At 48.3% G+C, this 144,179-nt stretch overlaps 3 protein-coding genes across 9 annotated transcripts in view; 2 read left to right on the top strand and 1 right to left on the bottom strand.

The window, feature by feature from the left end:
• The window catches only part of GIT2 (GIT ArfGAP 2), a 153,263-nt gene extending 138,784 nt beyond the window's left edge, over positions 1–14,479 (top strand). For all 5 annotated transcript variants that reach the window (XM_075320048.1, XM_075320050.1, XM_075320049.1 and 2 more), the window contains 2 exons: positions 3,512–3,575; positions 13,202–14,479. In XM_075320048.1, coding sequence (XP_075176163.1) covers positions 3,512–3,575; positions 13,202–13,414 — 277 coding nt within the window. In that variant the 3' untranslated portion in view covers positions 13,415–14,479. The remainder of the gene's footprint in view (positions 1–3,511; positions 3,576–13,201) is intronic.
• A 10,256-nt stretch (positions 14,480–24,735) lies between these two features.
• On the bottom strand, positions 24,736–123,799 carry TCHP (trichoplein keratin filament binding). Of its 3 annotated transcripts, XM_075320044.1 has the most exons (14): positions 123,740–123,793; positions 112,741–113,013; positions 103,488–103,678; positions 101,696–101,906; positions 101,549–101,605; positions 99,078–99,146; positions 86,902–87,075; positions 86,315–86,427; positions 78,338–78,404; positions 72,237–72,409; positions 56,744–56,825; positions 53,144–53,329; positions 52,847–52,990; positions 24,736–28,443 (listed from the first exon to the last, which is right to left on the bottom strand). In XM_075320044.1, the coding sequence occupies exons 3-14, from the start codon at positions 103,676–103,678 to the stop codon at positions 28,411–28,413; spliced, it is 1,500 nt and encodes a 499-aa protein (XP_075176159.1). In that variant the 5' UTR covers positions 112,741–113,013; positions 123,740–123,793; the 3' UTR covers positions 24,736–28,410. The 3 variants fall into 3 exon arrangements, with proteins under 3 accessions (XP_075176159.1, XP_075176158.1, XP_075176161.1); XM_075320043.1 differs by lacking the exon at positions 112,741–113,013 and having other exon boundaries at positions 123,740–123,799; XM_075320046.1 differs by lacking the exons at positions 99,078–99,146; positions 112,741–113,013 and having other exon boundaries at positions 123,740–123,799.
• An 11,501-nt stretch (positions 123,800–135,300) lies between these two features.
• Positions 135,301–144,179, top strand: part of GLTP (glycolipid transfer protein) — a 93,125-nt gene continuing 84,246 nt past the window's right edge. Inside the window, exon 1 of the mRNA XM_075341725.1 lies at positions 135,301–135,498. Within this exon, the coding sequence (XP_075197840.1) occupies positions 135,396–135,498 (103 nt within the window). The 5' untranslated portion in view covers positions 135,301–135,395. The remainder of the gene's footprint in view (positions 135,499–144,179) is intronic.

The raw sequence follows: 144,179 nt of genomic DNA, 5'->3' as shown, positions 1-144,179 counted from the left end.
TCGTCCAACGGTAATGTGTATGGGGGCTTCCTGACTCTTTACCAATAGATTATGTTTGGAGAGAGGAGGATACAGCTTGTTAGATTTGCAACAGTTGATACTTTTGTTCTCCCAAGAGGTGAGATTCGATTGGAAACGTCTCCATCATAAAGAAACACAGGAGCACTCAGCCAAGCCAAGCGTTCCAGTATATGGGAAAGATATCTGTTGGTTAAACTATCTTTTGGCTCACAGCTGTCTATTGTATGTTGGGGCCCTAAGCTGCTGCCCCACATGTAGAATTGTGGCTTATCAACCTAGGGATCCATCATGCAGGAGAATAGCTGTGGGTGTTCTGAACACTGGCGACGTGAAGGTTAATTATATAACTTAGTCTGCTTTCACACTACGTCTTTTTAACATGCGTCCTCAACGTTTTTTTGCTGCAAAAGCGGATCCTGCTTTTACAGCAAAAAACGCATGCAAACGCATGTGTTACTTTGCAGGATCCTGTCACTGGATGTTTAGGGGCGGGCATTGGAGTCATGTGATCGGGAGTGAGGGGAACTAAACGTGCCAGACTGGGAGCCGGCATCTGACAGCTGCGAGGCTCGTAACCAAGGTAAACATCGGGTATACTTGCTTGGATACCCGATATTTACTTTGATTACAAGCGTCTGCAGCTGCTAGGAGCCGGGCTCCCTGCACACGTTACCAACGTAAACATCGGGTAACTAAGATAAGGGGTTACCCGATGTTTACCTTGGTTACGAGTGTCCGCAGCTCTCAGGTGGGGGAGAGACAGAGAGAGAGGGAGGAGAGAGACAGAGAGAGAGGGAGGAGAGAGAGTGGGAGAGAGACAGAGGTAGGAGAGAGACTGATCACGGGGCTGGCTTCTGTGCATGCTCAGTAGAGCAAGCAGGATCCTGTCTATCAGCATGCCAGCGTTCACATGCGTTTGCGTGCTGTTTAGTCAGGATCCAGCAATTTGCAGAAGTTGGACGCAGCTCAAAAACGGTACAAGTAGCGTTTTTGAAAGATGTTAAAAAACTGCAAGTCGCTGGATCCTGACTATAACGCACGCAAACGCAGGTGAACGCATGTTAACGCGAGTCCATTGCAAATGCATTGAAATGAAAACGCATTTGCACTGGATCCGTTTCTGCGTTAAAAAAACGTTCAGGGCGCATGTTAAAAAGACGTAGTGTGAAAGCAGCCTTAGTTATCTTCTCCTGTCATCAGATTTTCATGTACAAATAAAACATGTACCCAATTATAATCTACGGGGCTGTTCATATTCATATGTTTTTGCGGACCACATGGTCCATACGAAAACATAGACATGTCCGATTTTAATTCTAGTAATTAGTGATGAGTGAGCACTACCTTGCTTGGGTGCTCATAACGAGCAGTTGGATATTTGGATGGGCGCAACTCAATTACCCAATTATAATGGAAGTCAATGAGGGACTCGAGCATTTTTCCAAGAAATCTTCCAGAAAAGTGCTAGAGTTCCCCATTGACGTCCATTATACTCTGGTGCTCGAGTCACGCCCATCAGCACATCCAGTATGAGTACTGAGTACCCGAGCATGGTAGTGCCCGCTCATCACTACTAGTGATGGATGAAACTCAGCAATGCCAGTATGTGGGTCTGTGAAAAGTTGAACAGTGATGAAAATCTGATCTAAAATACCTATTAAAATTGAACCGTTGTTTGCGTATGGAAAAAAAAACTTCTGAAAGAGCTCTAAGGATTCGGCTGACTTCAACGGTTTTGTCTTGAGTTAGGTTTAAGGGTATGTGCGCACGTTGCTTTTTACCTGCTTTTTTGCAGCTTTTTCTTCTGCGCTGTTTAATGCCAAAATGGATGTGTTCTTCTATTCAAGCAAAGTCTATGGGAATTTGGGTTTCTTGTTCACACTATGTTGTTCAAAATGCTGCCTTTTTGTGGCAGAACTTTGGTCAAAAACTCAGCTTTGCAGTGCAAAACCCAAATGGCAAAAACAATTGACATGTTGCTTCTTTGAAAAGCTGAGTTTTTGACCAAAGTTCTGCCTCAAAAAGGCAGCATTTTGAACAACATAGTGTGAACAAGAAACCCAAATTCCCATAGACTTTGCTTGAATAGAAGAACACATCCATTTTGGCATTAAACAGCGTAGAAGAAAAAGCAGCAAAAAAGCAGGTAAAAAGCAAAGTGCGGACATACCCTTAACAAGATTTTTAGTATACTTTCACAAAAGCTATTTAGGAGCTGGCCAAACAAAAAGCTAATAGACCATTTTCCATCATCATAACATGAGTGTGTTTTTGTTGGGTTTTTTGTTTTTCACACAACTTAATACATTGTATTTTTGGCCTGTCTAACTAATAATCAGAGTGTTAACTGTGTGACGTAAGTACCGTAATAGACTTGGAGTGGAGCTTTTAGTTTCATGCTATTAATACTGTGTATGAGTTTGAGGTGTTTTCATCTAATAAGTTACCTATTATACAGTGCCTTGTTTGTGTATAGAGGTTTGAAATACCTAGGATCCTGAATACATATCAGAAAATCAAAGGTTCAATGTCCTAAATGCCAACAAATGCTGAAATCATTCTTTCGGTTTGGGATTTGTTGTCCACTACTCTTGTTAAGGCTAAGAAATTTGGTTTCCAACGTTTCTTACCTGGAAAACCACAATCTGCTCTGAGAGATGGTCATGAGCCACATCCAGTGACCCATCTCCCCACCATAGTAGCACCCAGAGCCTCCCATTACTGATATGACAGCCAAAGCTTTCCCAAAGAAATCACACCAAGACCTTGTGACCCCCTACTTTGTAGACATTATTTTTACAACCAAGGATTCCCACCTTGATATTCTCACATCAAGCCACAATCGGCTCAGAATTGGTCGTGAGCTACGTCCAGTGACTCCTCTCCCTAACATAGTAGCACCCAGAGCCTCCCATTACTGGTATAGTGACAGCCAAAGCTTTCCCAAAGAAACCTTGTGACCCCCTCCTTTGTAGACATTCTTACAACCAGGGATTCCCACTTTACCCCAATTTCATATTCTCACATCAAGCACACTTATCACACTGTTTCATCTAGTTTCATGCATCCCTCTAACTGGCAGTATCTCCTATTTTCCCCCACTAGTATATGCAATCTAGATCTGCTCTTCTATGCACGGCTACTCACAAAAGTCACCACCTGAAGACCTTCTCTTGATAACTGTTAGACCTGGCGCTAATGCATCAAGGTGACAGCCGTGAGCCACATGTCATGAGCTCGCAAACCAGAACCCAGGCGCTATGTTTATAATATCCTTATATACTTTGTATAAAAAAAAACCCCAGTGATTGCCATTACACTTTATATGGCACACAGTCTGAGCAATGTCTTCAAGATTCTGTAGTGTTACAAAGCAGGATATACTGGCTGTGCTTAGGAGATGGCAATTATACACTATAACGAAAATCATGGACATGTTTCCCATAAACGAGACCTAGTTTTCATATATTATGTTATTTGTTTTTTGCAGCTATATACCATGTTCAGAAAGAATACACGTTGCAGTGACAGAAATGGCAGCCCTCTTTCCAAAGGTGAGTGCGATACTGTGCGTTTGGTAAGGCTGGAGTTGGATTATGACAAAGTGCTAAAAACCTTGTTGACGCCTGATAATTCATGTGGCCCACCTGGAATTATCCCCGAGAGGCCGGGTTATATCCGGCGGCCATTGTGAATGCACAATAATACAAGCAATTCTCTATCAAGGCTTACATTGTGAAATTACACAGTAAAAGTCTGAAAAAGACGGCAACATATTATAGAATACCAATTTTACTCATTATTATTATTATTATTTATTATTATAGCGCCATTTATTCCATGGCACTTTACAAGTGAAAGAGGGTATACGTACAACAATCATTAACAGTACAAAACAGACTGGTATAGGAGGAGAGAGGACTCTGTCCGCGAGGGCTCACAGTCTACAGGGAATGGGTGACGGTACAATAGGTGAGGACAGAGCTGGTTGCGCAGTGGTCTACTGGACTGAGGGCTATTGTAGGTTGTAGGCTTGTTGGAAGAGGTGGGTCTTGAGGTTCCTCTTGAAGCTTTCCACAGTAGGTGAGAGTCTAATGTGCTGAGGTAGAGCATTCCAGAGTATGGGGGATGCACAGGAGAAATCTTGTACGCGATTGTGGGAAGAGGAGATAAGAGAGGAGCAGAGAAGGAGATCTTGTGAAGATCTGAGGTTGCGTGCAGGTAGGTACCGGGAGACTAGGTCACAGATGTAGGGGGGAGACAGGTTGTGCATGGCTGTGTATGTCATTGTTAATGTTTTGAACTGGAGTTGTTGGGTGATGGGAAGCCAGTGAAGGGATTGGCAGAGTGGCGAGGCTGGGGAATAGCGAGGGGAGAGGTGGATTAAGCGGGCCACAGAGTTTAGGATAGATTGGAGGGGTGCAAGAGTGTTGGAAGTGAGACCAGAGAGCAGGAGGTTGCAGTAGTCAAGGCAGGAGATGATGAGGGCATGCACTAACCTAATGTTTTTGCTGATTCTTGGTTAAGGAAAGCACAGATCCGGGAGATATTTTTGAGTTGTAGTCGGCATGAGGTGAAGAGGGCTTGGATGTGTGGCTTGAAGGATAGAGCAGAGTCGAGGGTTACTCCAAGGCAACGTGCTTGTGAGACTGAGGAGAGTGAGCAACCATCAAGTTTGATGGAAAGGCTTGTTGGAGGAGTAGAGTGAGGAGCTCATTAGCTTCTTAGAGAAAATCATGGGACCGCAAATATGGTACTGTCTCTAGTTTCATAACTCTCTACACAGGAAGAAAGTTCTAGCCAAATCAAAAATAAAACACTGCTTTCTCTAGCAACGTCACCACTCCATGATACTCAAAGCTGAAATGCAGACCATGTGACAGGGACTGAAAGTGCAGACTGTTTAAAAAAAAAACAAAAACCCAAAACAAACAAACAAGGATTCCGTATAGTAAATCCCACCTCCCTAATTACTTTGAGATGTAAATCCATCAACACCTTTTATATCTTGTATCTGTTGCTGCATTCTTGTGTAGTTAGCGGTTTCATTCATATACAAATAGACTTGAGTAAAGCACTTTCTGAGCATCTGCCTCCTGAGATTGTTCCGCATCCAGCCTTTTTATCTTGATTGATAGCTCAGTTCAATTTCCCTTCTGGCACATGATATCACAAAGACAGTGAGCTACTCATTAAGCCAAAGAGGCTGGGATGGACAGGGAAATAACCTAGGGAAACTGAGGGCTCCTTAGAGGGAATCTGTCAGCAGGTTTTTTCCTATGTAAGCTGAAGCCAGCATGCTGCAAGGGTTAACACCTGTTTTGTCATAGACTAATCTTTTATTTGCTATATTTGTTGGAGCAGCAGGACCCTTATCATTACAGGAGTAGAAACTCATGTGCACACCCCCTGCTGTAATTGACACCTCACTGTCAATGTACAATCTCTATTGACAGCTTCCTGGGCTCAGCTACATGACTAAGGGTACCTTCACACTTTAGCGATGCAGCAGCGATCCGACCAGCGATCTGACCTGGTCAGGATCGCTGCTGCATCGCTACATGGTCGCTGGTGAGCTGTCAAACAGGCAGATCTCACCAGCGACCAGTGACCAGCCCCCAGCCAGCAGCGATGTTCAAGCGACGCTGCGCTTGCACGGAGCCGGCGTCTGGAAGCTGCGGACACTGGTAACTAAGGTAAACATCGGGTATGGTTACCCGATGTTTACCTTAGTTACCAGCTCACACCGCTTAACTTAGCGTGTGCAGGGAGCAGGAGCCGGCACTGGCAGCGTGAGAGCTGCGGAGGCTGGTAATGAAGGTAAATATCGGGTAACCACCTTGGTTACCCGATGTTTACCTTGGTTACAGCTTACCGCAGGCTGTCAGACGCCGGCTCCTGCTCCCTGCACATTCAGGATTGTTGCTCTCTTGCTGTCACACACAGCGATGTGTGCTTATCAGCGGGAGAGCAACAATAAAAAAACGAACCAGGGCTGTGTGTAACGAGCAGCGATCTCACAGCAGGGGCCAGATCGCTGCTCAGTGTCACACACAGCGAGATCGCTAATGAGGTCACAAAAAACGTGACTCAGCAGCGATCTCAGTAGCGATCTCGCTGTGTGTGAAGTACCCCTTAAGCTAAAAATTCAGATAGTGTCAGAACGGCTGCACCCAGTAATCTAAGTGACACCATTGGATTCAGAACCTCTCTTCCTACATCATGCTGCTATCAGATGAGATACCAATAACCTGCTGAGAGATTCCCTTTAAGTGCTGTCAGGGCCAGAGCACTTAATGCCTTATTTGCATATTTAACAGGTAATTACAAATGCAAGAACAGATTAAAATGTAAATCCATCGACACCATTATATTTATAAGACTTGCATGCCCTTATATCCGGTTAGAAAGCGTTGATCTTGCAGTAGTGCTGCTGAAAACACTGTACACATACATTCTTCTTACTTCTTGTCTGGTCACATAGTACAGAGCATAAAAGAAATATAATTTTTTCCTGGTCTATGATCGCTTACTGAGACCGCATTCAATGAATTCATCACAGAATGAACAGGATGCCGTGATTCTGCTTCATGTAGTGGCAGAGACCCCAATTTCCATCCTGTATCACTGGGTTGTTTGCTGCAGTTTTGATTATATCACAATATTATCTGTTGTAGATCTACAAGTTCTCTGAATACTGAGCTCTTTATAACCCGACTCACGCCACAGATTGACAATTTTCTTCGGCGCTCCATTGGGAGACCCAGACGATTGGGTGTATAGCTACTGCCTCCGGAGGCCACACAAAGCATTACACTAAAAAGTGTAAGGCCCCTCCCCTTCTGGCTATACACCCCCAGTGGGATCACTGGCTCACCAGTTTTCTGCTTTGTGCGAAGGAGGTCAGACATCCACGCATAGCTCCACTGTTTAGTCAGCAGTAGCTGCTGACTATATCGGATGGAAGAAAAGAGGGCCCATATAGGGCCCCCAGCATGCTCCCTTCTCACCCCGCTTGTGGTTTGTAAGGTTGAGGTACCTATTGCTGGTACGGCGGCTGGAGCCCACATGCTGTTTTCCTTCCCCATCCCCCTGAGGGGCTCTGAGGAAGTGGGATCTTACCGGCCCCAAAGCCCTGAGGCCGGGCTCCATCCACAGACCCATTGAACCTGCTGGATACGGAGCTGGGTACCGTTCAGGGACATGGCCCTGCACCATTCAGGTACTCTGTGTCCCCGTACACACAGGCACAGCACACTCCAGACTTGCTGGGTGTGCTAGTGCGCCGGGGACAGTAAAGGGTTACAGTCACTGCAGCCTAGCTGAGTGACTTTATGTATTGGGAACTACCGCGCCGGACGCTCCGGGAGCGGCGGCGCGGCTGGGACTTGTAGTGCGCCGGGGACTTAGCGCCGACCGCGCTTTTACGGCGGCGGCGCTTATAAATCCAGTCCCCGGCTTTTGCGGCCTAGCTCCGCTTCGTTCCCGCCCCCACCCTGTCAATCAGCAGCGCCGAGGGCTGGAGCCTTATTTACATGCTCCAGCCCTCTCACTGGACACTGTGGGACGCCGGTTTCCCGCTCTGACTTGGGGGCACGCCCACGGCCCGCCCCTACTCACACGAGCTGGAGAAGGACGCCGGCAGCCATTCCTGCAGTCCGAGCTGAGAGATCGGACTCTGGGCACCAGGCACAGGACTAGGGCGACCACACACCCGCTTATAGGCGGGCGGTAAGCGGCACCTGAAGTGCTGACCCCACTAAATACCGCAGTTGTCCATTTGTATTTTATGCTTACACTGCATAGGTCGCTATTTTTGGCTATATGCCCTCTTAGATGGCGACACATCAGCAGCAGGAAAGCAGGGGTGCTAAGGCACAGGCTTTCTATGCTGGTTGTATTGCATGTACTGAAGTGTTCATGTGTATTTATGCTTGTATGCTATACACTGCACTGTACGGTCGCTAGTCTGGGCTATTTTCGCCTAGAATGACTAGACTACAGCAGCAGAAAAGCAAGGGTGCTGAGGCACAGGTTTTTTCTATGCTGCTTGTATTGCAGGGGTTACAGTGTTCATTTGTACTTATGCTTGTATGCTATACATTGCACTGTATGGTCGCTATTCTGGGCTATATTCCCCTAGATGGCTAGTCTACAGCAGCAGAAAAGCAGGGGTGCCAAGGCACAGGCTTTCTATGCTGCTTGTATTGCATGTGCTGCAGTGTTCATTTGTACTTTATGCTTGTATGCTATACATTGCACTGTACGGTCGCCATTCTTGGCTCTATATCCTAGATGGCTAGTCGGCAGCAGCATATAAGCAACACAGGCTTTCGATGCTGTTTTTACTGCATGTGATACTGTTCCACGGCACTGAACCCCATTGTGTGCAATGCTCCCCTGTAGCACTTGGTCAGCCGGGGTCTCTACTAGACGTGGCCAAAGGAACCACCTGTCAACCCTGTCCAAGGACAGGGATGGAGTTGCAATGGGATAGAGACTTGCAGTCCGGACAGGCCATGGGCAATCTGGATCATTGCTCCCTGGCCACCCTCATTGGGAATAAAATCGGTGCTCCGGGGGGGTCCCAGGAGGCTCTCTGTATGATGAGGCAGACGTAGCTCATCAGGACTTTGATCCTGACACCGCTCTCAATCCGGATACACCGGATGGTGACGCCATAAGGAATGATCCTATAGCGTCCATCAATGGAATGTTGGATCTTTCTCCCTCAGCTCCCCCAGCGGAGGAGTCAGCTTCACAGCAGGAGAAGTCCCATTTCAGTAGCTCAAACGTATATTGAGTATTTTTCTGGCCACGCTGACTTCAGAGAAGCAGTCCAGGAACACCACGCTTACCAGATAAGCGTTTTCTCCAAACGTATTAAGGATACACGTTATCCTTTTCCCCCTGACGTGGTCAAGCGCGGGACCCAGGGTCCAAAGGTGGATTCTCCAATCTCCAGGCTTGCGGCTAGAGCCATAGTTGCAGTGGAGATGGGACTTCACTTAAAGATGCCAGACAGATGGACTCTGGTTGAAATCTGTCTATGAGGCTATCGGCGTGTCGGTTGCTCCGGCATTTACAGCCGTATGGGCACCCTAAGCTTTTCAGCTGTTCTTGCACAGCTGGTCTTGAGCATATGTACATTTGTGCCGCAGGGGCGTCCGTAACCTCGCAATGTCTGCACTGCGACTTACCCTATTAATGCTGTCCTGGAAGGACAGTCGAGGTTTCGGTCCTTCCCAAGCTCGGGCAGGTCCCAATTGTCCTCGTCCAAAAGAGCTGAAAAGCCTCAGAGGGGCTCAGCTTCCGGGGGCTCAATCACGCCCAAGGAAGGCAGCCGGAGGAACCGCTACCAAGGCGGTCTCCTCATGACTCTCAGCTCTCTCATCTCTCCGCATCCGCGGTTGATGGCAGACTCGCTCGCCTTTGGCGACCTTTAGCTGCCACAGGTCACAGACCGGTGGGTGAGGGACATTGTGCCCACGTGCACAGGACAGAGTTCTGTTCTCGTCCTCCGACTCGATTCTTCAGAACGTCCCCACCTCCCCACCGAGCCGATGCTCTTCTGCAGGCAGAAGGAGTGGTAATCCCTGTTCCTCTTCAGGAACAAGACACGGTTTTCCTCCAATCTGGTTGTGGTGCCAAAAAAGGATGGCTCTTTCCGTTCCGTTCTGGACCTAAAACTGCTCAACAAGCACGTGGAGGCCAGGCGGTTCCGGATGAAAACCTCCGCTCCGTCATTGCCTCAATGTCTCAAGGATATTTCCTAGCATCAATAGACATCAAAGATGCTTATCTCCACGTGCCGATTGCTACAGAGCACCAATGTTTTCTACGTTTCGTGATGGGAGACGACCATCTTCAGTTCGTAGCTCTGCCATTCGGTCTGGCGACAGCCCCACGGGTGTTCACCAAGGTCATGGCGGCAGTGGTAGCAGTCTTGCACTCACAGGGACACTCTGTGATCCCTTACTTGGACGATCTACTTGTCAAGGCACCCTCTCAGGAGGCATGCCAACTCAGCCTGAATGTTGCGCTGGAGACTCTCCAGACGTTCGGGTGGATCATCAACTTCTCAAAGTCAAACCTGTCACCGACCCAATCACTAACGTATCTTGGCATGGAGTTTCATACCCTCTCAGCGCTAGTGAAGCTTCCGCTGGACAAGCAGCGGTCACTACAGACTGGGGTGCAGACTCTCCGTCAAGGTCAGTCGCACTCCTTAAGACGCCTCATGCACTTCCTCGGGAAGATGGTGGCGGCAATGGAGGCGGTTCCGTTTGCGCAGTTTCATCTGCGTCCTCTTTATTGGGACATTCTCCGCCAATGGGACGGGAAGTCAACATCCCTGAACAGGAAAGTATCCCTTTCACAGACGGCCAAGGACTCTCTGCAATGGTGGCTTCTTCCCACCTCATTATCACAGGGAAGATCCTTCCTACCACCGTCTTGGGCGGTAGTCACGACAGACGCGAGTCTGTCAGGGTGGGGAGCAGTTTTTCTCCACCACAGGGCTCAGGGTACGTGGACTCAGCAGGAGTCCACCCTTCAGATCCATGTTCTGGAAATCAGAGCAGTGTATCTTGCCCTACTAGCCTTCCAGCAGTGGCTGGAAGGAAAGCAGATCCGAATTCAGTCGGACAACTCCACAGCGGTGGCATACATCAATCACCAAGGAGGGACACGCAGTCGGCAAGCCTTCCAGGAAGTCCGGCGGATTCTGATGTGGGTGGAAGCCACGGCCTCCACCGTATCCGCAGTTCACATCCCCGGCGTAGAAAACTGGGAAGCAGACTTCCTCAGCCGCCAGGGCATGGACGCAGGGGAATGGTCCCTTCACCCGGACGTGTTTCAGGAAATCTGTAGCCGCTGGGGAAGGCCGGACGTCGACCTAATGGCGTCCAGGCACAACAACAAGGTCCCAACCTTCATAGCACGGTCTCGCGATCACAGAGCTCTGGCGGCAGACGCCTTAGTGCAAGATTGGTCGCAGTTCCGGCTCCCTTATGTGTTTCCACCTCTGGCACTCTTGCCCAGAGTGCTACGCAAGATCAGATCCGACTGCAGCCGCGTCATACTCGTCGCCCCAGACTGGCCAAGGAGGGCGTGGTATCCGGATCTGTGGCATCTCACGGTCGGCCAACCGTGGGCACTACCAGACCGACCAGACTTACTGTCCCAAGGGCCGTTTTTCCATCGGAATTCTGCGGCCCTGAACCTGACTGTGTGGCCATTGAGTCCTGGATCCTAGGGTCTTCAGGATTATCCCAAGGGGTCGTTGCCACCATGAGACAGGCTAGGAAGCCCACGTCCGCTAAGATCTACCACAGAACGTGGAGGATATTCTTATCCTGGTGCTCTGCTCAGGGAGTGTCTCCCTGGCCATTTGCATTGCCTACCTTTCTTTCTTTCCTGCAATCTGGGTTAGAAAAAGGTTTGTCGCTCGGCTCCCTTAAAGGGCAAGTCTCGGCGCTATCCGTCTTTTTTCAGAAGCGTCTAGCACGACTTCATAAGGTGCGCACGTTCCTGCAGGGGGTTTGTCATATTGTACCCCCGTACAAGCGGCCGTTAGATCCATGGGATCTGAACAGGGTACTAGTTGCCCTCCAGAAGCCGCCCTTCGAGCCTCTGAGGGAGGTTTCACTTTCTAGACTATCACAGAAAGTGGCTTTTCTGGTAGCGATCACATCTCTTCGGAGAGTGTTTGAGCTAGCAGCGCTGTCATCCAAGGCTCCTTTCCTGGTCTTCCACCAGGACAAGGTAGTGCTGCGCCCCATTCAGGAGTTTCTCCCGAAGGTGGTATCCTCTTTTCATCTTAATCAGGATATCTCTTTGCCTTCTTTTTGTCCTCATGCAGTTCATCGGTATGAGAAGGATTTACATTTGTTAGATCTGGTGAGAGCACTCAGAATCTACATTTCCCGCACGGCGCCCCTGCGCCGCTCCGATGCACTCTTTGTCCTTGTCGCTGGTAAGCGCAAAGGGTCGCAGGCTTCCAAAGCCACCCTGGCTCGATGGATCAAAGAACCAATTCTTGAAGCCTACCGTTCTGCTGGGCTTCCGGTTCCATCAGGGCTGAAGGCCCATTCTACCAGAGCCGTGGGTGCGTCCTGGGCATTGCGACACCAGGCTACGGCTCAACAGGTGTGCCAGGCAGCTACCTGGTCGAGTCTGCACACTTTCACCAAACATTATCAGGTGCATACCTATGCTTCGGCGGACGCCAGCCTAGGTAGAAGAGTCCTGCAGGCAGCAGTTGCCTCCCCGTAGGGGAGGGCTGTCTTCGCAGCTCTAACATAAGGTATTTCTTTACCCACCCAGGGACAGCTTTTGGACGTCCCAATCGTTTGGGTCTCCCAATGGAGCGCCGAAGAAGAAGGGAATTTTGTTACTTACCGTAAATTCCTTTTCTTCTAGCTCCTATTGGGAGACCCAGCACCCGCCCTGTTGTCCTTCGGGATTTTTGGTTTTTTTCGGGTACACATGTTGTTCATGTTGAACGGTTTTTCAGTTCTCCGATGTTACTCGGAGTGAATTTGTTTAACCAAGTTATTGGCTTTCCTCCTTCTTGCTTTTGCACTAAAACTGGTGAGCCAGTGATCCCACTGGGGGTGTATAGCCAGAAGGGGAGGGGCCTTACACTTTTTAGTGTAATGCTTTGTGTGGCCTCCGGAGGCAGTAGCTATACACCCAATCGTCTGGGTCTCCCAATAGGAGCTAGAAGAAAAGGAATTTACGGTAAGTAACAAAATTCCCTTCTTCTGTGTACACTGTGCATAGGCAGAAAGCTGTCCATCAGTGGCAGAGGTGTGGTTGATCTATAACAAGGCAGTTAGTTTACAAGTCTTCTGTACTAATCATCTCATAAAACCGTGCATTTACCAAAACTACAGCAAGCAGCCCAGTAAGAGACAAATTACTGGAATCAGCGTCTATACCAGATCATTAGATTAGATGGCAAAATCCTGATGACAGATTCCTTTTTTAGGTCCTGTTCTTTGAGTTCTGATCGAACAGTTATTTTAAATGCTCCTAAAAGGATATAATAATGCCATTACGTGTAGAATTCTGGAGTAATTCTGCTTTTTGTTGATGCCAGACTGCTCATGGGTTTCTTGAAAAATGTTTGACATGTTCATGTGATGACCTTGTGTGTTCCCTTCTGTCTTCTCAGAAACCCAAGTCCGACATGGTGAGAACATCGCTACGTCTTCTTACGTCCAGCGCTTATCGTCTGCAGACAGAGTGCAAAAAGACCCTGCCGATAGAGTCCAGTCTAAGCACCGACATTCAGCTGGTGACGCAGCAAGTCATTCAGTGCGCCTACGACATCGCCAAGGCCGCCAAACAATTGGTCACCATCACAACCAAAGAAAATACAAATTAAGAAACGGAGGTCACCTTTTGTTTTTACCTGAAGGACACCGAACGTGTTTTGTTTTATTTGATAATTAGGCAGGTTCATCAGTATCAGTATTACTATTTGCATGTTTTACTAGGTGTTTCTCTGGACTCTTAATTTACCCCACTGCCTTATATGTGAACTTTTCTGCCAGTTAAAAAAAAACAACAAAAAAACAGTTCTTCATCAATTATTCAAAGAATCGTAAACAACATCAATTGCTTATTTTTACGATAGTACATTAATATTCGTCATATTGTTGGGGTCCAAATCCTGGCACCGTCCCTGATCTGAAGACTGCGCCCTCTTCAGTGTTTACCAGTTACCGCTCCCAACATCAGGCTGTGCCTGGAATTACAATGCACCAGCTAAACAATAGGGGACAAAGCTCTGTGTAAGGAAGCCTTGAGTCCGTGCCCCAGCAAACTGATATTTATGACATATTCTATACCTAGGACATTTTGTAGTACCTAAAAACCTTGTCTTTAAATCGCATTGACATAATTTTGACCCAGTTTGCACAACATACAGAATATTGCCAAGACTCTACTATGTTACCCTGTTTTTATGCTTTGGGCTCTAAGTTTTAAGTTTGTGAAATTCTTCATTTTTATAACCTGATCATTTTAACATTTTGGGGGGTTCTGTAGGGTCTGTACAGTGGCCGGTCCAGCTGTCATGAGTTTTAATCACCCAAGATGTAATTTCTGCTTCCAAATTTGTTTACACATTTCTTTGTGTTTTACCGATATGGAATTTGATTAATTTCATAACTCATATTGAAGAGTATCTGTCAGGTCTTGCGTGTCCGTAAATATGTAAAATAACTCAGTTAAAGGTACTGCCGATTGATGGGTCCTGAGACCCCCACAGATCAGCCTAAACAAGGCTCTGAAGTGCACTGCACCCGCTTTAGCTGCATTTACAGGGCAGTGTATGGGCATAATAGTTTGTAAGCCTATGTGGTGTGCATGCGGCTGATGCAGGGAGCAGTGCTTTGACTCATCAGTAGGGGTCTTGATTAGAGTTAAGCAAGTACCTAACTATTTGTTCTCACTATACTCATAACGAGTACTGTCTAATACACGCATTTTCATTCCGAATAGCGTGTGCACTGCAAGTCAATGGGAAATACTCGCAATGTAACTAGTAACCCGATTTCCACACTATTCGCTACTTGCACAAATAGTAAGGCATTCCGGTTACTCGTTACTTTGCGAGTGTTTCCCCATTGACTTGCATTGCACATGCTATTCGGAATGAATACGCAAGTATTAGACAGTACTCGTTATGAGTATAGTGAGTACGAACAGTTAGGTAGTAGTTCAACTCTAGTCTTAGTGTATATATACCTCCACCAATTGGCAGTACATAGCATCCCATTTAATGTTATATGGACATTGTCAAACTGTGTAGACAAGCTTTTCTTGACAGTGATGACATTCAGACTGTGTATGGGCGTGTCGAATGACAATTACTTCACTTGTCTTTGCTATTTTATTCCTCCTAGAAAAAAAAAAATGGCGCAATAACTGGAGAGTAGGTCACCTGTCATCACTCCCCAACATGTCTACTTAGTAAATGTTACTATACGCTATTAAATAACAATCTGGAGCATCTATTCTTAGAACTCTACAATGTATTGTTCCTTTGTTATTCCTCCAGGACATTTATAAATTATATTTGGGGGTTACTGGTTGGCTGATGTTAATGCACAGTCTTATAGCGGCAGCACAGATTGGATAATGTAAAGGGATGTGAACTAGTAGCGCTCAGTAGCTAATGTATTCATTAAATTTATAGGGGCTACATCTCCACAATGTATCATTCCTCCGTTAAAAGAAATATGTTCCAGAATTGTTACATTACTGGGAATGCCTGTATTTCGTAAACCAGACCTTCCGTAGAGCTCATAACGGCTCTATAAATATAAGTGCCTGCACGGATAATGAAAACGTTCCCTCCCAAGTTTACACGGTCAGATTAGAGGACATGTTTGTGAACTTTCTAAATTAAAATTCTGCATATTTATATGTTAGTGATAGAAGTACTAAAGTATATTGTAAATATTTATCCTGGTGTGGAGCTGTTACTCAAGTCCCGCAATGTCTTGGCCATGGTACGCTTAGTTCAACACCTGTTGGTAGAGTAATTAAAGGGTTGTTCTCAATGTTATAGTGCTAAAAACAATCGACTTTGTAATCTACTTATTAGAAATCCTTTCTGTTATCAAGAACATAGGGCTTTTTAGTGCTAAAGCTTAAAGCTTATTGCCCAGGTTACCGGCCACCTCTGCAAGTTATCAGCCCAGTAATTTCAAGCTCTTTCCTATGGTTCTTGCAAGTGAAGCCTTGAAGCTGACCGGGTTACTAGATTTAGCCCGTTGCATTCCTCCAATGAAAAGCTTCCTCATATTGCAGCCATCAGATTGTTCCAGCTGCTCACCCTTGCTGCTGGTCCAAACTATCAACTATCAGGAGCACACCGCCTACCTCTGGCAAGCAGAAGCCAGGAAGCTGGAGAACAGTGTACTCCTGATCTATGTTGATAACCACCTGGTCATAGGTCATATTTTTTTTTTTTCTTTTTTTCATAGGTGAAGTGTAAGATCCAACCATCCACATGCTGCTTCCTATTGTCAGTGTTTGTCCTGAGCTTTCTATTACAGTCTGTTTGCTTACTATAGGCTGAATGTTACATGAATCAACACCACTGATGACAGAGAAATAAGCTTGCCTCTTGGTGCATTATTTTACCAAATACTAATAATGCATATACTACATGGTGCTAGAAGAAGTCACATATGTGAGACTTAAGTGTTGGATTAAAGTGAGGTCAAAGAAAACCAAGAATATAGTGGGTATTCCATACATATTAAAAATAAGAGGTAGTTTGGAGAGCCTATCAATATTGTGTACAGAGAAGTGCCATTGCACCACTAAAGCCTTATTCAAATGTATCGGCCATGTTTTCGAACAGTGTGTGCAATATATTATACATGGATGTGATAAGTCAGTGGTGTGAGTTGGACAGACCTTTGCTAATAACTTGGAAAATGGGTGGGCACATGGAATGCCAACCAGACTGTAGTCATACCCTCTTCCTCCTGATGTGACTGAGCTGATCCTTGTTGTCATGTGAATAGGTACGTCCGTAGGGATGCCAGAAAGACTGATAGATGATGTTTCTTCTGAGTATCAGTTCACTTGTCATATACAGTTAGGTCCAGAAATATTTGGACAGTGACACAATTTTCGCGAGTTGGGCTCTGCATGCCACCACATTGGCTTTGAAATGAAACCTCTACAACAGAATTCAAGTGCAGATTGTAACATTTAATTTGAAGGTTTGAACAAAAATATCTGATAGAAATTGTAGGAATTGTACACATTTCTTTACAAACACTCCACATTTTAGGAGGTCAAAAGTAATTGGACAAATAAACCAAACAAAATATTTTTATTTTCAATATTTTGTTGCGAATCCTTTGGAGGCAATCACTGCCTTAAGTCTGTAACCCATGGACATCACCAAACGCTGGGTTTCCTCCTTATTAATGCTTTGCCAGGCCTTTACAGCCGCAGCCTTCAGGTCTTGCTTGTTTGTGGGTCTTTCCGTCTTAAGTCTGGATTTGAGCAAGTGAAATGCATGCTCAATTGGGTTAAGATCTGGTGATTGACTTGGCCATTGCAGAATGTTCCACTTTTTTGCACTCATGAACTCCTGGGTAGCTTTGGCTGTATGCTTGGGGTCATTGTCCATCTGTACTATGAAGCGCCGTCCGATCAACTTTGCGGCATTTGGCTGAATCTGGGCTGAAAGTATATCCCGGTACACTTCAGAATTCATCCGGCTACTCTTGTCTGCTGTTATGTCATCAATAAACACAAGTGACCCAGTGCCATTGAAAGCCATGCATGCCCATGCCATCACGTTGCCTCCACCATGTTTTACAGAGGATGTGGTGTGCCTTGGATCATGTGCCGTTCCCTTTCTTCTCCAAACTTTTTTCTTCCCATCATTCTGGTACAGGTTGATCTTTGTCTCATCTGTCCATAGAATACTTTTCCAGAACTGAGCTGGCTTCATGAGGTGTTTTTCAGCAAATTTAACTCTGGCCTGTCTATTTTTGGAATTGATGAATGGTTTGCATCTAGATGTGAACCCTTTGTATTTACTTTCATGGAGTCTTCTCTTTAATGTTGACTTAAGAGACAGATACACCTACTTCACTGAGAGTGTTCTGGACTTCAGTTGATGTTGTGAACGGGTTCTTCTTCACCAAAGAAAGTATGTGGCGATCATCCACCACTGTTGTCATCCGTGGACGCCCAGGCCTTTTTGAGTTCCCAAGCTCACCAGTCAATTCCTTTTTTCTCAGAATGTACCCGACTGTTGATTTTGCTACTCCAAGCATGTCTGCTATCTCTCTGATGGATTTTTTCTTTTTTTTCAGCCTCAGGATGTTCTGCTTCACCTCAATTGAGAGTTCCTTAGACCGCATGTTGTCTGGTCACAGCAACAGCTTCCAAATGCAAAACCACACACCTGTAATCAACCCCAGACCTTTTAACTACTTCATTGATTACAGGTTAACGAGGGAGACGCCTTCAGAGTTAATTGCAGCCCTTAGAGTCCCTTGTCCAATTACTTTTGGTCCCTTGAAAAAGAGGAGGCTATGCATTACAGAGCTATGATTCCTAAACCCTTTCTCCGATTTGGATGTGAAAACTCTCATATTGCAGCTGGGAGTGTGCACTTTCAGCCCATATTATATATATAATTGTATTTCTGAACATGTTTTTGTAAACAGCTAAAATAACAAAACTTGTGTTACTGTCCAAATATTTCTGGACCTAACTGTAGATTGTTGTAGAAGAGCATCTAACGCATCTTTAATGGACACTCATGTATCTCCACAAAGATAAATGTAAAATGCAGATAATGACTCTGAGCCTGGGATGAAGCATTGGCGGTTTACCATTGTCTTGTTTGTATTAGGCCTTTAGTTGAAAGTAGTATTCCACAAGTAGTCAGAATTCATTTTAGAAAGAAGTGAAGATGCTGAAGCTCCATGACCTATTTATACATGGGATGTCTGTCTACCATCAATGCTTTCTCATTTTACTGGTAATAGAAGCTTCACTCCAGTTCACTGATTATCCATATGTGTCGAATGATAAAAATCAACTTGGCTAATGTGAATTGACTTTTGCTGGACATTAACATAATTGATCCTGATTATTAATATCTAGGTGTGGGTGCATCACGCTGGAGTTAAAAGCTGATTATGAATTAGTCATTTTTCTCTGAATGGTTGTGCACTTTGGTCATCACCCATAGACATAATCAATTATAAATGTAGCAAAGAAGGTCTGTATGTTAGTGGCCACAAAATGGAGATTGTTCTATCTCTTTCGTTTTACCTTTCATTAGTACAATCAGCGTCTGATGAAGGTCTGAACACAGGCTGAAACGTCACATCTATTTCTTGAATTGCCCGTAAGACGCTTTGTTCAGATTTGCATATACAGCGTCCAGGTTTTCTTTACTGATTATAGTAAGGAGTGGCATCCTACAAAGCGGAGTGCATGTATTGCCTTCACTGTGATGTAATCCTTTGGTGTGAGAACATACAGCAGTCTACATTGAAACTCCAAATCCGTCCCATTTATTAGAAATGTTACTGAACTTGATAAACCTTGTGTCCACAGCCTTGCCAGTAGTAGGTACTTTATTATGCCATTATCCTCTGTAAAATGAATGATTTTAAGCATTTGTTGCAGGAACAGTATATTTGTTTACCAAGTTAGCAAGTTAATGGAAAAAATATTAAAATTTGAGTCCTCTGTGGTTGATACCTTTTTAATGGCTAACTGAAAAGATGGTAATTGCAAGATTTCAAGACTTTTCATGTCTCTTCTCCGGGCATAGTATAGTATGCCATGTTATCTTTTAATGGCTATGGTATCAACCACTGACTCTGAAATGTAAGCATTTGTTGGATATTTATGAATAGTGACAGGTTTGATATGTTTGGATCAGAATTAATACATAGTGAATATTTTGTCATTACCAGTCTTGATGAACCAGGCCTATATCTTTGTCTTATTAAGACTGGTAGTTTTCTCACTTGATGAGGGAGCGTAATGGAGTTAGACGATGAGGGCAGATCAAAGTATTTTAGCGTGCATGCGCAGGCAGTCTTTGACCTCTCCCTGCGTGATACAGTACTTTGCTCTGCCCTCAGCAGAGGGATGGAGGCCTCTGTGTGGATGACACAGAACACATCATCCACATGGAGCTGGCAAGGAAGACATGAGAGACGCCCATTGTACCTGACCATACCACAGGGGAGTATAATAAAAGGTGTTTATGTTCTACAGAACAACTTGAGCACTTATGTACAGCATTCTAGAATACTGTGTAAGGGCTCACTGATGGTGGCTGCAGTTTATAGGGGCCAAATTTGGTGACTGATTCCCTTTAAGGCCTTTGGCAAACCAATTCTAATGTGTTTTAAAAGTATTTTTCACCTTTAGAACACCATTTTATACAAATATAGGGTTATGTCCTGATTCAGTATCACCCTGGTAAAACACCAGCTGCTTATTTTCTTTAGTTATCTCTCCCACGGTCGTGTTCAGAGTAGAGTACCTGTTACGTGACACATAAAACCACTGTTTTACAAACCTCATTCTTCCTGTTTTCTCTTGACTGTCGCTATGACATGGCGCCAGTTAAGCATTGCTTGCAGGTTTTATTTTGGACTATACAGTATTATTAGCACTTTTTCTTTTCCCCCATTTTAAGTGTGCATTATTTTTTTATTTTTAAATGAAAAGCATTTTTCTACTATAACCACTTGCATTGTTAATATTACCTCCAGTGCCAAACGATCTGAAGTGTCGTACATGTCTAAATATTGGATTTATTTTTTTAGATGTGGGATTGCCTTGGTTAACTGATTATGAAACCAATCGATCTAAGCAGCTTACGCGGTAAGGCTGAGTTAGATTTCTCCTTTTTAAAGTTCTTAATACTACTCTTTATGGCATAGGAAATGTAAAGGCTGTTTCTGGCCTGTATTTATGTGGTATTATTAAACCATGCCTTTTGGATATTGTATACATTGTTTATTATTGTACAATTTACTTGTGAATTTTATCTAGGTTTTTATTTTCCACTTTTAGTTGTACAATAAACAGTTTAAGAGTGACCAGTTTTCAGACTTTGTCTTTGTTGTTTGATCGTAAATTATTGAACACTTTTTTTTTCTTTTCACAAAAAAGCTATAGTTTTATTCAAGTAAAATATAATTAAAGTTTATTCAAGTCAGATACAGATAGCATCAATAAGAACTTACAAAGTGACGCTGGTCAGGAAAGAAGCCTATGAGAAATCTGCATTGCCACATATACACATCCAACTAGAATTTCAAAAACTCCTTAAATGGAATTTTTCAGTCTCTTTAACCCCTTCACCCCCGGCCACTAAAACACCCTAATGACCGGGCCATTTTTTGCAATTCTGACCAGTGTCACTTTGACAGGTTATAACTCTGGAACGCTTCAACGGATCCTGGCGATTCTGAGATTGTTTTTTCGTGACATATTGTGCTTCATGTCAGTGGTAAATTTAGGCCGATATTTTTTGCGTTTATTTGTGAAAATTTAGGAAATTTGGCGAAAATTTTGAAAATTTCGCAAATTTCAAACTTTGAAAATTTATGCCCATAAATCTGAGAGATATGTCACACAAAATAGTTACTAAATAACATTTCCCACTTGTCTACTTTACATCAGCGCAATTTTCGAAACAAATTTTTTTTCCGTTAGGAAGTTAGAAGGGGTCAAAGGTCATCAGCAAATTCTCATTTTTCCAACAAAATTTACAAAATAATTTTTTTAGGGACCACATCACATTTGAAGTGACTTTGAGAGGCCGAGGTGACAGAAAATACCCAAAAGTGACCCCATTCTAAAAACTACACCCCTCACACTGCTCAAAACCACATCCAATAAGATTATTAACCCTTTAGGTGCTTCACAGGAACCAAAGCAATGTGGAAGGAAAAAATGAAAATTTTACTTTTTAACACAAAAATGTTACTTTAGCCATAAAATTTTCATTTTTACAAGGGAGAAAAGAGAAAGTGCACCCTACAATTTATTGTGCATGTTCTCCTGAGTACGCTGATACCCCATATGTGGTAAAAATCAATTGTTTGGGCGCACGGCAGAGCTCGGAAGGGAAGGAGCGCCATTTGAATTTTTGAACGCAAAATTAGCTGCACTCATTAGCGGACGCCATGTCGGGTTTGAAGACCCCCTGAGGTGCCTAAACAATGGAGCTCCCCCATAAGTGACCCCATTTTGGAAACTAGAGGCCTCAAATAATTTTTCTAGATGTTTGGTGAGCACTTTGAACCCCTGGGGGCTTCACAAAAGTTTATAGCGTTGAGCCGTGAAAAGAAAAAAAAAAATTTTTACCACAAAACGGTTGCTTCAACTAGGTAGCTTTTTTTTTCACAAGGGTAACAGGAAAAAAGGCACCATAAAATGTATTGTGCATTTTCTCCTGAGTACGCAGATACCTCATATGTGGTGGAAATCAAATGTTTGGACACACAGCAGTGCTCGGAAGGCAAGGAGCGCCATTTGAATTTTTGAGTGCAAAATTAGCTGCACCTGTTAGCGGACGCCATGTCGGGTTTGAAGACCCCCTGAGGTGCCTAAACAATGGAGCTCCCCCACAAGTGACCCCATTTTGGAAACTAGAGGCCTCAAATAATTTTTCTAGATGTTTGGTGAGCACTTTGAACCCCTGGGGGCTTCACAAAAGTTTATAGCGTTGAGCCGTGAAAAGAAAAAAATTTTTTTTTACCACAAAACGGTTGCTTCAACTAGGTAGCTTTTTTTTTCACAAGGGTAACAGGAAAAAATGCACCATAAAATGTATTGTGCATTTTCTCCTGAGTACGCAGATACCTCATATGTGGTGGAAAGTAATTGTTTGGGCGCATGGCGGGGCTCAGAAGAGAAGGAGCGCCATTTGACAGCAAAATTGGTTGGAATCATTAGCGGACACCATGTCACGTTTGGAGACCCCCTATGGTGCCTAAACAGTGGAGCTCCCCCACAAGTGACACCATTTTGGAAACTAGAGCCCTCAAATAATTTTTCTAGATGTTTGGTGAGCACTTTGAACACCTGGGGGCTTCACAGAAGTTTATAGCGTTGAGCCGTGAAAAGAAAAAAAATTTTTTTTACCACAAAACGGTTGCTTCAACTAGGTAGCTTTTTTTTTCACAAGGCTATCAGGAAAAAATGCACCATAAAATGTATTGTGCATTTTCTCCTGAGTACGCAGATACCTCATATGTGGTGGAAAGTAATTGTTTGGGCGCATGGCGGGGCTAAGAAGAGAAGGAGCGCCATTTGACAGCAAAATTGGTTGGAATCATTAGCGGACGCCATGTCACGTTTGGAGACCCCCTATGGTGCCTAAACAGTGGAGCTCCCCCACAAGTGACACCATTTTGGAAACTAGAGCCCTCAAATATTTTTTCTAGATGTTTGGTGAGCACTTTGAACACCTGGGGGCTTCACAGAAGTTTATAGCGTTGAGCCGTGAAAAGAATTTTTTTTTTTTTACCACAAAACGGTTGCTTCAACTAGGTAGCTTTTTTTTTCACAAGGGTAACAGGAAAAAATGCACCATAAAACGTATTGTGCATTTTCTCCTGAGTACGCAGATACCTCATATGTGGTGGAAAGTAATTGTTTGAGCGCATGGCGGGGCTCAGAAGAGAAGGAGCGCCATTTGACTTTTCAAACGCACAGACGCAGTGCACTGATCGGCCGCTGCAGGACGCACGGTCGGATGCGATAAAAAAAAGCGTCGGGGATACGTAAAAAAAAAAGTCACGCCAAAAATTGACCATGGATGCAGATACGTTATGTGCATCCCTGATCAGCGCTTGGCGGGACGCACGGACGGATGCGATACAAAAAGCGTCGCAAATACGGAAAAAAGTCACGCCAAAAATTGAGCAGGGATGCCGATCCGTTATCTGCATCCCTAATCAGCGCTCGGCGGGACGCACGGACGGATGCGATACAAAAAGCGTCGTGAATACGGAAAAAAGTCACGCCAAAAATTGAGCAGGGATGCCGATCCGTTATCTGCATCCCTAATCAGCGCTCGGCGGGACGCACGGACGGATGCGATACAAAAAGCGTCGTGAATACGGAAAAAAGTCACGCCAAAAATTGAGCAGGGATGCCGATCCGTTATCTGCATCCCTAATCAGCGCTCGGCGGGACGCACGGACGGATGCGATACAAAAAGCGAGGGGGGGGGGAGAGCAGAGGGGGAGAGGGGGGGGGGGGAGAGCAGAGGGGGAGAGGGGGGGGGGGGGGAGAGCAGAGGGGGAGGGGGGAGAGCAGAGGGGGAGGGGGGGAGAGCAGAGGGGGAGACCGGAGAGGGAGCTGCAGAAGCAGAATAGAAATAATGGGGGAGGCAGTCAGATCGCGGGGGGAGCGGATCGGGATGTCGGGGGGGGGGGGGGGGTGGTTGGGGGGAGCAGATCGCGGGGGGGGCACGGCAGGGGCTATCACGGCAGCGCGCAGGGGCACCACGGGAGCGCGCACGGGCTGCAAAGTGAGCACAGTACTCACTTTGCAGCAGCAGCGGTGGTAGCAGATCGGGATGCCGGGGGGGGCAGATCGGGGCGTAGGGGGGCAGATCGGGGGGGGCACGGGCAGGGGCCTTCACGGGAGCGCGCAGGGGCCTTCACGGGAGCGCGCAGGGGCCTTCACGGGAGCGCGCAGGGGCCTTCACGGGAGCGCGCAGGGGCCTTCACGGGAGCGCGCAGGGAGCGGAATACTTACCATTAGAGCTGCAGCGGCGGAGACATCAGAGGCGGCGGCGGCAGCAGCGGTGGCGTGGTACCAAAAGTACCAGCCACTCCACGCTGCAGCCATGTTGGGGGAGGGCTCGCAGGCCAGCACAGGCCTGGGGAGGGCGGCCACCGGCAGATCAGACCGCCCCACTGCACACTGATTGGAGCGATTGCGCGTCATAGCACGATCGCTCCAATCAGTGCTGCAGGGGCTGGGGGCGGCATGTTTGAGGTCCACCTATGATATGCTGCAGCAGCTGCGGCATCTCATAGCTGGATCTCACAGGATCGCACTAATTCGGGCATTATTTTTGCCGAAATTAGTGCGATCGATGTGGTTGGCGGTTCAGATTTGAACAGCCAATCACATCGATCGTCGATAGGGGGTGGCGATGCCGCCCCCCCTGGGGTCAAGCAAAGGTCCCCTGCTGTAAGAAACAGCAGGGGACATCATTTGAAAGCCGTTGCTATGGCCACGGCAATCAAATGAAGTTTAGGCCGTAAAATTACGTCCCTGGTCGTTAAGTCACGTTAAAATAGGACGTAATTTTACGGCCCGCGGTCGTGAAGGGGTTAAAGGCCATGTGCGCACGTTGCGTCTTTTCATGCGTTTCTGCAGCGTTTTGATGCAAAATTGCATGCGTTTTGATTTCCAGGCAAAGTCTATGGGAAATAGGGCTTTCTTGTGCGCACGATGCATTTAAAAACGCTGCGTTTTGTTGAATTTGTCAAAATCTCTGCGTTTGAAGAGGCAACATATCAACTGTTTTTGCCATTTTGGCAGCGTTTTGCTAAAATTGAAGTCAATGAGAATTATCAAAACGCATCCTTAAAGAAAATTCTAGCGTTTTACATGCATTTTTGATGCTTAACACATGCTTTTTTTGACAAAATCAAAGCATGCGTTTTTGACATAGTGAGGGCAAGCAGTTTCCATTTGCCCTCACATCCATTCCAACTTTAAAAAAAATGAGTGAAACAATACTTTGTTTATTTTGAACATAATTATTCAATTGCTTTACTTTCCGGGCAATTTTCATTAGTGTATGATTTAAAGATTATTATTTTTTTTCACTTTTTCTACTGTTTGAATGTGCAAACTTTATATAGTTGTGTATTTGTGTTGAAAACACAAACCGCTAGAAAAACGCATGCATATTTCCTGTGTTGATGTGGTCAAAACAAAATTTGACTGACATTCTGCCAGAGAATGCGTTCATTTCTGCAAATTACTGAACGCAACGTGCGCACGTGGTCTTACAGTTGGGAGCCATGTACAAAAAAGCTGCAATACGTGGCCCTGGAATCCACTTCAGCACTACCACTCCCAACAGTCTCAGCAGAACAAAAACTTATGACACCATAACAATCAGACTGCTGTGACTACTGATTTTCAAGTGCATCTCAAATTAAAATATCCTCAAAAAGTTAATTTCAGTAATTCAATACAAAAATGGAAACACATATTATATAGAGTGATCTATTTCAAGTGTTTATTTCTGTTAATGTTGATGATTATGGTTGACAGCCAATGAAAACCCAAAAGTCATTATCTCAGAAAATTAGAATTACCACAAAACACCTGCAAAGGCTTACTAAGCATTTAAAATGGTCCCTTAGTCTGGTTAAGTAGGCTACACAATCATGGGGGAAGCCTGCTGACTTGACAGATGTCCAGAAGGCAGTCATTGACACAATTCCCAAAGAGGGTAAGCCACAAAAGGTCACTGCCAAAAGAGCTGGCGGCTCAGAGTGCTGTATCCAAGCATATTAATGGAAAGGTGAGTGGAAGGAAAAAAGTGCAAAAGCAACCGGGCTAACCTCAGCCTTGATAGGATGATTAAGAAAAGGCCATTCAAAATTTTGGGGGAGATTCACAAGGAGTGGACTGCTGCTAGAGTCAGTGCTTCAAGAGCTACCACACATAGATGTATCAAGGACATGGGCTACAACCATCACATTCATTGTATCAAGCCACTGATGACCAATACACAACGCCAGAAGCGTCTTACCTGGGTCAAGGAGAAAAAGAACTGGACTGTTGCTCAGTGGCCCAAGGTGTTTCCAGACTAAAGTAAATTTTGCATTTCATTTGGAAATCAATGTCCCAGAGTCTGGAGGAAGAGTGGAGAGGCCACAATCCAAGCTGCTTGAGGTCTAGTGTGAAGTTTCCACAATCAGTGATGGTTTGGGGAGCCATGTCATCTGCTGGTGTAGATCCACTGTGTTTTATCAAGACCAAAGTCAGCACATACGTCTGCCAGGAAATTTTAGAGCACTTCATGCTTCCCTCTGCCAACAAGCTATTTGGAGATGGAAATTTCATTTTCCAACAAGACTTTGCACCTGTCCACACTGCCAAAAGTACCAATACCTGGTTTAATAACCAAAGTATCACTGTTGCTTATTGGCCAGCAAACGCACCTGACCTAAATCCCATAAAGAATCTATGGGATATTGTCAAGAGGAAGATGAGACATCAGACCCAACAATGCAGACAAGCTGAAGGCTGCTATCAAAGCAACCTGGACTTCCATAACACCTCAGCAGTGCCACAGGCTGATCGCCTCTATGCCATGCCACATTGATGCAGTAATTCATGGAAAAGGAGTCCCGACGAAGTATTGAGTGCTTGTACTGCACATTAAAATCATTTTTTAGTCTTAGATAATATTCTACATTTTCTGATATGACTTTTGGGTTTTCATCGGCTGTAAGCATTAATCATCAACATTAACATAAAAAAAAACTTGAAATTGATCACTCTGTAATGACTATATAATATATGCGTTTCCCTTTTTGTATTGAGTTACTGAAATAAATTAGCATTCTGAGGATATTCTAATTTATTGAGATGCACAAGTATGTGGGTTGCATTTCTGTCCTGACGGCTGTGTAAAAAAGCATGCACATAAGAATGAGACTTCGTATTACAAGGGTAGGCCTCGTTCACACAGCAGTATCGTGCATGGCCATTTTCATCAGGAGTGACACGTAAACATAAAACTAAAAGAGATCAAAATCATTCCATGTTTTTTCACTTTTGTTTTGACTTATATTGCACTATGAATGAGGACATACATTTGATTCTAAAATTCTCTAAACCACCAGTAAAAAAAAACAAAACAAAAACCCTTGAAGACAGCACCCAATTTGTATCAAATTAAAAACTACAACACATCCAAAGGGTATGATCTAATGGTGCGCTGCTATATGTGGTCAGCACGTGTGAGGGCGCATGTGTTTGCATTATTGCTGAAGTAGCATCTCCAAACATGTATGCAGCCCACTATGAGACTATCTTTAGAAATATAATTTAATTCTGTTTATAAAGGATAGGTATTAGACACAGTACATGATTAAAAACAATCACTGGCTTGCTCCTTTAAAACAAAAGTTTTTTTGTTTTTGTTTGGTAGAATGGGAAATAAGCGCATGCATCCAAAACTAGCAACTGTCAGATTATCTGCCCAGCAGAAGCCTAAATATTACTTTCCACCACAAGGTGGCAACATAGAAGCTTTCTAGAAATTGATTTAAAGGGATTGTCCAGTGAAAACAAGTTACTACCTATCTGATAAGTGCTAACTTGTTGATCAGTGGTGGTTCAATCTGCACTGATGGGGATATAAGCTCCCCTTTCTGCCTGCTATAGTGGAGCAGCGACCACTGCATTCATTCCGGCAGCCTCCTACAGAACGAACAGCGCAACCTTCAAGCATCTGACCTGCCACTCCATTTTGTAATCAGGAACAAAGTGCCAATAAGGGGGATATATAAACTCCCTGTTCTGCCGTACAGTACGGTCTTAGGGCGCAGAGCCTCAGAAATCAGAACATTATCACATATCCTTTGGATAAATGATAACTTGTTGTAGCTAGACAATTGCTTTCATTTCTACATTCTGCTCATAAATAATGTCAGCTAATATTGTATTAGAAGGTGTATATACACACACACAAACATCCCTAGAAAAAAAATATATACAAGGAAAAGTTATGTACATAGGAAAGAACAAACAAAATCTACTTTTTTCTTTTTTTGCATTGTTGACAATCCTGGTCTATGTTCTCTGTTAAGACCAAGCAGACCGTGGACGGCCAAACACCTGCAACGAAAAAGAAAGTTGGAAATCATTAGTAAATACATTATCAAGCCATCTGTAAGACTTTATATACAATATGTAGCCAGGGGCGTAACGATCGCGGTCGCAGAGGTCGCCACTGCGACCGGGCCCGCAGGGTTATAGGGGCCCGGCAGCCGCTCTGCAGAGCCGGCTGCCGAGCCCCTATGTGTAGTGCCACTATGTAGTGGCCGACTGCGCGACCGTTAGGGGGCCGGCCTGTGAGTCAGGGGGGCCCAGTGTCTGCAGGGGGCAGAGGGGCCCCTGACCTGGAGAGGCCACCAGGCGTTCCTGACCTGCTGCAGAGGAGGAGATGTGCTCCTGTACGGCAGACGGAATCTATCCCTACCAGGACCTGCGATGACGTCACGCCCATGTGACTGTGTGGGAGGAGACACAGGATGCCGGGGAGAAAGCAGGAGAAGATACTTCGAACACATGAGTGGTAATGAGAAAAGAGGGGACATGAGGGGAGGGGCTGCAGGGTGAGTGGGATATGAGGGCTGCAGACTGTGACAGAAGCATGTGAAGGGTGCAGAGTGTTTGAGAGGGGTAAGTTGGGGTACGGGCAGGGTGAGATATGTGGGTCAGGGTGTGTATGTGATATGGGGGTGCAGGCTGTATAGGGAGCAGGGTGTGTGACATATGGGGGCAGGGGCATAACTACCGCAGTCGCAGGGGTCAGAAGGAGCAGAGAGGTACTTGTTTTTTTATTTTGCTGGCTGCATGACACATATAGGCCCGGGGAAGCTGCCTGCATGATACATGGAGGCCCTGGTGGGGATGGCTGGCAGGCTGCATTACACATAGAAGCCCTGGGGGCTGGCTGCATGACACATGGAGGCCCTGGGGGGGCTGGCTGCATGACACATGGAGGCCCTGGGGGGGCCGGCTGCATGACACATGGAGGTCCTGGGGAAGCTGGCTGCATGACACATGGAGGCCCTGGGGGGGCTGGCTGCATGACACATGGAGACCCTGGAGGGGCTGGCTGCATGGCACATGGAGACCCTGGGGGGGGCTGGCTGCATGACGCATAGAGGCCATGGGGGGGGGCTGGCTGCATGACGCATAGAGGCCCTGGGGGGGCTGTCTGCATGACGCATAGAGGCCCTGGGGGGGCTGGCTGCATGACACATATAGGCCCGGGGGAAGCTGGCTGCATTACACATGGAGGCCCTGGTGGGGCTGGCTGCATGACACCTGGTGGGGCTGGCTGCATGACACATGGAGGCCCTGGTGGGGCTGGCTGCATGACACATGGAGGCCCTGGTGGGGCTGGCTGCATGACACCTGGTGGGGCTGGCTGCATGACACATGGAGGCCCTGGTGGGGCTGGCTGCATGACACATGGAGGCCCTGGTGGGGCTGGCTGCATGACACCTGGTGGGGCTGGCTGCATGACACATGGAGGCCCTGGTGGGGCTGGCTGGCAGGCTGCATTACACATAGAAGCCCTGGGGGCTGGCTGCATGACACATGGAGGCCCTGGGGGCTGGCTGCATGACACATGGAGGCCCTGGGGGGGCTGGCTGCATGACACATGGAGGCCCTGGGGGGGCTGGCTGCATGACACATGGAGGCCCTGGGGGGGCTGGCTGCATGACACATGGAGGCCCTGGGGGGGCCGGCTGCATGACACATGGAGGTCCTGGGGAAGCTGGCTGCATGACACATGGAGGCCCTGGGGGGGCTGGCTGCATGACACATGGAGACCCTGGAGGGGCTGGCTGCATGGCACATGGAGACCCTGGGGGGGGCTGGCTGCATGACGCATAGAGGCCATGGGGGGGGGCTGGCTGCATGACGCATAGAGGCCCTGGGGGGGCTGTCTGCATGACGCATAGAGGCCCTGGGGGGGCTGGCTGCATGACACATATAGGCCCGGGGGAAGCTGGCTGCATTACACATGGAGGCCCTGGTGGGGCTGGCTGCATGACACCTGGTGGGGCTGGCTGCATGACACATGGAGGCCCTGGTGGGGCTGGCTGCATGACACATGGAGGCCCTGGTGGGGCTGGCTGCATGACACCTGGTGGGGCTGGCTGCATGACACATGGAGGCCCTGGTGGGACTGGCTGCATAATACATGGAGGCCTGGGGGTGCTGGCTGCATGATACATGGAGGTCTATGGGACTGCATAATAAACATGAAGGACACTTTATACATAGACTATAGCAGCGCATTATACATGGAGGTCTATGGGGCTGCATTATAATACATATAGGACTATGGGGGCTACATTATAATATATGGAGGACTATGGAGGCTACCTTACACATGGTCTGTGGGGGTGCATTATAAAGCATGGGGGACTGTGGTGCAGTATAAAATATGGAGAACTATGGGAAATGCATTATAATACATGGAGAACTATGGGGGTGCATTCTAATATATAAAGGGTTATGTGGGACCCTTTATACTATATGGAAGGCTATGTGGGGGCTATTATAGTATTTGGAGAACTATATACAAGGGGGGACAAAGATACAAGTATGGGATGGGAATGTTTTGTGCTGAGGGAAAAGGGCTCTTTCCCATGCTCTGCTATACATCTCTCAGCACCCAGCTTTCCCATGCTCTGCTATACATCTCTCAGCACCCAGCTTTCCCATGCTCTGCTATACATCTCTCAGCACCCAGCTTTCCCATGCTCTGCTATACATCTCTCAGCACCCAGCTTTCCCATGCTCTGCTATACATCTCTCAGCACCCAGCTTTCCCATGATCTGATATGGGAAAGCTGGGTGCTGAGGGAAAGATGTATGACAGAGCATGGGAAAGCAGGGTGCTGATAGAGGGATTTTAGATCATGGGAAACCTGGGTGCTGTGGGTAAAAGCCAAGTGTCAGCATCATTATCCCGTACCCTAAGTGTTGTGTACATGGAGGGGGGCCCCGGTCCAAAGTTTGCACCAGGGCCCATCAAACTCTAGTTACGCCACTGTATGTAGCACTATCATCCTCCATTGGTTAGGATACTGTATGCAACATTAGAACAGAGGACATAAAAACACATATCTAACTGGCTTTCCACCGACAGTCGTTTCAAAGGTGAATTTTCCCTTGAAGTTTCAACAGAGGGGCAATCCCATACAACCCAGTCACCTGTCCTGTCTTCCATGGAGCAACTTTCACAAACCAGAGAACAAAGACCAGTGGTGAAATCTACATACACGGGAAAAATTGCACCTGTTTAAACCGAAAAAAGGCAGAACGGCACTGGATATTGGAGAAGACCACAGTAGGTGAGTATATTAAACACACTACAATGTATACATATATACACATATTTAGTGAAAACTTCTAGGGAGTGCTTCTTAACCCCTTCACGACATCAACAGTACATGTATGGTGCGAGTTGGAAGCGGGTATATATGGGTTGAGTTCGTCCCATGCTCTGCAGTTAATGGCTGTGTTACAGCCAGGACCTGCCTCTAACAGTCATGCGTGGCTTGTTAACCTGTTAAATGACGCTGTCAAACTCTGACAGCAACATTAACAGCGTGCCGACATGGGGTTGCACCGTTCTATGCGGCCAAACATGATCGCGTATCGTTGCCGATAGCCAGGGGTTTGCTGAAGACCTCCATTTAGGTCAATACAGAGCTCCTTTGAAACTATGCCTATGGCCAGGATTAAAAGGAGACTGTGATTTTCACTATATGCTGCAATGTTGTGCCACTGCTGTATATAGCACAAGCGATCAGACGATCGCAAATTATAGTCCCCAAAAAAAACCTAATAAATACAGTGAAAAGAGAAAAAAAAAAAAACAATATTCTTTCAAATCACCCACTTTTGCCCCATTAAACATACAGATAACAAAATACACACATACGGTATCGCAGTCTTTAGAATGGTCCAATGTTTCAAAATATAAAAATAATTAACCCAACTGGTAAACAACATAAACAGAAAAAATTAACGCAAAGATTAGTGCAATACCACAAAAAATGCTGTAACAAGCAATGTAAACATCATATCTATCCCATTATGGGATCGATAAAAACACTGTCTCGCCTCGCAAAGAAGGGAATTTTGTTTACTTACCGTAAATTCCTTTTCTTCTAGCTCTAATTGGGAGACCCAGACAATTGGGGTGTATAGGCTATGCCTCCGGAGGCCGCACAAAGTACTACACTTAAAAGTGTTAGGCCCCTCCCCTTCTGCCAATACACCCCCCCGTGCTCCCACGGGCTGCTCAGTTTTGGTGCAAAAGCAAGAAGGAGGAAAAAATAATTATAAACTGGTTTAACTTCAATCCGAAGGAAACTCGGAGAACTGAAACCATTCAACATGAACAACATGTGTACACAAAAAAACAGGAGCGGGTGCTGGGTCTCCCAATTAGAGCTAGAAGAAAAGGAATTTACGGTAAGTAAACAAAATTCCCTTCTTCTTTTTCGCTCTATTGGGAGACCCAGACAATTGGGACGTCCAAAAGCAGTCCCTGGGTGGGTAAAATAATACCTCGTAAGAGAACCGTAAAACGGCCCTTTCCTACAGGTGGGCAACCGCCGCCTGAAGGACTCGTCCACCTAGGCTGGCATCCGCCGCAGCATAGGTATGCACCTGATAGTGCTTCGTGAAAGTGTGCAGGCTCGACCAGGTAGCCGCCTGACACACCTGTTGAGCCGCAGCCTGGTGCCTCAAAGCCCAGGACGCTCCCACGGCTCTGGTAGAATGGGCCTTCAGCCCTGAGGGAACCGGAAGCCCAGCCGAACGGTAAGCTTCGATAATTGGCTCCTTGATCCACCGAGCCAGGGTTGATTTGGAAGCCTGTGACCCTTTACGCTGGCCAGCGACAAGGACAAAGAGTGCATCCGAGCGGCGCAGGGGCGCTGTACGAGAAATGTAGAGTCTGAGTGCTCTCACCAGATCTAACAAGTGCAAATTCTTTTCACATTGGTGAACTGGATGAGGATAAATAGAGGGTAAGGAAATATCCTGATTGAGATGAAAGGGGGATACCACCTTAGGGAGAAACTCCGGAACCGGACGTAGAACCACCTTGTCCTGGTGAAAAACCAGAAAAGGGGCTTTGCACGACAACGCTGCTAGCTCAGACACTCTCCGAAGTGAAGTGACTGCTACTAGAAAAACCACTTTCTGCGAAAGGCGTGAGAGAGAAATATCTCTCATTGGCTCGAATGGTGGTTTCTGAAGAACCATCAGCACCCTGTTTAGATCCCAGGGTTCTAACGGCCGCTTGTAAGGTGGAACGATGTGACAAACTCCCTGCAGGAACGTGCGTACCTGTGGAAGACTAGCTAGGCGCTTCTGGAAAAACACAGAGAGCGCTGAAACTTGTCCCTTAAGGGAACCGAGCGACAAACCCTTTTCCCGTCCAGATTGATGGAAGGACAGAAAAGTAGGTAATGCAAATGGCCAGGGAGAAAAACCCTGAGCAGAGCACCACGACAGGAAAATTTTCCACGTCCTGTGATAAATCTTGGCGGACGTTGGTTTCCTAGCCTGTCTCATAGTGGCAATGACTTCTTGAGATAACCCTGAAGACGCTAGGATCCAGGACTCAATGGCCACACAGTCAGGTTGAGGGCCGCAGAATTCAGATGGAAAAACGGCCCTTGAGACAGCAAGTCTGGTCGGTCTGGTAGTGCCCACGGTTGGCCGACCGTGAGATGCCACAGATCCGGGTACCACGACCTCCTCGGCCAGTCTGGAGCGACGAGGATGGCGCGGCGGCAGTCGGCCCTGATCTTGCGTAACCCTCTGGGCAACAGTGCCAGCGGAGGAAACACATAAGGGAGCTGAAACTGCGACCGATCCTGAACTAAGGCGTCTGCCGCCAGAGCTCTGGGATCTTGAGACCGTGCCATGAACGTTGGTACCTTGTTGTTGTGCCGGGACGCCATGAGGTCGACGTCCGGCACCCCCCAGCGGCAACAGATCTCCTGAAACACGTCCGGGTGAAGGGACCATTCCCCTGCGTCCATGCCCTGGCGACTGAGATAATCTGCTTCCCAGTTTTCCACGCCTGGGATGTGAACTGCGGATATGGTGGAGGCCGTGGCTTCCACCCACATCAAAATCCGCCGGACTTCCTGGAAGGCTTGTCGACTGCGTGTGCCGCCTTGGTGGTTGATGTATGCCACCGCTGTAGATTTGTCCGACTGAATTCGGATCTGCTTGCCTTCCAGCCACTGCTGGAACGCTTTCAGGGCAAGATACACTGCCCGAATTTCCAGAACATTGATCTGAAGCGAGGACTCTTGCCGGGTCCACGTACCCTGAGTCCTGTGGTGGAGAAAAAACCGCTCCCCACCCTGACAGACTTGCGTCCGTCGTGACTACTTCCCAGGATGGGGGTAGGAAGGATTTCCCCTTCGACAATGAAGTGGGAAGAAGCCACCACCGAAGGGAAGCTTTGGTCGCCTGAGAGAGGGAGACGGTCCTGTCGAGGGACGTCGGCTTCCTGTCCCATTTGCGTAGGATGTCCCATTGAAGAGGACGCAGGTGAAACTGCGCGAAAGGGACTGCTTCCATTGCTGCCACCATCTTCCCCAGGAAGTGCATGAGGCACCTCAAGGGGTGTGACTGGCCTTGAAGGAGAGATTGTACCCCTGTCTGTAGTGACCGCTGCTTGATCAGCGGAAGCTTCACTATCGCTGAGAGGGTATGAAACTCCATGCCAATGTATGTGAGCGATTGGGCCGGTGTCAGATTTGACTTTGGAAAAATGATGATCCACCCGAAACTCTGGAGAGTCTCCAGGGTAGCGTCGAGGCTGTGTTGGCATGCCTCTAGAGAGGGTGCCTTGATCAACAGATCGTCCAAGTACGGGATCACCGAGTGACCCTGAGAATGGAGGACCGCTACTACAGTAGCCATAACCTTGGTGAAAACCCGTGGGGCTGTTGCCAGGCCGAATGGCAGTGCCACGAACTGCAGGTGTTCGTTTCCTATGGCGAAGCGCAAGAAGCGCTGGTGCTCTGGGGCAATCGGAACGTGGAGATAAGCATCTTTGATATCGATCGATGCAAGGAAATCTCCTTGGGACATTGAGGCGATGACGGAGCGAAGGGATTCCATCCGGAACCGCCTGGTCTTTACGTGTTTGTTGAGAAGTTTCAGGTCTAGGACAGGACGGAAAGACCCGTCCTTCTTTGGGACCACAAACAAGTTGGAGTAAAAACCGTGGCCCTGTTGATGAAGAGGAACAGGGACCACCACTCCTTCTGCCTTCAGAGTGCCCAGCGCCTGCAGAAGAGCCTCGGCTCTCTCGGGAGGCGGAGAAGACCTGAAGAATCGAGTCGGGGGACGAGAGATGAACTCTATCTTGTAACCGTGAGACAGAATGTCTCTCACCCAGCGGTCTTTTATTTGTGGCAGCCAGGTGTCGCAAAAGCGGGAGAGCCTGCCACCGACCGAGGATGCTACTAGAGGAGGTAGAAGTCATGAGGCAGCCGCTTTGTTAGCGGTGCTCCCAATGGCCTTTTTAGGATGTGACTTAGACCGCCATGCATCAGAGTTCCTTTGTTCTTTCTGAGACCTTTTGGACGAGGAGAATTGGGACCTGCCCGCGCCCCGAAAGGACCGAAACCTCGACTGCCCTCTCTGTTGGGAGAGGTTCTGCTTGGGCTGGGGTAAGGATGTATCCTTTCCCTTGGATTGTTTGATGATTTCATCCAGGCGCTCGCCAAAGAGCCTGTCGCCAGAAATTGGCAAACCGGTTAAACGCTTTTTTGGAAGCGGAATCTGCCTTCCACTCCCGTAGCCACAAGGCCCTGCGGACTACTACCGAATTGGCGGTCGCAACTGCCGTACGGCTCACAGAGTCCAGGACAGCATTCATAGCGTAAGACGCAATTGCCGAGGTCTGGGAGGTAATGGAAGCCACTTGTGGCGCGGCCGCTTCAATTTTCGCTTGACCTGCTGATATAGCTTGTAGCGCCCATACGGCTGCGAATGCTGGGGCAAAAGAAGCTCCGATAGCTTCATAGATGGATTTCATCCAGAGCTCCATCTGCCTGTCAGTGGCATCTTTAAGCGAGGCCCCATCTTCCACTGCAAGTATGGATCTAGCCGCCAGTCTGGAGATTGGAGGATCCACTTTGGGACATTGAATCCAACCTTTAACCACTTCCGGGGGAAAAGGATAACGTGTATCCTTAAGGCGCTTAGAGAAACGCTTATCCGGACAAGCATGGTGATTCTGGATTGCCTCTCTGAAATCAGAGTGGTCTAGAAACATACTCTGTGTACGCTTGGGGAACCTGAAGCGAAATTTCTCCTGCTGAGAATCAGACTCCTCCGCCGGAGGGGCTGAGGGAAGAATATCCAGCAACTGATGAATGGATGCAATAAGATCATTCACTATGGCGTCCCCGTCTGGAGAATTAAGATTGAGAGCGCTCCCAGGATCAGAATCCTGATCAGCTGTTTCCGCATCATCAACCAGAGAATCCCCCCGCTGAGACCCTAAACAATATGATGTCGAGGGAAATTCTAAGCGGGCTCGCTTAGACGATCTGGGGCTAGGTTCTAAGTCCGAACCCTCCGTCTGGGATGTATGAGATACCCCGTGAGGACATTGTTGGTCCAACTGAGGGGGGTCAGGGAACAATGATTCAACAGAGTCCCTTTGCTGAGATACCGGTCTGGACTGCAAGGCTTCTAGTATCTTAGCCATAGTCTCAGAGAGTTGATCCTTAAAGGCTGCAAACTCAGTCCCCGTCACCTGGACAGTGTCAACAGGTGGCTCCCCCTGGGCCCCTCTTAGCAGAGGATCCGGCTGAGTAAGTGTCACAGGGGTCGAACACTGTACACAATGAGGGTCAGTGGAACCTGCCTGTAGCTGGGTCTTACATGCGGCGCAGGCAACATAATAAGCCTGTGTTTTGGCACCCCTGCCTTTTATGGGCGCCATGCTATAGTTTTCCCTGAGTAACACAATAGGGTATAGAGCCAGAAAGAACTGTGCTCATACAGTGTAAATTATATACAGTACACAAATAATGTACCCATACAATACAGCACCATGGGGCTAGCACCACATGTGCTGTTTACCAGCCGCCTAAGCGGTTGTGAGGCCACCAGAGACCGTTTCTGGGTCTCCCATGAATATGTCCCTCTCTGCAGCGTCGGTGGAGCTGACAGGAATGGCTGCGGCGTCCTGACGAGCTGAGGAAGCTGTGGGCGTGGCCTAGAAAGAGCGCGAAACGGGCGCTCATACTGTGTACAGTGAGGGGAGTGGAGCATGTAAATCATACTCCAGCCCTCATTGCTGCTCGCTCCGTGCAGCGTCCCGCCCTTCCCCTGCCTGTCAGGGCTGATGGCGGGAGAAAAAAAGGGAAACTAGGCCGCAATGAAGCCGGGGACTGTAGTAATAAACGCGGCCGCCGTAAAAGCGCGGTCGCGTGAAAGTCCCCGGCGAACTACAAGTCCCAGCCGCGCCGCAGTGTCCCGTGGCAACGGCGGTCAGTGCGGTAGCCCTTACATATAAACACACTCAGCGACGCTGAGTGTGTAATGGCACATATAGACCCGGTCAGCGCCGCGGTCCCCGGTGCACTAGCACACCCAGCAAAGCTGAGGTGATGCCGTGCGCGGTCCCCATAGGGATACAGAGTACCTTTAAGATGCAGGGCCATGTCCCTGAACGGTATCGGCTCCTATCCATCAGGCTCCACAGGAGTTGTGGATGAAGCCCGGTCTCAGTGCCTGGAGACCGATAAGATCCCACTTCACCCAGAGCCCTAAGGGGGATGGGGAAGGAAAAACAGCATGTGGGCTCCAGCCGCCGTACCCGCAATGGATACCTCAACCTTAACAACACCGCCGACAAAAGTGGGGTGAGAAGGGAGCATGCTGGGGGCCCTATATGGGCCCACTTTTCTTCCATCCGACCTAGTCAGCAGCTGCTGCTGACTAATCTGTGGAGCTGTGCTGTGCGTGTCTGACCTCCTTCGCACAAAGCAAAAAACTGAGCAGCCCGTGGGAGCACGGGGGGTGTATTGGCAGAAGGGGAGGGGCCTAACACTTTTAAGTGAAGTACTTTGTGCGGCCTCCGGAGGCATAGCCTATACACCCCAATTGTCTGGGTCTCCCAATAGAGCGAAAAAGAAAAATAAGCAGTCACACAGCTCTATCGACTGAAAAATGAAAACATTACGGGTCTCGAAAAATGGCGACACAAAGCTGCCCAATTTTTCCCAAACTTCAGATTTTTTTGATCACCATTAAAATAATTAATAATATAATAATAATAATAAATAAAAAAAAAAAAGAAGGGAATTTTGTTACTTACCGTAAATTCCTTTTCTTCTAGCTCCAATTGGGAGACCCAGACGATTGGGTGTATAGCTACTGCCTCCGGAGGCCACACAAAGTATTACACTAAAAAGTGTAAGGCCCCTCCCCTTCTGCCTATACACCCCCCGTGGGAACACGGGCTCCAGTTTTAGTGCAAAAGCAAGAAGGAGGAAAGCCAATAACTGGTTAAACAAATTCAATCCGAAGGAACATCGGAGAACTGAAACCATTCAACATGAACAACATGTGTACCCGAAAAACCAAAAATCCCGAAGGAAACAGGGCGGGTGCTGGGTCTCCCAATTGGAGCTAGAAGAAAAGGAATTTACGGTAAGTAACAAAATTCCCTTCTTCTTCGGCGCTCCATTGGGAGACCCAGACGATTGGGACGTCCAAAAGCAGTCCCTGGGTGGGTAAATTAATACCTCAAGTTAGGGCCGTAAAACAGCCCTTCCCTACATGGAGGCAACCGCCGCCTGCAGGACTCTTCTACCTAGGCTGGCATCCGCCTAAGCGTAGGTATGCACCTGATAATGCTTGGTGCAAGTGTGCAGACTCGACCAGGTAGTTGCCTGGCACACCTGCTGAGCCGTAGCCTGGTGTCGTAATGCCCAGGACGCACCCACGGCTCTGGTAGAATGGGCCTTCAGCCCTGATGGAACCGGAAGCCCAGCAGAACGGTAGGCTTCAAGAATTGGTTCCTTGATCCATCGAGCCAGGGTGGATTTGGAAGCCTGCGACCCTTTGCGCTGACCAGCGACAAGTACAAAGAGTTCATCCGAGCGGCGCAGGGGGCCGTGCGGGAAGAAGGGAATTTTGTTACTTACCGTAAATTCCTTTTCTTCTAGCTCTTATTGGGAGACCCAGACGATTGGGGTATAGCTACTGCCCTCCGGAGGCCACACAAAGCACTACACTAAAAAGTGCAAGGCCCCTCCCCTTCTGGCTATACCCCCCCGTGGTATCACGGGTTCTCCAGTTTTAGTGCCAAAGCAAGAAGGAGGAAGCCAATAACTGGTTTAAACAAATTAACTCCGAATAACGTCGGAGAACTGAAAAACCGTTCAACATGAACAACATGTGTACCCGCAAACAACCAAGAAATCCCGAAGGACAACAGGGCGGGTGCTGGGTCTCCCAATAAGAGCTAGAAGAAAAGGAATTTACGGTAAGTAACAAAATTCCCTTCTTCTTCAGCGCTCTATTGGGAGACCCAGACGATTGGGACGTCCAAAAGCTGTCCCTGGGTGGGTAAAGAGATACCTCATGTTAGAGCTGCAAAACAGCCCTCCCCTACGGGGATGTCACTGCCGCCTGCAGGACTCTTCTACCTAAGCTGGCATCCGCCGAAGCATAGGTATGCACCTGATAATGTTTGGTGAAAGTGTGCAGACTCGACCAGGTAGCTGCCTGGCACACCTGTTGAGCCGAAGCCTGGTGTCGTAGCGCCCAGGACGCACCCACGGCTCTGGTTGAATGGGCTTTCAGCCCTGAAAGAACCGGAAGCCCTGCAGAACGGTAGGCTTCCAGAATTGGTTCTTTGATCCATCGAGCCAGGGTGGCTTTAGAAGCCTGCAACCTCTTGCGCGTACCAGCGACAAGGGCATCGGAACGGCGTATGGGCGCCGTGCGGGAAATGTAGATTCTGAGTGCTCTCACCAGATCTAGCAAACGTAAACATTCTCATACCGGTGAACCGGATGAGTGCAAAAGGACGGTAAGGAGATATCCTGATTAAGATGAAACGAGGATACGACCTTAGGGAGAAACTCCGGAATGATGCGCAGCACTACCTTGTCCTGGTGAAACACCAGGAAGGGAGCCTTGGATGACAGAGCTGCCAGCTCAGACACTCGCCGAAGCGATGTGATCGCAACGAGAAACGCCACCTTCTGTGACAGGCGAGAAAAGGAAACTTCCTTCAGAGGCTCGAAAGGCGGCTTCTGGAGAGGAACTAGAACCCTGTTCAGATCCCATGGATCTAACGGCCGCTTGTACGGGGGTACGATATGACAAACCCCCTGCGGGAACGTGCGCACCTTAGAAAGACGTGCTAGACACTTCTGAAAAAACACGGATAGTGCTGAGACTTGCCCTTTGAGGGAGTCTAGCGACAAGCCCTTTTCTAACTCCTATTGTAGGAAGGAAAGAAAAGTAGGCAATGCAAATGGCCAGGGAGACACTCCCTGAGTAGAGCACCAGATTAAGAAAATCTTCCACGTTCTGTGGTAGATCTTAGCAGACGTGGGCTTCCTAGCCTGTCTCATGGTGGCAACGACCCCTTGGGATAATCCTGAAGACGCTAGGATCCAGGACACAAAGGCCACACAGTCAGGTTCAGGGCCGCAGAATTCCGATGGAGAAAACGGCCCTTGAGACAGTAAGTCTGGTCGGTCTGGTAGTGACCCCGGTCGGCCGACCGTGAGCTGCCACAGATCCGGGTACCACGATCTCCTCGGCCAGTCTGGTGCGACGAGTATGACGCGGCTGCAATCGGATCTGATTTTTGCGCAGTACTCTGGGCAAGAGTGCCAGAGGTGGAAACACATATGTGAGCCGGAACTGCGACCAATCTTGCACTAAGGCGTCTGCCGCCAGAGCTCTGTGATCGCGCGATCGTGCCATAAATGCCGGGAACTTGTTGGTGTGCCGAGACGCCATTAGGTCGACGTCCGGCACCCCCCAGCGGCAACAGATTTCCTGAAACACGTCCGGGTGAAGGGACCATTCCCCCGCGTCCATGCCCTGGCGACTGAGGAAGTCTGCTTCCCAGTTTTCTACGCCCGGGATGTGAACTGCGGATATGGTGGATGCTGTGTCCTCCACCCACATGAGGATTCGCCGGACTTCCTGGAAGGCTGCTGACTGCGTGTCCCTCCTTGGTGGTTGATGTATGCCACCGCTGTGGAGATGTCCGACTGGATTCGGATCTGCTCTCTTTCTAGCCACTTCTGGAAAGCTAATAGGGTAAGATACCCTGCCCCGATTTCCAGAACATCGATCTGAAGGGTGGACTCCTGCTGAGTCCACGTCCCCTGAGCCATGTGGCGGAGACAAACTGCTCCCCACCCTGACAGACTCGTATCTGTCGTGACCACTGCCCAGGATGGGGGCTATGACAATGAGGTGGGAATAAGCCACTATTGCAGAGAGTCCTCGGCCGTCAGGGAAAGGGAGACTTCCCGTCCAGGGAGGTTGACTGCCCATCCCATTGGCGGAGAATGTCCCATTGCCGTTGGCGCAGATGAAACTGCGCAAAGAGAACTGCCTCGATGGCTGCCACCATCTTCCTTAGGAAGTGCATGAGGCGCCTTAAGGGGTGCGACTGGCCTTGAAGGAGAGACTGCACCTCTGTCTGCAGTGAACGCTGCTGGTTCAGCGGAAGCTTCACTATGGCTGATAGAGTATGAAACTCCATGCCGAGATACGTTAGTGATTGAGTCGGAGACAGATTTGACCTTGCCAAATTGATGATCCACCCGAAAGTCTGGAGAGTCTCCAGCGTAACATTCAGGCTGCGTTGGCATGCCTCGAGGGAGGGTGCTTTGACGAGTAGATCGTCCAAGTACGGGATCACCGGGTGTCCCTGAGAGTGCAAGACTGCTACCACTGCTGCCATGACCTTGGTGAACACCCGTGGGGCTGTCGCCAGACTGAATGGCAGAGCTACGAACTGAAGATGTTCGTCTCCTATCACAAAACGTAGAAAACGTTGGTGCTCCGTAGCAATTGGCACGTGGAGATAGGCATCTTTGATGTCTGTTGAGGCAAGGAAGTCTCCTCGAGACATTGAGGCAATGACGGATCGGAGGGATCCCATCCGGAACCGCCTGGCGTTCGCATGCTCGTTGAGCAGTTTCAGGACCAGAACAGGACGGAAGGAACCGTCCATTTTTGGAGCCACAAAGAGATTGGAGTACAAACCCTCGCCCTCGTTCCTGAGGGGGGACAGGGATCACCACTCCTTCTGCTCTTAGAGCGTCCACCGCCTGCAGCAGGGCATCTGCTCGGTGGAGAGGTGGGGCCGTTCTGAAGAATGGAGTCGGAGGACGAGAACAGAACACTGTCCTGTGCACGTGAGCACAATGTCCGTCACCCACCGGTCTGTGACCTGTGGCAGCTAAATGTCGCCAAAGGCGGGGGAGTCTGCCATCAACCGCGGATGCGGAGAGAGAGAGAGAGCTGAGAGTCCTGAGGAGACCGCCTTGGTAGCGGTTCCTCCGACTGCCTTCCTTGGGCGAGATTGAGCCCGGCGGAATCTGAGCCCGTCTGAGGTTTTGTAGCCCTTTTGCACGAGGACAATTGGGACCTGCCGGAGCTTGGGAAGGACCGAAACCTCGACTGTACTTTTAGGACAGTATTAACAGGGTAAGTCGCAGTGCAGACATTGCGGGGTTACGGACGCCTCTGCGGTACAGATGTCCCTGCTCAAGGTCAGCTGCGCAAGAACAGCTGAAAAGGTTAGGTTGCCAATACGGCTGTGGATGCCGGAGCAACCGACACGCCGATAGCCTCCTAGACAGATTTCAACCAGAGTCCATCTGTCTGTGAATGGCATCTTTAAGTGAAGCCCCATCTCCAGTGCAACTATGGCTCTATATGCAAGCCTGGAGATTGGAGAATCCACCTTTGGACCCTGGGTCCAGCGCTGACCACGTCAGGGGAAAAGGGATAACGTGTATCCTAAAAACGTTTGGAGAAGACGCTTATCTGGTAAGCGTGGTGTTCCTGGACTGCTTCTCTGAAGTCAGCGTGGCCAGAAAAATACTCAATATCTGCGTGAGATACTGAAAAGGAACTTCTCCTGTTCGTCTCCTATCTCCACTGGGGGAGCTGAGGGAGAAAGATCCAACCTTCCATTGATGGACGGTATAGGATCATTCCGTATGGCGTTACCACCCGGTGTATCCGGATTGAGAGCGATGTCAGTATCAAAGCCCTGAAGAGCTGCCCTTTTGGTCAAGTAGATTGCCCATGGGTGCAAGTCTCTATATTATGACTACTCCGTCCCTGTCCATGGACAGGGTTGACAGGAGGTTTCTTTGGCCACAACTAGTAGAGCCCCGGCAGACGAAGTGCTAGAGACCCCGGCAGACGACGTGCTACAGGGGAGCATGCACACAATGGGACGGTGTCATGAACAGCATCCCATGTAGTAAAAACAGCACTGAAATCTGTGTTGCTTTTTTGCCGCTGCCGACTAGCTATCTAGAAGTATATAGCCAAAATTGGTGACCGTACATTGCAATGTATAGCATACAGGCATAAAGTACAAAAGACCACTGCAGCACAAGCAATACAAGCAGCATAGAAGCCTGTGCCCTGGCACCCCTGCTCTTCTGCTGCTGCATACTAGTCATCTAGGGGAATATAGCCCAGAAGAGTGACCCTACAGTGCAATGTATAGCATACAAGCACAAGTACAAATGAGCACTGCAGCACATGCAAAACAAGCAGCATAGAAGCCTGTGCCCTGGCACCCCAGCTCTTCTGCTGCTGTAGACTAGTCATCTCGGGGAATATGGCCCAGAAGAGTGACCATACAGTGCTATGTATAGCATACAAGCACAAGTACAAATGCACACTGCAGCCCATGCAATACAAGCAGCATAGAAAAAAACCTGTGCCCCAGCACCCTTGGTTTTCTGCTGCTGTAGTCTAGCCATTCCAGGAGAATATAGCTAAGACTAGCGACTGTACAGTGCAATGTATAGCATATAAGCATAAACACAAATGAACACCTCAGTCGTGCAATACAAGCAGCCTAGAAAGCCTGTGCCTTAGCACACCTGCTTTCCTGCTGCTGATGTGTCGCTCCCCCAGCGGGCATATAGCGACCTATGCAGTAAAAAACAACACATGTACACACTGCAGTTATATCGTGGTCAGCACTATGTGTGCCTCTTACCGCCCGCCTATAAGCGGGTGTATGATCGCCACCGTCCTGCCTTGGTGCCGAAAGTCCGAGCTCGGACTGCAGTAATGGCTGCCGGCTTCTTCCCCAGCTCGTGTGAGGAGGGGCGGGCCGTGGGCGTGCCCCCAAGGCAGAGCGGGAATCCGGCGTCCGACAGTGTGCAGTGAGAGGGCTGGAGCATGTAAAAAGGCTCCAGCCCTCGGCGCTGCTGATTGCTCAGCGTCTGTCCCCTTCCCTGAGTGACAGGGAGGGGGCGGGAACGAAGCGGCACTAGGCCGCAGAAGCCGGGGACTGGATTTATAAGCGCCGCCGCCGTAAAAGCGCGGTCGGCGCCCAGTCCCCGGCGAACTACAAGTCCCAGCCGCGCCGCCGCTCCCGGAGCGTCCGGCGCGGTAGTTCCCAAAACACAAAGTCACTCAGCAAAGCTGCAGTGACTGTAACCCTTTACTGTCCCCGGCGCACTAGCACACCCAGCAAGTCTGGAGTGTGCTGTGCCTGTGTGTACGGGGACACAGAGTACCTGTAATGGTGCAGGGCCATGTCCCTGAACGGTACTCCAGCTCCGTATCCAGCAGGTTCAAATGGGTCTGTGGATGGAGCCCGGCGTCAGAGCTTTGAGGCCGGCAGGATCCCACTTCCTCAGAGCCCCTCAGGGGGATGTGGAAGGAAAGCAGCATGTGGGCTCCAGCCTCCGTACCAGCAATAGGTACCTCAACCTTACAACACCATCCACGGGTGAGAAGGGAGCATGCTGGGGGCCCTATATGGGCCCTCTTTTCTTCCATCCGAAATAGTCAGCAGCTACTGCTGACTAAAATCTGTGGAGCTATGCATGGATGTCTGACCTCCTTCGCACAAAGCTTGAAAACTGGAGAACCCGTGATACCACGGGGGGGTATAGCCAGAAGGGGAGGGGCCTTGCACTTTTTAGTGTAGTGCTTTGTGTGGCCTCCGGAGGGCAGTAGCTATACCCCAATCGTCTGGGTCTCCCAATAGAGCGCTGAAGAAATGTAGATTCTGAGCGCTCTCATCAGATCCAACCAATGCAAATCCATTTCATATCGATGAACTGGATGAGGACAAAAGGAAGGTAAGGAGATATCCTGATTGTTAGATGAAAGGGGGATAGCACCTTAGGGAGAAACTCCGGAATCAGGCGCAGAACCACCTTGTCTTGGTGGAACACCAGGAAGGGAGCTTTGGATGACTGCGCTGCTAGCTCGGACACTCTCTGAAGAGACGTGACCGCTACCAGAAAGGCCACTTTCTGTGAAAGTCGAGAAAGTGAACATCCCTCAGAGGCTCGAAGGGCGGCTCCTGGAGAGCAATTAGTACCCTGTTCAGATCCCATGGGTCTAACGGCCTCTTGTACGGAGGGACAATGTGACAAACCCCCTGCAGGAACGTGCGTACCTGAGGAAGTCGTACTAGGCGCTTCTGAAAGAATACAGACAGCGCTGGGACTTGTCCGTTAAAGGAGCCGAGCGACAAACCTTTTCCCAAACCAGATTACAGGAAGGAAGGAAAAGTAGGCCATGCGAATGTCCAGGGAGACACTCCCTGAGCAGAGCACTAAGATAAGAATATCTTCCACGTCTTGTGGTAGATCTTGGCAGACGTCGGCTTCCTAGCCCGTCTCATGGTGGCAATGACGTCTTGAGATAAACCTGAAGACGCTAGGATCCAGGACTCAATGGCCACACAGTCAGGTTCAGGGCCGTAGAATTCAGATGGAAAAACGGCCCTTGGGACAGTAAGTCTGGCCGGTCTGGTAGTGCCCACGGTTGGCCGACCGTGAGATGCCACAGATGCGGGTACCACGACCTCCTCGGCCAGTCTGGGGCGACGAGGATGGCGCGGCGGCAATCGGAGCTGATCTTGCGTAGCACTCTGGGCAACAGTGCCAGAGGGAGAAACACATAGGGCAGCTGGAACTGCGACCAATCCTGAACTAAGGCGCCTGCCGCCAGAGCTCTTTGATCGTGAGACCGCGCCATGAAAATCGGGTCCTTGTTGATGTGCCGAGACGCCATTAAGTCGACGTCCGGCATCCCCCAGCGGCTACAGATTTCCTGAAACACGTCCGAGTGCAGAAACCATTCCCCTGCGTCCATGCCCTGGCGACTGAGGAAGTCTGCTTCCTAGTTTTCTACGCCCGGGATGTGAACTGCGGATCTGGTGGATGCTCTGTCTTCCACCCACATCAGAATCCGCCGGACTGCCTGGGAGGCTTGCCGACTGCGTGTTCCGCCTTGGTGGTTGGTGTATGCCACCGCTGTGGAGTTGTCCGACTGAATTCAGATCTGTCTGCCTTCCAGCCACTGCTGGAAGGCTTGCAGGGCAAGAGACCTGCCCAGATTTCCAGAACATTGATCTGAAGGTTGGACTCCTCTGAAGAGAGTCCTTGACCGTCTGAGAAAAGGAGACGTTCCTGTCTAGGGACGTCGACTTCCCATCCCATTGGCGGAGAATGTCCCATTGAAGTGAACGCAGATGAACCTGCGCGAAAGGGACTGCCTCTGCATGAGGCGTCTTAAGGGGTGTGACTGGCCTTGAAGGAGAGACTGCACCCCCGTCTGTAGTGAACGCTGTTTGTCCAGCGGAAGCTTCACTATCGCTGAGAGAGTGTGAAACTCCATGCCAAGATCTGTCAGCGATTAGGTTGGTGTCAGATTTAACTCTGAACAGTTGATGATCCGCCCGAAACTCTGGAAAGTCTCCAGCGCAACGTTCAGGCTGTGTTGGCATGCCTCTTGAGAGGGTGCCTGACAAGTAGATCGTCCAAGTAAGGGATCACTGAGTGACCCTGAGAGTGCAGGACTGCTACCACTGCTGCCATGAACTTGATGAAAAACCGTGGGGCTGTCGCCAGACCGAAGGGCAGGGCTACGAACTGAAGATGCTCGTCTTCAATAACGAATCGTAGCAAACGCTGGTGCTCTGGGGCAATCGGCACTTGGAGATAAGCATCCTGATGTCTATTGACGCTAGGAAATCTCCTTGAGACATTGAGGCAATGACGGAGCGGAGGGATTCCATCCGGAACCTCCTGGTTTTCACGTGCTTGTTGAGCAGGTTTAGGTCCAGAACGGAACGGAAAGAGCCGTCCTTTTATGGCACCACAACCAGATTGGAGTAAAAACCGTGATCTTGTTCCTGAAGAGGAACCGGGGTTACCACTCCTTCTGCCTGCAGAAGAGCATCGGCTCGGTCGGGAGGTGGGGAAGTTCTGAAGAATCAAGCCGGAGGACGAGAACAGAACTCTATCCTGTACACATGAGACAAAATGTCTCTCACCCACCGGCCCTTGACCTGTGGCATCTAAATGTCGCCAAAGCGGGAGAGTCTGCCACCGACCGCAGATGCGGAGAGAGAGAGGGCTGAAAGTCATGAGGAAACCGCCTTGGTAGCGGTTCCTCCGGCTGCCTTCCTTGGGTGTGATTGAGCCCGCCAGGAATCTGAGCCCCTCTGAGCCTGTTGAGTCCTTGTGGACGAGGAAAATTGGGACCTGCCCGAGCCTGGGAAGGACCGAAACCTCGACCCCAATCGCTCACCAAACAGTTTGTCACCAGACAATGGCAACCTGGTTAAGCACTTTTCGGAAGCAGAGTCTGCCTGCCATTCCCTTAACCATAAGGCTCTGCGTAAAACCACGGACGTGGCGGACGCCACTGACGTACGGCTCGTAGAGTCCAGGACAGCATTAATAGCGTAAGCCGCAATGCAGACATTGCGCGGTTAAGGACGCCACCTGCGGCACAGATGTACCTGTGACAGTGTCCACCTGCGCAAGACCAGCTGAAAAAGCTAGGAGTGCCCATACGGCTGCGAATGCCGGAGCAACCGACACGCCGATAGCTTCATAGACAGATTTCAACCAAAGGGCCATCTGTCTGTCAATGGCATCTTTAAGTGAAGTCCCATCTTCCTACTGCAACTATGGATCTAGCCGCAAGCCTGGAGATTGGGGGCTCCACCTTTGGACACTGGGTCCAGCGCTTGACCACGTCAGGGGGAAAGGGTAACGTGTATCCTTAAGACGTTTGGAGAAACGCTTGTCTGGATAAGCGGGGTGTTTCTGGACTGCTTCTCTGAAGTCAGAGTGGCCCAAAAAAGTACTGAAGTAACGCTTGGGATACTTGAAATGGAATTTCTCCTGCTGCGAAGCTGACTCCTCCACTGGAGGGGCTGAGGGAGAAATATCCACCAGTCTATTGATGGACGCTATGAGATCATTCACCATGGCGTCCCCATTAGGAGCATCCAGATTGAAAGCGGTCTCAGGGTCAGAATCCTGATCAGCTACCTCTGCCTCATCATACAGAGAATCCTCTCGCTGAGACCCTGACCAGTGTGTGAAGTCGAGGGTCTCTCCCAGCGAGCTCGCTTAGGCTGTCTGGGACTGTCGTCCGTGTCAGAGCCTTCAGCCTGGGATGCATGGGACCCCCTTGGAGCACGGATTATTCCAACTGAGGGAGACCGGGGAGCCTTGATTCACCAGTGCCCATGTCTGAGTCACCGGCCTGGACTGCAAAGTTGCTAGACTTTTTTGGTCATAGTCCCAGACATGTTATCAGCAAAAAACTGCAAACTCTGTCCTCTGGACATTTTCACAGGTGGCTCTCTCTGGGCCACCACTAGCAGAAACCCTACCCAATGGGGGTTATTGGAACCTGCTGGTAAAACAGCCTCACATGCGGTATAGACAGCATAGAAGCCTGTGCCTTGGCACCCTTGCTTTTTGCGGACGACATGCTGTTGTCTCCTCAGAGCAATCTAGGGGTATATAGCCAAGAAGCGACCGTACAGTGCAAATATAGGTACAAGCATAAAGTACACAAAAAACACTGTGGCACTAGTGGGGTCAGCACCAAGGTGCTGCTTACCGCCCGCTTAAGCGGGTGTGTGGTCGCCAGAATCCCTTGACTGGGTTTCCCAGAGCCTGTGTCCGTTCTCCAGCTTAGACTGCATGCAGGAATGGCTGCCGGCATCCTGTGAAGAGGGGCAGGCCGTGGGCGTGCCCCAGACCAAGTGCGGGAAGCTGGCGTCCTACTGTGCCCAGTGAGAGGGCTGGAGTATGTAAATAAGACTCCAGCCCTCGGCGCTGACCATTGTACAGCGTCTCGCCCCTTCCCTGACTGGCAGGGCTGGGGGCGGGAAGGAACGAAACTAGGCCGCAAAAGCCGGGGACTCGATTTGTAAGCGCTGCCGTCGTAAAAGCACGGTCAGCGCGGAAGTCCCCGGCGCACCACAAGTCTCAGCCGCGCCGCAGCTCTAGCAGCGGCCGGCGCGGCAGTTTCACACACATTAACTCACTCAGCTAAGCTGCAGTAAGTATAGCCCACGTCCTGTGAAGAGGGGCGGGCCGTGGGCGTGCCCTAGACAAAGAGCGGGAAGCTGCAGCATCCCCTGTGCCCAGTGAGAGGGCTGGAGTATGTAAATAAGACTCCAGCCCTCGGCGCTGACCATTGTACAGCGTCTCGCCCCTTCCCTGACTGGCAGGCCCGGGGGCGGGAAGGAAACGAAAGTAGGCCGCAAAAGCCGGGGACTCGAGTTATAAGCGCTGCCGTCGTAAAAGCACGGTCAGCGCGGAAGTTCCCGGCGCACTAGAAGTCTCAGCCGCGCCGCTTCTCTAGCAGCGGCCGGCGCGGCAGTTTCCCACACATTAACTCACTCAGCTAAGCTGCAGTGAGTAAAGCCCAAACGCGCAGCGCTGTTGTCCCCGGCGCACTAACACACCCAGCATGCTGGTGTGTGTGTGCGTGGTCTGTACGGGGACACAGAGTACCTTAACGTTGCAGGGCCTTGTCCCTGACGATACTCAGCTCCATTCCAGCAGGATCTCCGGGTCTGTGGATGGAGCCCCGGCCTCAGAGCCTGGAGGCCGGTAAGATCCCACTTCACCCAGAGCCCTCCGGGGGATGGGGAAGGAAAACAGCATGTGGGCTCCAGCCTCCGTACCCACAATGGGTACCTCAACCTTAACAAACACCGCCGACAGAAAGTGGGGTGAGAAGGGAGCATGCTGGGGGCCCTAGTATGGGCCCTCTTTTCTTCCATCCGACATAGTCAGCAGCTGCTGCTGACTAAACAGTGGAGCTATGCGTGGATGTCTGACCTCCTTCGCACAAAGCATAAAACTGGAGCCCGTGTTCCCACGGGGGGTGTATAGGCAGAAGGGGAGGGGCCTTACACTTTTTAGTGTAATACTTTGTGTGGCCTCCGGAGGCAGTAGCTATACACCCAATCGTCTGGGTCTCCCAATGGAGCGCCGAAGAAAAGGCATGTTTGGTATCACCGTAATTGTACTGATTAGGATAATCATATTGCAAGGTCATTTTGCACAATTTCTACACACTTGGAATCTGTTTCATAGTTTATAGTTCAGTATGTGGAATAACGTCATTCAAAAATACAACTCATCCCGCAAAAGCCCTCATATCTATGTGAATACAAAAATAAAAGTTATGGCCTGGGGAAAAAGGGGAAAAAACGACAATGCAAACATGGAAATTGGCCATCGTGAAGGGGTTAATAACATGGACTCACTCCTGTTCACGGCTTACAAATACTGACATATAAGAGGGACCTTCAACTGCTATTTTCATTGGCTAAAGGCCCCGTTACATGCAACGACTAACGATATATCGCTGGCGTCACGGATTCCGTGATGCACATCCGGCATAGTTAGCGACGTCATTGCGTGTAACATCAACGAGCGACCGTTAACGATGGAAAATACTCACCTAATCGGCCATCGTTGACACGTCGTTCCTTTTCATAAAATCGTTGATTGTTGAGCACGCAGGTTGTTCGTCGTTCCCGAGGCAGCACACATCGCTGTGTGTGACACCTCGGGAACGACGAACTACAGCTTATCTGCGGCCACCGGCAATGCGGAAGGAAAGAGGTGGGCGGGATGTTCGTCCCGCTCATCTCCGCCCGTCCGCTTCTATTGGGCGGCTGCTTAGTAGCGCCGCTGTGACATCACACGAACCGCCCCCTTAGAAAGGAGGCGGTTCGCCGGTCACAGTGACATCGCTAAGCAGGTAAGTCCGTGTGACGGCTCCTAACGATATTGTGCGCCACGGGCAGCGATTTGCCCGTGACGCACAAATGACGGGGGCAAATGACGGGGGCGGGTGCTTTCACCAGCGACATCGCTAGCGAGATCGCTGCGTGTAAAGCCCCCTTAACAACAGCTGGATGATGTCAACAACTGTTAATTACATGGTTTCAGAAATTTCTGTAAATGGTAGAAAACTAATACTCTGTACACAGGAACCAGACTATTAAATAACGAGTATGTATTTATCGCATGTCTATAGTTAGAAACATATCCAATCATTTTTATACTTTTAAAAATAAACTATATGTCCCCCTGCTCCATAGCTGGAAGTCCTGCTAATGCTTCTCATCTTTTTTGATAGACTGCAGCAGTGATCTCAGAATTTTATATCATGTGACCGCTGAAGACACTCACTGGACTCAGCGGTGATGCCAGGGTAGTTGGCATGAGACCTCTGATCTCAGTGATTGGCTGCAACGATCACGTGTTGTGGTCGTCACTGTAGTCTAGAAAGAAAAAAAAAAACTATTGGCAGCAGCGGTTACAGCTTCTGAGCAGCGGTAAGTAAAAGTATAGATTATTTGATTTGTTATATGTATCCATGGCAAGTCTATGCAATATAAAAACAATGCTTGGAAAAGCCTTTTAACTTGTAGAAGATAGCTAATTTTGCACAAACAGCCCATTTTTCTATTCACATAATTAATTAAAGGGAGTCTGTCACCAGGTTTTTGCTATCCCATCTGAGAGGAGCATTATGTAAGGGCAGAGACCCTGATTCCAGCAATGTATCTATTACTTTGCTGCAGTTTTGAAAATATCATAATTATTTTACCTGCTGATCTACCAATGGTCAGAATGCTGAGCTCTGTATAACCCTGCCCACACCACTGATTGGCAGCTGTCTACTCTGTGCATAGGCAGAAATCTGCCAATCAGTGTTTGCGTCAGGTTGGACTAAATGGAAACAAGCTTATTAGTCCTCTAGTGATAATCTTCTGAAGGTCTCCATCTCTACATTACGCTGCTCTGAGATTAAGTAGTAAAAAAACCTGGTGACAGATGAACATGATAATAATGTCTAAACTCTACAACCACTTGGGTGGTGTAGTTCTAGGATAAGTTACCTTTTCCTGATAGCCGCTCTGGGTCATGATTCCTGCCTCTTGTTCTTCCAAATAATTTTCTTCTTCCTCTGCCAATTTCTCCCCTCTTTCCTCCTCTTCCACACGCAGCATGGCCTCTCTTTCTTGCACGCGTCGCTCAGAAATCTAGGAGAACCATTTTTCCATATTAGCATAATATACACCTATACGGTACAGACCACAAAGGCTATGCAGAGAAGAAAACCTTCTGAACTACAGGCCCACCCTAAGGAATACTGCCGCAGATCTGCAATATTGCTTTCTTCTAATGCATGGTACCTGTGCCTCCAGTTCCAGTCTTCGAGCAGTCTTCATTTCCTCCTCCTCTTTCTTCTCTCTGGACGTCAATTGCTTGACCTCCTCAAGTTCTTGGATGAGCTGTTCACGAGACTTCAGGGATTCTCTCTGTGCTCGTTTATTCTGGTCTATTTTCTCCTGGATCTGTAGCTGCCGTCCTGTCAGCACCTGGATAAGGAGACAGTGAGCTACGTTACAAGTGTAATCTAAAGCTTTTCTAAATTACAGACCAAGTAATATATAATTACATGCCGACAATAATACCTGCCATAAAGCTAATTTGGAGATAAAATACTGTAAGCTTAATAAAAAAAAAAAACAACCTGTGACATACTGATTATTCAATATTCCCTAAAGGTATTGTCCACTACTTGGACAACTCTATCCCAATCACTATGTTTTTCCCTTGTAAGATAGTATCTATACTCAGCTCCGATGTAGGGACCATTCCAGTGGTGTCAGCAGTGGCACTACCTGTCCAGAGGATCACGTGACATATCAATTTCACAGGATCCCTGCAGTCAGTCATCGCTGGCTTCACGCGCCCTTCCTTCAGACTAGTCAGACATTTGGAGGAGGCGAGCAAGCCCCGGGAGACACCACAGTAATGGCACCGGTTTTATCATTTTACTGGGGGAAAAGATAGTGATAGAATAGTGGACAAACCCCTTTAAGGCTATGTTCAGACAGTGCATCTTTTGGTGCGTTTTTGACATCACAAAGATGCACCAATATTCATGCATTTCCTTCTCCCAGCAACGTCTGAGATTTTGATTTTGCTGTCCACGCTGGGCATCTTTTGTTTGCTGCATCTTGGCTGCGTTTTTGAAGATGCAGCCAAGATACAGCATGTCAATTCTTTTTGCGTTTTTTACATCCTTTTTAAGAATAATAATAATAATAATCATTTATATAGCGCTATTAATTCCATAGCGCTTTACATACATTGGCAACACTGTCCCCATTGGGGCTCACAATCTAAATTTCCTATCTGTATGTTTTTGGAGTGTGGGAGGAAACCAGAGTACCCGGAGGAAACCCACACAAACACGGGGAGAACATACAAACTCCTTGCAGATGTTGTCCTTAGTGGGACTAGAACCCAGGACCCCAACACTGCAAGACAGCAGTGCTAACCACTGAGCCACCGTGCTGCCCAGTCACTAGATTTGACTTTAAAAACACATTGGGCAAAATGCGGTAAAAACGCATCAAAAACACGTGTTTTTGCCGCGGGTGCGTTTTTTTGGGACCAAAAACACTGCATCTTTGTAGTTACAAAAGATGCACTGTGTGAACATAGCCTAAGAAGCTAGGAAAGGATTTCTTTTTTTTACTGAAGACCAAACAGAACCTGCACAAATAAAAAAAATTCTGAAGATTTCTGAGCACTTCCCCTCTTAAGCGCCTTTAGTCCTGTATGTGTTGTTGGATATTAGCTATTTACCCTCCCGCTCCTCCCTATTCTGTGACCGGCTGCAGCAGGAGCCTCCGTCCTGTCCACACCAGAACAGGATCACTAATCCGCACACCCTCAGCAGGTCACCAACCAAAAATGGAGCCGATTAGATTAACCGTGTTCTCTGCAGCATTTCTACAAAATAAGCTATTTCATGCAGAAAATCAAAATCAAACGGGGCAGCATTGTGGCTCAGTGGTTAGCACTGCAGCCTTGCAGCGCTGGGGTCCTGGGTTCGAATCCCACCAAGGACACCATCTGCAAGGAGTTTGTATGTTCTCCCCATGCTTGCGTGGGTTTCCTCCGGGTACTCCGGCTTCCTCCCACACTCCAAAAACATACAGATAGGGAATTTAGATTGTGAGCCCCAATGGGGACAGTGTTCCTGATGTATGTAAAGCGCTGCGGAATATAAATATCAAGATTTATTTTATTTATTTCTTAGTGCAAGATTATGCGGTTTACTGTGATTTCTAGGTTTAGTATTCCTCTAAAGGGTAATTCCCATTTAGCGAGTTATCACCTAAAATCCCAAGGAATAGTTTCTGGAGTATCAAATTGAATGGAACACATGCAGTACAGCTCCTTTCACTGTGTTTAGGTCTGCTGAGTATTGCAAAGTACAGTGCTCCAATATCTCAGACAGTGCCATAAGCAATGAAGTCTCGGGCCAGTGACACTTTGGAGTTTTGCTTTCTAGATCAGTGCAGCAGTGACAACACCAGAAGTCAGCAAGTTACCACTTAACTTTTGAGTAGGTGATAGCTAGCTAAGATGGCCCTTTAAGGGGAGCTTGTCACGTCCAGAAACCTTATGTACCTGCAAGTCCTTTGGGCGGTGCAAAGGGCTGTGAAGGTACCGTCACACTAAGTGACGCTCCAGCGATCCCACCAGCAACCTGACCTGGCAGGGATCGCTGGAGCGTCGCTACACGGGTTGCTGGTGAGCTGTCACACAGGCAGATCTCACCAGCAACCAGTGACCAGCTCCCAGCCAGCAGCGACGCGTGGAAGCGATGCTGCGCTTGGTAACTAAGGTAAATATCGGGTAACCAACCCGATATTTACCTTGATTACAAGCGCACACCGCTTAGCGCTGGCTCCCTGCACTCCTAGCCAGAGTACACATCGGGTTAATTACCCGATGTGTAGTCTGGCTATGTGTGCAGGAAGCCCGGAGCCGGCACTGACAGCGTGAGAGCGGCGGACGCTGGTAACGAAGGTAAATATCGGGTAACCAAGGAAAGGGCTTCTTGGTTACCCAATATTTACATTGGGTACCAGCGTCCACAGAAGCCGGCTCCCTGCTCCCTGCACATTCAGTTGTTGCTCTGTCGCTGTCACACACAGTGATGTGTGCTTCACAGCGGGAGAGCAACAACTAAAAAATGGTCCAGGACATTCAGCAACAACCAGCGACCTCACAGCAGGGGCCAGGTTGTTGCTGGATGTCACACACAGCAACATCGCTGTTACATCACAAAAGTCGTGCCTCAGCAGCGATGTTGCTAGTGAGACGTGTCCTTTACAGTCACTGCTCAGTACACAGTGATTATAGTTGTAATCCCCGGCTCATTCATTCATTCATAGCCTGCACTGCAGCTTATGTATATAGCATGCTGTCAATCATTGTGCCGTGCAGTGATTACAGCTGCGGTAACTGTTACAGCCCTCTGCACCACTCTGTTGACTGGAAGAGAGCAGCTACCGGGAGAATGTAATATCATTTTCTCTCTGCTCTTTGAAAAATCAGATTACACAGGATTTAAAACACAAATTAAATGGCTTCTGGCTCATCGCATTTCTGAATATGAAAGTTTCCTTTAAAGGCCATGTTCACTCAGCAACAGATTTTATCTACAGCATAGTAGCCAAAAACGTACGTGTTAAACTCCATTCAATGAAATGTGCACACTTTGTTCTGCTCCAAATAAACATGGCCTTATAAATCGGTTATGCCAGACCCGCCATTATTGGAAGGTCTGGCTCTTATACATAGAAAAATAGCAAAAAGCAGGTAAATTACAAAGAAACATATGGCCAACTTTGACCAATGTTGGATGTGTGGAAATGAAGTGAGAATCTATTACAAAAAGACGTCCACTAAGCAGGGAGCAGCATTACCTCTCTCATCAGGCGGTTCCGTGCGTTCCGCTCTCTGTCCCATTCCGCCTCCCTTTTCTCCCACACCTGTTTTGCTTCTTCCCTAGACAGTAATTAGTAATTATTGAACTTGCAGTTAATTCACACTGTGTCTCTGGGTAAAGACTTAGTATATGTAGACAGATCTTTCTTGTAACCTTGATTGGTGTACAGGGGAACCATGGGTTATATGCCGCCACCTGGCGGTTATTATTATAGTGCCATTTATTAAATGTCGTTTTACATGTGAAAAAGAGGGGGGTGAGCATACATAGATAAGTACTATAATCATGAACAATACAAGGCACAGACTGGTACAGGAGGAGAAGACCCTGCCCACGAGGGCTCACAGTCTACAAGGGATGGGTGAGGATACAGTAGGTGAGGGTACAGGGTACAGCTGGTCGGACAGTGGTATAGTGGACTGAGGGTTACTGCAGGTTGTAGGCTTGTCTGAATAGGTGGGTCTTCAGGTTCCTTTTGAAGGTTTCCATGGTAGAAGAGAGTATAATATGTTGTGGTAGAGAGTTCCAGAGTATGGGGGAGACATGAGAGAAGTCTTGTATGCGATTGTGGAAAAAGGAGATAAGGGGGGAGTAAAGAAGGGGAACTTGTGAACACTAATACATCGTAGAAACAAAAATAAAAAGCTGACTTCTCCTCCCTAGGCTACACCTGATCAGCCAACACCCAAATATTCAGTTGGTGCAAAAGTAATAGGAAGAACAAAAGAAAAAAGACACCCCCCCAAACAATGGTACAACAATGTCCCCAATGAAGGCAATGAGAAAGATTTTACAGTGAGTACCTAAAATCTTTATTTCTTGGTTGTTTCATTGGGAGTCAGTGAAACTATGGGACATCCCAAAGCTATCCCTAGAGTAGAAAAACTAGTCACAGTACTGCAAAAGAAAAATAGCAACTGCCGCCTGTAACACCCTTCAGTTGAGACTTACATCTCTGGACGCAAAAGGTAAGAGCTCCATAATGATGTGGACAGAAGACTAAGTAGCTGCCTTATGGAATAGAAGAACCAATAACTGCTATAGACAGGTCTGCCACTCAGACCCATGTCTGCCTCTAAAACCAAGCTAAACTGAATAACTGGGAGTTGGTTGCACAAGGTTAGCCTGGTGGAGAAGACTCGGGGGCTTTTTTTTTTTCCTAAGACATTCTTATTGTTAGCCTCTAGGTGGCAGCATATAACCCATGGTTCCTTTGTCCCCCAATGAAGGAAACGAGAAAGAATTTACGGTGAGTACCAAAAATAATATTTTTTCTTTGTATAGCGCCAACATATTCTGCAGCACTTTTACATTCAAAGGGGACATATTCAGACAATATCAGACGTTACAGAATATCACAATTCAACAGATACAAAGAGGAGTAAGGGTTCTGTTTTCTAGCTTACAATATACAGTATAAGGGGAAATAGGGGAGGCACAAAAGGTAAATAGTAAAAAAAATACTGGTATTGTCTGGTCCAGACTTCAATATAATAAATTGGGGCTTCATATATCACTGCATGAGCCAGTCACCAGACCATATGTGTACAAGTGCTATTAAATGCATATAGGGTGTAAAAAGATGACTAAAGGGATTAGATTTTGAAAAAAAATATACGATATATATATATTGTAAGGGCAACGATATGTGAGATGATAGGGTAGTCTAAAGAAATGCATTGTTAGGGCATTCGTACAACTGTTTCTGTTGTGAATTTTCAAGAAGTCTTGGAGATGGAAGTGGGAGGTTTGGATTATAGAGGATGCCAGGCTTAAGTCATTAGTGCAATAGAGGACACTGGCAGGGTAAAAAACGAAATTAGGGAGGATATGTAGGGTGGTGCAGAACTGTGCAGAGCTTTGTGGTTGAGAGAGAAGTTTATATTGTACTCTAACGGATGGGCAACCAGTGCAATAACTGGCACAAGATGGAGGCATCAGTGTAGCGTCTGGAGAGGAATATAATCCTGGCTGCTGCATTCTGCATGGATTAGAGAGGGGAGAGTTTACAACATGGGAGATCAATTAGTAGAGAGTTACAACAGTCCAGACTATAATGAATAAGAGCGACAGTAAGGGTCAACGGTAAGAAAAGGTTGAATTCTAGAGAATCTTTATTCTCATTGGTTCTTCTATTGGACAAGGTCTCTTTACATTCTTCCATCAGCAGTAATTTTACAAACAGGAGTTCTGTGCAGTCTGTGAGTGCCATAGAAGTATGTTCCCGACACATTTGTTACAGTAATTATATAGTGGTCATTCCCTTAACCCATTGTTTCTGTGTATCCCATTGAGACAAGCTGTTTTTCTATTGGAGGAGGCTGATGGACAGGTCTGGTCACATGTCCTCCACCAGCAGTCATTGTATGGACAGGAGAGCTGTGCAGTCTGTGAGGAAGGCTGTAGTGCAGGAGGAGAACCTGTAATACTTATATATTTGTAAGTGCCACAAAATCTTATCCCCGACACATTTGTTAAAACCCGTTTAATGCCCATTCATAGATGATCTAAGTCAAACTAGGTCATTAGAATCCCAGGGATCCGAATATTGCAATGTTAAGATGGGTGCTACAATTAATCTATATTATGGCAGTGTAAAAAAGAGAATTTTGTTTACTTACCGTAAATTCTTTTTCTTATAGTTCCGTATTGGGAGACCCAGACCATGGGTGTTTAGCTTCTGCCTCCGGAGGACACACAAAGTACTACACTTAAAAGTGTAGCTCCTCCCTCTGAGCTTATACACCCCCTGGAGAGCCAGTCCTATCCAGTTTAGTGCAAAAGCTGAAGGAGAATAGCCACCCACAAGTAGAACCGAGCAAGAACCGGAACAACCGGAGACTCTGTCCACGACAACAGCCGGTGATAACACACGGAACAAGAAAATTGCCAACAGGCAACAGGGAGGGAGCTGGGTCTCCCAATACGGAACTATAAGAAAAAGAATTTACGGTAAGTAAACAAAATTCTCTTTTTCTTTATCGTTCCTATGGGAGATCCAGACCATGGGACGTTCCAAAGCTGTCCCTGGGTGGGAATAAACAGAAAAAACTAAGAAGTAGGCGGAGCCTAACTTCACAAGTGGGCGACAGCCGCCTGAAGGATGCGTCTGCCCAAGCTCGCATCTGCCGAAGCATGAGCATGCACTTGGACTAGCCTGCATACCTTTTCGAAGCACTACCAAGTGGCAGCCTGACAGACTTGTTGAGCCTGGTGCCTAAAAGCCCAAGAGGCACCGACAGCTCTGGTCGAGTGTGCTTTGATCCAGAGTATGCAGCGCTTTCTCAAAGCGATAAACAGGGGCCGGACAGAAGGAAGGCAAGGAAATGTCCTGGTTAAGGTGGAAGGGAGAGACCACCTTAGGAAGAAAGTCCGGAGTCGGACGGAGAACTACCTTGTCTTGGTGAAAAACCAAAAAAGGTGACTCCGAGGAGAGCGCAGCCAAATCAGAGACTCTCCTGAGAGAAGTTATGGCAACTAGAAAGGCCACCTTTTGAGAAAGACGATACAAAGAAACCTCCCTAAGGGGCTCAAAAGGGGGTTTCTGCAATACCGTGAGGACCAAGTTAAGGTCCCAGGGATCCAAGGGCCGCCGATAAGGCGGAATGATGTGAGACGCACCTTGCATGAAGGTGCGGACCTGAGCCAGCCGGGCGAGACGCCGCTGGAACAGCACTGATAGAGCTGAGACTTGTCCCTTGAGAGAGTTGAGGGACAGTCCTAGCTGCAGACCGGACTGTAAAAAAGACAGAAGGGTCGGCAACGAGAATGGCCAAGGAGGATGGCCGGAAGAGCGACACCAGGACAGGAAAATTTTCCAAGTCCTGTGATAGATCTTGACGGAGGAAGACTTACGGGCCCAAGTCATAGTGGAGATGACTTCAGGAGGAATACCAGAAGCCGTCAAAATCCAGGACTCAAGAGCCACGCCGTCAATTTGAGTGCCGCAGAATTCGGGCAGAAAAACGGACCTTGCGAGAGTAGGTCTGGACGGTCCGGAAGATGCCACGGCATCTCTACGGACAGATGGAGCAGGTCCGGATACCAAGCTCGCCTGGGCGAGTCCGGTGCAATGAGGATGACTCGACAGCCCTCCATTCTGATCTTGCGCAGGACTCTGGGCAAGAAAGCTAGAGGGGGAAACACGTAGGACAGACGAAACTGGGACCAATCCTGAACCAGAGCGTCCGCGGCGAAGGCCTGAGGATCGTGGGAGCAAGCTACGTAGACAGGAACCTTGTTGTTGTGACGGGATGCCATTAGGTCCACGTCCGGAGTGCCCCACTTGCGGCAGATTGACTGAAAACACTGCCGGGTGCAGGGACCACTCGCCACCGTCCACGGATTGACGGCTGAGATAATCTGCCTCCCAGTTTTCTACGCCTGGGATGTGGACTGCGGATATGGTGGACTTGGAGTCCTCCGCCCATTGAAGAATGCGTTGGACCTCCAACATTGCCAGGCGGCTGCGTGTCCCGCCCTGGTGATTGATGTAGGCAACCGCTGTCGCGTTGTCTGACTGGACTCGAATGTGCCTGCCCGCCAACAGGTGGTGAAAGGCTAGGAGAGCTAGAAGCACAGATCTGGTTTCCAGCACATTGATTGAAAGGGCTGACTCGGACGGAGTCCAAGTGCCCTGTGCTCTGTGGTGGAGATATACCGCTCCCCAGCCGGATAGGCTGGCATCCGTGGTGAGAATCACCCAGGACGGAGTCAGAAAGGAGCGCCCTTGGGACAGGGAGAGGGGCCGAAGCCACCACTGAAGAGAGCTCCTGGTCCGTGGCGACAGAGCCACTAACCTGTGTAAGGAGGAAGGCCGCTTGTCCCAACAGCGGAGAATGTCCAGCTGCAGAGGGCGCAGATGGAACTGGACAAAGGGAACCGCCTCCATGGACACCACCATTTGACCCAGCACCTGCATCAGGCGCCTGAGGGAATAACGGCGGGGCCTCAGCAGAGAGCGCACCGCTAGCTGGAGGGACTACTGTTTGACTAAGGGCAACTTCACAAGTGCCGGCAAAGTCTCGAACTGCATCCCTAGGTACATGAGACTCTGGGTCGGAGTCAGGGTGGATTTGGGAAGATTGACAAGCCACCCGAATTGGGCTAGAGTGGCGAGAGTGAGCGAAACACTCCGCTGACAGTCTGCGCTGGATGGACCCTTGACCAGAAGATCGTCCAGATAAGGAAGCACTGCCAACCCCTGGAGGTGCAGGACCGCAATCACTGCCACCATGACCTTGGTGAATACCCGAGGGGCCGTGGCTAACCCGAAGGGGAGAGCCACGAATTGGAAATGATCCTCTCCTATCGCAAAACGTAACCAACGCTGGTGTGACACTGCGATTGGCACATGTAGATAGGCATCTCTGATGTCGATGGACGCCAGGAAATCCCCTTGGGTCATAGAGGCAATGACTGATCGCAGAGACTCCATGCGAAAATGCCGCACCAGGACATGCTTGTTGAGAAGCTTAAGATCCAGGATGGGCCGGAAGGTACCGTCCTTTTTTTCAACTAGGAAGAGGTTTGAGTAAAAACCTCTGAACCGTTCTCGAGCAGGAACTGGTACAATAACTCCGTTTGCCTGCAAGGATGCCACGGCCTGTGAGAAGGCGGCGGCCTTGGAGCAGGGGGGAGTTGAGAGAAAAAAAATCTGGCGGGCTGGAAGAGAACTCTATCCTGTAGCCGTGAGATATGATGACTCTCACCCACTGATCGGAGACTTGCTTTAACCAAGCGTCGCCAAAGTGGGAGAGCCTGCCACCGACTAAGGACGTGGCTGGAGCGGGCCGAGAGTCATGAGGAGGCTGCCTTAGTGGCAGAACCTCCTGCGGACTTCTGCGGACGCGCTTTTGTGCGCCAGTTGGATTTCTGATCCTTAGCTGAGTTAGCGGACAAGGCGGAAGGCTTAGAGGATGACCAGTTGGAGGAACGAAAGGAACGAAACCTCGATTGATTCCTACCCTGGGCGGGTTTCCTGGTCTTGGTTTGTGGCATGGAAGTACTCTTCCCGCCAGTAGCTTCCTTAATGATTTCATCCAGCTGTTCACCAAACTGCCGTGAACCAGCAAAAGGGAGCCCAGCAAGAAACTTCTTGGAAGAAGAATCTGCCTTCCACTCTCGAAGCCACAAAATCCTGCGGATAACAAGAGAATTAGCTGAAGCCACCGCAGTGCAGTGAGCAGCCTCTAGCATTGCAGACATGGCATAAGATGAAAAAGCTGAAGCCTGAGAGGTTAAGGTAACCATCTCAGGCATAGATTCCTTGGTGAGGGAATGCATCTCCTCCAGGGAAGCAGAGATGGCTTTGAGAGCCCACACTGCTGCAAAAGTCGGGGAAAACGTGGCCCCCGCAGCTTCATACACAGATTTGGCCAGAAGGTCAATCTGACGGTCAGTGGAATCCTTAAGAGAGGTGCCGTCAGCCACCGACACAACGGTCCGGGCTGAGAGCCTAGACACCGGAGGGTCTACCTTTGGGGAGTGAGACCACTCCTTGACCACCTCAGGTGGAAATGGAAACCGGTCATCAGAACCACGCTTTGGAAAGCGTTTGTCAGGGCAGGCCCTGGGTTTGGTCACAGCGGTCTGAAAACTGGAGTGGTTAAAGAACACACTCTTCACTCTCTTAGGCGAGGTAAACTGATGTTTTTCTGCCAAAGAGGGTTGCTCCTCTGAGACTGGCGGATTGAGATCCAGCACAGAATTAATAGAAGCAATCAAGTCACTAAGATCTGAGTCACCCTCAGAGAAATCGATGGGATATCCTCCTCATCTTGCGAGTCAGCTCTTGAGACAGAGCCATGGGATGAGGAGGGGGAGGAAACCCTGCGCCTTCTCTTAGAAGGACAGGGTCTGGGACCAGATGATGAATCCTCCGCGAGCTCCGATGGACGGAGGTGAGAGGATAGGAATCCTCTGTCAAGAGTATTAGAGGCACCCTGTGAGGAGGGCTGATGCATATTCATCAAAGTCCTGGACAAAAGTCCTATGGACTCAGCAAATGACTGGGATATGGACCTAGAAAAGGGCTCTACCCAGGCCGGGGGTTCAGCCACAGGTGCAGCAGCAGCCTGAGAGACCACTGGGGGTAAGACTCCAGGCTGTGGCACCGCCAAGTTAGAGCAACCATCACAGTGTGGATAAGTGCTCGGCTCAGGCAGAAGGAGCTTACATGCAGTGCATACAGAATAAAGCTTTGGAGCCTTGCTCCTTGTGTGAGACATGCTGCTGGAGTGGGGGCTTTGCAGAGAATGAACCCCAGGGAGAATATACAAAGGTCCACAACCGGAGACCGGCTGTGGCTTACCAGACCGCTGGGTGCGGTTGTTGTGTGCCCTCCAGATCCCGAAGCCCGGTCCCCCAGTGCACAGCACCTCAGCAGAGATGCAGAGTGCAGAATGTCCCAAAGCAGAGTAAACTCTGCGTGAGAAATGGCCGCCGGAGCGAGGAGAGGGGGCGGGACTAGGGGGCGTTCCTATAGGAGAGCGGGAACTTGAGGGCTATAGAGACCTGCAGGGGAGGAGGAACGCCCCAGCAGTGGGGAGAGTCCCTCCCCTGTGTAGAACGGCCGCCGGGAGGAGCCGAGCCTGTCCCTCTGCATGAGTGACATGCGAGGGCAGGAAAATGAAACTAGGCCTCCGGCGAAGCCGGGGCCTAAATTTAAGCGGCGAGGCCGACAAGCAGGAACCATCGGCGCGGTTCTCAGGCAAAAGCTAGAGAACCCGCCGGAAAAGTCAAAATAATCATATACAGCATACTCTCCCCATACAATAAAGAACCGGGACCTCCAACACAAACGTCTCAGGTACTTAGCTGCTGAGACGCAGGGCCAGGTCCCTGGGGATGAGTGCTCCGGTCCAACAGGATCCTCAAGGGGCTGTGGATGGAGACCGTGCTGGCTCCCACTTCAAGCCAGAGCCCAGGAGGGATGGTGAAGGAGCGCGGCATGTAAGTCTCCAGCCTTGGAAATCAACCTTAACACCGCCGACACAGTGGGGTGAGAAGGGACATGCCGGGAGTCCAGACTTGGACCCGCTTTTCTTCAAACTCTTTCCAAAAATCAAACAAATCAGATGAGAATGCATGTGTGGATGTATGCCTCCTGACACAAAGCAATAAACTGGCTAGGACAGGCTATCAGGGGGTGTATAAGCTCAGAGGGAGGAGCTACACTTTTAAGTGTAGTACTTTGTGTGTCCTCCGGAGGCAGAAGCTAAACACCCATGGTCTGGGTCTCCCATAGGAACGATAAAGAAGAAGGGAATTTTGTTTACTTACCGTAAATTCCTTTTCTTCTAGCTCCTATTGGGAGACCCAGACAATTGGGTGTATAGCTTCTGCCTCCGGAGGCCACACAAAGTATTACACTTTAAAAGTGTAACCCCTCCCCTCTGCCTATACACCCTCCCGTGCATCACGGGCTCCTCAGTTTTGGTGCAAAAGCAGGAAGGAGGAAACTTATAAATTGGTCTAAGGTAAATTCAATCCGAAGGATGTTCGGAGAACTGAAACCATGAACCAAAAGAACAATTCAACATGAACAACATGTGTACACAAAAGAACAACAGCCCGAAGGGAACAGGGGCGGGTGCTGGGTCTCCCAATAGGAGCTAGAAGAAAAGGAATTTACGGTAAGTAAACAAAATTCCCTTCTTTGTCGCTCCATTGGGAGACCCAGACAATTGGGACGTCCAAAAGCAGTCCCTGGGTGGGTAAAAGAATACCTCGATAAAAAGAGCCGAAAAACGGCCCCCTCTTACAGGTGGGCAACCGCCGCCTGAAGGACTCGCCTACCTAGGCTGGCATCTGCCGAAGCATAGGCATGCACCTGATAGTGTTTCGTGAAAATGTGCAGACTCGACCAGGTAGCCGCCTGACACACCTGCTGAGCCGTAGCCCGGTGCCGCAATGCCCAGGACGCACCCACAGCTCTGGTAGAATGGGCTTTCAGCCCTGAAGGAAGCGGAAGCCCAGAAGAACGGTAGGCTTCGAGAATCGGTTCCTTGATCCACCGAGCCAAGGTTGACTTGGAAGCCTGCGAACCCTTACGCTGGCCAGCGACAAGGACAAAGAGCGCATCTGAACGACGCAGGGGCGCCGTGCGAGACACGTAGAGTCGGAGTGCTCTCACCAGATCCAAAGAGTGCAAATCCTTTTCACATTGGTGAATTGGATTAGGGCAAAATGAAGGCAAGGAGATATCCTGATTGAGATGAAAAGGAGATACCACCTTAGGGAGAAAATCCGGGACCGGATGCAGAACCACCTTATCCTGGTGAAACACCAGGAAGGGGGCTTTGCATGACAGCGCTGCTAGCTCAGACACTCTCCGAAGTGATGTGACTGCCACTAGGAAGGCCACCTTCTGCGAAAGGCGTGATAGAGAGACATCCCGCATCGGCTCGAAAGGTGGTTTCTGAAGAGCCGTTAGCACCCTGTTAAGATCCCAGGGTTCTAGCGGACGCTTGTAAGGTGGGACTATGTGGCAAACTCCCTGCAGGAACGTGCGGACCTGCGGAAGCCTGGCTAGACGCTTTTGAAAAAACACGGAAAGCGCCGATACTTGTCCCTTGAGAGAGCCGAGAGACAAACCTTGTCCATTCCGGATTGAAGGAAAGAAAGAAAAGTGGGTAAGGCAAACGGCCAGGGGGTAAAACCCTGATCAGCGCACCAGGATAAGAAGATCCTCCAAGCCCTGTGATAGATCTTGGCGGACGTTGGTTTCCTGGCCTGTCTCATAGTGGCAATAACATCTTGAGATAACCCTGAGGACGCTAGGAGCCAGGACTCAATGGCCACACAGTCAGGTTGAGGGCCGCGGAATTCAGATGGAAAAATGGCCCTTGAGACAGCAAGTCTGGTCGGTCTGGGAGTGCCCACGGTTGACCCACCGTGAGGTGCCACAGATCCGGGTACCACGACCTCCTCGGCCAGTCTGGAGCGATGAGGATGGCGCGGCGGCAGTCGGACCTGATCTTGCGTAACACTCTGGGCAGCAGTGCCAGAGGAGGAACTGCGACCAATCCTGAACTAATGCGTCTGCCGCCAGAGCTCTGTGATCTTGAGACCGTGCCATGAATGCCGGGAATTTGTTGTCGTGCCGAGACGCCATTAGGTCGACGTCCGGCGTTCCCCAGCGGCAACAGATCTCTTGAAACACGTCCGGGTGAAGAGACCATTCCCCTGCGTCCATGCCCTGGCGACTGAGAAAGTCTGCTTCCCAGTTTTCTACGCCCGGGATGTGAACTGCGGAGATGGTGGAGGCTGTGGCTTCCGCCCACAGCAGAATCCGCCGAACTTCTTGGAAGGCTTGACGACTGCGTGTGCCGCCCTGGTGGTTGATGTACGCAACCGCCGTGGCGTTGTCCGACTGTATTCGGATCTGCCTGCCCTCCAGCCACTGCTGGAACGCCTTTAGGGCTAGATACACTGCCCTTATCTCCAGAACATTGATCTGAAGGGAGGACTCTGTCGGAGTCCAGGTTCCCTGAGCCCTGTGGTGGAGGAAGACCGCTCCCCACCCTGACAGACTCGCGTCCGTCGTGACCACAGCCCAGGATGGGGGCAGGAAGGATTTTCCCTTCGACAAAGAAGTGGAAAGAAGCCACCACTGAAGAGAGGTTTTGGCTGCCCGTGAAAGAGAGACGTTCCTGTCTAGGGACGTCGACCTCCTGTCCCATTTGCGGAGAATGTCCCATTGAAGTGGACGCAGATGAAACTGCGCAAAGGGAACTGCCTCCATTGCTGCCACCATCTTCCCTAGGAAGTGCATGAGGCGCCTCAAGGGGTGTGACTGGGCTCGAAGGAGAGAGTGCACCCCTGTCTGTAGTGAACGCTGTTTGTCCAGCGGTAGCATCACTATCGCTGAGAGAGTATGAAACTCTATCCCGAGGTAAGTCAGCGATTGGGTCGGTGTCAATTTTGACTTTGGGAAATTGATGATCCACCCGAACCTCTGGAGAGTCTCCAGAGCAATGGTCAGGCTGTGTTGACATGCCACCCGGGAGGGTGCCTTGACTAGAAGATCGTCTAAGTAAGGGATCACCGAGTGGCCCTGAGAGTGTAGGACCGCCACCACTGCTGCCATGACCTTGGTGAAGACCCGTGGGGCTGTCGCCAGGCCGAAAGGCAGTGCCACGAACTGAAGGTGTTCGTCCCCGATGGCGATACGCAGGAAGCGTTGATGCTCTGGTGCAATCGGCACATGGAGATAAGCATCCCTGATGTCGATTGATGCTAGGAAGTCTCCTTGGGACATCGAGGCGATGACAGAGCGGAGAGATTCCATCCGGAACCGTCTGGTTCTCACGTGTCTGTTGAGCAGTTTGAGGTCCAGAACGGGACGGAATGATCCGTCCTTTTTTGGCACCACGAACAAGTTGGAGTAAAAACCGCGACCACATTCTTGAAGGGGAACGGGAATCACCACTCCTTCTGCCTTCAGAGTGTTCACCGCCTGAAAAAGTGCATCGGCTCGCTCGGGGGGGCGGAGATGTTCTGAAGAAACGAGTCGGAGGACGAGAACTGAGCTCTATCCTGTAACCGTGAGACAGAATGTCTCTCACCCATCGGTCTTGGACATGTGGCCACCAGGCGTCGCAAAAGCGGGAGAGCCTGCCACCGACCGAGGATGCGGTTTGGTGAGGCCGAAAGTCATGAGAAGGCCGCCTTGGTGGCGGTTCCTCCGGCGGTCTTTTTAGGACGTGACTTAGACCGCCATGCAGAAGAGTTCCTCTGGCCCTTCTCTGACCTGTTGGACGTGGAGGAATGGGACCTGGCTGAGGGCCGAAAGGACCGAAACCTCGGTTGTATCTTTCGTTGCTGAGGTCTGTTTGGTTTGGACTGGGGTAAGGACGAGTCCTTTCCCTTGGATTGTTTAATAATTTCGTCCAATTGCTCGCCAAACAAACGGTCGCCAGAAAATGGCAAACCGGTTAAGAACTTCTTGGAAGCAGAGTCTGCCTTCCATTCGCGTAGCCACATGGCCCTGCGGACTGCCACCGAATTGGCGGATGCTACCGCTGTACGGCTAGCAGAGTCCAGGACGGCGTTCATGGCGTAGGACGAAAAAGCCGACGCCTGAGAAGTCAAAGACACAACCTGCGGAGCAGAGGTACGTGTGACCGCATTAATCTCAGACAGACAAGCTGAGATAGCTTGGAATGCCCACACTGCTGCGAATGCCGGAGCAAAAGACGCGCCTATGGCTTCATAGATGGATTTCATCAGGAGCTCCATTTGCCTGTCAGTGGCATCCTTGAGCGATGAACCATCTGCCACTGATACTACGGATCTAGCCGCCAGTCTAGAGACTGGTGGATCCACCTTGGGACACTGAGCCCAACCCTTAACTACGTCAGGGGGGAAGGGGTAACGTGTGTCATTAAGGCGCTTAGTAAAGCGCTTGTCCGGAAATGCCCTGTGCTTCTGGACAGCATCTCTGAAGTTAGAGTGATCGAAAAACACACTCCGTGTACGTTTGGGAAACCTAAACTGGTGTTTCTCCTGCTGTGAAGCCGACTCCTCTATAGGTGGAGTTGGGGGAGAAAGCTCTAGCACCTGGTTGATGGACGCTATAAGGTCATTCACTATGGCGTCCCCTTCAGGTGTATCAAGATTGAGAGCAACGTCAGGGTCAGAGCCCTGAGCTGCGACCTCCGCTTCATCCTCCAGAGAGTCCTCATGCTGAAACCCTGAGCAGCGTGATGAAGTCGGGGAAGGTTCCCAGCGAGCCCGCTTAGCCGGTCTGGGACTGCGGTCCGTGTCGGAGTCCTCACCGTGGGACCTAGGTGTCACCCCAGGAGCACTTTGCTGCGCCGACCCAGTGCCCTGGGCCTGTGTTACCGGTCTGGACTGCAAGGCTTCTAGTATCTTAGCAGACCATCTGTCCATAGACTGAGCCATGGATTGTGAAAGCGACTCAGAGAGTTTCTCAGCCAAAACTGCAAACTCTGTCCCTGCCACCTGGACAGTGGAAGCCGGTGGTTCTACCTGAGCCGAGGGTCCCACCAGTGCCTGAGGCTCCGGCTGAGTGAGTGCCACAGGGGCCGAGCATTGCACACAATGAGGGTAGGTGGAACCTGCAGGTAACATAGCCGCACAAGAGGTACAGGTTGCAAAATAAGCCTGTGCCTTGGCACCCTTGTTCTTTGCGGACGACATGCTGTTGTCTCCTCTTAGAGTGATCAGTGAGGGTATATAGCCAAAAGCAAATAATGCGGCCGAACAGAGAAAATGTATACAATATCTATATATATATATATATATATATATATCTATCTATATCTATATCTATATCTATATCTATATATATATATATATATACACACACTTCGGCACCCAAGGGGGGCCAGCACCTGGTAACCAGTGTGGCTTACCGACCGCCCAAAGCGGTTTTGTGTCCACCAGATTCCCTGCCTGGGCCTCCCAGAGCTGCAGAGCTCGTTCTGAAGTCCTCCACCGGCAGAAGTGATTATAACAATGGCTGCCAGCGTTCTCAGGGGAGGAGGGAGCCGTGGGCGTGACTAATAAAGTGCGGGAATCTGGTGCCCCACAGTGCTCAGTGAGGGGGGAGGAGGACACCTAAGTATGCTCCAGCCCTCACTGCCGACGTCCAGTCGACCGTCCCGCCCTTACCCCTGACTGGCAGGCCCGGGGGCGGGAGTTATGGTACTAGGCCGCAGAAGCCGGGGACTAAATTTAATAACGCGGCCGACAAACAGGCGCGGTCGGCGCGGTAGTCCCGGCGTCACAAAAACACAGCAGCTGCTGCAGCGTCTGTTACACAGGCGCTCCATGCGCCGTCCCCACGGGGACATAGAGTACCTCTTAGAAGCAGGGCCTGTCCCTGATGATACCCAGTCTCCTGTCCGTCAGATTCCCCCAGGGGCTGCGGAGGGAGCCCGGTCCCAGTGAATGGTGACCGGTTAGGATCCCACTTCTCCCAGAGCCTCTAAGGGATGGGGAAGGAAAACGGCATGTGGCTCCAGCCTTTGTACCCGCAATGGGTACCTCAACCTTAACAGCACCGCCGACATTAGTGGGGTGAGAAGGGAGCATGCCGGGGGCCCTGTGGGGGGCCCTCTTTTCTTCCATCCGATACAGTCAGCAGCTGCTGCTGACTAAAATGTGGAGCTTGCGTGAATGTGTGCCTCCTTCAACACAAAGCATAAAACTGATGGGCCCGTGATGCACAGGAGGGTGTATAGGCAGAGGGGAGGGGTTAAACTTTTTAAAGTGTAATACTTTGTGTGGCCTCCGGAGGCAGAAGCTATACACCCAAGTGTCTGGGTCTCAATTGTCTGGGTCTCCCAATGGAGCGACAAAGAAAAAAAAATAGGAGATACATAATATATTTTTTACATTTAGGCCCTGTGCGTACATAGCATTTTTTGCTGCAGAAGAGGTGCGTTTTTTGTTCATAACCTTTCTGCAGTCCTTCCCCAGCAAAATCTATGGGAAATCCAAAATGCTTCACGCACGCTGCCTTTTTTTCCTATATGTTTTGCTGCAGAATTTCTGCAGCAAAAAAGAAATAGCATGTCACTTCTTTTTCCGAAAGGTACCTTAGTTTTTGCCATAGATAATGGTAAAAAAAAACGCAGAAACAAAACCATGGGTGCGTTTTTACCGCAGTTTTTGCCGCAGGTAGAGAATTCTGCTAGAGGGTGCGGTTTTTTCTTAAGAAAAAGTCATTTCCCAGTGCGCACAGGGCCTTAGTGTTTTGGTTTGGGTTTTTTTTTACAACCACAAAACTTGTGTTCCTATTTCAAATTAAAATTATTTTATTAGACATTTTTATTTATTTTTTTTTTCTAAATTTATTTTTGCTCTTTTTATTTAATCTTTTTCATACGTTACACACTTAAAAGGCCTTTAGAGACTATTTTAAGCCATTAATACATTTCTTTTTAAATTACGCTGTAACTGGGGATACTATATTAGTCTAGTTACTGGGGGTATTTAAACCTCCTGCCTGAGAGCGAATGATTCTCCTAGGACCCAGCTGGTCCTGTTCAGGATGTATGATCCATGTACACGATATATCTACGATCATTGGGGGCTCGAAAGTCAGGACCATCTCCAATCTAAAATAATGTCCCCTGAGTAAATAGAAAAATAGTAAGTACAAGCAACCACTTCTTCATTCATGATATCTGGAAGCATTGTTCATGCATGTGAATTGCTCCTTCTACAGACTCAAAACAGAGTGGAGTAGAGGTGGCACATGTGCACTACCGAGTGGAGTAGCGGTGGCACATGTGCACTACCGAGTGGAGTAGTGGTGGCATATGTGCACTACCGAGTGGAGTAGTGGTGGCATATGTGCACTACCATTATCCATCAGACCCTGGCGATCATACACTTGTTACCCATCCTGTGGTTTGATGATTATAAAACATTGTTTATGTATAATCTCAGACCTTTCATATGTAGCATCATTGAATTTAGACTTTGTTCCTCACCTGAAAAGGGTATCAAGCTCTGCTTCCCTCAGTCTCTCCAGGTGTAACTGTTCTTCTATGACACGTTTCATCCACGCTGCGTCTGCGGCTGCTTGCTCCCGTCTAGCTGAGCGCGAGCGTTGGTCCTCATCTTCTTTACTGATCAGTGCAGCTAGTATCTTCATGTCCATTTCCTTAAAGAACAAGACAGAAGGATTATTCACAATACATAGCAAATACTGTGTTTAAACATAGAGTATATTATATGTATATATCATTCATCATGCATACTACACCACCTCCAGAATGCACAGGGTACAACCCCAGTTGCCATATGTGTTCCACAATTGCAGAAGGGGCCTGGGGATATTCTACCACCTTTGATTTGGACTGTTTTAGAAGACCTGTCTTCTATTTGTTGACCCTGAACAATACCAAAAGGGTAGAAAATCATTCTTGATTTGGGTTCCCGTTATGGTGTAAGTGTGTGGCCAGACATTGTATGTCCTTAAGACTAGTAAGCATCTCACAGTGGATATTGGCAGTAAATCTCTCTCTTACCTTTAAAAAATTAACACATATATACCAGGTATGCCCAGGAAAATTCCCCAATAACTGGGGGGTATGAGGACTGATTCCGCCATGGCTGTTTAACTGGTGTGGTGTAAGTAAAATGCAAGATAGCGACTGGCCGAAGAGAGGGAGGTGGAAATAATCTTAACGTTTGCTAGAGTGTGGACCCTCCTGGCACACAAGCTCACCGGACAATGATACACAAGTAGCAATGTCTACTGTTTGAATGGTATCATTAATAAGGGGTAATTTTTGTTTGCTGATCAGAAGCTGGCCGTATCTACTAATGTTTATATTCATGATTATTTCAAACTAGAAGGTGGCCCGATTCTAACGCATCGGGTATTCTAGAATTTATTGTGTAGTTAATGTATGTTTTTTGTTATATATATCGATGTTGTTGTGTGTAAATGCCAGTGTTTGTGTAGGGCACTGTAAATGTTCTGGGTGTTGTCTGGGTGTGGTGCGGGGTGAGAGCGGTGTTGTATGTGTGTTGCGTTGTTTGTGGAGCGCTGTGTGTCTGCAGTGTTGTCTGTGTGTGGTGCTGTGTGTGTTTTGCGGTTTGTGTGGGTGTGGAGTGCGTGTGTGTGTTTTGGGGGAGGTATGTTTTGTGCAGTGTGTGTGTTGCGCGGTATGTGCGTATATTTGTGTATGCCGCGGTGTTTGTGTGTTGGGTGTTGTGTGTGTGCGGCGTTGTCTGTGTGTGGGTGTCTGTGTAGGGCAGTGTTTGTGGTTCCCAGTGTGTGGGTCGTGTGTTGTGCGGTGCGCGTGTGGCGCCGTGTGTGTGTTTTGGGGGGAGGTGTGCACCCCCATCGTGCTCCATCCCCCATGCTGCGCACTCCCAATCGTGCTCCATCCCCCATGCTGCGCACTCCTCATCGTGCTCCATCCCCCATGGTGCGCACCCCCCATCATGCTCCATCCCCCATGCTGCGCACCCCCCATCGTGCTCCATCCACTATGCTGCGCACCCCCCATCGTGCTCCATCCCCCATGCTGCGCACTCCCCATCGTGCTCCACAGTCACACATCAGACAGTATACACGCACACATCTGATCGCATACACTCACACCCCACTTCTCCCTGTGCCCTCCGGTGGGTGGTCCCAGAAGCTGTGCTGCACGCCGTGCTCCTCTGCCGACACTCACAGATCCGATCGCATACACTCACACATCAGACCACACACACACACACATCCGATCGCATACACGCACACATCCAATCGCATACACGCACACATCCGATCGCATACACGCACACATCCGATCGCATACACGCACACATCCGATCGCATACACGCACACATCCGATCGCATACACGCACACATCCGATCGCATACACGCACACATCCGATCGCATACACGCACACATCCGATCGCATACACGCACACATCCGATCGCATACACGCACACATCCGATCGCATACACGCACACATCCGATCGCATACACGCACACATCCGATCGCATACACGCACACATCCGATCGCATACACGCACACATCCGATCGCATACACGCACACATCCGATCGCATACACGCACACATCCGATCGCATACACGCACACATCCGATCGCATACACGCACACATCCGATCGCATACACGCACACATCCGATCGCATACACGCACACATCCGATCGCATACACGCACACATCCGATCGCATACACGCACACATCCGATCGCATACACGCACACATCCGGTCGCATACACGCACACATCCGATCGCATACACGCACACATCCGATCGCATACACGCACACATCCGATCGCATACACGCACACATCCGATCGCATACACGCACACATCCGATCGCATACACGCACACATCCGATCGCATACACGCACACATCCGATCGCATACACGCACACATCCGATCGCATACACGCACACATCCAATCGCATACACGCACACATCCGATCGCATACACGCACACATCCGATCGCATACACGCACACATCCGATCGCATACACGCACACATCCGATCGCATACACGCACACATCCGATCGCATACACGCACACATCCGATCGCATACACGCACACATCCGATCGCATACACGCACACATCCGATCGCATACACGCACACATCCGATCGCATACACGCACACATCCGATCGCATACACGCGCACACACACTGACGATATTGCACATACGCGCTCACACACTCAACATCCGGAGATACCACATGCTTCCGGCCGTGTGATCCTCCGGCAGGTCCTGGAAGGTCACTGCACGCACAGTATCGCCGCCGAGAAGTAAGCGTTATCACTGGATGTTGTGAGTGTGTGGATGCGATCTGATGTGTGTGTGACTGTTCTTATGTGTGTGCGTGTGTGTGTGTTCCGCCGCTGCAGGACCTTGATGCGCTCACCTGTTCCCGGTCGGCATCTGGTGAGTATGACTGCGGGGTCTTCTTTCTTCTGGGGTGCCCACTGCCTATAATGAAGTATCTTGCAGTGTCTTTAACTCTTTCACCGCTGCATGACACTTCATTATTGACCGCAGCGTATGCCGGCTCCCTGCACATGTGTACCGGGAGCCGGTGTACGCTGGAGCGGACGATGCGTGCGGAGGGCCGGGGCGAGCGGCTAATCCATGCGGGGGGTGGGGCCAGGCAGAGGCGAGCGGCCAATCCGTGGGGGGGGGGGGCAAGCCGAGCCCAGCGGCCAATCCGACAGTTGTCACGCTAACGACACTGTCACGGTGACACAATTTTGGAGCAAGACAGACAGACAGAATAAGGCAATTATATATATATATATATAGATACTCTAACTTCTCCTTTCAATCACGTTATTACTAAGCACATTGTATGCTTAATTTGCATTTTGGAAGCTTTCTTTTGAAAATTACATGGGGGGGAATCAACAGGAGCACAGGTCAATATTAACCCCAAAAAGACAAGCTCTTTCTGGTCTTCACGACCACATAAAATGTTAAGCATTTTCATCCTTGTAGGTCCAAATAGGATTTTACAGTAAACAGACTACTCGTTATCGTACAGGCTGTGATGGTGTGTAATCAGTGAACTAGTTAAAGGGCTTGTCCGGGCATGCTTCCATGCCATGACAATGGGCGTGGTGAGACATTGATGTCACACTGGCCAAAGTATCTGTACAAAGCTCAGTAAGAATAGTTCCTATGCTTATTAATGAGAGTCCAGCACAATACTTGCTGGGTGCCAGACAATAATACCACCCTGCGCATAGTTGGGTTTCTCTACAAGCTTTTTAAGTGCTGTAATTATGTTCTTTGCCAGTAGTTGTAGCCAGAGAGCAAGGGGACTTTACAGCCGCATCCTGCCACGGATCATTTCAATGAAGAAAAAACAAAAAGCAGCACCAAATGTGCACTATAGCACTAAACATTCCAAACTGTACTTATTTTAAAAAATTTTGAGATTTTTGGCAAAAAATTGCAATTTCTTGAGCTGCTTCGCCACGTCACGGCAAATCTCATTTGAAGCAGTCCTACACTAAAATATTTTTATAAAATGTGCCATACGGCCTCACATATGAATAGTAGAACTGCTCTCAGCAGCACTCACCTGGTCTATTTCAATCCCGTACCCATGACTGAGTCATGGCTGTGGGCGGGACAGGTCCAAGCAAATGCTGCATGAAGTAAATAGCCTGTGGACAAAGCCTGATGACTTAATGTGAACAGTCACCAACCGCCAAAATCCAGACAGATGGAATACATCCCAAATTGGGGTGCAAAGCAAGGTGGAGGTCAACCACCGACCAATTCAATGAAGAAAAAACAAAAAGCAGCACCAAATGTGCACTACAGCACTAAACATTCCAAACTGTACTTATTTTAAAAAATTTTGAGATTTTTGGCAAAAAATTGCAATTTCTTGAGCTGCTTCGCCACGTCACGGCAAATCTCATTTGAAGCAGTCCTACACTAAAATATTTTTATAAAATGTGCCATACGGCCTCACATATGAATAGTAGAACTGCTCTCAGCAGCACTCACCTGGTCTATTTCAATCCCGTACCCATGACTGAGTCATGGCTGTGGGCGGGACAGGTCCAAGCAAATGCTGCATGAAGTAAATAGCCTGTGGACAAAGCCTGATGACTTAATGTGAACAGTCACCAACCGCCAAAATCCAGACAGATGGAATACATCCCAAATTGGGGTGCAAAGCAAGGTGGAGGTCAACCACCGACCAATTCAATGAAGAAAAAACAAAAAGCAGCACCACGGTGACACAATTTTGGAGCAAGACAGACAGACAGAATAAGGCAATTATATATATATATATAGATACTCTAACTTCTCCTTTCAATCACGTTATTACTAAGCACATTGTATGCTTAATTTGCATTTTGGAAGCTTTCTTTTGAAAATTACATGGGGGGAATCAACAGGAGCACAGGTCAATATTAACCCCAAAAAGACAAGCTCTTTCTGGTCTTCACGACCACATAAAATGTTAAGCATTTTCATCCTTGTAGGTCCAAATAGGATTTTACAGTAAACAGACTACTCGTTATCGTACAGGCTGTGATGGTGTGTAATCAGTGAACTAGTTAAAGGGCTTGTCCGGGCATGCTTCCATGCCATGACAATGGGCGTGGTGAGACATTGATGTCACACTGGCCAAAGTATCTGTACAAAGCTCAGTAAGAATAGTTCCTATGCTTATTAATGAGAGTCCAGCACAATACTTGCTGGGTGCCAGACAATAATACCACCCTGCGCATAGTTGGGTTTCTCTACAAGCTTTTTAAGTGCTGTAATTATGTTCTTTGCCAGTAGTTGTAGCCAGAGAGCAAGGGGACTTTACAGCCGCATCCTGCCACGGATCATGCAGATACAGTTATCTCAGTTAGGCTATGTGCGCACGTAGCGTTCTGCCCTGCAGAAATTTCTGCAGCGATTTGAACAGCACATGTGCGCTTCAAATCGCTGCAGAAAGAGTCCGTAATGAAAAAAAAAAAAAAAAAAAGCCGATTCCCTGCTCTCTGACTGCAGCCCCTCCCATAGACAGGGCAGGAGCTGCAGGCAGAGCACACGAAAGAAGTGACATGTCACTTCTTAGAACGCAGCGCTTCGGGCCTCAGCCGAAGCGCTGTGCTCTAAGACACCACGTGCGCACGTCTCCTGCATAATCTTCATAGATTATGCTGGGGACGCAGGACGCATGCAGTTACACTGTGGTGCAGATCACAGCGTAACTGCATGTAATTACGCAACGTGCGCACATAGCTTTACACTGATGTAATTGACGATAACTATTCAATCAAAAGTTAAAGAATTAATAAATGTCTATAGTTCTAGATGTCCACACGTTTCTCTTTAGACTAACAGCTTCGGCTGGAGATGTTATTAGTGAGCCAACCCCATTAAGGGATATATTAGAGAACGTCTTACCATGGTCACCTGGACTATTCATCCTGTGATCTTGTGCATTATATTACTACTGTTTTGTAACTAATTAGGGGGCGACATCTTGGCTTTAGCAGAAGGTCTAAGAACATATTCTAAAAAACTGCTCTGCAATTTCTATGTGTGGCAACTCTTACCAGCTGTTCTTGCACCATTTGGGCTCTTCTCTTCATCTGTGCCGTGTACTGCCGACTCAGGAAGTGACTAAAAAGATCATAAAAATGTCATGAATACGCATTCACCTATTCCACTTGACTAACCATGACAACGGCTTCTTCACAGCATTCCAGTAAGTGTCAGTTCAAAGGTGTAATAATGTCTTGGTTCCATTAAGAAAAGCGATAGAAAAGATTGTCATCGGTACCATGGTTTCTCTACCCACAATAGAGGGGAACTTTGTGGATTTTTTTGTTTGATTAATGATCATACACTGTGGTATTGAATATGTCCTATCCTTCTGCAGGAGTTTTCTTCTTATATTTTCCCAAAGAAGGGAATTTTGTTTACTTACCGTAAATTCCTTTTCTTCTAGCTCCTATTGGGAGACCCAGACAATTGGGTGTATAGCTTCTGCCTCCGGAGGCCGCACAAAGTATTACACTTTAAAAAGTGTAACCCCTCCCCTCTGCCTATACACCCTCCCGTGGATCACGGGCTCCTCAGTTTTGGTGCAAAAGCAGGAAGGAGAAAACTTATAAATTGGTGTAGGGTAAATTCAATCCAAAGGATGTTCGGAGAACTGAAAACCATGAACCAAAAGAACAATTCAACATGAACAACATGTGTACACAATAGAACAACCAGCCCGAAGGGCACAGGGGCGGGTGCTGGGTCTCCCAATAGGAGCTAGAAGAAAAGGAATTTACAGTAAGTAAACAAAATTCCCTTCTTCTTTGTCGCTCCATTGGGAGACCCAGACAATTGGGACGTCAAGAGCAGTCCCTGGGTGGGTAAAAACAATACCTCAATAGAAAGAGCCGAATACGGCCCCCTCTTACAGGTGGGCAACCGCCGCCTGAAGGACTCGCCTACCTAGACTGGCGTCTGCCGAAGCATAGGTATGCACTTGATAGTGTTTCGTGAAAGTGTGCAGACTAGACCACGTAGCTGCCTGACACACCTGCTGAGCCGTAGCCCGGTGCCGCAATGCCCAGGACGCACCCACAGCTCTGGTAGAATGGGCTTTCAGCCCTGAAGGAAGCGGAAGCCCAGAAGAACGGTAGGCTTCGAGAATCGGTTCCTTGATCCACCGAGCCAAGGTTGACTTGGAAGCCTGCGAACCCTTACGCTGGCCAGCAACAAGGACAAAGAGCGCATCTGAACGACGCAGGGGCGCCAAGCGAGACACGTAGAGTCGGAGTGCTCTCACCAGATCCAAAGAGTGCAAATCCTTTTCACATTGGTGAATTGGATTAGGGCAAAATGAAGGCAAGGAGATATCCTGATTGAGATGAAAAGGAGATACCACCTTAGGGAGAAAATCCGGGACCGGATGCAGAACCACCTTATCCTGGTGAAACACCAGGAAGGGGGCTTTGCATGACAGCGCTGCAAGCTCAGACACTCTCCGGAGTGATGTAACTGCCACTAGAAAGGCCACCTTCTGCGAAAGACGTGATAAAGAGACATCCCGCAGCGGCTCGAAAGGTGGTTTCTGAAGAGCCGTTTGCACCCTGTTAAGATCCCAGGGTTCTAGCGGACGCTTGTAAGGTGGGACTATGTGGCAAACTCCCTGCAGGAACGTACGGACCTGCGGAAGCCTGGCTAGGCGCTTTTGAAAAAATACGGAGAGCGCCGATACTTGGCCCTTGAGAGAGCCGAGTGACAAACCCTTGTCCATTCCGGATTGAAGGAATGAAAGAAAAGTGGGTAAGGCAAACGGCCATGGAGGAACACCGTTATCAGAGCACCAGGATAAGAAGATTTGCCAAGACCTGTAATAGATCTTGGCGGACATTGGCTTCCTGGCCTGTCTCATGGTGGCAATGACATCCTGAGATAACCCTGAAGACGCTAGGAGCCAGGACTCAATGGCCACACAGTCAGGTTGAGGGCCACAGAATTCAGATGGAAAAACGGGCCTTGTGACAGCAAGTCTGGGCGGTCTGGAAGCGCCCACGGTTGACCCACCGTGAGATGCCACAGATCCGGGTACCACGACCGCCTCGGCCAGTCTGGAGCGACGAGAATGGCGCGACGGCAGTCGGACCTGATCTTGCGTAACACTCTGGGCAGCATCGCCAGAGGAGGAAACACATAAGGCAGTCGAAACTGCGACCAATCCTGAACTAACGCGTCCGCCGCCAGAGCTCTGTGATCCTGAGACCGTGCCATGAATGCCGGGACTTTGTTGTTGTGCCGTGACGCCATGAGATCGACGTCCGGCGTTCCCCAGCGGCGACAGATCTCTCGAAACACTTCTGGGTGCAGAGACCATTCCCCCGCATCCATGCCCTGACGACTGAGAAAATCTGCTTCCCAGTTTTCTACGCCCGGGATGTGAACTGCGGAGATGGAGGCTGTGGCTTCCACCCACTGCAGAATCCGCCGGACTTCCTGGAAGGCTTGACGACTGCGAGTGCCGCCTTGGTGGTTGATGTAGGCGACGGCAGTGGCGTTGTCCGACTGGATACGGATCTGCCTGCCCTCCAGCCACCGATGGAAAGCCAATAGGGCTAGGTACACTGCCCTTATCTCCAGAACATTGATCTGAAGGGAAGACTCTATCGGAGTCCAGGTTCCCTGAGCCCTGTGGTGGAGAAAAACCGCTCCCCACCCTGACAGGCTCGCGTCCGTGGTGACCACAGCCCAGGTTGGGGGTAGGAAGGATTTTCCCTGCGATAGAGAATTGGGAAGGAGCCACCACTGAAGTGACGTCTTGGTTGCAAGGGAAAGAGACGTTCCTGTCGAGGGAAGCCGACCTCCTGTCCCATTTGCGGAGAATGTCCCATTGGAGTGGCCGCAGATGGAATTGCGCGAACGGCACTGCCTCCATCGCTGCCACCATCTTCCCCAGGAAGTGCATGAGGCGCCTTAAGGGGTGTGACTGACCCCGAAGAAGTGATTGCACCCCTACCTGCAGGGAAAGCTGTTTGTCCCGCGGTAGCTTGACTACCGCTGGCTGTGTATGAAACTTCATCCCGAGGTAAGTCAGTGATTGGGTCGGTGTCAACTTGGATTTCGGGAAGTTGATGATCCACCCGAACTGCTGGAGAGTCGCCAGAGCGACAGTAAGGCTGTGTTGACACGCCACCCGAGAAGGGGCCCTGACTAGGAGATCGTCTAAGTAGGGAATCACCGAGTGGCCATGAGAGTGTAGGACCGCCACAACGGATGCCATGACTTTGGTGAAAACCCGTGGGGCTGTCGCCAGGCCGAAAGGCAATGCCACGAACTGAAGGTGTTCGTCCCCGATGGCGAAACGCAAGAAGCGTTGATGTTCGGGTGCGATCGGCACGTGGAGATAAGCATCCTTGATGTCGATCGATGCTAGGAAGTCTCCTTGTGACATCGAGGCGATGACCGAGCGGAGAGATTCCATCCGAAACCGTCTGGTTCTCACATGTCTGTTGAGTAGTTTGAGGTCCAGAACGGGACGGAATGATCCGTCCTTTTTTGGCACCACGAACAAGTTGGAGTAAAAGCCGCGACCACGTTCCTGAAGGGGAACGGGGATCACAACTCCTTCTGTCTTCAGAGCGTCTACTGCCTGAAAAAGTGCGTCGGCCTGAGCGGGGGGCGGAGAGGTTCTGAAGAAACGAGCCGCAGGACGAGAGCTGAACTCTATCCTGTAACCGTGAGACAGAATGTCTCTCACCCATCGGTCTTGAACATGTGGCCACCAGGCGTCTCCAAAGCGGGAGAGCCTGCCACCGACCGAGGATGCGGCTAGGGGATGCCGAGAGTCATGAGGAGGCCGCCTTGGAGGCAGTGCCTCCTGCGGCCTTTTGGGGGCGTGACTTGGACCGCCACGCATAGGAGTTCCTCTGGCCTTTCTCCGGCCTGCCGGACGAAGAGGATTGCGGCTTGGCGGAGGGACGAAAGGACCGAAACCTCGATTGTATTTTCCGTTGCTGAGGTCTCTTCGGTTTGGACTGGGGTAAGGAGGAGTCCTTTCCCTTGGATTCCTTAATAATCTCATCCAATCGTTCGCCAAACAAGCGGTCGCCAGAAAACGGCAAACCGGTTAAGAACCTCTTGGAGGCCGTGTCTGCCTTCCATTCGCGGAGCCACATGGCCCTGCGGACTGCCACAGAGTTAGCGGATGCTACAGCTGTACGGCTAGCAGAGTCTAGGACTGCGTTCATGGCGTAGGAAGAAAAAGCTGACGCTTGAGAAGTCAAAGACGCAACTTGCGGAGCAGAATTACATGTGACAGCATTAATCTCAGCCAGACAAGCTGAGATAGCTTGTAGTGCCCACACGGCTGCAAAGGCCGGGGCAAAAGACGCGCCCGTGGCCTCATAGATGGACTTCACCAGGAGCTCTGTCTGCCTGTCAGTGGCATCCTTTAGCGATGAGCCATCTGCAACCGATACCACAGATCTAGCCGCCAATCTAGAGACTGGAGGATCCACCTTGGGACATTGAGCCCAACCCTTAACTACGTCAGAGGGGAAGGGGTAACGTGTGTCAGTGAGGCGCTTAGTAAAGCGCTTGTCCGGAACCGCTCTGGGCTTCTGGACAGCATCTCTGAAGTTAGAGTGATCGAAAAACGCACTACGTGTACGTTTGGGGAACCGAAACTGGTGTTTCTCCTGCTGAGACGCCGACTCCTCTACAGTAGGAGGCGGGGGAGAGAGATCCAACACCTGGTTGATGGACGAGATAAGATCATTCACTAAGGCGTCCCCTTCAGGTGTATCAAGGTTAAGGGCGACGTCAGGGTCAGAGCCCTGAGCTGCGACGTCCGCCTCGTCCTCCAGAGAGTCCTCAAGCTGGGAACCCGAGCAGCGTGAAGAAGTCGGGGAAGATTCCCAGCGAGCCCGCTTAGCCTGTCTAGGACTGTGGTCCGGGCAGGAGTCCTCCACGTGAGACCTAGGGCCCAACCTGGGAGCGCGCTGCGGCGCGGACCGAGAGGGGCCTGGAGGCGACGATCCAACAGGGGCCGGGGCCTGTGTAAGGACCGGTCTGGACTGCAAAGCTTCTAGCAGCTTGGCAGACCATTTGTCCATAGACTGAGCCATGGATTGTGAAAGTGACTCAGAGAGTTTCTCAGCAAAAGAGGCGAACTCTGTCCCTGCCGCCTGGACAGGGGGAGCAGGGGGGTCTACATGAGCCGAGGGGCCCACTAGTGACAGAGGCTCCGGCTGAGCAAGCGAAACAGGGGTCGAGCATTGCTCACAGTGAGGGTAGGTGGAACCCGCAGGTAACATAGCCCCACAAGAGGTACAGGCCGCAAAAAAACCCTGTGCCTTAGCAGCTTTGCTCCTTGTGGACGACATGCTGTTGTCTCCTAGGAGAATGATCACTGAGGGTATATGGGCAAAAAAGGGTATACAGCCCGACCGAACAGAAATATATATATAAATACGTATCTATTCCGGCACCCTAGGGGGACCAGCACCGGGTGACCGGTGTGGCTTACCGACCGCTAACAAGCGGAGTGTGTGTCCTCCAGATTCCCTGCCTTAGGTCCCCCGGAGCTGCAGAGCTGTTCACTGAGAATCCTCCACCGGCAGAATGCCAAAAAATGGCTGCCGGAGCTCTCAGGGGAGGAGTGGAGCCGTGGGCGGCGCCAGGAAAGTGCGGGAATCTGGGGTCCCCACAGTGATCAGTGAGGGGGGGAGGAAACATGCAGGATGCTCCGGCCCTCACATCCGACGTCAGGTCGGCAGTCCCGCCCTTACCCCTGACAGGCAGGCCCGGGGGCGGGATTTTTGCGACTAGGCCGCGATGAAGCCGGGGACTAAATTTGAGACCGCGCCCGACAAGCAGGCACGGTCGGCGCGGAAGTCCGCCGGCCTTCTCAATTCAGCAGCTGCCGCAGCGTCCGGGAAGAAGGTGCGCTCCCTGCACAGTCCCCAATGGGGACACAGAGTACCTTAGAGTTGCAGGGCCCGGTCCCTGAGGTTGAATAGACTCCGGTCCGGCAGATTCCCACAGGGGCTGCGAAGGGAGCACGGTCCCAGTAAATGGATGACCGCTCAGGATCCCACTTCTCCCAGAGCCGCTAAGGGATGGTGAAGGAGACGGCATGAGGCTCCGGCCTTTGTACCCGCAATGGGTACCTCAACCTTAACAACACCGCCGACGTAGTGGGGTGAGAAGGGAACATGCCGGGGGCCCCGTGGGGGCCCTCTTTTCTTCCAACCGACATAACTAATATGAGAATGCATGAGTGGATGTGTGCCTCCTTCCACACAAAGCATAAAACTGAGGAGCCCGTGATCCACGGGAAAATGTATAGGCAGAGGGGAGGGGTTACACTTTTTAAAGTGTAATACTTTGTGTGGCCTCCGGAGGCAGAAGCTATACACCCAATTGTCTGGGTCTCCCAATGGAGCGACAAAGAAATATACAATATGATTGCTCAGCCCCCATTCGCAGCTTAGAAACTTTATGTCGGGATGCTTTGGAAAAGTCATCAGATGTGTGATAAGAGATGGCCTGACCCCCACCAGCTCACATACCAGCATAACTAATAAGCCAAGATGAGTGCAAAATGGGGGTCATCAGCTGTTCTGTGTAGTCATGGGGGGGGGGGGGGAGGGGGTGTCAACAATTGTAGAACATATGCCTGTCGCCAAGTTTGGGCAGCTCATCCCCATTCAATTGAAGACACATCCTCAGGATAAGCGTTACAGTATCAGTACCACAGTGAGGAGCCCACTTTATTCTGCTCATAGTGGGAGGCTCAGGGGTCATGCTGATCAAGGATGTCTAATGTTCAATTCTCTATAAAAATGAATCCAAATATTTAGGTAACCCTGTATTAGTGACAAGTGATTCCAGATGACATTGGGAAAATAAGCCAGAGTGTACTTTAAATAAACTCAGCTTTAATTTAAAATGGATACTGTTGGTTTTAGCTTTAAAGGCAAGGTGTCACCAGGTTTTTCCCTTATAAGCTGTGGCCACCACCAGTGAGCACTTATATAAAGTATTCTAGAATGCTGTATATAAGTGCCCAGGCCGCACTGTAAAATATAATAAACACCTTTATAGTACTCATCTAGGGGGCGGTCTGGTCCGATGGGTGCTGCTGCTCTTAGTCCAGCGCCTCTGCCAATTTGTGAGATCGATGTCCTCCTGCCCAGCCCTGCCTCATTCATAAAGAGCCCTCCATTGCGCTGCACATGTGCACTTTGATCTACCCGGTTGAGGGCAGAACAATGTATTGCAGTGTGCATGTGCAGGTGGTCTTTCACCTTTCTTCGCGCCTGCACATTACAGTACTTTGACCTGCCTTGCTGAGGGCAGAGCAAAGTGCGCATGCGCAGGAGTGCAATGGAGGCCTCTGTGTGAATGACATAGGATGCGTCATCAAAACGGGGCTGGGCAGGAGAATGGCAGAAGGAAGAGGAAGAGGCGCATGACCGAGAGCTGTGACACTCATCGGACCAGGCCACCCCAGAGAAGAGTATAATAAAGGTGTTTTTTTTTTACATTCTACAGCGCAGCCTGGGCACTTATATACAGCATTCTGGAATGCTGTATATAAGAGCTCTAGAATGGTGACCGTAGCTTATAGTTGAAAAATCTGGTGACAGGTTCCCTTTAAAAGTGATATTCCCATCTCAAAGATTCTATCCAAATGTGTAGTAGATGTAATAATACTAGCAACTACCTCCAATTAGAAATGTAGTATAGTTCTCCTGAAATAGCCATGTCTCTTACCTCATGTGCAGGGCATTGCAACTTAGGTACCCATCTTTATGACCATGATAAACTAGCTGTCACTAAATGAGTGGTCGTAACTACAGATACCTAAACTGCAATGCCCTGCACATGAGGTAAGAAACATAGCTATATCAGAAGAACTATACTACATTTCTAATTGGAGGTATTTGCTAATATTATTATTATACCTACTACATATTGGGATAGGATCTTGGAGATGGGAATAGCCCTTTAACTGTAAAATGCATCTAATATAGCAGATGAAGTCTCACCCGTGTTCTGACTTCTTCCTGCATTCCTCAGTTTTCCGCCTCTCCTCCTGAAGCTCCTCTACTTCCCACTGTTGTCTCAATAAATCTTCCTGTTCTTTCTTTAACTTTTGAGCCTAAGTGGTGAAGAGAGTTAGTGATAATTAGACGTGTTTTATTAGGTATCTGACTAGGGGTACTTTGTCGGCAAGAGTAGTTGAAATAAATCAATGTAACGGTTTAAGCTGCATGCTATTGTAATAACTACAAATACTAGCTGTGTAATGAATGTACTATATCATATGGAGCAAGACATTAGTATCCAGAGATTTCATTTCCTAAATTAAATATAAGATAAATGCTCCTTTGCCAAACAAAAATCGCTCCAATACATGCAAAATATATAATAGTGCAGCTTTACAAATGTCCTGTTATTTTCTGTGTACACATCCTAAGACCTGGATTCAAAGCAGTCTAGTCAGTTCTGTAAGACAACCACTAAGTCTTCTTGTATTTGGAAGGAATTTCCCCATAAACTGGAAGTGTCAGAATATCTGGGTCTTGACATGCACCTCCGCCATTTTTATCCGTCATGGCATCTGACATCTCACCTCCACATCCCTAAACTTCAGCTCCTCCATTTGCTGCCGTAGGACCTCGGCACGTTTCACTTCTGCCTGACGTCGTCTCTCCTCTTCCTTTTTGAGTCTTTCCAGGGCCGCCCTCCTGGCGAGCTCATACTGGTTTTCAAACCTTTTTTTTTCTTCCTCTTCAACTAATTTTTCCTACAAAAGAAAAATATTGCAGTCACATTTTTGCAATTGACCTTAAAAGAAAAATCTCGTCCTGTATTAGAAGACAATAACGTCACCAACCCACTAACAACATACGTCAATTTGCAATAAACGAGAAAAACTGATTTTTGTGTACTCACCGTAAAATCGTTTTCTCTTAGCTATCATTGGGGGACACAGGACCATGGGTGTTATGCTGCCTATCCATAGGAGGATTCTAAGTATATGCAAAAGCATAGCTCATCCTCTGCAGTATACACCCCCTGACCGGGCCAGGCAGCCTCAGTTTTAGTACACAAGCAGTAGGAGAAAAAAAGAGAATTTTGTTACTTACCGTAAATTCTTTTTCTTATAGTTCCGTATTGGGAGACCCAGCTCCCTCCCTGTTGCCTGTTGCCAATTTTCTTGTTCCGTGTGTTATCACCGGCTGTTGTCGTGGGCAGAGTCTCCGGTTGTTCCGGTTCCTACTCTGTTCTACTTGTGGGTGGCTATTCTCCTTCAGCTTTTGCACTAAACTGGCTAGGACTGGCTACCAGGGGGTGTATAAGCTCAGAGGGAGGAGCTACACTTTTAAGTGTAGTACTTTGTGTGTCCTCCGGAGGCAGAAGTTAAACACCCATGGTCTGGGTCTCCCAATACGGAACAATAAGAAAAAGAATTTACGGTAAGTAACAAAATTCTTTTTTTCTTTATCGTTCCTTTGGGAGACCCAGACCATGGGACGTTCCAAAGCTGTCCCTGGGTGGGAATAAACAGAAAAAACTAAGAAGCAGGCGGAGCGTAACTTCACAAGTGGGCGACAGCCGCCTGAAGGATGCGTCTGCCCAAGCTCGCATCTGCCGAAGCATGAGCATGCACTTGGTAGTGCTTCGAAAAGGTATGCAGGCTAGTCCAAGTGGCAGCCTGACAGACTTGTTGAGCCGTAGCCTGGTGCCTAAAAGCCCAAGAGGCACCGACAGCTCTGGTCGAGTGTGCTTTGATCCCCGGCGGGGGAGGCACCTGAGTACTCTGGTAGGCGTCCGAAATGGTCGATCTAATCCAACGGGCCAAGGTCGGCTTAGAAGCAGAGAGACCCTTGCGCCGCCCTGTGGTTAGCACAAAAAGAGAGGTGCACCGCCTAAGCGCAGCGGTGCGAGACACATAGATCCGGAGAGCACGCACCAGGTCTAGAGTATGCAGCGCTTTCTCAAAGCGATGAACAGGGGCCGGACAGAAGGAAGGCAAGGAAATATCCTGGTTAAGGTGGAAGGGAGAGACCACCTTAGGAAGAAAGTCCGGGGTCGGACGGAGAACTACCTTGTCTTGGTGAAAAACCAAAAAAGGTGACTCCGAGGAGAGCGCAGCCAAATCAGAGACTCTCCTGAGAGAAGTTAAGGCAACTAGAAAGGCCACCTTTTGAGAAAGACTATACAAAGAAACCTCCCTAAGGGGCTCGAAAGGGGGTTTCTGCAATACCGTGAGGACCAAGTTAAGGTCCCAGGGATCCAAGGGCCGCCGATAAGGCGGAATGATGTGAGACGCACCTTGCATGGAGGTGCGGACCTGAGCCAGCCGGGCGAGACGCTGCTGGAACAGCACTGATCGAGCTGAGACTTGTCCCTTGAGAGAGTTGAGGGACAGTCCTAGCTGCAGACCGGACTGTAAAAAAGACAGAAGGGTCGGCAACGAGAATGGCCAAGGAGAATGGCCGGAAGAGCGACACCAGGACAGGAAAATTTTCCAAGTCCTGTGATAGATCTTGACGGAGGAAGACTTACGGGCCCGAGTCATAGTGGAGATGACTTCAGGAGGAATACCAGAAGCCGTCAAAATCCAGGACTCAAGAGCCACGCCATCAATTTGAGTGCCGCAGAATTCGGGCGGAAAAACGGACCTTGCGAGAGCAGGTCTGGACGGTCCGGAAGATGCCACGGCATCTCCACGGAGAGTTGGAGCAGGTCCGGATACCAAGCTCGCCTGGGCCAGTCCGGTGCAATGAGGATGACTCGACGGCCCTCCATTCTGATCTTGCGCAGGTCAGGGCAAGAGAGCTAGAGGGGGAAACACGTAGGACAGACGAAACTGGGACCAGTCTTGAACCAGAGCGTCCGCGGCGAAGGCCTGAGGATCGTGGGAGCGAGCCACGTAAACCGGAACCTTGTTGTTGTGACGGGATGCCATTAGGTCCACGTCCGGAGTGCCCCACTTGCGGCAGATTGACTGAAACACTGCCGGGTGCAGGGACCACTCGCCACCGTCCACGGATTGACGGCTGAGATAATCTGCCTCCCAGTTTTCTACGCCAGGGATGTGGACTGCGGATATGGTGGACTTTGAGTCCTCCGCCCATTGAAGAATGCGTTGGACCTCCAACATTGCCAGGCGGCTGCGTGTCCCGCCTTGGTGATTGATGTAGGCAACCGCTGTCACGTTGTCTGACTGGACTCGAATGTGCCTGCCCGCCAACAGGTGGTGAAAGGCTAGGAGAGCTAGAAGCACAGCTCTGGTTTCCAGCACATTGATTGAAAGGGCTGACTCGGACGGAGTCCAAGTGCCCTGTGCTCTGTGGTGGAGATGTACCGCTCCCCAGCCGGATAGGCTGGCATCCGTGGTGAGAATCACCCAGGACGGAGTCAGGAAGGAGCGCCCTTGAGACAGGGAGAGGGGTCGAAGCCACCACTGAAGAGAGCTCCTGGTCCGTGGCGACAGAGCCACTAACCTGTGTAAGGAGGAAGGCCGCTTGTCCCAACAGCGGAGAATGTCCAGCTGCAGAGGACGCAGATGGAACTGGGCAAAGGGAACCGCCTCCATGGAGGCCACCATTTGACCCAGCACCTGCATCAGACGCCTGAGGGTATAACGGTGGGGCCTCAGGAGAGAGCGCACCGCCAACCGGAGTGACAGCTGTTTGTCTAAGGGCAACTTCAGAAGTGCCGGCAAAGTCTCGAACTGCATCCCTAGGTACGTGAGACTCTGGGTCGGAGTCAGGGTGGATTTGGGCAGATTGACAATGCACCCGAATTGGGCTAGGGTGGCGAGAGTGAGCCAAACACTCCGCTGACAGTCTGCGCTGGATGTACCCTTGACCAGAAGGTCGTCCAGATAAGGAAGCACTGCTAACCCCTGGAGGTGCAGGACCGCAATCACTGCCGCCATGACCTTGGTGAATACCCGAGGGGCCGTGGCTAACCCGAAGGGGAGAGCCACGAATTGGAAATGATCCTCTCCTATCGCAAAACGTAACCAACGCTGATGTGACACTGCGATTGGCACATGTAGATAGGCATCTCTGATGTCGATGGACGCCAGGAACTCCCCTTGACTGCGATCAGTCATAGAGGCAATGACTGATCGCAGAGACTCCATGCGAAAATGCCGCACCCGGACATGCTTGTTGAGAAGCTTGAGATCCAGGATGGGCCGGAAGGTACCGTCCTTTTTTGGAACTAGGAAGAGATTTGAGTAAAAACCTCTGAACCGTTCCTGAGCGGGAACTGGGACAATCACTCCGTTTGCCTGCAAGGACGCCACGGCCTGCGAGAAGGCGGCGGCCTTGGAGCAGGGGGGAGTTGAGAGAAAAAATCTGTTTGGAGGGCTGGAAGAGAATTCTATCCTGTAGCCGTGAGATATGATGTCTCTCACCCACTGATCGGAGACTTGCTTTAACCAAGCGTCGCCAAAGTGGGAGAGCCTGCCACCGACTAAGGACATGGCTGGAGCGGGCCGAGAGTCATGAGGAAGCTGCCTTAGTGGCAGAACCTCCTGCGGTCTTCTGCGGACGCGCTTTTGGGCGCCAGTTGGATTTCTGATCCTTGGCTGAGTTAGCGGACGAGGCGGAAGGCTTAGAGGATGACCAGTTGGAGGAACGAAAGGAACGAAACCTCGATTGATTCCTACCCTGGGCGGGTTTCCTGGTCTTGGTTTGTGGCATGGAAGTACTCTTCCCGCCAGTAGCTTCTTTAATGATTTCATCCAGCTGTTCACCAAACAGCCGTGAACCAGCAAAAGGGAGCCCAGCAAGAAACTTCTTGGAAGAAGCATCTGCCTTCCACTCTCGAAGCCACAAAATCCTGCGGATAACAAGAGAATTAGCTGAAGCCACCGCAGTGCGGTGAGCAGCCTCTAGCATGGCAGACATGGCATAGGATGAAAAAGCTGAAGCCTGAGCAGTTAAGGTAACCATCTCAGGCATAGATTCCTTGGTGAGGGAATGCATCTCCTCTAGAGAAGCAGAGATGGCTTTGAGAGCCCACACTGCTCCAAAAGTTGGGGAAAACGCGGCCCCCGCAGCTTCATACACAGATTTGGCCAGAAGGTCAATCTGACGGTCAGTGGAATCCTTAAGTGAGGTGCCGTCAGCCACCGACGCAACGGTCCGGTCTGATAGCCTAGACACCGGAGGGTCTACCTTTGAGGAGTGAGACCACTCCTTGACTACCTCAGGTGGAAATGGAAACCGGTCATCAGAACCACGCTTTGGAAAGCGTTTGTCAGGGCAGGCCCTGGGTTTGGTCACAGCGGTCTGAAAACTGGAGTGGTTAAAGAACACACTCTTTTTCTGCCAAAGAGAGTTGCTCCTCTGACACTGGCAGATTGAGATCCAGCACAGAATTAATAGAAGCAATCAAATCACTAAGATCTGAGTCACCCTCAGAGAAATCGATGGGATACATAGCCTCCGAGCCCCCAGTGAGGGCATTCTCCTCATCTTGAGAGTCAGCTCTTGAGACAGAGCCGTGGGATGGGGAGGGGGAGGAAACCCTGCGCCTTCTCTTAGAAGGACGGGGTCTGGGATCAGATGATGAATCCTCCGTGAGCTCCGATGGACGGAGGTCAGAGGATAGGAGTCCTCTGTCAAGAGTATTAGAGGCACCCTGTGAGGGGGGCTGATGCATATTCATCAAAGTCCTGGACAAAAGCCCCATGGACTCAGCAAATGACTGGGATATGGACCTAGAAAAAGACTCTACCCAGGCCGGGGGTTCAATCACAGGTGCAGCAGCAGCCTGAGAGACCACTGGGGGTGAGACTCCAGGCTGTGGCACCGCCAAGTTAGAGCAGACATCACAATGTGGATAGGTGCTCGGCTCAGGCAGCAGTAGCTTACATGCAGTGCATGCAGAATAAAGCTTTGGAGCCTTGCTCCTTGTGTGAGACATGCTGCTGGAGTGGGGGCTTTGCAGAGAATGAACCCCAGGGAGAATATACAGAGGTCCACAACCGGAGACCGGCTGTGGCTTACCAGACCGCTGAGCGCGGTGTTGTGTGCCCTCCAGATCCCGAAGCCCGGTCCCCCAGTCGCAGCACCTCAGCAGAGATGCAGAATGCAGGATGTCCCAGAGCAGAGTGTACTCTGCCTGAGAAGAGGGCGTTCCTATAAAAGAGCGGGAACTAGAGGGCTATAGAGACCTGCAGGGAAGGAGGGACGCCCCAGCAGTGGGGAGTGTCCCTCCCCTGTGTAGAACGGCCGCCGGGAGGAGCCGAACCTGTCCCTCTGCATGAGTGACATGCGAGGGCAGGAAAATGAAACTAGGCCTCCGGCGAAGCCGGGGCCTAAATCTAAGCGGCGAGGACGACAAGCAGGCACCATCGGCGCGGTTCTCAGGCAAAAGCTAGAGAACCCGCCGGAAAAGTTAAAACAATCACATACAGCATACTCTCCCATTACAATAAAGAACCGGGACCCCCAACATAAACGTCTCAGGTACTTAGCTGCTGAGATGCAGGGCCATGTCCCTGGGGATGAGTGCTCCGGTCCAACAGAATCCTCAAGGGGCTGTGGATGGAGACCGGACTCCTGCCAGGCATGGAGACCGTGCTGGCTCCCACTTCAAACCAGAGCCCAGAAGGGATGGTGAAGGAGCGCGGCATGTAAGGCTGCAGCCTTGTAAATCAACCTTAACAACACCGCCGACACAGTGGGGTGAGAAGGGACATGCCGGGAGTCCAGACATGGACCCGCTTTTCTTCAAACTCTTTCCAAAAGTCAAACAAATCAGATGAGAATGCATGTGTGGATGTATGCCTCCTGACACAAAGCAATAAACTGGCTAGGACAGGCTATCAGGGGGTGTATAAGCTCAGAGGGAGGAGCTACACTTTTAAGTGTAGTACTTTGTGTGTCCTCCGGAGGCAGAAGCTAAACACCCGTGGTCTGGGTCTCCCAAAGGAACGATAAAGAAAAAAGCAGTAAAAACTTCTCAGAGGAACATGAGAAAAGAAGAGTCATAACCAAATAAGGTACTGAGAGAACCAAGGCCCAACAGGGCAACAGGGCGGGTGCTGTGTCCCCCAATGATGGCTAAGAGAAAACAAATTTACAGTGAGTACACAAAAATCCGTTTTTCCTCTGACGCCTCATTGGGGGACACAGGACCATGGGACGTCCTAAAGCAGTCCATGGGTGGGAAACATAAAAGAACACAACACAACCCAAGGACTAGGAACCAGTCCCAGACAGCCTGGAGCGCCTACTGAGAGAGGTGCTCTACTGCCGTTTGCAGAATTTTCCTACCCAGATTTGCCTCAGTTGAAATCTGGGTATGGACTCTGTAATGCTTTGAAAACGTATGTAGGCTAGACCAAGGTCGCAGCCTTACACACCTGTTCCACTGAAGCCTGATGCCGAATGGCCCACGAAGCGCCAACTGCTCGCGTGGAATGAGCCCGCAGCCCACTAGGAAGGGGTTTGAGTTGCAAGCGGTAGACTTCCTGGATCGCAGAGCGAATCCAGCGTCGCCTTTGAAGCTGCCTGTCCCTTCTTAGGCCCCTCAGGAATGACGAACAAAGAGTCCGTTTTCCTAAGGGGGCTGTCCTGGATATGTAATATCTGAGAGCTCTGACGAGGTCTAACGAATGCAGAGACCTTTCCACCCTATGAACTGGGTGTGGACAAAAGGAAGGCAGAACAATGTCCTCGCTCAAATGAAACGGGGTAAGAAACTTTGGAAGGAAATCCGGAAGGGGGCGCAGAACCACCTTGTCCTGGTGAAAGATCAGAAAAGGCTCGCGGCAAGAGAGTGCTGCTAGCTCCGAAACCCATCTGATGGACGTAATTGCCACCAGGAATGTTACCTTCCAGGACAGAAGAGCAAGGGAGGATTCCTTGAGGGTTTCAAAGGGAGACCTCTGGAGACCGTCCAGAACGAGGTTGAGGTCCCATGGGTCCAGCGGCCGTTTGTACGGGGAAACTAGATGGGAAACGCCCTGGAGGAAGGTCTTGACTTGCGGTTTTTGAGCCAGGCGGGATTGGTAGAAGATTGAGAGCGCTGAGACCTGCACTTTAAGGGAACTGAGAGCCAACCCCGCTTGCAAGCCAGACTGTAGAAAGTCGAGAATTCTGGAGATGGAAAGAGGCATAGGCTGGACGTTAGTTTCCCTGCACCATGAAAGGAAGATTTTTCACGTACGGTGGTAAATGCGGGATAAAGCAGGCTTTTGGGCACTGATCATGGTGGAAATACCCGCGGGGGAGAATCACGCTCTTGTTAGTACCCAGGTCTCAATGGCCATGCCGTTAGCTTCAGGGCTCTGGAGTTATGATGGGAAATAGGCCCTTGAGTCAGCAAGTCTGGTATGTCTGGAAGGCGCCACGGTGTGTCTGCGAGCATTTGTACTAATTCGGCGTACCAGGCGCGCCTGGACCAGTCCGGTGCTATCAGTATCACCGGGACTCCCTCTGCCTTGATCTTCCTGATTACCCGCGGCAGCAGGGGTAGAGGTGGAAATATGTAAGGCAGGCGGAAGTGGTGCCAGGAGCAGACTAGAGCATCCGCGCCGATGGACTGCGGGTCGCGTGACCTGGCTATGAACGTGGGTACCTTTGCATTCAAACTTGAGGCCAATAGGTCCACGTCTGGTGTGCCCCAGCGAGTGCAGATGTGTAGAAACACATCTGGGTGGAGAGACCATTCTCCGGCGGCCAGGCCTTGGCGACTTAGAAAGTCTGCTGCCCAGTTCTCTACCCCCGGTATGTGTACCGCTGATGTCACTGATCCCGTCGATTCGGCCCAGCTGAGGATCTTGTGGGCCTCGAGATAAGCCGCTTTGCTGCGGGTGCCCCCCTGCCGATTGATATAGGCTACAGCTGTCTCATTGTCCGATTGGACTCGAATCTGGCGACCCGCTAGCAGAGGGCAGAACGCTCTGAGCGCGAGGAAGATCACGTGGAGTTCCAGGATGTTTATGGGTAGGAAAGACTCCTGGGGCGTCCAACGTCCTTGAGCAGTGTGGTGCCGGTACATGGTCAGGACCAGCCAGTTCACTGGGAGAAAAGATCTCCCCTTCGATAGGGATGAGGACCAAAGCCACCAGCCGAGTGCGTACCTGACTGAAGGCGTCAGGTGAAGATGTCTGTCCAGGGAGAAGGGGCTCTTGTCCCAGGCCGCTAGAAGGGCTAGCTGCAGTGGGCGGAGGTGCAGTTGAGAAAAGGGTACTGCTTCCATAGCCGCCACCATCCTGCCGAGCACTTTCATGCTGAATCGAATGGAGCGAGACGGAGGACGTAGAAGGCAGCGTACCGCTCGTTGAAGAGCGATCGCCTTGTCCTGAGGGAGAAGGATCAAGCCCCGACGGGTGTCCAAGGACATGCCCAGGAAGGTGATGGATCGTGATGGGATCGGGGATGATTTGTCCAGATTCACTAGCCACCCTAAGCGGGATAGGGTGTCCACAGTGATCTGTACGCTGGTTGAGCAGTCGCGAAAGGAAGGGGCCTTGATGAGGAGGTCGTCCAAGTAAGGGAGAACGACTACTCCCCTGGCGTGAAGGACGCTCATGGCAGCCGCCATGACTTTGGTGAAGACCCTTGGTGCGGTGGCAAGGCCAAAGGGTAGAGCTACGAATTGAAAGTGGGAGTCCTGAATTGTGAAGCGGAGGAACTTTTGGTGATCTGGGGCGATGGGTATGTGCAGGTACGCGTCCTTGATGTCTATGGATGCGAGGAATTCCCCTTCGACCATGGATGCAATAATGGACCTTAGGGACTCCATTCTGAAACTCCGTACGTGCACATGTTTGTTTAGGTGTTTGAGGTCCAGGATGGGTCGAACTGACCCATCCTTTTTGGGGACCACAAAGAGGTTGGAATAAAAAACCCCAAACTTCTCGTCGTCTGGGACAGGTATTATGACTCCTGCTGTTTGGAGCGAGTGGATTGCTGAGAAAAAAACTTTGCGTCGTTTTCGAGTCTTTGGGGGGTTTGAGAGAAAGAACCGACTCGGGGGTCGGGTCCGAAATTCTATGTGGTAACCAGAAGACACAAGGTCTCGCACACATTTGTCGTCTGAGGCGGCAGCCCAGATGTGTTGAAAAAGCTGCAGTCGACCTCCTACAATGAGTGTGTCTTCCGGGGCGCCGAAGGAGTCATGAGGGGGAAAAACGTTGTGGCCGAGTCTCCCTAGTCCTGGACTGTTTCGGTGTAGGCTGCCATGACGAAGTGGGTTTCGGGGAGAGCTGAGAAGGTCGGTCCCTGCGTAGCCCGCGGCAGCACGGGATGTCGACCAACCAAATGAGTTACGAAAGGAGCGGAACGAGGACTGTGGACGTCTGGTGAAGGACGTCCTGGACTTCAGCTGGGGGAGGGAGGTACTCTTTCCTCCCGTGACGTCAGAAATGAGCTTGTCCAGACGTTCACCAAACAAATCAGTCTGGAAAAAAGGGGAGGCCCGTGAGAGACTTCTTGGAGGCCGAGTCCGCTCGCCATTGTCGGAGCCAGAGAGCTCTACGGATGGCTATGGTATTTGAGGCGGCAAACGCTGCGCAGGTAGCAGCGTCCATGGAGGCCTGCATGAGGTACTCCGCCGCAGCGGCAATTTGAGCTGTTACCTCTGTGAAGGTATGAGTGAACTGGGATTCCTCAAGCAAAGTGTTAAGGGATTCTGCCCAGACCGAGATCGCCTTTGCGACCCACACAGAGGCAAAGGAGGGCGAGAGGGAGGAACCCGCAGCCTCAAAAGCAGAGCGGGCAAGGTGCTCCACCTGTCTGTCTGTCGGGTCCTTAATGGAAGAACCATCGGGTAAAGACAGGAGTGTCTTTGTGGTAAGGCGGGACACCGGGGGGTCGACCGAGGGCGGATCGGCCCAGCCCTTAGGGGCAGGTGAGGCAAAAGGGTACCAGGACACCTGAGTTTTCGGTTACCGAAGCGCCTGTCAGGCTTCTCCCTTTGCTTTGTGAGGATATCCTGAAACTCTGGGTGATCAGCGAAAACCTTTTGGGGTTTCCTTGCCCTCTTAAAGGAGAACGCATGGTCAGTGGTAGTGGATGGGGGATCCTCCACATGCAGAGTTTGGTTGATTGCTGCTATAAGGGAGTCTATTGCAGTTTGATCATCTGGGGAGGATGAAACCAAGGAATCCTCCTGGTACAAACAGCATTCTCCCTCCTGCAGCTCTTCAGAAGCCGTGGAGCGTGTGGGAGAGCCTGCCCTGTGTGCTCCCGAGGGAGAGCCTGCTGGAGACACCCGGCCGTGTGCTCTTTTCCTGATCCCTGCAACCGGTGAAGCATGTGCCCGGATTATCTCAGAAAGATCCTCCATAGGGGTATCCTCAGGCTGCGTTCCGTCCAGCGACCCAAAAGGATGTGGAGGACGACATTGGATAGCCAGCACCAGGTTCTGTGACAGTTTTTCCATGGATTGGGACAGAAACTGTGCCCATTCCGGTGGGCTGGGAGCCCTAGGCTCTGGACTGACGGTTGCGGCGGTGGTGGCAGGGGGGCTATAGGGGCACAGGACTCACAGAGAGAAGAGGTGTGTTTACGTGGTAGCTCAGCGTGGCAGGCAATGCAGGCTGAATAATAGACTATGTGGGCCTTAGCACTCCTAGTGCCCTTAGAATTCTGCATGTTCCTAATAGGAGTATGCCAGGAGGGGGAGCAATGCTCAGCAGGGCTACAAGTGAAGCAAGCACCTCACCAGAATCAGCCGATGGCCCTGTCCTCAGGAAGGAGTAAGCTCTGTGGAGATCTTCCCACGCTTTCCTGGGGGGCGGGGCTTATCGCGCCCACGGGGCTTAGCGCTAAAAGAGCGCGAAGAAAAAGTCAGTGTGCCCCCCCTGCTGTGGGAAGTTATAAACAGCGGGAAGGGGACTTCTGACAGATTTCCTCCCTCTCCCTCCAGTCAGCACACAGCTTGTCGCTGGTGGTTATCTCTGCCGGCTTTTCTGCTAGAGCAAATAAACAGAGCAAATAAACAGCGTGAGTTCCTGAGCTCTGTGCCCTCCCCCTGCCACCAGGAAATTATCTGTGCAGGACTTTCTGCAAACAGCGAGGGACTCACCCCCCCCCCCCCCCCCCCTCCTCCAGCCAGCAAGCTAGAGAAAAGTTAACACTGTGTGTTCAGGATCCTTGGGGCTCTCCTCCTTGCAATCAGCAAGGGACTCTCTCATAATAAATACTAATAAATAAGACTGGTTGCAGTCCTGGGAGCCTTCCCTGCACCGTCTTTTCTCCCTTTGTCTGGGAAACCAGTCAGGGGGGATCTCACCTTAAATAGTGCTTCAGTCCAGGTAGTGAAAATAGCAGAGTCAGCTTGCTGTGTCCGGTCACACCGGTGCCATATTCAACTCAGAGCCTGCAAAGAGGGGCTGAGGAATTGGTGCCATATTCAACTCAGAGCCTGCAAAGAGGGGCTGAGGAATTGGGCTATAGGGGCACAGGCCTCTACCCTGGGCTTTGGAAAATCGGTGTCTGTGGAACCCGTCGTCCAGTCCAGGATCCAGCGTCGCAGGAGGGGGTACGTGGAGGCGACACTCCACGTTCCCGCCAGTTGATGGTAGTGGGAGATCGGTCCCAAAAGGAAACCGTCGCCCTCAAAAAATAACAAACCTTGAAAGGTAGTGCCTCCTACAGACACTAAGCTAAAACTGAGGCTGCCTGGCCCAGCCAGGGGGTGTATACTGCAGAGGAGGAGCTATGCTTTTGCATCTACTTAGTGTCCTCCTATGGGTAGGCAGCATAACACCCATGGTCCTGTGTCCCCCAATGAGGCGTCAGAGAAAAGTGGTCTACAACTCACCTGATCCTTCTCTGTGACCTGCTCTTCCCAGGCATCAACTACATACTTTTTATGTAAGCTCGATTCCACCTGCATAGAAATTCATAAGGCAAAAGCTGTAATTTTCTAACAAGAGGTATAAGACAAGGACAGCCAAAGCATATGCAGCTATCTGCATGTAGAGGTTAACCTAAAATTATATTAATAAAAATGGCAGTACCAGCAGGAAGAGCACTTCCAAGCCTAATTTGCATTTCAATAAAATACAAAGACAGGTACTATCTACAAGAACACCTTTACAAGGCCAGTCTGGTTCCTCCATGACTGAGAAATCAGAATTTGCATTGATATGTAAAGGAGGCTGAAAGACTATGGTAGATGTGAAGCCTCTGTCACTCCAGCTCCCCACCGAATGCTGCCTCCTTCTGCATGACTGACAGACTCTATGTTGCATGACTTCAGGCAATGGAGCCATCAGTCAAGTTGGAGGAGATGGTGCTTGGTAGAGAATAGACCTGGAGTGACAGAGGCTTCAGATTTGCAATAGCTCTTCAGCCTCATTTGCATATCAATTCAAACTCTGTTTTTTCAGTAATGGAAGAACAGACTGGCCATGCAAAGTTACTGCTGGACCTGTATTTGAAAGAGCTATGTCTGCATATAAATAGCTTGGGATATGAAATCCTGCTGACAGACTCCCTTTAACGACAAATTTTGAGTCAATATCTGTTTAACTAAAAGACTAAAGCCTGCTTTACACGGGACGACCGATTGTGCGATTTCACAATCGATAGTACCCACCCCCGTCGTTTTTGCGTCACGGGAAAAATCGCTGTTCGTGGCGCACAAACTCGTTTAACCCCCGTCACGCGCACTTACCTTCCGGACGACCTTGCTGTGGTCGACGAACGTCCACTTCCTGAAGTGGGAGGGACGTTCGGCGTCACAGCGACGTCACACGGCAGCCGGCCAATAGAAGCGGAGGGGCGGAGATGAGTGGGATATAAACATCCCGCCCACCTCCTTCCTTCCATTAAGCAGGCGGGTGCCGTGGGACGCAGGTAAGCTGTGCTCATCATTCCCGTGGTGTCACACGGAGCAACGTGTGATGCCACGGAAACGATGAACAACCTGCACCCATGAAAATAAACCAGATTATGAAAGTTAACGACGAGTACACGACTCACGATTTGTGAGCGATACTGCGTCGTTCAGAGGTGTCACACGAGAAGACATCGTGTGCTACGAAAACCGTGACCCCGACGAAATATCGCACAATCTATCGTCTTGTGTAAAGCCCGCATTAAAGGGGTTATACAGCTTATTTTGACTTTTTTTTTTTTGTTATTTCACTATTGGGCTACATTGGGGCAGGTAAGTAGATAGCAACTACCTACCTGCCCTGCTGTCAACCCCTCTCCCCCGTCTGAGTGGTCATGTGACCGCTCCTGCAATGATTTTGCTGCTTCCTGTGGTGATACGTCAACAGGGGCTGGACCTTGTTGACGGGCATCACAGCCAACGTCATGTTGCCGCCCTACAGCCAACCAAGTACAGTGCGATGAGCCCCCGCCCCTCTCATCTTTCCCCGTCCCTCCCCACATTCCGTACTCTCCCCCGCTCCCTGTGTGCTGCTATCTGTGCCATGTATGTGCCCGGGTCCTGGACAAACAGGGGGGCTCTCTCTGTCTAGGACACAGTCAGCGCTGTTTGCCACAGCTCATTATTATGATGTATGGGGCCCAGATGACTGTGCAGCCCCCCGCACCCCCCCACTCCCCTGTGCGCTGACTCTCTCCTCACACTGTGATGAATGCAGCTTTTGAATACAGCCAGGAGCAGAGAGCAGGGACGTCACCTGACACCAGCGAACAACAGCACTGAGCACTGCATCACCTAGCTGTAAGCAGGTTGCACTCACGACAGCATGTAGGACAAGATAAAGCATAGGGGAGGGGGGCGGCAGAGAAGAGAGTGCAGGGGGAGAGAAGACAGTGCACAGGTGAGAGACAGAGCGGGGGCAGGGGGGTGCTGGGGGGGCAGAGGAGACAAAGTCCATGAGGGGGGGATTATATTATATAACTCTAGGTGTGTGTAGGTGGGTGTATGTGTGTGTGAGTATATATGTATGTGTGTATATATCCTATAGACTTACATTGGGGGCTATATATAGTTTTCATTACATAGTATTAATTTATCTATCAGGTGCTGGGGCAGAATACTGACAGGGAATGTGTGCAGAGGGCGGGGCTGGACAGTGAGGCCGGGCGGTGCCAGCTCTGTGAGGTTTGGCACAAGAAGAGGTCATGTTTGATTGAGCTGCAGGTAAACAAAGAGCTGCACAGAATAAAGGGATAATTGAAGAGGAAAAAAGTTAGAAAACAAAAAAAATAAATAATGTAGGTGTGTTTTATATGACAATGCAGCACAGATTAGCGTAAAAAATTCTTTTAGAGTTTATGTTGGACAACTCCTTTAAGTTAGGCCTTTACCTCACGCAGCCTCATATTGTTGTTCTTCCACTGCTCGTATAGTAACTCCTCAGCGAGCTAGGACAAAAAAGTTTAAGTTTTAATTAATTATTTCATCTTTTTAATAACTGCACGTATTTGAGTAAAAGGTGAACAATGTTAGGAAACCTTTTTCCTTCTATCCTCCCGTGCCGACCTCAGCCCGTCAGCCTTCTCCCTCATGCTAGCGATGTCAGGATCCCTGTTTTGAGCGAGCTCCCGAAGTTCCTCCTCAAGTAAATCTCGCTCTTCCTGTAATAGTTTGCGAAGCTCTTCTCTTCGTCGCTCTAAGTTCCTTTTTTTCTCCTCTTTCTGCTTTTCTCGATGGTAAGCGTTCATACTAAAAAACATATTAAATCATTTTCAGACGCTCATAGTATTGAGGTCCACTTTTCAGATATAAAACCAGCTCTCATGGCTGACGTCTATGTGGACAACGCTGATATATTGCACAACATTGTAAATAGAAGGTGAAAAATAAGAGATGAAATAAGAGCAATGCAATCCATATTGAAGGGAACCTGTCAGGTCCAATATGCACCCAGAACCACGAGCAGCTCTGGGTGCATATTTCTAATCCCAGCATCCGGTAGGATAGATAAAGAGATCTTTAGAAAAAGTGTTTCTAAAGATCTTTTATCGTATGCTAATGAGCTGGGGGACTAGTCCCAAGGGTGTTGCTTCCCTTGCTAGTCGGTCCCATCAGCATGTTAGCACACCCCTGTGAATACGCGGCGTCAGAGGATGATCTCACTCACCTCTCAGCTACCATCACCGCCCGACACTGGATTTCGGCTCACTGTGCATGACCCTGGAGTTTTGGTCATGCGCACATTATGACCGAACCTCCGGGATCATGCGCACTGAGCTGAAATCCAGCGTCGGATGGTGATGGCAGCGGAGAGGTGAATGAGATCATCCTCTGACACTGCACATTCATTAGCATGATAGCACACCCACAGGGGCTTACTAACATGCTAATGGAGCCGACTAGCGAGGGAAGCAACGCCCAGGGGACTAGTCCCCGAGTTCATTAGCATATGATAAAAGATCTTTAGAAACACTTGTTCTAAAGATCTCTTTATCTATCCTACCGGATGCAGGGATGGTTAGGCAGGGATTACTAAAGCTGCTTTCACACTTGCGTTGTTTTGCATCAGTTGCAATCCGCCGCCTTGGGGAATTATGATAACCGGCAAAATATTTTGCAGGAATCCGTTTATTTCCTCATAAACTTCTAATAAGGGCGGATTGCAACTGACGGTCTCGCGTTACATCAGCCCCGCGGCGCATCAGTCGTTTAGTAACTGATCGTCGGGCGGGAGGAACGCAGAATGTAACTTTTTTTGTTGTTGTGAAAAAATGCACTCCGCAGGATTTCGTCGGAATCTGTCAAGAGGCAAATTGAATGTCTATGGTGCTGGATTTCGTCGTCATGTGTCACGCGACGAATTCCAATGCAGGATTCCGTCACGTTCTACTGAGCATGCCCAACATAACGTTCTAAATCGTGTAAAGGAGCTCCTTGGACGGACGGGGTCTCGGTCAATCTGTCTCTCTCAACAATCACAAACGGATAACGTTTTTTTCACAGGAATCCGTTGCCTTTATTGTCACACTATTTACAACGTTTCAGTCACATCCGTAACACAACGCATTGTGACTGATGGAAAACAACGCAAGTGTGAAACCAGCCTAATATGCACCCGAAACTGCTCGTGTTTCTGGTTGCATATTGGACCTGACAGGTTCCCTTTAATAGTTATGAAAGGTCCCAACATAGTTAGGAGTCTAAATATAATGTGAGATCAAATATTAGTAGCTATTTTTAAACATTATTTTATATTACCATGCACCAAGATCTCCAACCTTTAAATATAAATCTCTAATTTTATGGATGTGAAAAAGCGGACATAATAACCTCTGTTCATACGAAATCCGCGAACTCCACTGGGCCTGTTTGCTGCTGCACACGTCTGACTGTTTGAAATACCGGTTGGTCGTATCCCACTCATGGCGGAATCGGGCCTCTTGTTCCCTGTGGCGCACGATCTGCTTCTCCAGCACTCTACTACGACTGTGCCAGTGTGATGGAATTGTAGGTAATGCCATCTGTGTAAAAAAATTACAAATGTACGTGAGAGTCTGATGCTATTATCCTGGTTCATACATCATTGGTGCTCACTCTAATAGACAGTCCATGCCCGTGAAAATCAGAAATAAAGAGAAAAACAAAGAGTGGCACTCACCTTTTTTAAAAAAAAAAAAACACACTTTTTCATATTCTTTAAAAATAGGTGAGTGGTCAGATGCAAGCTGTACAAGGATAGCGGACGTTTTGCACCTAGTGCTGCTTACACAGGTCCCGGGACCGGTGGAAGCACCATTAGGCACAAAACGGCCGTCATCCTTGTACAGCTTGCTTCTGACCACTGACCTATTTTTAAAGAATATGAAAAAGTGTGTTTTTTTTAAAAAGGTGAGCGCCAATCTTTTCTTATTTTCATGGGCATGGACTGTCTATTAGAGTGAGCACCTCCTGTTTACCACCAGGAGTTGCCACCAAAGCCGGTATGCTTAATTACTGCACCGAAAACAAGGGACTGTAGTGCAGAACCGCTGTTTTCTGTTGCTAATTTCGTACATCATACAATCAGTCAAAATGTACTGCCAATCACTTGTTCCTCGGGTGAATTGATCTTTTGGATTGTACAAAAGATCATGGTTCTTTGCAGTACGACGCCCTATATAAATAGCACTTGCATTGATAAGAATAATGGCATCCTATATGCCTCTATTACAGATCGTTCAGTGTGCATCTGAAGCGTGGTGTGCGGTCACGCTATTAAATCAGGAAAATGGCAGCAGACTGGCCAATATTTAGTGCCATTGATTGGCTTGTTTAAAATCGGGCCTTAAGTCATGTGTTGGTCATACTTAAGCAGCAGATTGCAAGAGGGCAGAATTAAAAGGAAATTTATCAGATGTGTTATGTCTACTAAACCATCTACTGATTCAGTTAAGGGGCATTAGGCATTTTCAAATGTGTATGTGTGGTCACAGATCAATTAAAGGGGTATTCCCATCTCAACGTGATCCTATCCCAATATATAGTAAGTGTAATAATAATAGCAATTACCTCCAATTACATAGTGTAGTTCTCCTGAAATAGCCATGTCTCTTACCTCATGTGTAGGGCATTACAGCTTAGGTATCTATGGTTAGTTGCTCATGGTCATAACCATGGATAACTTAGCTACTGCAATGTCCTGCACATGAGGTAAGCAACATGGTGAATCAGGAGAACTATACTATTTCTAATTAAAGATATTGGCTCAATTATTACACCTACTACATATTGGGATAGGATCTTGGAGATAACAACACCCCTTTAAATCAATGAAGATAAAAAGGATTTCTAAAACGTAAATGGGCTGGCAAGTGCTCCGAGGGTTGTCACAGTTGTGGCATGTACTATAGTGGTCTACACTATACCTTAATGGACAGCTCAAGAGGTGTGACATCCAGAAAGCACCGTACTGAGATCTTGCTCATGCAGACCCCAGTCAGGGCACTTAAAAGGGGTTATCCGGCTCATTTTGACTTTTTTTTATTATTTCCCTATTGGGCTACATTGGGGCAGGTAAGTAGATAGTGAGCACTTACCTGCCCTGCTGTCAGCCCCTCTCCCCCGGCTCAGAGTGGTCATGTGACCGCTCCTGCCGCGATTTTGCTGCTTCCGGTCATTTCATGTCAACATGGGCAGGGCCATGTTGACATGCAAATCTGGAACAGCATGCTGCCGCCCTACTGGGAGGGTACAGTGCGTGGAGTCCCCGACCCCCTTCTCTGCACCCTCCCACACATTCCCCCGCACTCCGTACTCTGCCCACAACCTCCCCCTGCACTGCTGTGGGGTCCGTGACCTGGGAGAGGGGCCTGGCGGCGGCTGCCGTGGTGTCAGCGCCAGCACCGGGCCCCCTGCTCAGGATCGCACATTCAAATGTACCGGCATCACAGATCACAGATGCCAATATATTTGAAAGCGCTGATGAGAGGGAGCGCAGCTTCTCATCACTGCCCGGCTGTCTGTGCTCTCTTCAGCACAGTGGTGACGTCACTACTGTGCTGATATGTCCAGAGCACAGACAGCGCGCGAACGTGCAGGAGCGGCGGGGACCGAGAACGGGTGAGTATGTACTCCCTACAGGTGTTCCCTATAGGGGTAGAGGGGGTCGGTGCAGAGCGCCGTGTGTGCGTGCGGTGCAGAGCCATATGTGTGTGTGTGTGTGCGGTGCAGAGCCATATGTGTGTGTGCAGTGCAGAGCCATATGTGTGTGTGCAGTGCAGAGCCATATGTGTGTGTGCAGTGCAGAGCCATATGTGTGTGTGTGCGCGGTGCAGAGCCATATGTGTGTGTGCGCGGTGCAGAGCCATGTGTGTGTGTGCGCGGTGCAGAGCCATGTGTGTGTGTGCGCGGTGCAGAGCCATGTGTGTGTGTGCGCGGTGCAGAGCCATGTGTGTGTGTGCGCGGTGCAGAGCCATGTGTGTGTGTGCGCGCGGTGCAGAGCCATATGTGTGTGTGTGCGCGGTGCAGAGCCATATGTGTGTGTGTGTGGTGCAGAGCCATATGTGTGTGTGTGTGTGTGTGTGCGGTGCAGAGCCATATGTGTGTGTGTGTGTGCGGTGCAGAGCCATATGTGTGTGTGTGTGTGTGTGCGGTGCAGAGCCGTGTGTGTGTGTGTGTGTGTGTGTGTGGTGCAGAGCCATGTGTGTGTGTGCAGGGGGCGAGGCTGGACACTGGGGAGGGGATGGACACTGAGGCTGGGCGGTGCCAGCTCTGACTGGGAGGTTTTGCACAGGAAGTGGTCATGTTTGCTAGAGCTGAATGTAAACAAAGAGCTGCAGAGAATGAAGTCATAATTCAAGAGGAACAAAAGTTAGTAAACAAAAAAATAATGTAGGGGTGCTTTATATGACAATACAGCATAGATTAGCTTAACAAAAATTTTTTGAGTTTATGTCGGACAACCCCTTTAACAATACTCTACCTGCTCGTCAGTGGCACTGTTATCTGCTGCAGGGAGAGCACCACCAAGCAAGATCTGTATACAAATCACAGTGATTACCACAGCATTCTAGAAGGCTATCAAGAGCTAGAAGGTGACATTAGGTGCGTTGTACAATACAAGCACAGTTGATGAAATTTATAGAAATCTCATTTCCAGTGTCCTTATTTTTCTTCCAGCGTAAACGGACATGCGGTGCGGCTTCTCGATATGCAGCATATCACTTTATGCTGCGGAGACTCAAGTGTTCTCCGCAGGGAAAATCCGCAGCTGCCCAAACATTAATCGTGGGCATGAGCCACTATGGTCTCCTGTGGAGAGCACTCGCAGGAGAGGACATACTACGTGCAGGACTCAGCATGTCCAGATCATGGATATGTACCCGAAAAGGATTTTCTGACTCGTGGAAAATATAACAATGTTGTGTAAGATCATAGATTCTAACAGTGTGTAATGTATACTGTTAGGACTCAGCTATCCAGCACATAGTGGCAATCGTCACATGACCACTCACGAGTTGCATACTTGCGGTCACGTCATCCACTTTGTCTTCTGCTTCTCAATCAAGCATTAAGAAAAGTCGACATATGAATGCATGTATGCAAACTGCACATTAGTGGTCATAAGACTATCACTAGTTGAGTAAAGCAGAACACAGTGCTAACAGTGGAAAAACACGCCAGATCTTACACTACATCACCAGTTTTCTTCAAGGGCTGGAAAACCCCAATGAAGTCCTCTATTCTCTGCTATAGATACTAGTATTGCAGCTCTGATGATGTCCTGCTACCAGATCCCTGCCAGGGCGCATAAACTGCAGCTCTAGAGGACCATTACTGTATATTAGTATACATAATGGCTTTGATTCATAAAAACTGTCATTTTGTACTTCAGTTTTCATGAACATTGCACTGGAGTGAGATGCACCAAATCCATTAGGATGCGTGAGCGTATTAATGAAACTGGTGCATCTTTCAGCTGCCATGAACCACAGTACAACGTACAGGACACTTATCGTGTAATTTATGCCACTTCTGTGGATTACAGTCCGACTATAGACCGAATATGGCTATAAGGCAATGTGCGCACTAGAAAAGTGATTTTTCTCAAGAAAATTTCTTGAGAAACTTCTGGGAGTTGAAGATTACCGCATCTGCGGGAAAAAACCGCGAGAAAAACGCATGCGGTTTTGCCGCAGGTTGGCCCCTGCGGTTTTGGTTTTTTTTTATAAATAAAGCATGTTGAAAAAGAGAAAAAAAAAAAAAAGATTATTTCCTTCTGATATAGATAGAGAAATAGATAGATAATGGATAGATAGATAGATAGATAGATAGATAGATAGATAGATAGATAGGGTCCCTGTGAGCACACGCTGCATTTCTCACGAGCAGTAGTGTGTTCACATTACCGACCGTGAGAAATGACCTGTGGTTACCTCTGCAGGCTCGTTATGAGGCTGCATTCTGTACAGTGTCAGTCGCGGCTGGATGCAAGCATCGTGGGACCTGCGTGGATTACGCTGGAGCTGTGTGTTGGGGGGGGTCAATAAATGGGTGAAAGAGGGCTTTTTGTCTTTTATTTAAAATAAAGGATTTTTCGGTGTGCGTGTGTTTATTCACTTTACTTATAGGTTAATCATGAAAGCTGTCTCATAGACGCTGCCATGATTAAGCTTGGACTTAAATGGCAGCGATCCGCCGCCATTTAACTCATTATTACCCTGATTGCCACTGCATCACGGCAATCTGGAAGAGCCGGGGATACTCCGGGACTGCCGCATAATGGATGCGACAAGCCCGGGGCAGCTGCAGGCTGATATTCTCGGCTGCGGGGGGGGGGGGGGGGGGGGCCATTAACCCTGGCCCTCGTCCTCCCCAGCCTGAGAATATCAGGCCGCCACTGTGTGCTTACCTCGGCTGGATGGTAAGAATACAGCGGAGCCCGCGTTTTTTTTTTTTTTTTTTTTTATGAACGTTTGATTTGTATGTGTATTCTATATGTCTGTGTGAGTGCGATCTGTGTGTGTTCTGTCGGTGTCTGTGATATGTGTGTGTTTACTCTCTGCTCTGCTTCCTCTTCCCGTCATAATGACATCACTTCCCTGCAAAACGCAGGCAGTGATGAATATCACCGCAGGTAAACCGCGGCTATACCAGGAGTATACTGCACATCATTTGCAACCTGCGGCATACCCGCGGTATTTCGTGATTACATTACAGTGAATGAAGTGAAATACCGGGGGTATTCCGCAGGTACCTGCGGAAAAGAAGTGACATGCACATTTTCTCAAGAAATTCTGAAGAAAGAATTTTCTTGAGAAAAAAAAAAAACGCAGTGTGCGCATGCACAGCTATTTTTTTTTCCCATAGGTTTTGCTGGGAAATGTCTGCAGAAAGATTACAAACATTTCTCAAAAAATTTCTGCAGCAAAACCGCGGGTATAAACGCAGTGTGCGCACAGGGCCTAAGGCTGCTGAGATTAGGCATCAGTACTACATAAACTATGACTAACAGTACTTATAGTTTGAGGGATCTTAACTACAAGTAACAAGATATTACTCTCCCATAGCCAAACAATACTGCATATGTAACCACTGTAAAACCATATAAATGTATATAGATCACTGCAGTACAATATAACACTGATATATGACATATTATATACATCATACAGGTGTATACAGATCAGTAATGTACAAGATAACATCAGTATATAACATTTAGCATGTAATGCAGTGTCCAAATGTTTAAGGAAGGTGTGACAAAAAAATGCTGCAAAATAAAAAATTTAAAAAAAGAATTGTTAGTAGTTTATTTTTATCAATTAAATTGTGAGTGAAGAAACGTGAAATCTAAAATCATATCAATATTTGGGGCGACACCTATTTATCTTCGAAACAGCATCAATTCACATAGTTATATTTGCACAAAGTCGGGGATTTTCTAGGTTTATTAATCAGGTGTATGAGTAAACAAATATACCTAACAGGTGATAATGATCATCATTTTCAGAAGAATTCTACAGGTTAAAAGTTTGGACACCTGTTCATGCAGTGGTTTTCATGGTTTGTATTGGAATGTGCAGCTTGTAGATTCAGACTGAAAGCAGCAAAATCATGAAAAAACAGATTTGGAAGCAAGGAGTAAAAAACATGAAACAAAACATTATATAATAAACCAATAGTATCACCAGCAAAACACTGCCACACCACGACCCCTCACCCGACAAGCCTCTTGGTGGGCACCACACATGTGGAAACCATCTGCTCACCTTTCCTGCATCTCTCAAAAACATTGCGATTGGTACCAAAAATTTCAGATTTTGACTAATCAGACCACAGTACAGATTTCCACTTCTCTAATTCCATCTTTGTATTGATTGGCTCAAATACGTATCTTCATCTTGTTTCAGTAGTGGCTTATTTGCAGCAATTCAAGCATAAAGGCTTGCTTCTCACAGTCTCCTCAGGACAGTTGATGTTGAGATGTGTTTGCTACATGATGTCTGTGCATCATTTATGAGAGCTTTAATCTGAAGTTTCATCAATTTGTGGTTTCTAAAGCTGATAAATGAACCTATCCTCTGCATCAGAGTTATTTATTGGAGTTCTTCTGTTTAGGTGGGCCACATGGAAGCTATTTTCATCATAGCGATTGATGGTTTTCATGACAGCACTTAAGGATACCTAGCAGTGTTCTGGAGTGACTGACCTTCATGTCTTAAAATAATAAAATGATAAAAGTTTATTTCTTCTTAGTTGAGTGGGTCTAGCGATACTCTGAACAGTATAGAATAGGCACTGTATGGAATACTGCCTATGCAAGATACGCCTAATGGTCACATATACTTTCTGAAAGTTGGTAATTCGCCATGGAAATTTATCACTGTTCATTGGAAGCCATTCCACGTGATGAAGTTGTTTGGGAGAATTTCAAGGGGTGTAAAGCTATCATCAGAGTAAAAGGTTGGAACTTTGAGGATTCTAAGGTTTAAACACGTGTTCTGATTTGTTTCATATATGTTTTACTGCTTGTTTACATATGTGCTCCTTTGTGATTTTGCGGCTTCAGTCTGATTTTACAATGTGCATATTGCAATAAGAACAAAGAAAACCATTACATGAACAGGTGTCCAAACTTTTGACCAATACTAGAGGTTAAAATAGTCATTAACTGAAAAAGAAATAGCTGTGTGGAAGGCTTAAAACTGGGTGAGGAACAGACAAACTCTGCTACAAAAGTGAGGTTGTCGAAGACATTTTCATGCCGTAGATGAAGCATCTGCCACGCAGTGTTAGGCTCTAAACTCACCGAGTGTAATGGCAGCATTTGACGCGGTTCACACTCCAGAATGACATGCCACACTCTGCCTTCTCTGGTGCTTCTCAGTTGCACAGACAGGCTTGGGTGTTGACCAGCTGTGTTCATTAGTGATCAGACTTGCAGGAGAAAGGGGTACTTTGCACGCTGCGACATCGCTACTGCGATATCATCGGGGTCAAATCGAAAGTGACGCACATCCGGCGCCGGTAACAACGTCGCAACGAGTAAAGCCTAGATGCGCCGATAAACGATCGCAAAAGTGTCGAAAATCGGTGACCTGTGTAGCGTCGGTCATTTTCATAATGTCGCACCAATAGGAGATACGATGTTGTTCCTCGTTCCTGCGGCAGCACACATCGCTGTGTGTGAAGCCGCAGGAGCGAGGAACATCTCCTTACCTGCGTCCACCGGCTATGCGGAAGGAAGGAGGTGGGCGGGATGTTTATGTCCCGCTCATCTCCGCCCCTCCGCTTCTATTGGCCGCCTGCCATGTGACATCGCTGTGACGCCGCACGACCCGCCCCCTTAGGAAGGAGGCGGGTCGCCAGCCAGAGCGACGTCGCAGGGCAGGTAAGTGCGTGTGAAGCTGCCGTAGCGATAATGTTCGCTACGGCAGCTATCACAAGATATCGCATGTGTGACGGGGGCGGGTACTATCGCGCTCGGCATCGCTAGCCCTTAATCTCTGCTAGCCTGCTGGTTACCTCTTGGATCACATATTACGGGAGACCAATCACAGTTACTCCACACCTTTTTAAAGATGGTGGAGCCGGTCTTCCCATGCCAACAACAGCTTTTGCTAAACCAGGCCGTGTGCTGATGTGTTCCAGTTGCTGGTGATTTATTGTGTGCTGTGGAAATCGTCTCATCTGGTTACTTCCTTTCTGCTCTTTATGTCATCCTTATCACGTAATTTATCTCAGTGTGTGCTAGTGTGTTACAGTGTTCTTGGTTTTCCTGTTTTATATATCTGTGGGTCCACTCCTGTCCCAGTCCTCCCCTGGGTTCAGAGAGTGTGGGTATAAGATCATAGAAAGTAAAGCCGGCTTTACACGTTGCAATTTCGCATACGATATCGTATGCAATTTGCAACGCCCCCATCGTATGTGTGGCACGTTCAATTTGTTGAACATGCCGCACAAACGATTAACCCCCGTCACACCACGTACTTACCTTCCATACGACCTCGATGTGGACGTCGAACGTCCACTTCCTGGAGTGGGAGAGACGTTCGGCGTCACATCGACGTCACTTGGCAGCCGGCCAATAGAAGCGAAGGGGCGGAGCTGAGTGGGACGTAAACATCCCGCCCACCTCCTTCCTTCCGCATTGTGGGCCGGGAGCCGCAGGACGTAGGTAAGATCTGTTCATCGTTCCCGGGGAGTCACACACTGCAATGTGTGCTACCCCGGGTATGATGAACAATCTGACGTGCAATTCTAGAGAAAGGTACGATGTGTATGCGAATAACGTTTTAACGTTCAATCGCAATCGCACGTACCGGTCACACACTGCAATGTAACTTACGATGACGGATGTGCATCACTTACAACGTGACCCCGCCGACACATTCTAAGATACATTGCAGCGTGTAAAGCAGGCTTTAGGTAGCCCAGACATCAACACCAGTAGAGGTATCTCTGGGATTAGGGACAGCTAGCCTGAGGGCCTGTCTAGGAGCCATGACCACCTGTTATCCCCTTACACCCCATGACAACACCATGGCAAGATTGCGCACAGCAACAAGACACAAGTTAGTTATACGGCGTCGGCAAGTCTCACCAAGGCAAATATTTCAAAGCAGTCTGGGATTTTAAGATGTGCTGTTTAAATTTTTTTTTGGTCAAAAAAGAAAGGGCAATCCACAAAATCGTTGACACAGTGGTCATTCAATTTAGTACAGCATAGGAAAGGAAAATTATGCTTATTTATCTTCAAAATTGGAATATCTCCTGCACTGCCACCAGCTGAGACCTGGCAGTAACCAGTGGAATCCAGCTACACCAATCAAATGTTTGGAAATATCTGTCCAGAGGTCGACTTTATCGGAAACTCCTGAAGAAAAGAAAAAAAAAAAAAAAAAATAATCATACCGTCGACATGAAAACAAGTCAACCTAGGAACGAAAACATAGTAACTGATGAAGAGGAATGCAAGCAGGTGTTCTGTACTGAGGAGTCAAAATATGAAATATTTGGCTGTAACAAAAAGCAATTAGCCAAAGGCCTGGATAGCAGTGCAATAATTACTGATGAGTGCCTGAAAATAACAGTAAAGCATGGTGGAGGCTCCTTGTAAGTTTTGGGCTACATTTCAGCAATGGAGTAGGAGATTTGGTCAGGATTAATGGTGTCCGCAATGCCGAGATGGATATTTATCCATCATGTAATACCATCAGGGAGGCATTTGGTTGGTTCCATTTTTTTCTGCAGCAAGACAATGCTCCGAACATATAGTTCTTAATGACATTGGCTATCTTCAGCGAATAGAACAAGAACCCTGGAAGTGATTATACAACCCTCACAAAGCCCTGATTTCAAGATTATCGAGTCTGTATGGGATTACTCAAAGAGACAGAAAGAATTGCACACACCTACAAAGAAGATCTGTAATTAGTTCTCCCACTTGTCTGGAACAAACCTCCCTGCTGCGTTTCTTCAAAAGCCATGTGTACGTTTACATAGAAGAATTAATGGCGTTTTAAAGGCGTCGTGGTCACACCAAATACGGATTGGATATATCTTTTGTTTATTCACTTAGCATTTTATTCCTAAACCGCACTTGACAGTTCCTTCAATTTCTTGATCAGTTAGCCCCTTTTTCCTTTGTTTCTTCTAGACCCTTTTGCACCCATCCAACCCTATTATATTGACTTTCATATCATCGATATAAATTACCCATTTCCACTTTTTATACTTCTTTGCAGACTCGAGCTCATGCTACTTATTAAAATATTGAAGTCAAGGGTTCTTTACTTTTTCTCGGGCCACTATTCCAGATTTGTGTAAAGTATATCGCACAATGCTTGCCTAGACGCTTGTGATCTCACTATTACAAAGCATACCAACTACCTCCACTACCATGTTTGTCGTGCCAGAAGTGATAGAGCTTGTGTTGAAGAAGAAAAAAGTTTTTGGAAGGGTTAAGAAAATTCAATGTTGTGACAGCATATACCTAATATTTTGTTGATAAAATTTACATTTTATTGATATACATTAAAAGCTTAACTCAATATAATTTTTTTTTTTTTTTCACAAAGTGAAGGTTGCCAAAATATCATTAAATTCTAGCCAAATTCTATGAGTAGCTAGAGAGGTGAGGGAGATAGGAGTTTATTCAAATACCTTGAACAATTAGCACAAAAAAAAAAAAAAAAAAAAAAAAAAAGAGGAGAGGGAAGGGGGTTTATTAACCTTTCTTACCCTATTGGAATATATTCCTACCTGCCAATGCAGTTGATCCTTACTTAACCGATGCCGCCATTCCTCAGCGGCTCTCCCTCACTTTCCCTCCTCAAATATAATCAATAGGCCTCATATTATACCATACCATTTTGATCCCTGGAGGCTACACCTAATTATTACCTATTATGCCATCTTGTTAAATCTCCTGATGAACTCCATCCATTACTTGGATGGAGAGAAACGCGTCGAGATCGTTTGATATGAATATATAGAATGTCTCAAGGCACCTTTCAGTGAGAAACGACAGACAAGTGATAATCTATTTTAAACCCTTATTATTTGTCATATTGAAGAGGAGATCCCTGTGATAGGGCATATAAGGGTGAGCCGCCGAGGAATGGGGCATCAAAAAAAATAAAAAAAAATAAGGATGTACTCCATTGCTAGGTAGGAGCAAGTTGATTAAGGGACAGTTCGTGAAAGAAAAATATATACAAACTGATACCATATCTTGGAGACATAAAGCTCCTATTTTGTGTGAAGTAACGTTGTACATCCTTATGTGTATGTCTATATATGTATAGGAATTAGGTAATCGTGTGCATTGAGACATTAAATGATTGGTTGTTTACAGTATATTTGTTTTATGAGGCCTATTGATTATATTTGAGGAGGCAAAGTGAGGGTGAGGAAGAGGGAGAGCCGCCGAGGAATGGAGGCATCGGTTAAGTAAGGATCAACTCCATTGGCAGGTAGGGATATATTCCAATAGGGTAAGAAACCCCCTTCCCTCTCTTTTTTTTGTGCTAATTGTTCAAGGCATTTGATGAATAAACTCATATCTCCCTCACCTCTCTAGTGACTCATAGAATTTGGCTAGAATTTAATTTTATTTTGGCAACCTTCACTTTGTGAAAACATTTTTTTTTGTTTTGAGTTAAGCTTTTAATGTATATCAATAAAATGTAAATTTTATCAACAAAATATTAGGTATATGCTGTCACAACAGAGCTTGTGTTGAAGCAACTTGTTGACGCCGACATGTTGCGCGGACATCCATCCCATGGCTACTGAATGGATGGACTTGATTTTGATTTTGTATTCTTCCAACTGTTACGGCACTCACATGATGCAATCTGGCAATTTTCTTGATCGACAGACCACAATCAATGAGCTGGATGATGCATTTCTCTTTTCATGGGAAATGTTCTTCAGGGCTGTTTCTCAAATCTAGCCAGTGACCTTTCACTTGGGAATCAACCTAATTAGGGCTGTAAAACTCCGGATCCGTGCGGTTTCAAAAGATGCCCCAGTGCCGGACCCGGGATTCCGGGTGCATGATTCGGATCCGGCACTGGGGAAATTAATTGAAAAATAAAGAAAATAGGAATTAAGTGAGAGTTTCATACTTACGAGACTGTGTCATGGCGGCAAACTGCTTCCAGGTCGCGCGTTCGCTTCTTGTACTGTGCAGTACAGCTTTCCGTGCTTTCCCCGCCCACCGGCCGTGTTGTCGTCTGTGATTGGTTGCAGTCAGACGCGCCCCCAGCCTGTGACAGCGTCTGCCTGCAATTATCGCTCAGTGTGGCTCAGTCATTGTCTACACTCACAGCCAGCGGTCGTTTCCTATGGCTGCCAGCTATGAGATGTAGCAGAGCTGGATGCGTCATCGTGGGACCTTGTGTGGATTACGCCGGACCTGCAGAGTGTTGGGGGTTAATAAAGTGGTGAAGGATGGTGTGTTTTTGTATTTTATTCCAAATAAGGGTATGTGCGCACTAGGCGTTTTTTTCCACGCTGCGTTTGTGCGTTTTTGTCTCAAAAAACGCACCCGCGGCTAAAAAACACAACAAAAACACATGCGTTTTACCGCGATTTGGTGCGTTTTTTGCTCACTGCGTTTTTAATCAGTGCACAATGCCATTAAAGATTGTTGATGAAGAAAAAAAAAAAAAAAAGGTCTGATGTCATTTCCTTCTTCAAAATGTTCATTGTATATGCAGGAGAGCAGACAGCTGCAGAACTAGTGTATGCAGGAGAGCAGACAGCTGCAGAACTAGTGTATGCAGGAGAGCAGACAGCTTCAGAACTAGTGTATGCAGGAGAGCAGACAGCTGCAGAACTAGTGTATGCAGGAGAGCAGACAGCTGCATAACTAGTGTATGCAGGAGAGCAGACAGCAGCTGCAGAACTACAAGGCTCAGCATCCTCCATCCAGGACTGTATGCAGGAGAGTTTTTTGCCCAAAAGAAAAAAAAAAATGACATGGGCTTCGCTATATTTTTGTATGCTAGGCAGGTACAGCAGGCAGGTACAGGCTGCCCCCAACCCCCAGCTGCCTATTTGTATCCGACTGGGAATCAAAAATATAGGAAGCCCTTTTTTTTTTTATTTCATGAATTTCAAGAAATAATTAAAAAAAAAAAAAAATGACATAAGCTTCGCCTAATTTTTGAGTCCAGCCAGGTACAACTAGGCAGCTGGGGATTGGAATCCGCAATGCAGAGTCCCCATGCTTTCTGGGCACCCCCACTGCGGATTGCAGTCCGCAGCCACCCCAGAAAATGGCGCTTTCATAGAAGCACCATCTTCTGGCGCTATATCCAACTCTTCCAGCTGCCCTGATGCCGGGTGGCTCACTGGGTAATAATGGAGTTAGGGCTAGCTGTATATTATCAGCTGGCCCTAAGCCCGAAATTCATGGTGTCACGCCAATATTAGACATGGTCACCATGAATTTCTAGTAATGATAAAAAAAAAAAAAAAAAAAAAAACACACAGAAAAATATTTTTATTAGAAATAAAACACAACACAATTAGTGACTCCATCTTTATTGAAATAAAGAACCCCCCTCCGCAGTAATCCTGGGTCAGGGTCCCGCGCCGTCCAATCCGGATCCAATATCATCTGATCGGTTTGCTGGAAGGCAAAGCGATCAGATGATGTCAGGTTAAAGGACGTGAATCACATCACACAGCAGCTGATTGTATAAAAGCCGATTATACAATCAGCTGAAGCATCAGTGCAAAGAAAAAATAAATAAATACTCACGTCTGTGCTGATTACCGGCAGCTCCTGCAGCGATCGGATGAGAGTCTGATCCTGTCCCATCGCTGCAGGAGCTGCTGGTAATCAGCTGATGAAGTCCCCTGACGGCAGGATCAGCTGATAGCCGGCCGCGAAAAAGCCGGCGACACCGCGAGAATTACGATCAGCTGATGTGTCAGGTGATCCACCGCCAGGTCCTGCAAGCTTCGTACGTGCCCCGGGGAGACTGCACACAGCCAGAGCGGCGGTACCGGGAGGAGATGGGAGCGGGCATGGCACCGGGACCCTGCAGACAGGTGAGTATGTATGACATTTTTTTTTTCTACTGTTCACTTTGGTTTTCGCCGCTGCCTCCACCTCCCGCCCAGACATGGCGCCGCACGGAGCTGACATGGCACCGGGCGGGTTGTGGACGCAGCGGTGACGGTACCGGGAGGATTCATGCTTCTGTGTTTACCAACAGAAGGAATCCTCTTCCTGTACACGTCACTTTACTGCCCACCCCTTGTGTTTATAGCTGCGTTTTTAGTCATAGAAACGCAGCTATATGCGTTTTTCATTGCGTTGTTGAACTTCTCATTGAACTCAATGGGTGAAAAACGCAGAAATAATTGACATGCTTTATTTTTGTGGTCACCACAAAAACACAGCTACAAAAAAACGCTGTGTGCGGACAGCACTTCTGAAAACCCATAGACATTGCTGGGGAAGCAATGTCACTGCGTTTTCAGCACAAAAACGCGGTAAAAAACGCCGCTAAAAACTCAGCAAAAAAAACGCCTAGTGCGCACAAGGCCTAAAGGATTTTTCTCTGTGTTTGTACTTATTTACTTTCATTAACTTATTAACTTATTAACTTCATTAACTATTTAACTTTTACAGGTTCCTGATGCAGGTATCTCATAGATGCCTGTGCCACCACAAACCTAGGGCTTAGTAGCAGCTGTGCGCTGTTATTAACCCCTGCTATTACCTGATTGTCACCGCACCAGGGCAACGGGAAGAGCCGGTAAAGCTGGCACTTGTCACATCTAACGGATGCGGCAATACCGGGCAGCTGCATGCTGAGAATTACAGCCCCCAGCTGACTTTATCTTGGCGGAGTCAAAAAAGCATTTTTTTTTTTGCCAGGAGGTGTACATTGGGTACAGGAATATAGTGTAAAAATTTCAGCACCAAATTTGCATCCCTTGCCCCAAAAATACAAATAAAATTATTTTTTCTGCCAGGAGGTGCAAATTTGGTGCTGAAATCTGGTACAGATGATTTGCACCTCCTCGCACAAAACGGCGGCAAAAAAAACGCTTTTTTTTTGCCAGGAGGTGTACATTGGGTGCAGGAATATGGTGTAAAAACTTCAGCACCAAATTTGCATCTCTTGGCCAAAAAAACTGCGATTTTCTGCTAGGAGATGCAGGTCTGAACTCAGTGACCTCCACCTGGATTTTTTCTCTGTGTTTGTACTTATTTATTTTCCTTTACAGGTTAGTGTAGCAGGTATCTCATGGACGCCTGTGCCATCACAAACCTAGGGTTTACTAGCAGCTATGCGCTGTTATTAACCCCTCATTACCCCGATTGCCACTGCACCACGGCAACGGGAAGAACTGGTAAAGCGTCGGGATTGTTCCATCTAACCATCTAATAGATGCGGCAATACCGGGTGGCTGCGGGCTGAGAATACCAGCACCCAACTGGCTTTATCTTTGCTGGGTATAAAAATTAGGGGGGGGGGGGGGGGGGCGCACGTTTTTTTTTTTAAATTATTTATTTAAATAAAATTAAAAAAAAAAAGCCGCATGCGGTTTTTCTTACGCTGGAGTCACTTGTGAGGGACTCGCACGAGCCTGACATCACATCACCCGTCACAGTCGCACACTCTTCTGACAGGGGCTCGGCCGCATATGTTTCGGTCTACATGCATGCTCATGTTCAGAGAGCGGCAGGCCGTGCCGGGTGATGTCATGCCAAACTCGCACAAGTCTGACATCGCATCACCGGCACACTCTTGACAGGAGCGGGCCACATGTGTTTCTGTCTACATGTACGCTCACTATACTGACCCTTAAACATTTGCACTGCTTTCCCCGCCTACCGGCCATCCTGGCGCCTGTGATTGGTTGCAGTCAGCTGATACGCTGCCACTCAGGGTGGGGGGGCGTGTCTAACTGCAACCAATTACACGCGCCGGTGGGTGGGTAAAACAGTGAAAATTGAATTGTCAGCTCCGGAAGGGAAAAGCGTGACCCGGAAGTAGTTTCCCACCATGACACAGCCTTGGTGAGTATACCGCGTGAGCTCCTACCCCCTATCCCTTCCACCAATGTTTTTAATCTTTGGATTCTGGTCCCCATTGACTTATATGGGTACCGGACTCCGGAGCGGATTGGGTTGTTTTTTTTTTATTGAGCACTGATCCAGCGGTCCCGTTTTTTGCGAATCCGAGCAGCTCTAAACCTAATAAAACACTGAGCTATTAGGCAATGTGAGAATTTGAGGTTGAAAATTTGTAGTATACGGGCAGAAAAAAAAAAAAAAAAAAAAAAAAAAAAAAAAACAGGAGCAAAACAGTAACAATGCAGTAACATGACACAAAAACTGCATAACTAATCGTATACAAAATAGATGCAAGTGAAATTAACGTATGAGATAGTCAAGATTATTCTCTATAAAATGAAGGTAGTCTCACGCTCAAAGATATAGTGGATGGTGACATATGGAGCCTGAAAGTCACAAGTTTAGAACATTGTTACCCTTTTACTTGTCATTTTATATGAAGCATAGGTCATGAGAGCCTCAGTTAGTCTGTGCATTATGATCCGACATTGGATCAAAGTGCATGGATGTGTGAAAGAGTCCTTAATCTTATGTGTGGGTGCGAGTATTATACAGCCCCTTCATAGTGTTATTATAGTGGTACTATTCGTAATGTTGAGCTCGGTGTACGGGTTTTATTCAGTATCATTATCCTGATAGTACTGGTTTCATGCGCAGTTGTATTAGTTGGTACCGACAAGACTTTTTTTAAGGCTAGTTTCACACTTGCGTTAATTACCTTCAGTCGCAATCCGCCCTTTTGGAAAACAGCGGAATCCGTTAACGGATTCCGCTCTTTCCCATAGACTTAAATGGATGACGGATTGTGACAGAAGTCCCTGCGTTGCTTCCGCTGGCCGACGCTGCGCTGCTTCCGCCGGGCAAAAGGAACGCAGCATGTAACGTTTTTTGAGCAGCGGAATCCTTTATTTTTTCACTGTGCATGCGCATATTTTTTTTTTTTTTTTTTTTTTTTAAAATCACAGAAACTTTATTTTGTCTCTCGGTGGCCGCCGGGTGATCAGCTGATCGTTCACAATAGTCTGCCGCCGGTAAAAGTGTAAAAAAAAAAAGCTGTTTTGTGCGATCCGTTGCATCCGTTGTGTCATTATATGCAACGCATCCGTGCATCCGTCACACAACGCAATGCAACGGATGCCGTTCAACGCAAGTGTGAAACTAGCCTTACCTTACTGCATGCATAGCAAATCAGATTAGTATGCAGAAATGTTAGGTTTTGGAGCAAGGCAATGATGCATTCATCTAGCATTAGTTTTCATCGTTTTGCGCATCTGGTCAGCACAATATAACACTGGTATATGCCACAAAGAATGTACAATATAGAGGCGTATACAGATCAGTACAGCACAATATAACACCGGTATATACCACAAACTATATACAATATACAGGCGTATACAGATCAGTACAGCACAATATAACACTGGTATATACCACAAAGAATGTACAATATACAGGCGTATACAGATCGGTACAGCACAATATAACACCGGTATATACCACAAACTATATACAATATACAGGCGTATATAGATCAGTACAGCACAATATAACACCGGTATATACCACAAACTATATACAATATACAGGCGTATACAGATCGGTACAGCACAATATAACACTGGTATATACCACAAACTATATACAATATACAGGCGTATACAGATCAGTACAGCACAATATAACACTGGTATATACCACAAAGAATGTACAATATACAGGCGTATACAGATCGGTACAGCACAATATAACACCGGTATATACCACAAACTATATACAATATACAGGCGTATATAGATCAGTACAGCACAATATAACACCGGTATATACCACAAACTATATACAATATACAGGCGTATACAGATCGGTACAGCACAATATAACACTGGTATATACCACAAAGAATGTACAATATACAGGCGTATACAGATCGGTACAGCACAATATAACACCAGTATATACCACAAACTATATACAACATACAGGCGTATACAGATCAGTACAGCACAATATAAAACACTGGTATATACCACAAAGAATGTACAATATACAGGCGTATACAGATCGGTACAGCACAATATAACACCGGTATATACCACAAACTATATACAACATACAGGCGTATACAGATCAGTACAGCACAATATAACACTGGTATATACCACAAAGAATGTACAATATACAGGTGTATACAGATCGGTACAGCACAATATAACACCGGTATATACCACAAACTATATACAATATACAGGCGTATACAGATCAGTACAGCACAATATAACACCGGTATATACCACAAACTATATACAATATACAGATCGGTACAGCACAATATAACACCGGTATATACCACAAACTATATACAGGCGTATACAGATCAGTACAGCACAATATAACACTGGTATATACCACAAAGAATGTACAATATACAGGCGTATACAGATCGGTACAGCACAATATAACACCGGTATATACCACAAACTATATACAATATACAGGCGTATACAGATCAGTACAGCACAATATAACACCGGTATATACCACAAACTATATACAATATACAGGCGTATACAGATCGGTACAGCACAATATAACACCGGTATATACCACAAACTATATACAGGCGTATACAGATCAGTACAGCACAATATAACACTGGTATATACCACAAAGAATGTACAATATACAGGCGTATACAGATCGGTACAGCACAATATAACACCAGTATATACACTATATTGGTGCACACAGATCAGTACAGCACAATATAACACCGGAATAAAACACAAAGCATATACAATATACAGGTGTACACACATCAGTACAGCACAATCTAAGGGTACTTTCACACTTGCGTTATTTTTTTTTTTGCGCAATCCGCTGTCTTGGGAAACAGCGGAATCCGTTAACGGATTCCGCTGTTTCCCATAGACTTGCATTGATGACAGATTGCGCCAAAAGTACCTGCGTTGCTTCCGTTGGCCAACGCTCCGTTGCTTCCGCCGAGCGGAAGGAACGCAGCATGTAACGTTAAATGCTTGCGTAAAAATGATGCCGACCAGCGGATTCCGTTGCTTCCGTTAAAATTTTTTAATGTTTCCCTATCGTAGCGGATTTCGTTGCCAAGTGCTTAACAACGGAATCTGCTGCTGGATTCCGCTAATTTCTACTGAGCATGCCCAGAATGAAAAATGAAAAGAAAAAAAAAACAGAACCGACGGATTCCGTTAGACGGATCCGTTGCATCCGTTGACACCACAAAAATAACGGATGCGTCAAAACGATGCAGCAACGGACCCAGCGGATTCAACCCAATGCAAGCGTGAAACTAGCCTAACACAGGTATACCATAAAGTATGTACACTATACAGGTGCACACAGATCAGTACATCGCAATATAACACCAGTATATACCATAAAGTATGTACACTATACAGGTGCACACAGATCAGTACATCGCAATATAACACCAGTATATACCATAAAGTATGTACACTATACAGGTGTACACAGATGACACATATAACACCGGTATATACAGGTGTACACAGATCAGTACATACAGCCCAATATAACACCGGTATATACCACAAAGTATGTACACTAGACAGGCATATACAGATCAGTACAGCACAATATTACACCAGTATATACCACAAAATATGAACACTATGCATGTGTACACAGGTCAATACAGTATATCACCAGTATATAACACAAAGCTGTAATAGTACAGGACAATATAACACCGGTATATACCACAAAGTATGTACAATACACAGATAAGTACAGGATACGCCAGTATATACAATATCCAGGTGTACACAGATGAGTACAGCACAATATACACAAAGCATGTACATTATACAGGTGTATACCGGTCCCCGTCTATATGTATCGCACTGCTCTATCCGGCTCAGTACAGCATGATGTATCATATACAAGCCCTCACACTGCCCCGCACCATCCCGCCATGCTGGCAGCCGCTCACCTCTCTCCGGTCCACGGAACTATAACGGCCAGCACCACTAGCAGCCACTGACTTCCTGTTCCGGTGTTTCCGGTCGCTATGGAGACGGCTGTGGCGCGGCGCTGCTGGCTGAGGCGGGGGAGACCGTTAGGAAGCATTAGTGCCCTATTAGCCGCCGGCCATACACGTGCATACAGCAGACACCGGGGCTGATCTCACCAGGCACACCAGTTACCAGACCGGATCAGGATTGCAATGTAGCCTTAACCCCTTCACCCCCAGCCAGTTTTCACCTTCCTGACCCGGCCATTTTTTCCAATTCTGACCACTGTCACTTCATGAGGTGATACTCTGGAGCTCTTCAGCGGATCCCGGTGATTCTGACGTTATTTTTGTGACATACTTCTTGTTAGTAAATTTAGGATGATATTTTTTGCGTTTGTGAAAATATCGGAAATTTAAAAAAAAAAAATAAGAAAACTTGCCATTTTTAACCTTTTAATTGTTATGCCCTTCATCCAAGACTTCTGTCACACAAAACAGTTACTAAATAACATTTCCCACATTTCTACTTTACATCAGTAATGGCAATTTATGAAACATCATTTTTTTTTTGTTAGGAAGTTTAAAAGGGTCAAAGTTTATCAGCAATTTCTCATGTTTCCTTCGAGATTTACAAGACCGTATTTTTTAGGGACTACACCCCATTTGAGGTGACTTTGAGAGGCCTAAGTGACAGAAAATATCCAAAAGTGACGCCATTCTAAAAACTGCACCCCTCACACTGCTCAAAGCCACATCCAAGAAATGTATTAACCCTTCAGGTGCTTCACAGGAACCAACGCAATGTGGAAGGAAAAAAATGATAATTTTACTTTTTCCCACAAAAATGTTACTTTCACCCCAAATTTTGCATTTTCACAAGGGTACAAGAGAAAATGTACTGTACAATTTGTTGTGTAATTTCTCCTGAGTACAGTGATACCCCATATATGGTGAAAAACTACTGTTTGGGAGCACAGCAGGGCTCGGAAGGGAAGGAACGCCATTTACCTTGCTGATTGCAAAATTGTGGAATCGTTAACGGGCACTATGTCACATTTGGAGACCCCCCCCTAATTTGCCTATCAATGTGTTGTGAAATTAATCCTCAGGCCGTCCAAGGTAGAAGTGACATCACGGCTGGCCAACTCTTCCTTAATGCTGCCAGAGTGGCCCTCCCAGAAGTCAATGCCTCGTTGTTCCAACCCAACTCAGAGGCAAGTGTACGGAACCGAATGGCATACTGGCCCACCGTCAGGGAACCTTGGCGTAGCCGAAGGAGCGAAGAAGCGGCCGTGGTGGTACGACCAGGTTTGTCAAAGCTGTTGCGGAAGGCCTCTAGAACTCCGTGGATGTTGGTAGTCACCGGATCTTCTTTCTCCCACAAGGGATTCATCCAGGCTAATGCTTCACCCTCCAGATGGGACATCAGGAAGGCCACCTTTGCTTGATCAGAGACAAAGAGGTCTGGGAGCAGCATTGATTCAGGAAGCCTCTACAGTTCTTGGGGTCCCCGGCGTATCGGGGCGGAGCAGCAAGGCGGAGTTTCGAGGCCGAAGAGGAAACGACTACTGAAGTCGTCGCCGTGTTCTGATCAGACAGGTTGGTGGCTGTTGCCTGGAGATTGTTCAAACGGGTATCCACTGACGAGATAAAGGACAGCATGCGAGATTGAGTCTCACGTTGTTGCACCAGTTCCTGTTGTAATCCGGCCAGCTGGGACGCTTGTGCTCCGACGGGATCCTTGGCCTGTTCAAACTGTAACGTCCTGGAGGTGGATCCACGGGGCCATGCACCGGACTCCCCCAGAGAGGCAACCAGGAGCAAACCCCTATACAGGGACTGTCCGGTCACACCCCCCCCCCCCCCCAGAGGGCCTAGATACACAGTAGCCGGGACATGAGAGTTCGGAGTATGTGTCCTTCAGAAGTCTGTACAGGATATGGCTATTGGTCCAACGGAGCCGTGTGCAGGACTGATGACTGGGACCGGGTACAGGTGCCGAGTGGTAACAACAGTCGGGGTCTGGGTGCAGCGAAACGTGCAGGCTGATGTGACCAGATGGAATCCAGGACCGGTGACGGGTAAAGGCTGATGGAAGATGGCGGGATCCACAGCTAGTGGTCACCGGGGCAACTCCTGGGAGACAGGGTTAACCTGGGTACGATGCACAGAGGGACCTGAACACCTAGCTACAAGAACACGTTGAACAGGCACCGCCCACAAGAAAAGGAAGTTGTTATATACCCTGTACCTGTAATCAGCCATATCCTGTTTCAGTGATGCTGACCCTTTAAGAAGAGGTGAGTGAGCGCGCCCGCGCCCTAGTGCTCATGCGCGAGGCCCGAGAGCCGGAGACCAGTGCAGGACGTGCTGGGGGAAGTGGGGGAGATGCTGGTGAGGCAGAAGCTGAGTCCTGGACCGCCGCGGGACGCCGGGACCGGCGGACGGGGAGCATGGAGGATGCACAGGAGGGAGAACGGGTGGAGCAGCCGCTGACAGGAGACCCGGGGACCGGACCGGTGAGTGACAGGCGGTGCCGGGCTCCCGGGAGCATGACAGGGACACAGATATCATAAGAGGGGTTGAGGCACAGACATCACTGGGGGGGTCACAGACTTGGGGCATACACAACGCAAGAGGGGCTGGGTGGGCACAGACCTCACAAGAGGAGCTGGGGGCACATACATCACAAGGGCGGCTGGGGGCACAGACATCACAAGAGGGTTGGGGCAAAGACAGCACTGGGGGGCACAGACATCACTGGGGGGGCACAGACATCATTGGGGGGTCACAAACATCACTGGGGTGGGGGCACAGACATTACTGGGGATGGGAGTACAGACATCACTGGGGGACACAGACATCACTGGGGAGCACAGACATCACTGGAAGGGCACAGGCATCACTGGGGGAACAGACATCACTGGGGGGCACAGACATCACTGGGGGCACGGACATCACTGGGGGGGTCACAGACATCACTGGGGTTGGGGGCACAGACCACTGTGGGTGGGGGCACAGACATCATTGGGGGTGGGAGTACAGATATCACTGGGGGGGGGCACAGACATCACTGGGGGGAGCACAGACCACTGGGGGAAGCACAGACATCACTGGGGGAAGTACAGACATCACAGTGGGGCGCAGACATCACTGGGACAGCACAGACATCACTGGGGGCATTGACAGCTCTTTCAGAGCACAGACATCACTAGGCGGCACATACATCACTGGGGGAACACAACACTGGGGGTGATACACAGCATTGGAAGGGCACACGGCACTGGGGGGGGTTGCACAGCACTTGGGGGGGCTGCACACAGCACTTGCAGAGTCCTGACATCACTGGGGTGATACACAGCATGGGTGGGGGGGGACACAGCACTAAGCGTTGTACACAACTCTGGGGGGGTGGTACACAGAACTTTAAGGCCACAAAGCACTGGATGAGGCACAGAGCGCTGGAGGGCAGGCGCCGGACTCACAGTGCTGGAAGGCAGAGGGGCGAGTACACCGCTCCAGAGGGCAGAGGGGCGGGCACACCACTCCAGAGGTCAGAGGGGGCGGACACACCGCTCCGGAGGGCAGAAGGTCGGGCACACACAGCTGAGCACGCTGACACTGGCCACCGGGAAAGCCAATTGGTTCGCACAAGCAGCGCATGGGGTGATTGAAAGGGCCAGCGGCCTATACAAGACCGCAGCGGCGGCCCCAGCACTCCAGTTCCGTGGCTTCATCTTGTGACTGCAGCTTATGACTGGGTGAAAGTCAGAAGTTATGTCACAAGCTCTAAATACAAGTGTAAGAGCGCCCGAACGAGGCCAAAACAAAGCAGGGGATCGAGGATCCTAGACGGGCCCTCAGACGAGGGGAACCCTAGCTATCCCTTATCTCAGAGTTACCTCTGAAGGTAAGGATGTCTAAGCCACTTTCCGGACCATCCCTTATCTTTTACCCTCTACCCCCTCTACCACAGGAGAGGGTTGGAAAAGCAATGTGATAAAACCAACAGAGATAGACAAACAAGGGAAACCAAACTCTATCTCACAGCAGGCTCACACAAAGGTATAGGATAATAAGAGGTAAGGAAGAAAATAAGAGCAGGGAGGAAAGAACAAGACAACGATAGAATTCCACTATTCCAAGCACCGTGTGATATAATCTCCGGCAGGACTCGGATACAACAGCACATAGACCAACACAGGAATAAACTATAGTCAGCATCGAAGACAGTTTCCACCATTTTGACATTTTGAAAAAGGCGGGGAGTAAATGTGATAAGTTTCCAACAACATGTGATCCTAGAGGTAACCAGCAGGCTAGCAGAGGTTAACTCTTGCTAGCCTGACCATTAATGAGTACACAGCTGGTTGACGCCTGAGCCTGCCTGTGTGATTCAAAACATCAAAGAAACCATAGCGTGAAGTGACAGAATCTGTGGTGTGGACAGCGTCTGATGCCGCCATCTCACACAATGGGTTTTGCGCAAAACTTCATGACACTCTCACAGACTTGTATTGAAGATTGACCTCCAGCTCACTCCATGAAGCAACTGGAGCAGCCAGCAGATCACAAACTGCTGGAGACTGATGGGTGCAGCAGTGACAAAAGATGAAATCGGTGCAGGGTGAGTATAAGAATAGGTACTAGGGACTTAGATTAGAGGCAGCACTCCATCAGTTAAATAAAAAAAAAAAAGCTGAGTCTGGGTGTAGGGGGGTCAAGGCTACGCCACCCCCTCCAGAAGGTTCATCAGACATAATTAACTGTAAAATGCATTTTGTAAATGGCCACCAGGTGGTAATGGGGTTTAGTGACAGCGTCCTGGCACCTTGGTAGGTAGGAAAAGGGTTAAGTGGCAGGAGAAGTATAGGGTATCAATAGAACAGGATGCAGAAGGAGAGCAGAAGAGTCCACAGATAGGGGGAACAAGCCAAAATATACTTTAATAACAGATTCTATGGGTCAACTCTTTGATCCCGGACATGCGGGGTTCTGCTCATGAGAGGACTGTTGGAACTGCATAACCAGAAGAGGGGTTAAGTCCGGACTGTCGGGGTGGCATCCATTCTTTCCTGGATAGAAAATCCAACGAAATCCCCTCCGAGACTAAAGGTCAGTGGGCTCTTAGAGGAGAAAAGCAGGTTTTGGCCAGAAGCACAGGCAGAGGAGTGCTGTCGCAATAACCCCTTCAATAGCCCTGTAAAAAATTCAAGTAAAGTTTAGCTGTTTGAAGAGAATATATCTGTGTCTGATTTATTGACTCAGTGCAAGCGTGGACTGTGGCAACAGCATCCCTGCAGTGGAGTGACAACCGGGAGGCAAGGGGTTACCAGACGGCTGCACTGCAGGCTGGCAGCTCCTGCACAAATGACTACCACTGTCTCATCAAGCCACTCTACAACTTGGCGTAGTTGGCAGGATGAACTTTCGTACTTTGGCCCTGTGCGCACGGCAGAGCAAAAAAGAAGGGCTGCTGTCCATGTGCGGCTGAGAGAAGCCAACATGGCGGAGTTCACCTGGGAAGAGCAATGAGCCCATCGTGAGTGGAGACAAGACGCAAAGGCGCGAAGTTGTGGCTCACCCCCGGGAGGTCTGGTGACTGACGGTCAACCCAGAAGAGTGCGGTCTGAAGGAGAACCCCACTCATTGCTCAATTGTGAAATGCGGCGGACGGGACGAAGAAAAAGACGGGTGAGGCAACAGTATATAATGCACCCCCACAGGAGTGGCTGGAAGAAGGGACTTTCTCTGATGTAACCCGGAAACAGAGAGTCGGAGTGAAGCTTGCTGACAGGATGGAATGCCGTCCTGGTCCTGAGCAGCAGAGGGAGGCCTGCTCGATATCCCACCGAACCTGGGGCAGTGGACAGAGGGCCTGGGAAGACCAGCTGGAGCAAACGGTAACCTGGAGGCCTGGGAAACTGGTTGGAGGAATCTCACCCCGTGGATGCAGTGAGTTCAGCTGACGTATTGCGGCCAGCAATAGCAAAGCTCCCCGCTCTGCTTTCCCTGCTAGGCCACAACCGCGAGGCGCCTCTGTGCCAGGTGGAGGAGACGGTGTGTGCCCGGGAAAAGGTGATGAGGGCCAAGGCGAAGTTGGGAGAAGCCTGGTAGAGAGCTACGCAAGCCAAGGAGGCGGTGGTGCAGACCCAAGAACAGGCCCTGAAGGCTCAAGAGGAAGGCACACGGGACATGGAAAAGGCTGCATGGGAGAAAGGGGTGGCGCAGGAACTGGCCTGAAAACAATCAGTGGCTTGTGTGACCACTCTTCAAAAGGGGTGTCCAGAGGATGATCTGGAGTGGGTCCAGACGGTGATCCATAAGAAGAAGGCCAGGGAGAGGCAGGAGATCTGGTCCCCTGGAACAGCTGTGTGATGCTGCTCGGTAAGAGGTGGGCATGTAACTGGGTTGGGTGTCTTGCCAAGCAAACGTGTGCCGGCCCCCTGTGTTTGTTCGTTCGGGAACACCCTAGCTCAAAAGAAGGGGGAAATGTAGGGGGTCAAGGCTACGCCACCCCCTGCAGAAGTAGCCGGCACACAGAAAGGTACAGCAGACATAATGAACTGTAATATGCATTTTGTAAATGGACACCAGGTGGCAATGAGGTTTAGTGACAGCGTCCTGGCACCTTGGTAGGTAGGAAAAGGGTTAAGGGAAAGGAGAAGTATAGGGTATAAATAGAACAGGATGCAGAAGGAGGGCAGGAGAGTCCCCAGTAAGAGATGGAGAGAACAAGCCCAAATATACTTTAATAAGAGATCCTAAGGGTAAACTCCTTGATCCCGGACACGCAGGATTCTGCTCTTGAGAGGACTATTGGAACTGCATCCCAGAAAAGGGAATGAGTCTGGTCGGTCGGGGTGGCGTCTGTTCTTTCCTAGATAGAAAATCCAACGAAATCCCCTGCGAGACTGAAGGTTAGTGGGCTCTTAAAGGAGAAGAGCAGGTTTTGGCCAGAAGCACGGGCAGAGGAATGCTGTCGCAATAACCCATTCAATAGTGCAAGCTAATCCCAGTGGGTGGGACAGAGAGGCTAAAGGACTTTTTGAATTGGCTCGTGCAGTGTAACGTCAGTCAGGAGAATGAGGGGCCTAGCAGTATCCGAGGGAGCTCAGGTGCCAGGAAAGCGGTCGGCCGGTAAATTATGTTATAAAACGAAGTCTGGAGGGAACCTCATCGAGATCAAAAGCGGTGCCCGTATCATGCGAGATGTAAGTTTTCCTGTAAAGAATTCAAGTAAAGTTCAGCTGTTTGAAGAGAATATATCTGTATCTGATTTATTGACTCCGTGCAAGCGTGGACTGTGGCAAAAGCATCCCTGCAGTGGAGTGGCGACCGGGCGACAAGGGGTTACCGGACGGCATGCACTGCGGCCTGGCAACTCCAGCACACACTACTACCACTGTCTCCCCTAGCCGCTGTACATGGGCATGTGCGCAACGTGATGTATGAGGTCAATAGAAAGTCTATGAGTCCGTATTATACTCTGTGTAAAGGATTATCATTAAAGCGTTATTCTCATCTCCAAAATCTATCCTAATATGTTTGTAGGTATAATAATATTAGCAAATACCTCCAATTAGAAATGTAGCATAATTCTTCTGATTCACTATGTCGTTACCTCATGTTCAGGGAATTGCAGGACCTTCAGATGCCCCTGATTTATTAAAACCCTAGAACGCATACCTGGGGCCTCGCAGGCCTGCTAGGTTACTTGTTTTCTATGGTAGATTTCTATGGTTGCGCGTTCTACGGTTGAGCCACTTCCTTTAACTGCTCCTGTGCTGCATTACAAATATGTCTATCAACTCCTGAATCCCATGGTATAATCCTTTGATATGATCTCAAGCTGTATGTAAATGAGGGTGGTCTGGTCTGATGGGTTTTCTCGCTGTGGCCTCTGTACCTCCTCTCTGCTCCTAATCAAGTCCGTGTGCTTTGATTGTTGTGGATGAGGCGTCCTGCAACATTCACATACCGAACCAAGATCTCATGCCTGCGCAGTAGCCTCACAGGACTGCGGAGTAGCCTCACAGGACAGCGCAGTCGCATCCTGCTCTGCCCTACTCCAGGTAGAGCATAAAACATCACTGCGCAAGAGCCAAGCAACGTTGTCGGAATGTTACCTTATGAAACCAAACTAGCACTGTATCTATCACTGGTACAGTGCTTGAGAAATAATTTTAAATTTGTATGCAAATGAGGGTGCTTTGGTGCACCGCTGTGACCCAGAGTTTTGTGCAATGTTACACATTCTCATTTGCATATTGGGAGTCTGTTTCTACTTCTGATTGACAGTACAGTGCATTTTGGGGGTGATGGACTCCCTTTAAAGCCTCACTAAGTACAGCACTTCATCCCACAGATTAGGTTAGTGCCTTTTCCAGCAATTGGTCACCTATCTGCTACATATTAGGCCCCCTTCTATGTGTCCGTGTTCGTGTGACGCCCGTTTTCACATGTACCGGAGACACGGACACTTGTAGACCCATTAAAATCAATGGGTTTGCGCACATGTACATGTTTTCACATGGGCTGTGTGTCTGTGTGGAGCATTCGTATGTCCGGGTGCTCCACACGTAGACATGTCCCGTTTTTCTCTGCCAGCACGAGTGTCACACGGACCGCACACTGATGTGATCCATGTGACATCAGTGTGACACGTACCGGAGAAAACACGTGTCTGTGAAATAAAATGATTTTCTATACTCACCTGTCTCCATTGCTGCTGTCTTCGGCCCTGCTGTCACTCGCTCATTATGCTCATTGCATATGCACTGCACCGAGGACCAGAAGCAGCAGCAGAGGGAAGTAAGCAGGGCCGGAGACTGCAGAGCGGAAGACATCAGCACCACGGACAGCAGCGCCAGGGACACGTGAGCAGAAAGTTCCTGCTCTCCGCCTGTTATCACAGATGGCACACGGAGAACACTCATGTGCCAGAATCACGGCACACGGAGGGCCATACGCACCTTTTACTTGTCCTTACAAATTGTTTGTGTTTTTCACAGATGTGTGAAAGAGGCCTTATAGAGTATAAATAATTAAAGGAATAAAAATTAAATGGCAGGTACCCTTGAAAAAATAATCTGAAAAAGCACGTCAAAGTGCTGGCCACTACGTGTCTCATTTCTTTTTGTCCAGTGCCTGTTGTGAAGTGTAAACTGTTTACTGCAGCAAAGATGCCCCAGCAGATTACAGGAAGTCTGGTGACGGTTTTTGTCTGTACAGGCTTCCAATTTGGGACCATTAATGCAATAAACAATGGTAACCGTAGCAGATGCTGGGAAATAAGAGAAAGGAAGTTCCAGTTCCTTTAGTGCTGGCAGAATTCTAATGAAGAGGAATGACCTACTCAAAAAGAACAGATGGCAAGTTCCAGACCATGAGAATTAGGGCTCGCTCACATTGGCGTATATTGTATTAAGCGAGAGAATCATCCTGATTATGTTGATAAGTAATGACACTCAGCTCATATGTGACTGATCAGGGTGTGAGTCGAGTGTCATCTACTGTGATCCGATTATCTCTCTCCTCGCACAGCTGAGAAGATGGAAAGCTTAGCTTCTCGATTTTCTCCATTGTCGGTGTTGGTGTATATCGGACGGCACTCAGATCTTGTCTGAGTTCAGTCTGATGATTTCCATGCACTCAAAAACCTGTATGGGTGCAACTCCATTCAATTATCAGATGCAGTTGCGGCATGCTGCAATATTTTTCTTATGCCGAATCATGAGGCCGCGAGTATCCGATAAGCACAATCCCAGAAAGAATCCGACTAGATGGGTGCGGCATCGATCAATGCAAGTGTATTGTGTGAGGCTGAAAACAGTCTACTTGGATTCTGGCTGGGAGTCTGCATATTGTATGCTTGCGGGTCACGTGACCGCTGTTCACGGATGATACCGGAGAATCCTCACAGTGCACAGTGCGCGCGATGTGAGGAGTCACAGGTCTGCAGTCACATAGAGCGACACAGAGTGACTGCAGACTGTCATTCCCAGCTCTGATCCCGGAGAATCCTCACAGTGCACAGTGCATGCGATGTGAGGAGTCACAGGTCTGCAGTCACATAGAGAGACACAGAGTAACTGTAGACTGTCATTCCCGGCTCTGATCCCAGAGAATCCTCACAGTACACAGTGTGTGCAATTTGAGGAGTCACAGGTCTGCAGTCACATAGAGCGAGTCAAGGAGTGACTGCAGACTGTCGTTCCCAGCTTTGACACCGGAGAATCCTCACGGTAGCGTGATGTGGGGAGTCACAGGTCTGCAGTCACATACAGTGACACAGAGAGATTGCAGACTGTCATTCCCAGCTCTGACACCAGAGAATCCCGACAGTGCACAGTATGCGCGATGAGAGGAGTCACAGATTTGCAGTCACACAGAATGAGACAAGGTGTGACTGCAGACTGTCGTTCCCAGCTCTGACACCAGAGAATCCCGACAGTGCACAATGTGCGCAATGTGAGGAGTCACAGGTCTGCAGTCACATAGAGCGAGACAACGAGTTACTGCAGACTGTCGTTCCCAGCTCTGATCCCGGAGAATCCTCATAGTACACAGAGTGCGTGATGTGAGGAGTCACAGGTCTGCAGTCACATAGAGCGAGACAAGGAGTGACTGCAGACTGTCATTCCCAGCTCTGACACCAGAGAATCCCGACAGTGCACAATGTGCGCAATGTGAGGAGTCGCAGGTCTGCAGTCACATAGAGCGAGACAACGAGTTACTGCAGACTGTCGTTCCCAGCTCTGATCTTGGAGAATCCTCATAGTACACAGAGTGCGTGATGTGAGGAGTCACAGGTCTGCAGTCAGATAGACATAGAGTGATTGCAGGCTGTCGTTTTACATCGCACACCCCCTTTATGGCATGCTTATACATATCCATATCAAGCATGAGGATCTGCAGAAAAAATCTGAATATGGACTCTTCATCCTAAGAGTGAATGGGGTCCCTTGCGACCCTGTGTGTACCTGGCCTATGGTAAGCAAGTTGCAGAAAATGGGACTTGGTTGGGCTTTTTGCGGCTTGCATGTCGTGGCAGCCTACGACCCTGTACGAACGATGCACTTGTTTATACGGTACATAACGTTGTTTGGCCATACGACCTGTGTAACCCCAGAAGTGTGGCTTCTGCCCCCTAGGGACCATCACTGGCATTTTGTACCTATTTGCACCATATATTCTCACAGCACAGTCATAGTAATATCTTGTGGTAACAGGCACGGCCACAGCTGACAGCCTGGAGTGTTGGGAAAGTGCTCATTCAATATTCATGACAACCGCCTCCATTTTAGCTTATTTATTCACAGATGTGGAAAACTCTACTTTATAACGAGCAGCCCATTGGCTGAGCTCCCACAGCGCATCGCTGATAGGTCAGCAGAACAGCTGCCCAGTGTTGCCCAGTCGGGTGACGTCACCGTCAAGAGTGCTATTTTCTGATTGGCTGTTTCACCCCACGTTGATTGGATACGGCGCATTCCAGTAGCGCCGCCCCCTCAGTCAGCTGTAGGGCTGAGTAGTATAGTTCCGTGTTTGTCAGAGCCCGGGCAGTGAGAGGTGCAGCTCGGCAGGCGGCATTTACCGGGTACACTGAGCGCGGCATTCGGGCCCCGTCATGGCTCTTCTTCTTCAGCACCAGTTCAAGCCATTACCTGCCGATAAGCAGATAGACACCTGCAGTTTCCTGGATGCCGTGTCTCACCTGCCTTCATTTTTCGGTGAGTGTCGGTCCCAGTCACCCTTGCCATAGATATTCCATTGTATGTTCGTGTGACCTGTGTTCTCAGTGGCCTCTGATTTCAGTCTGGACTTTACCTATCAATGGATCCAGTGATGACTCCTCAAAGCCTCAGATAAGATTATTTCTGCCAGGCAATATATTGTAACATATTGCTGCCTAGAGGAGGCAGGGTTTAGGGATTGGAAAGTATTAAAATTATAATAGTGGCCACATAATAACATTATATAAACATAGTCCTTACACTTCCAGAACTGCTTACATAGCAATTCCCTATTCCGGATGTGCCCTGCGCTCTGCAGCTGCAGAAAACCTGCCAGGTGAGAACAGCGCCCCCCATGGTGTCCAGCGGTCACACCGACACAGACCGCCTTTTCTCATCAGTTCACATGGAATTTTATTTTTCTTAATTTTAACTTTCTTCTTCCATGTTATAGAAGTCCTTTTCCTCCTTTAATAGGAGACCATGCTTATGGAGGCACAAAGCCGTGTCACTTGGAGTCCCCATAGACCCGCAATATGGAGCCATAGGGACTCTGTGATCTGCCGTGTAGGGTCCGCGCACAAGGCTCCGGCATGTGTGTGCGCCATTAGGCTGCATTTATGCTTTCACAGGTTTGCTTTGTGAAAAGAAAAAATCTAATATATTTAACACCTGAAAATCCTTATGTGACAGATTTATAAACATCGGTGGAGAAATATTATACGTAGTTTATATTATTGCCCGGACTGACCAATCAGATTGCTGGTATCATTTCTTAAGTTGTTTAGGACCTAAAAAGCGGGAACCTGGCTGATCACTATGGTAACTCTTCCATGTATTTGTTTTATATTATCTAAATTGCCACTTTATAGATATCATCTCTGTCCCCATTGGGGCTCACAATCTAAATTTCCTATCAAGGTTGTCCTTGGATTAAGGTAGGAAATCCACACAAACACGGGAAGAACATGCAATCTCCTTCCAGATGTTGTCCTTGGTGGGATTTGAACCCAATACCGCAGAACTGTAAAGCAACATTGCTAACCACTGAGCCACCGGTCTATGGGTCTTGCCCATTACACATGGCAGAAAGTTGAAAGATTTGATATATCAGGCCAATACCCCACTCAATGTGTGTCATTACAATTTAATATGCACTGTAAGGACTAGGCAGATCCCACACATTTCTATTAATGTAGAATGGTGTGTTTTTTAGGTCATCCAGTAAACAGCTGTCTAGCTGATGATGCTGAGCCTTTATTGTACTGGGTATTTCACATTTATACAAAGTTTTCCAAGGCCAAGTTCACATGTCCACATCTCCGACCGTGTACAGATTGCGATGTCCCTGCCGGCTGTGGGTCTCCTGATGTTACACGGCCTCATAAGCATATGGGCAGCCTTTCGGGACATCGCAGTCCATACTCAGACTGAATGTTTTATATGTGAAACCAGCATAAGGGCTCTGTCATATGAGTGTTTCATACGGACTGGTACTGTCCAAATTCAAATCAGACATCACACTGACCATGAAATTCAATAGGTTTGGGCAGATTTTTGACATATGCCCATGCGGGGGGGAAGTGGAAGTCACAGCATGCACTAGTCTAAGTATTTCGGATGAGGCTTGCCTGTTCAACACTATAGATGCGCAAAAAAAAAAATCTGATCCCGTACACATTGCATCCGATCTTTACAGATACATTGCCATTCATAGTGATCATATATATATTTTAAACTGTTTTATGTATGTATGAGGATGTCATACAGATGTAACAATTGGATACACAGATATAGCAGATAACACGAGCATAGCTTCTGTCATCCGAGAAACTCAGGTCATTTATGGAAGTGACGGATCAAACTCTGATCAGACTGTTATCTTAGCGTGATCTGATTCTTTTGGATGAGGGATTCGAAGCACGCTGTAAGGAGAAGATGGAAAACAAAATTTCTCCATTCTGTGAGTCTGCAGATATCTGACTGCATTCGGATGTCATCAGAGTGCAGTCCCCATGATTTCCACACTCCCATAGACCTTAATAGGAGAATGGCATCTGATTTTCACTGCAAATTGCCGCATGCTGCAATTCTTTTTTTCACTGACATATTCTGTCAGCGAAATAAATCGGGCATCAGCACTGCCCCATTGAATAACTTTGGTCCAAATATAATCCAATAAAAAATCAGAGCACTCGTCTGATGTATATACTCATGTGAGCGAGCTCTTAGGATGAAAAATGTCTGTCACATAAGAGGAAGTAAGGCTAGGTTCAAAGTCTGTATTTTAATAAGGAAAGAATAGCTAATGTTTCTCGATCGAGTTATCATTATTGACCACAATTAGCTGATTATATTCAGACTGATAGACTGTAGTGATAGCATTGCATTCAATAGTCCTATTATAAAAATGTTATTTCTACAGCGCCAACATATTCCTCAGCACTTTACAATTCAAAGGGGACATGTACAGACAATAAAAATGTAGTGCAATCCATAAATATATAATCTCTATCTGCTCCGTTGTGACGTCACATGAGCCCCACGTCCAGTCAGCACCGGGTTCTATCTCCCAGCCTTTGGACACAGGAGCAGAAAACAGGAAGTGTACGTCAGCCTCAGTTCTCACTTCCTGTTGATTTGACTCGTTTGTCTGAAGACGAGGAGACAGAAGCCGGTGTTGATTGGAAGCGGGTTTCGAGCCCCGACTAGGATGGAACGGCACGGGAGGAGAGTATAGGCTTTTTTTTTTTTCCCTGAGGAAAACGTGGACTCAGAAGGGGTTGTCCTAGTAGTGGACAAACCTTTTAATTAATTAACTATTAACAATTCATCATTTAAAAGCAGATGAATATCACGCGGAACTCTGAAGTACAAAGTATGTCTTCAGTGTTTCATCTGCTTTACATAAATCCCCATAGACTTCAATGATTGAATTTGTCACCCCAAAACTGGCTATTAAGCAGCTTAAACATTTATATAAGGTTCCTATACCCTATTAAATCATACTAGGCAAGTATAACTTAATATTTAATTAAAATCAACTTTTATTTGCCATGTGCTTCAGAGCACCTTGGCGTGGCCTGTGCCTTGGTGCACAGTAGTGAAAAGTAAGCAATACCATGCGCGAGTACTCATTTAGAGCAGTTGGATGCTCAGATGGGTGCCACTCGTGTACCGAGTATAATGGAAGTCAATGAGGAACTTGAGTATTTTTTTTTCCCCGGGAAATCTTCCGGAAGAATGCTCAAGTCCCCATTGGCTTCCATTATACTCGGTACACGAGTCGCACCCATCTGAGCATCCAACTTCTGTAAACGAGTACTCGAGCGTGGTATTGCTCACTCATCACTACTGTGCACAGTCATGCTCATCTATATACATAATAAAGCCAGTACCCTACATTGACTTCTCTCTAATGCCCAGAGCGATCCCTATGTCTTCTGACCACTGACACTGGATGTTGGCAGCTGCGCTCAGTCAGTGCGGGCGAGCACACAATTACAGCGGGCATACTCTGATGTTTGGCTCCTTGGTTGAGGCATCAGCTCACTCCTCCGCGATCATCCAGTTTCTTTGGACAGACGTAGACAGGAGACATTTCTTTAAAACTTTCTCAAACTAGAAAAGTATAGGGATGTACTAAACAATACCAGATATGTGATCTTGCTGTTTGTATGTTTTCCCCCTCTACTATTGTTGTATCTCTTTTCTGACCTCCTCTCTTTTTTGTTTGCCATTTTCAAGCAGTAGAATGACAGAAATGCATTTCTAGGATGCCATCACAAAAACCATCCAGTTCTATCATATGTACCGTACAAATAGTCGCACATTCTTCTTGACTCTTTGTTTTCTACACTATAGTTGACATTATTTAAGTGTGCTCTTGTCGTCTATAAATGTAGCCTTCGTCCTCGCATAACAAGCCCCTCTATTGTCCACATTGGGGCGCTCTGCCAGCAATATATATGTATTTCTGTGGAACAAAGATTTGCCAGTGAGCAGGAATGAATGGCATTTCATACATTCTTTTGGATATATTCACAGTTTGTCAGACTTCTCCCTTCTCTGACTACCTATATCAGCTGGATAGATAGGAATTGACAAAAATAATAAAGCTACATTGATTTGTTGTGTATGTAACCACGCACCTTCTTTACATCTGTAGACCTTTGCTCACTTAACTATATACGTGTCACTGGATGATTAACTTAAATAATTTATTCTAGCCTTTAAGTTGGCAGTGTGTTTAATGATCTGTAACCTTCTGACGATGTACATAAAATGACGTGCAGATTAGTAATGGTGCAGTATATTTAACAAAAATGCTAAACTGGAATAACCAGATGTTGTCAAACAAGTGGTGCTAGAATACAGTCAGGAATTGTCGAGTCGAAATTGTAAGATGATATATCAGAATATCCCTGCTGCAGAACCCGGGTCTAGAGCTGGAGTATAAAATTAAAGCTGATGTCCAGTGATCGACCCAAAGGGGTTGTCCGAGCAATTTAAAATAAGAATCTGAGCAGATTTAATAGGTATTACTCATTGTGATTGCTCCCCAAATCTGACGCTTCTAGGTACCCGCTGGTCTCCATACGTTCTACTTTTCCTCTGTGTGATGGTTAATAGAAATTCTTTGTCTCTGGTGGCTTACTTACTAGTAAGCACTACCATGCTCGATACTCATAATGAGCAGTTGGTGCTCGGATGGGTGCGACTCGAGCACCGAGTATACTGGAAGTCAATGGGGAACTTCAGCATTTTCCGGAAAAATGCTCAAGTTCACAATTGACTTCCATTATACTCGGGACACAAGTTGTGCCAAGCCCAGCATACAACTGCTCGTCACAAGTATTGAGCATCGTAGTGCTCGCTCATCACTATTAATTACTAATGATTCCAGCCTTGCTCATAACAAGATGGGATCTCTGTGCACTCGCCACAATATAAATTTACTGCATTACTTAAATTGTGCTAATTATTGGTTACAGTTTGTAGTTTGGTCCAAAGCTGCATTTACATTTGTCGGCTCAAAGATCAAGAATTGTACATTTACCACCATACTCTATACATTGGCTATACAGATAAACATTGAATATAAACTACCTGTCTGACCTGCATTATAAGATCTCAACTAAACTTTTAGGGATATGCCTAATGACAAGTGTTTTGAAAAGATTTTGTTTCCAAGTTTATGCTTCCCTTTTTTTGGATATCCTAAAATAGGTTCAGAGACCCTGATTCTTGCTTTGTTTGATAAAAGCACTATTTTATGTGCAGCATCTCTGCTAGTCTTCTGAATGATTGGCTTTGTAAAATCCAATGACATCTTTCAGCTAAAGGGCAGAAAGCTGCCAATCAAAGGAGGAGGACATGATGGACAAAGCTTATGAATAATGAGGACTACATAGTGGCTCATTGGTGAGAGGAGTAGCAGAGCTGCAGGAGATAAGAATTTTACCAAAACTAAGCCCAGCAGGTAACCCAATGTTAGAATCTGGGCTTCTGATTTACTTTACGCTGCTCACAGAACAGGCAGTATAAATGTAGGGAAGCATTATTTTTAAAGATAATTGATAGCTGATACATGATGCCCAAACCATGAGCAGCATGTGTTAGCCACTGGCTATATTATCCCAGGCAGGTACAGAAATATTTGGACTGTTACCCAAGTTTTGGCAATTTAGCTGTTTACCAAGACATATTCAAGTTACAGTTATATAATTAATATGGGATTAAAGTGCAGAAACGTCACTTTAATTTCAGTATTCATATCCTAATTGGAGTAAGGGTTTAAGAATTACAGTTCTTTTATAAGTAGATGCCTCTTTTTTTAGGGACCAAATTTAATTAGACATTTATCTCCAAAGCTCTTAAATGGGCTGCATAGGCTATTCCCTCGTTAATCATCAATTAAGCAGTCAAAAAGTCTAGAGATGTTTCCAGATTTTGTATTTGGAAGGGGTTTCTGTGAACCTACAACATGCGGTCAAAGGAGCTCTCAATGGGATAAAAACAGAGAGCATTATTAGGTTAAAAAAAAAGAAGAAATACATCAGACAACTAGCAGAAATGTTAGGAGTGGCCAAATCAACAGTTTGGTACATTCTGCAAAAAAAAAAACCCCGCACTTGGCAGAATTAGGCTATGTGTCCACGTTGCTTTTTACCTGCTTTTTTGCTGCTTTTTCAACTGCAGCGTTTAATGCCGAAATGGATGTGTTCTTCTATTCAAGCAAAGTCTATGGGAATTTGGGTTTCTTGTACCCACTATGCAGTTCCAACTGCAGCCTTTTTGTTGCAGAACTTTGGACAAAAACTCAGCTTTGCAGTGCAAAACCCAAATGGCAAAAACAATTGACATGTCAATTGTTTTTGCCATTTGCGTTTTGAACTGCAAAGCAGAGTTTTTGCCCAAATTTCTGCCAGAAAAAGGCTGCAGTTTGAACTGCATAGTGGGCACAAGAAACCCAAATTCCCATAGACTTTGCTTGAAAAGCAGAACACATCCATTTCGGCATTAAACGCTGCAGTTGAAAAAGCAGCAAAAAAGCAGGTAAAAAGCAACATGGACACATAGCCTTAGAAAGGTCTGGATGACCATGGATCCACAGTGGTGGATGATCGCAAAATTCTTTCAATGGTGAAGAAAAAAAATCCCGGCACAACAGCCACCCAAGTGAAGGACATTCTCCTGGAAGTAGGTGTTTCAGTATCCATATCTAGAGTTGGGGGAAAAAAGTATTTAGTCAGCCACCAATTGTGCAAGTTCTCCCCCTGAAAAAGATGAGGCCTGTAATTGACATCATGGGTAGACCACAACTATGACAGACAAAATGAGAAAACAAATTCAGAAAATCACCTTGTCTGATTTGGCAAGATTTTTTTGCACATTATGGAGGAAAATTTAAGTATTTGATCATTAACAATAGTTCATCTCAATATTTTTTATATATATCCTTCTGTTGGCAATGACAGAGGTCAAAGTTTTCTGTAAGTCTTCATAAGGTTGACACACACTGTTGGCCCACTCCTCCTTGCAGATCTTTTCTAGAGTAAAGATGTTTGGGCCTGTCACTGAGCAACATGGATTTTCAATTCCCTCCAAAGGTTTTCAATGGTGTTGAGATCTGGAGACTAGCTAGGCCACTCCAGGACTTTCATATGCTTCTTGCAAAGCCACTCCTTTGTTGCCCTGGCGATGTGCTTGGGATTATTGTCATAGCGGATAGAAGGAGGTTTGCACTCAGTCTCACAATACATAACTCCATTCATTCTTTCATGTACATGGATCAGATGTCCTGGTCCCTTTGCAGAGAAACCGCCCCAAAGCATGATGTTGCCACCCCCATGCTTCACAGTAGGTATGGTGTTCTTTGGATACAACTCAGCATTCTGTCTCCTCCTATCACGATTAGTTGTGTTTCTACATAACAGGTCTACTTTGGTTTCATCAGACCATATCATTCTCCCAATACTCTTCTGGATAATTCAAATGCTCTGTAGCAAATTTCAGATGGGCCCAGACATGTACTGGCTTAAGCAGGGGAACACGTCTGGCACTACAGAATCTGAGTCCCTGGAGGCATAGTGTGTTACTAATGATAGCCTTTGTTACGGTGGTCTTAGCTCTATGCAGGTCCTTCACTAGGTCGCCCTGTGTGGTTCTGGGATTTTTGCTCACCGTTCTTGTGATCATTTTGACCTCACAGGATGAGATCTTGCGTGGAGACCCAGATCATGGGAGATTATCAGTGGTCTTGTATGTCTTCCATTTTCTTATTATTGCTCCTACAGTTGATTTCATCACACCAAGCTGCTTGCCTATTGCAGATTCAGTCTTCCCAGCCTTTGTTTCTGGTGTCCTTCGACAACTCTTTGGTCTTCACCATAGTGGAGTTTGGAGTGTGTCTGTTTGAGGTTGTGGACAGGTGTCTTTTATACTAATAACAAGTTCAAACAGGTGCCCATGCTACAGGTAATGAGTGGAGGACAGAGGAGCCTCTTAAAAAAAGAAGTTACAGGTCTGTGAGAGCCAGAAATCTTGCATCTTTTTAGTTGACTAAATACTTACTTTCCACCATAATGTGCAAAAAAAATCTTACCAAATGAGACAGTGATTCTCTCGATTTATTTTTATTTTTTTTTTGTTTTTTAATTTTGTCTCTCATAGTTGTGGTCTACCTGTGATGTCAATTACAGGCCTCTCATCTTTTTAAAGGGGGAGAACTTGCACTTGCAACTGGTGGCTGACTAAATACTCCCCCCCCCCCCCCCCCCCCACTGTACCATGAAGAGAAAACTTAATAAGAGGATTCACCACAAGGTGCAAACCATGAATCACCCTTAATAAAATTAGGGGGGGATTAGACTTAGGTTCCATTTAAGTCTAATCTACGTCTAAATCTAATCTGTCACCAGGTTTTTACCCTATAAGCTGCAGCCACCACCAGTAAGGTCTTAAATACAGCATTCTAGGGGGCGGTTGGGTCCAAAGGGTGTCGCTGCTCTCGGGTCCAGCTCCTCCTTAATCTTGTGCAGTTGCTAGCCTCCTTCCCAGCTCTACGTGGATGACGCGTCATATGTCATCCACACAGAGGCCACCATTGCGCTCCTGCGCACTTTGATCTGCCCTGCTGAGGGCAAATCAAAGTATTGTAGCGCGCATGTGCGGAC

The sequence above is a fragment of the Anomaloglossus baeobatrachus genome, chromosome 1 (assembly GCF_048569485.1).
Source record: "Anomaloglossus baeobatrachus isolate aAnoBae1 chromosome 1, aAnoBae1.hap1, whole genome shotgun sequence".
Classification (NCBI taxonomy): Eukaryota; Metazoa; Chordata; class Amphibia; order Anura; family Aromobatidae; genus Anomaloglossus; species Anomaloglossus baeobatrachus.
This window is presented reverse-complemented; position numbering and strand designations above follow the sequence as displayed.

Coding starts and splice junctions, on each gene's coding strand:
- TCHP (XM_075320043.1), bottom strand. CDS start 103,678: ATGGCATTACCTACAATTCCATCACACTGGCACAGTCGTAGTAGAGTG. Junction 78,405..86,314: donor AGGAAGAAGTCAGAACACGG/GTGAGACTTCAT, acceptor TGATCTTTTTAG/TCACTTCCTGAGTCGGCAGT. Junction 52,991..53,143: donor GACTGGAACTGGAGGCACAG/GTACCATGCATT, acceptor TGGTTCTCCTAG/ATTTCTGAGCGACGCGTGCA.